We start from the raw sequence: 132,500 nt of genomic DNA on the forward strand, positions 1-132,500 counted from the left end.
CATTCGCGATCATGGTTTAGATCTTGTGTGATCATCTACTTTTGTGCTCAGGGGAATATGGATTTCAAGCTGAAATTCCTTGAAGCAATTCCTTTGACAAATCCACGATTTTTGTCTCTGCTTTTCAGTAGACCTTACAACTGCATCGTCTAGTATTGTGTACAATCAGCCTAGGGTTGTTTTTTTTTCCCCCAAGAAAAATGATGCGAGTTTGTCAAAACACTAACAAAGAGGATTTTTTTGAAAGTCAATAAAATACAAATTTGCACCAGAGAATACATGCAGAGAGAATCTATTGAATACGCCTCTTCACACCAAGGTTTCCATTCTGAAGTGCTTCTGTTTATTTCTACATTAACATTTATTCATTTATCCAGGGATTTATAAGTGAGGTATAAGCCAGTCCAATAATACAGTTGAACATTGGATGGTTAACACATGAAAGATGGAGGATGAACAGGATACAGAAAATGTCATACCCTGAGACTGCAGAAATTACAATCTGAACTTAAAGAGTGTCATTCAACTACAGATCTAAACCTCCTCATCTGTACACATCTGCTCGAACTCTTCAGCTTCCAAAGATTTCATGTAATATAATGCCATCACACTCTCGTAGATCGCTAACTAGCTGAACTGAGCCTCTGATATATAGCTGCATTGGAGTTCTCATTAATGTGACATTGAACGAGAAATGAAAACGAAAAAAGAAGCCCCTTTCCCTTTGCCTAACCCTAACTCCACTGTAACTGTAACTAGCCCTAGCAATAACAATGCAACATCAGCGTCACAGACATCCACTAACCTCTCACAGGAAAAACAAAACCAACAAAGAATCGCTAAACACATCACAAAATATATATATATATATATATATATATATATATATATATATATATATATATATATATATATATATTCAAGATCAACTTATTTAATGTGCTTCAGGGTGGAGCGTTCTATTAACTACACACAACTGGCAATAATTAAGACCTAAGGTTTGTGTTTTTAACATTAAGTCTTCATGTACGTTCTACCAGATGACAAATACTTCCCAAAAAAAAAACAGGGGGTGAATCTGCATGAACATGTTCTAAAAATGACTTGTTGCCATAGCTACCCTGCTCAAAGCATGAAAGGTTAGTGCATTGGTGCTGGAAGTAAGCCACTGGATTCAAAAGGAAACCAGCGAGAGCAACACTTCGTGTGTCATCAATATAACACGGGTTCCTGCATATGGTGAGAAGGCAGATGCTTTGTGTCTAGCTACAAACCTAAATAAATGTTGTCACTGCTCGAGCACAGCCTGCAAAGTTTCACTTAAAGGATTCACTGACAGGAAGGAGCTTACTGAGTTTATTTGCCACATGATAAGTGTTGTTGGAAAAGTATTCGGTATAAACGGAAAACATGAAAAAGAACAATACGGCCTTTGACGGTTTGGTTTTAGACTTCGATGAGAACTAAGGCCTGCGGTACATAATGATCATGTTTTGTAATGATTCTTGAACATCCGTATATTAGGAAACAAAAACAAAACAAAAAAAAGAGGTTAGAGTGAGTTTATAAAACTGCTATTTATTTTCCGATTCCCTTTTGGAAAGAAAATTGCTCGTACTAACAGCATGAAATTACACTTCTTCTAAATCAATATAGTTCTCAGGATTGGGGTCCAAGCACTCATTGATTGGTGTGGAGAAATTGGCGTTCTTCTTAAAAGGACCATCTCTATTTCTCACTGCTGTCACACCCTGTTAAATAAAAAAAAACAGTGACTTTACCTCAGGACTGAGAACAAACACAGTGTTTATACGTTTTACAATCAACTCCAAAATTACTGGCACCCTTCTTGAAAATGACCAAAAATTGATAGCACATGGCATGAGTGATATTTTAAACTTAAACGTACACTATATGGCTAAAAGTATGTGCACAGTATGTGCTTGTTGAACATCCTGTTCCAGATTTCGTCCCCTCTTGGCTGTTATAATAACATCCTTTCTTCTGAGAAGGCTTTCCACTAGATTATGGAGCGTGGCTGTGGGGAGTTCAGCCACAAGAACATTACTGGTACTGATGTCGGACCAGGAGGTTTGGGGATGCAGTTGGTTTTACAGTTCATCCCAAAGGTGTTCAGTCAGGTTGAGGTCAGGGTTCTGTGCAGGACACTTGAGTTCTTCCACTCCAACCTTGGCAAACCATGTCTTCATGGAGCTCGCTTTGTGCACAGGGGCATCGTCATGCTGTTTGGGTCTCGTAGTTCCAGTGAAGGGAAACTGTTATGCTACAGCATACAAACACATTCTATACAATTGTGTGCTATCAACTTTGTGACAACAGTTTAAGTGTGACGTCAGGTGTCCACATACTTTTGGCCATAAATATAAAAGGCTGTAGCTTCTACAATTGTTTGAGTGGAAAATGATGATAATAATAATAATAATCATAATACTATGTTTATTTGATGAAATTCTCTCCCCGTAAAGGATGGCAATAATTCTGCAGTTGCTTGTAAGCCTTTTGTTATGTTTTCAGCTCACAGAAACCCATTGAAATTATGCTGAAATGACTATTTCTATTTAATATTGAATATACCAGTATAAATCTGTTAGATAAATAATTTATCAAATTATTTTAGTCACATATTTTTATTAATGAGATTATATATGTCATAAAAATGTTAAAAATGCCTGTTTTTTGTAGGTTTTGTGTATCTATTTTTTATAATGATTGCATGTAAAACTATACGAAACTATACCATACAAAAGCCCTGAACTCCAACTAAATAATAATAATAAATCAATAAATGTGATGTGCTGTCATTATTTCACTAGATCACACTGAAACTGCTAAGAACAGTTTAAACTCGTCTCAAACATCGGACAGGTGATAAGGTCAGTTTTATATGATAAAACTCTAACAATGATCATACTCAGGTTGACACACTTGACACAATCATCACTACATTTATAGAAGAGAAATGATTTATAATCGCACTGTCCGCTGTCAACCAGAGGAGGATGGGTTCCTTTCTGAGTCTGTTTCCGCTCATGTCACCTCAGGGAGTTTTTGCCACCTTGCCATAGTTGCCTCTGGCTTGCTCATTAGAGCATCAGAGCACCTCAATATTTTGCAGTTCAGGGCTTCCATATTACATAAGCTTATAAATAATTCTATTTCTATTTTTCTTACTGTACCTGAATCTTGTTAAAGTTTTCCCTCCAAAATGTGATGGCCTCGTCGACCCTGTAGTCATGATCCTGAAAGCACACAGTTAAATATCAACATTCTTTCACAGTAATGACGTCCACTTATTCGAGTTTTTTTTTTTTTTTTTTAAGGGTGCCAAAACTTTTAGAGTTTGACTGTAAAATAAGATCATTCGATAAATCCACAGCGGTGTAGTGACTGACTGTGGATGGGGTCGGTCGGTCACACCGGAAGCCTTCCACTGTGTAATCAGTTCTGGTTACGGAGTACAGTTCAGGGGCTGGAAGCTGAGGTGTGAGCTCTGCATGTACCTGCTCACTGTAATACAGATCAGATCATCCCAGTGTGAGTTGATTTACTCGCTCTAAAACAATGTTCAGTAAAATGAAACTCTTCAAAGCACAGAGTCACAGTAAAATACTGATACTTGGTTGGCATCCTGGACTAAAATTGACTCGTAGTTCACGCTTGGGCATGGGGTCCAATGGGAAAGCCTTTGAATGAAGAATCAATCATATAGTTGAGATTAAGTAAGGAATAAAATACCACTGGGCATTATGTTATAGGAAAATAATCAGTGACGAATCAAGCTGGTATGATACCACCCCAAAGTGCTTTATTCCTCTTATAATACATCAATTTGCCAACAATTTAATTTTTCGTAATTAAAGAACGTCACACTTTTTGTTCGTTTATAGTTACATTTAATGTTGAGGAACGTCCAGGAAAGTTAGGGAGGTAGTTCCTGTTATCACTTACATTAAAGCGGCTACAAAAAAACTGTTCCCTCACCAGCCTCTTTTTTTTCTCACTTGAAGTTCCATCCATCCATTTTATTTATCCTATTAACAGGGTCGCGGAGTCTTGGGGAACAAGGCGTGGGACACCCTGGATGGGGTGCCAACCCATCACAGGGCACAATCACACACTCCAGACAATTTGGGAATGCCAATCAGCCTACAACGAATGTCTTTGGAATGGGGGAGGAAACCAGAGTACCCAGAGAAATCCCCAGAAGCACAGGAGGAACATGGTGGGATTCGAACCCCTAAATCCAACCCCAAAGTTGCGAGGCAAACATGCTAACCACTGAACCACCATGCCCCCACTCTCTTGAAGTTAATAAGAAAAAAAAAAGAGAGCAAAGTCAGAAAACCTACCAACCATTATAAAGCGCTGACACTGGAGACTCCTCCCGTACATGTTAATTAAATGTCTCCTTACCTTCAGCATATCAACAATTATGCATTTTTCTTTGTTAAATAACAACAAGCGAAAAAAAAATACAAATACTCCACCTATTTTTTGTCTCGTTATTATAACGTATTCATGTTAGGTTACTCCCCTATCACCTTCTGACCAATCATATTCATGAATTCAATAGCCCTCTGGTATAAGATATAACTAACTTTGTGTATGTTTTTATCCATCTACTGAGTTTATCTAAAGTTCTGGGGAATATTTTTTTATTAGCGTCCACATCCTGTTTCTCACTTAAGGCAATGTCTGCTCTAGTTCTTTTAATAAAGTCCTCACACAGCAGTTGTTCTGTAGATGTGGTCAGTCGCTGTCCGAACTGGCCTTTGATTCAGGGTTCATATACTGGTCTGTGGCTATGAGATACTGTCTCGCTTTAGGCTCACATTTGTTTTGTCTCTTTTAGCAGAGGATAGTTGTCAGGGATACATCAAGTGATCCCCATGGCAACAAATCTCCAATGCAGTGATAAAGATTAATTGAAAGCTTTTAATTGAAGTATGAAAGCTGACCGAGACACAAACACTCCTTCGACACAGTCTTCCCACTGTTTCCTCTGTTCTCCTGGCTGGAACAGGAAGTGTGGGAGGCTGCTTTAGTGTCGCTGAAGCCTCAGACAAGATGAGGTCATCTGTCTTGTTTCATCTGAAAATGTAAAGTTCAACAGTCTTGCTCGGAATGGTTACCTTATGCTTTTGATGAGGTGCTTCTCCAGCAGCTCAGTTCGTAATCCTAGAAGGAAATGACATGGTTTAATAAAAGTAATGAAACAAAAGTTCTGTTACAGATGGCGATATAAACATTTAAAAGCAGTGCTGGTGAAATGTGTGGATTTAATTTGTGTTTGCCAACAAAAACCTTTATGACTAGTTTGGACAGAGATTAAGGGATGTTTAACACCATAGCAGGAAATAAAAATGACACAAATTAAAAAAATAAAATACTATACAAATTAGATATAGAGGCATTTGTGCTTACCTTTCTGTCGTACCTGTGTGCCCTTAGGGCTGGTGAAAGCAGATTTCAGTGTACTGACGCCATGCAATTTAGAGTCCACTGTGAGGATGCCCCTGTGTCCAGTTTTATGGATGACAGATGTTGGTCCAGTATTGTCCAGTGATGCAGTGGCCCTCTTAATTCACAGGAAAGAGTTTATCATGCATGCAACAAGGTCACATTATTGTATTGCTAAAAATAAGAATTAGTAATAATTCACACATGGAATGCTCCAGAATGTTTGGAGTGAGGGATTTCTGTGCAACAAAAGAGGGCATTTCTCAATCATGTTGCAGTTTCCCAATTTTGTGATGTGATAGATAAATGGATGGATGGATAGATGGATGGATGGGTGGATGGGTGAAATTAATGGATGGATATATGGGTTGAATGGATGATTGGAATTAATGGATGGATTGATGGAAGGATGGGTGGGTGAAATTAATGGATGGATGGATCGGTGGATGGATCGGTGGGTGGGTGGGTGGGTGGGTGGGTGAAATTGATGGATGGCTGGCTGGCAGGATGGATGGAATGGATGGATGTGTGAAATTAATGGATGGATGGATGGATGAATGGATGGATGGGTTGGATGGATAAATGGAATTAATGGATGGATGGATGGTTGGCATGATTGATGGATGACTGGCTGACTGGATAGATAGATGGATGTGTGAAATTAAGAAATTAATGGACTGATGGATGGATGGATGGATAGATGTGTGAACTTAATGGATTGATGGACTGATGGATGGATGGATGGATGTGTGAAATTAATGGATTGATGGACTGATGGATGGATGGATGGATGGATGGATGGATGTGTGAAATTAATGGATTGATGGATGGATTGATGGATGGATGTGTGAAATTAATGGATTGCTAGATGGATGGATGGATGGATGGGTGGTTGTGTGCAATTAATGGATGTATGTATGTATGGATGAATGGATGATTGGCATTCTTGATGGATGGAATGGTTGGATGTCCTTTATTAATCCCAAATAAAGAAATTAACCAGTGTCTTGAGTATTTTTTCACTTACCTACATAATTCACTCAATATGTTTTTACATTAGAATTAGTTTTCGGACACAGATGTATGTTGTTTGTAGCTAAGGTCAGAAAACTTTAAATGAACATGATTTAGCTTTATCAGATTTACAGTGTAGTCAGTAAGTCATCTAAACTCAGCTAACTGTACCAACTACAGCTGGTGAAAGTGATATAAGTGCAGGACATCAGTTGTAATTATCTAATTGCTTGTACCCAATATTCTTCTGTACAAATACTACACTACAGTATACTGTACTATGCTAAACTAATGTCTCTCAGACTAAACTTTTCATCAGTTATAACAAAATATTAGGCCCATAATTCTCAAAGTCGGGTCTGTGAACTACCATGAGATATAGCCATGGAAGCTGTGACTATTATTATTATTATTATTATTAATATTTTACATTACATTTACATGGAGATCATGATTAACACACTTCAAGTTAAAGTTGCTGTAAGTGCTGTAGTAACCGAACTGAAAAGTCATTTTTAATTGAAGGGTTTATTCCACTTAAAAGCTTAAAACTTAAACTTAAAAACAAGTGAAATCATCTCAATTTACATCAGCTAACCATAACTTTAATAAAACTAGGAATAGGAGTACTTTTAAAAGGAGGAAAGAATATGCAGTTAATATGATAGAAAATGTTTCAAACCCAACAGGTTTGGGTTAAATGGGTGTAAAGTTCAGGAATAAAAATCTGTATTTCCTCAAATAAATAACTTAATATGAGGGAATATGTTTGTCTAATGTGATTAATATTTAACTAGTTGGATTATAATCATAGGATCAATAAACCTGCGCTGTAGAGAGGGGTCACTGCTGCTAAAAGTTTGTGATCCCCTGTCGTATTACCAAGACTGTGCGGGGAAAAAACCTGGCCTGTTTACTTTAACGTTACACCTGTTAATTAGACAAATAAATAAATAAATATTCCTAACACAGCTTCTATATTCAGCTGATGATCTGCACTCACCTCCTCCACCCAGTTCCCCAGTAAACAACCTCCAGCTGCTCTGTTTCCCACCTCCACCTCCGAGGAACTCATTATTAAATGTATTTATATTTTTATTTTGTATATACCTATTTGTATTTATATATAGCGTTGTAAAATGACTTTTCGTCCCTCTAACGTTTAAAACGCTGTGAAACTTTACGTGGAAAAACTGGCTCTTGATATACGGAAGTATCCTTGAGGTTGCTATGGTAACCGTAAACAAAACGGACGTGACGTCATTGGAGTTGTAAAATCTATTAAATGTATTGCCTTATTTTAGGAAATATTATTGGTTATTAATTATTTTTTTATTCCTTTTTATTGTATTTCATTTATAATGTACATATTTACGTTATTAATACTTTTTTTTTTTGTACCTACTTTGCTTGTAGTTTATATAGTAAGTATTAAAGTTTATACTGAATACTTTGCATCAATTAGAAATTAAATAGGCTAAATAAATAAATAAAAGTTCTTACTACTTTTTTTGTTCTTATTTAGCTTATTTTTATTGATCTTATTCAGATATTATCCAATAAATGTATCTCCTTATTTTTCTTGGCAAGATTATTATTTTTATTTTTATTATTATTATTTGACTCATTTTAGTTAGATTTTAATTCACATAAATTAGGTTATTAATTCTTTTTTTCTTTTACCTACTGTACGATTATATTATTTTATATTATATTATTTTATTTTTGTACACCCAGTCATGTGTTAGTTTGAATTTTACATCACACATTTTAATCATGATCATGATTTTACATTTGCATAGAAGAAGACTATATAAGTGAACTTTCCTGTTTCTAGCTTTTCCCCCAAACAGTTCACTGCAGCAAAAGTAAACGAGTAAATGGAGGCCCAGGAGGTCTCAGGAGTGCATTTGTTTAATTCTTGCTAATATTCTGACCAATGATTCATTGTTAAAACCATTAAAAACTTAATATTTTGCCATTTAGGGCATTTTGGGCCCCTTTTTTTTGCCTCAGGAGTGTAGCAAAATGTATAGAAAAACATCAAAATTGATCTATGCAGATAGTTATTTGCATGGAACATGATTGTTTCTTAAATGTATTTTGATGCAAAAGCTGTGCCTGTTTATTATTATTATGTGCTTTTCTGCCATTTTAGTCTGAATTAGCACCAGCTAGCAAAAATGAATAAATAAATAAATAAATAAATAAACACCGATTTAAAAACAGATATATAGATAATTTTTAAAAAATTGTTTCTTTGGGAATTCAAACAAAACAGTACAAAATGGAAGACAAAATATCACTACCGCTGTGAGTCCCAACTGCTTTATAAACTGTGTTTGTTTTCTAAGATTACTGTGGCAAGACCGAGAGTTGGCTAGTTTTTACTTTTTACAACAGATATATCAATGGCTACATTTTTATTTGGGTTGAAGTGCCTCTTTAAGAACTCAAACAGCATTACAAAATGGCAGACATGCCATCACTGTTTATTAAACAGGGAGTGACCTGTGTAATCACTATTCACATGGAAAACAACAGGCCTTTGTATAATCAGTCATCTGTAATCTATTAAATAGACTTGCATGTAATCTATGTAAGTCTATTTCCTCAGCAAACAATGTTTATAGTTGTTTTTAGCCTAGCATAACGGCAGATCTAGGTTATACAAGATGCTAATTTAATATTATTAAACAAGTCATACGTAATGTTAGCATTTGCAAAAGGGACTTGATGGATCACAGAGAAATAAGAAACCACTCTGAAAGGTTCTCCTCGGAGGATGGAGAGATGATTGGGAACAGGCACAGAGCTTCCTTTCCACCAAACATATCAATTGATTCTTTGTGTAATCAAACATAGGATGTGTTATTAATTGCTGTGTGAGCTCTTTGTGTGTGTTTGTGTGTGAAATCAATGACTGAAGGATTTGAGTCCAGCATTGAGGTTTTTTATAAGTTACAACAAAATAGGATGTTTACATGTTGTTGGGAAATGTAGTCGAGTGCAGAAGTTTGCAAACACTTCGAAGAAAATGACGAATCATATCAACTGGATAGTCAGTGGGGGGCACGTTTGCCTCGCACCTCTGGGGTTGGGGGCTCGAATTCTGCCTTTGTGCACGGAGTTACCATGTTCTCCCCGTGCTTCAGGGGTTTCCTCTGGGTACCCCGGTTTCCTCCCGCAATCCAAAGACAAGCATTGTAGGCTGACTGGCATTTCCAAATTGTCCATAGTGTGTGAATGGATGTCTGAATAGGCGTGTGTGATTGTGTCCTGCGATGGGCTGGCACCCTGTCCAGGGTGTCACCACCCTTATGCCCCGAGTCCTCTGGATTAAACTCCCTGCCACCCTGTGTAGGATAAGCGTTATGGAAAATGGATGGATGGAGGAATGGATGGACATTCAGTGTGGTTTCTAGTAACAAAAATGTTCAAATAATCTGTGTTAGGATATAAATTATGTGCGGAAAAAAACTAAATGGTAACACTTTCTGTCTTTCTGAATGTGCTATAAATAATTATACCACAGCAAGATGTTGCCAAGAATTATTATAATTTTTATTAATTAAAGAGCTACACATCATAATCTATTAAAAATCAATTCATAGTTACATTTAATGTTGTGGAACGCCCACGAAACAACTGGGTTATGTTTCTTTGTCGGTTAAGTTATAGCAGCTATAGAGTCGTTTCCTTACTTTAGTTAGCAAGACAAAAAAATTATAGCTACTTACTAAGAAATTGTAAAGCACATGTCCTCGGTTCTTGCATAGACTCCTTCCATAAATGTTAAATAAACATCTCCTTGCAGAAAACTTTACAATATAAACGATTCTACATGATTCTTTATTAAATCATTTCAAATCCGTTTATTATTATTATTATTATTAAGTAATTATGTGGACTGTCCACCTTATGGGTCACTGTGAATGAGCTGTTGCTATAGAAATGGCAACGTATTAGAATGAGCACGTTTATATAAACCTGTGATTTGAATTAAAACCACAACTACTGTCAGAACTAATGTTATAAAAAACACACCTCCTGACCAATCAGAATTGAGAATTCGACAACACTGTGGAATAAATGACTTTCATACCCACTCTTTGCTTGCATAACTGCTTGCATATTTTGTAAGCAGCTTTTGGAGCGTCTCAGTTGTAATACTTGGTTGTAATGTAACATTTTTTTCCACAACATTTTAGTCAGGTCTGCCTGTCCACACTCATTGACCTTAATCCATGTCAACAATTGTGTGTGTCTTAGCCAACCATTTGCTAAAAGGACTTGAAAGATCATTTCCCAGTGTAGCCCAGTATAGTGAGGAGATACAAAGAAACCACTCTATAAGTTTCTCCCTGGGGAACTCTAAGATGATTGGGAATGGGCACAGAGGACAGAACTGCCTCTCCACACAAACTGTCAGGGGATTGGACAAAAATGGAACCTTTGCTTCCTATCAGTTCCTGCTCGATAGAATGTGTAGGTGATCCCCCAAATCACCCATGAGAAGCCAAATGACATTTCACTCTGGGGAGCCAACGTGAGAGTGATGAGGATGAAGAGGTTTTCAAGCACTGGGTAGTTCCTGGGTAGTGCAAGAAAGTGTATTCCCATGAGGAGGAGAAGGTGAAGGTGTAGAGATTGCATTCAGGCACCATGCTTTTACTTAGTTTTCTTTGTCTATTTATGATCTTGATCCTAAGATGTAAATTGCACGTATTGTAATGTTAATCTTTTAAGTCCATTGTATTAATTCTCCAGGGCTTACCTATATACTCCTTTTTAAATAACACTTATTAGATAGTTACACTAAGTTGCCAGTTTATTAGCTACACCCTCAACTTTCATACAAACTACACATTCCAATATGTGATACATATGGAGTTTAGAGCATAGGTTTGCATTAGATTTAGTGCTGTAATGGACAAAACCAACACTCTTAATTAATATTTATTTACCACAGCTTGACACCTGGCACTAGATATACCAGTTCTACCATCTCACAAATTCTGCACATTTCACACCTAATTGTTTACAAAAAACAGTGTAAATCCCAAAAAGCTGCCAGAGATTGCCAGTTGCATGGATTAAAACAGCTTGTGGATCAGAGGGGTGAAGGGAGAATGGAGAGAACTGTGCAAAAAAACAGACGGGCAGCAACATCGCAGTGCAGAATTTTGTATCATTAAGCAACACTTATGAGCTACCAAACCGAAGCCCATATTGGGTGCAGGGTTGGAGTCGGGAGGCCGAAATACCATGGCCACACCAGAATGGAAGAAAAAAAGCTTTGTCTCTTGTTAGGCTCCAGGTGGATGTGGAGCCTATGCCAAGAATACTGGGCGTAAGGCAGGAATATACCCTAGATGAGACGCCAGTCTTTTACAGGACACCATGGACACACATATTCATACACATGGGCAATTTAGTATAGCTAATCTACCTATTAGCATGTTTTTAGCATGAGCTTGGAGGAAAATGGAGAATCTGTAGGAAACACACAAGGACATGTGGGAAAACATGCGTGGCTACTCATAGGCTGAGCTCTGGATCAAATCTTGGAGCTGTGAGGCAGGAACACTACCCAGTGTACCACAGTGCAGCCCTACTGCTAATTCAATCCATATTTAAGATTTACATACCATGTCGCCATGGACATATTGGGAATTCTTAATGACAAACCAAACAGAATCATCATCAAGTTTGACATCGAAGAACAGGAAAGCGTCTCAAGCAGGAGCATCAAAAATGGACATTTCAGAACTGGAAAAAAGTTTCCTGTTCTGACGAATCTACCTGAATCATTTTGCTAGTGGAAGTATCAGCATTTGGTAGAAACAATATACATCCATGAATCTTCGTATTTGGTGTGAAGGTGCAGGTCAGTGGTGGAAGTGTGATGGTGTGGGTGATGTTTTCCAACATTGAAGAACATCTGGCACAGAGTCTCTGAAACATCATGACTGACCAAATTCATACCTTCATCTACAGGTTACAGGTTATCGATGCTCAGATGGACACTTCTATGTTTTATGATGTCATATGTCCCACTTTATTTTGCTCTTGGTCAGCTCCGTCTTCAATAGTGACCTCACTTCCTTGATGTAGTTTTGATCACATGGTGTCACTACTTAATAAAAAAACAAAATGTTGCTATCTATTCATGAAATTCTACATATTCATTCCTATCCCTAATTAGAAGGATATTACAAATAAATTTCCAATAATATCTTAATTATTGTTGGATTTATGTTAGATTTTATACAGAAAGAAATGAATAACAGTGCATGGTATTTTCTTGATTAATCGATAAAGAACAGATTTTACAAGAAAACTTTTTTTTAAAAATTAACATTGTAATTCTTAAACAAGTCTAGATTACTGTTATTTTTTAAGTAAGTGTACCAATTTACTCATATTTATTTAGACAAAGCCTCATTGGCAGAAATAAATGAGCATTTATTTATACAAGTTCCAATACAAAAAAAAAATAATAAGAAGAATATCAATCAACTAGCAAACACTGCTTGTGATATTAATTGTTTAAAAAAACAACAACAACAACAACAAAAAAAAACATATACAGGATTTGTTTTTAATATTCATCAAGTTACCAGAACGTCCAATATTTCCACAAAAATCAGACATCCATTAACAATATAAGGACGTTACCTCTGGTCTCGGTACATTACCCAAATCTGTCTTACAATACTCGAATAGCGCATTAAGCAGCCATTTAACAAACTGAGAACAGCTTGAGGAAATCATATTCCTTGTGCATTTTCTGGGATTTTCTTGCCCACCAATACTTCATTATTCATGCAGAACACGTGAAATGCAGCATTAGCAAATTCCAAAATCCTCAACCTATTTAAAAACATGAAAAATGAAGATTTAATCCACGTTTGTGTGCACTTAATGCTGAAAACTCCATGTTCTCCCCTAGGTGCAGTTAGGAATAGATAGTAGGACTTTTTGTGCCTGTGTTGAGAAATTTGTTTGTCTTGAATCTTGTGCATGTGTGTTTCGCCAGGCAATTCAGCATGTGCATTTTTAAAGAAGTCTCCCATGAGCGTGTAATGAATGTGGTTAAATTCTTGACATGCTCTCCAAGCAAGCCAGGGTTGCGTTTTAGCAGATGTAACAGATTGACTGAGTTTCTCTTGCCAAACATGACGGAATTAGCCATTTATAATCATTTATATCACTATCTTGTCATGTAGCTATAAATAATAGTAGAATGAACAAACCCACTCCTTCCACACAAGATACACACAAAAAAAAATTCTCACAAAGCCACCATTGTTTTTCTTTTTTTTATATTAACACCAAGTGTTTCAAGAATAGGTTCTGAAAATGCTCCTACATGGGCGTGTGTGTGGATATTTTCAATCAGGACAATTAATCAGCTGCAGCTGCAAATCGTTCTTTCACAGTGATGTTTGTTGGTAAATGAGACCTTTTAGCTGTACTCATGTTCGATGCGAGTGAATCGAAGCGGGCGTTGGCTGAATGCGCGTTGTGATGACGTCACATGACGCGTCTCGGCACAAATCTGCGGTAATTTTGAGAAATTGAACCTCCAAATATTGCGGCGTTTGCTTGATTTGGTGTTCATTTCTGCGAGAGGCCTGGAGAGACTGATTAACTATTACTATTTCCTGAATTATATAATAAACTATTGAATTAGTAACACATTGTTTGTATTTTGTAAGGACTCTCCAGCGATAGTGCTGGAAGTTTTCCACCATGGATGGAGGATTTAGCACTTTGTGCTTCTGCTGATGTTCTACAACGTTAAACATAACGGACAAAACAGATTACACTGATAAAAAGTACAATGTGTCATTTTTTTTTTTTTTTTAAATATATTGTGAGAATTGGCAAATTGCTAGAACATACGCAACAAAACATTTCGGGATGTGCTGTTATTGGAAAATAATCAACTCCACTTTGCATGAGGCCACATCACCCCATCCCATTGTTGATTTTCATACATTACCATGCTCTGTTGTGTATTAATCTTTACTTAGAGTATGAAATCATTATTTTAGTACTAGCTTTAAATAGAAATTCACATGAACTTATGGAATTTATGTAATGTATGAATGACTCATACATACTTGAGTCAGTTTTAATGATGCATTGATTCACAAAAATGCTTTAAAAAAAAATAATACCTCAGAATATTTAAAACCTTTTCTCTCAGACCTGCTCTCTTTCTCTGTTCTGCTTATCAGGAGTAAAAAAAAACCCCAACAACAACACTGCATGGCCTCAGCTGACCTTTAGCTAGCAGGAGACACATGAACCAGTCCTCCCTGAAGCCTCCCTGTCTCTCCTTCCTTCTCCTCTATTACTCAAAAATGGACAAGCTTTATACAATACAAGACTTAACGATATGACTCACCATCCTATCAACTACACATTGCTCCCTGAACCACACCGATTTGCATTTTAATCTATCTGATTTAAATTAACCCTGTGACTCGGTATCTTCTTTGTTAACAGATGTGTATAGTCCGATCATTAGTGTTTAACAGCTCTTCCAACAACCGACTGTTTAATAAGATTTTTAATAAATATGTCTCTGGCCTTAAAAAAAAAAAAAAAATGCAGGACAATATTTTGACTTGCAATAATCTTGACTCTTAATGCTTTGTCCCTTCTGCCCATCTTTGTTTAACTCCAATCTTTTAAAAACATCCATCTAGTCAGAACCATATCCAGACTAATACACATTTTAATGAATCTATTGATTGTTAAAGGGAACTGTAACGACAGGAAGTACCTGTAGTACAGTACTGAATCCTCAACTTCAGTGTTTTGGCAGAACAAGACCCAGCATGTATTATATAAAGAATAAAAAATATGACAGGGTGGCGTATAAGGGGAGAGAAAAAAAAAAGGGGGGGGGGGGGGGTCAAAAACAGCAACAGCTCCTCTGTCCATGATGAAAAACTCTAAAACAGCATCTCCAAAACAGCAGGTCTTGTGTAGTGTTCCCAGTATTCAGTGGGTAATACCTACCAAAAGTGGACCAAGGAAGGATAACCAGTGAAGTGGTGACAGGGTCATGGGTGCCCAAGTCTCACTGATGGAGCTCTGGAGACGAGGTCGCCACATTGACCTCCGGCTGGAGCTCGGCAGGGGGAGACCACATTGAGGTTCTCAGGCTGGAGCTCTGGAGAGCCTACCTCATAGTAGGTGGTAAACAGCTTCGCAGGTACATCAGTCAGGCTGACTCTCCCCAAAAATTCCTCCAAATCAAGCTAAGAGTCTGTGTTATCAAAAATCCCCCTCATGAGGCACATGAACTCAGCCACACTCCCCCGTGAACCGGGACAGCATGAACCCCAACCACTGCTTCATTTCAGACTTGGGGTTTAACAGACTCTCAGAATAGATTTGGCTCTGAAGAAAGAATCCTTTCAGGTCTTCCGAGCCATCGAAGGGGTCTGAGGAATACACGAAAGTCCACTGGGGGAAGTGAACGGAATCAAACACCGGCATGGTGATCCTGGTGTAAAGCTCCTCTCGCTATCCTGCAGCATCCATTGTAGAGTCGAAGTATTCTGTCAGGTGGTGATCTAGATGGATGCAAATGCAGGTATGTGTCCTAAAAGCAGTGTTAATTCAATAATCCAGGCAGAACAATCCAGACTCATAAGCAAAGGACAGGTGATGAACAGTCAGGCTAAACTAGACAAGGTACAAAACAGAATCAAAGGGCAGAAACAGGGTTCAGAAACAGGGTTCAAAAACACAAGCGACTCAAGGCTTGGTAACGACAGACCATAAAGTAACTGAGCATATACTTTGCCAAGAATGAGTGAATAGAAAGTCCTTTTAAACTGTGGCTGTGATTGTGCTGTGAATTGGATGCAGGTGTGCTTGATAGACTGAAGGTGAGTGTGTTCTGGGAATTGCTGTCCATGGCGGCCATGTTTGTAGGCCGCCGTGCAGGATGGGAAATGTAGTCTCTAGTCCCCTTCTTTCTGGTATTTCCCTAACAGGTATGGGCTCCAGGCTCCACATGACCTTGTGTAGGATAAGTGGTATAGAATGGATGGATGGATGGAGGTGTGAAATTCAGGGAAAAAAATGTGTCGCAACACAGATTGTTTTTATTTGTTGTTGTTTTACCAAAAGTAACAGTTTAGTTGAAGAAAGTTTTCTTCAACGTCAGTTTCCTGACAGTAATTTTCTGCACAATGGATTAGCTAGTAACGCAGATGGGTTTTTTCCCCAAACCAGGAAATCTGATGCTAATGTGTCACTGGTAGAAGAAAGTAGACGTATTTGCAACCCAAGCATTCATGGATGAATTTTTGTAAAAATCTTGCCTGAAGTGTCTCATTTTTCTAGATGACCCAAGATTCGGCCTTGTTTCTGACCTTTCAGGCTAATTAGCTTTCTTCAGACCAATGCATGCACTATAAACTTTATGCATATCATTACTTCCATTAGCTCTAAATATGCACCATCCCTAAAGTGTGCTACTCCAGCGGCTTGAAATAACATTTCCCCTCTCCTTGTTTACTCTGTGCATTTGGAGGGGAATCTGATTTTTTTTTTTTTTTTTTTTTTTTTTTTTTTTTGCATCCTCAATTCATTTTCCTCTGGCTTCCCGGAGAGAGGAGTCTGAGGCTCGGAGGTATTTCTGCTCCTCGTTCATCGCTTGCCTCGTCTTTTCTGTGGCCTGTGAGGTATGTATGGCTCTGAAAACCCAAATGTGGCTGTGCATGTTTAACTGTTTATTTGGTCCTGCTGAATATAGAGAAATGAGGTGTTACAGAGTACCTTTTTTTTTTAGACCTTTAACTTTGCCACTGACAGTCTTGAATAAACATGAAATGATGGTTTTTAAAAGTGTAGTCCACACACCTGGTGTTGGAAATCACATTCGGAATAATTTACGTTAAAAAAAAAAAAAAAAACATATGGATTTTTATAGCAGATGGAGCTCTTCTTCACAGACTCTGAAATAATACAAGAATGTCCGCATTCATGTCGAACTAATAACAGGAAAAAAAAAAAAAAACAACCACCCCACAACAGAATCAGTGACTCAACGAGCAAAAATATAAAAATTTTGTGACTTTAGCATGACAAACTGGAGAGCCAGGAACTGATCATTAGCTCTGATGAAGGAAGGATTTGAAGTGTGGTTGCAACCTTAAAACCATTTTACTAAAGAAATGTAATATTTTTGCATTTAATATTCCTCCTCCTGCCATCATAATAGCTAACTAGCTAGCTAACTGCTAGCAAACTAGCCTTGTATTTGTCACAGATAAACCCAAGTATAACTTCTGGAACCTGAAATTCATATCTATTCATTCAACAGTGACGGATGGTCACAATATTGAAATTCTAGTAAGACAGCATTACTGTTAGGAAACCATTATGGTTGAGCTTTTTAGCACAGGGTCTCAGTGTAGTCATAAAATTAACACATATTTATTAAAAGACAGATGGGCAGAACCATTTGCGTTGCCAATTTTCTATCCATATTGTCCAAAAGTGTTTCAATCCATAATGTTGTGTGTCTGAATAGCAGGCATGGGAAACAGAAAAGTCGTGCTTGCTATTAGATAACAAAATTTACAGTTCTAGTTATATGTCCCTTTGAGTACTTTGATTAGGCAAAGTGTCCTCTACGTAACATGTTTTTTTTTGTTTGTTTGTTTTTGTTTTTTTGTTGTTGTTTTACAACTGCTGATACAGAAATTCTTGGTTCAACAAAAGTCTAAAATAAGCCATTTGTTAAAAGCAAATTAGACAGTATGGATTGCCAAAAATCAACAAACATTAACGTAACAATTAAACATTGTTGTTACTAACATTAGCTAAGTAAGCTAGATAGCTTAGAGCACAGGATTCTTTAGCTAAGCTCATCCGAGTATCACGGCATCTAACTTTCTACATGAAAATTCAGTCCGTCCAGTATTTAGCTTCTTTTTTTTTTTTTTTTTTCTTTTTTTTTTTACGATCGCGGAAATTAATGAAAAATCAAGCAAACTCCGCAATATTTGAAGGAGCGTGCAACTTTTCAAAATTCCACAGATTTTCCACAGATTTGGGTCGAAGACGTGTCGCGTGACATCATCACAACGCGCGTTCAGTCAAAGCCCTCTTCGATCCACATGCATCGAACACGAGTACAGCTAAAAGGTCTCATTTACCAACAAACATCACTGTGAAAGACCGCGCAAAACAATTTCGTGCCATTGCAATTCCACCAATTCATCATCCTGTACGGACTGATATATCTAAAGACATTCTGCTTGTGTCACTTACTGAAGGCATGTTAGACCCTGAAACCAATCAGTTTTTATACTGGACTACTGAGAACATCTTTGTTTTAAATAAAATTGTTTTGACACCAATCTATAAAAGTGCAATCATCCATTCAAAAGGAGTTTCAATATACTACTCATATAAAAGACATTACTTTTCATGCCGTGGAATATCAAGAAGATGAAGAGGACAGACTTGAGTCGTGTAGGAACACTTTACCTTCTTAACAGTATAATCCAATTTGTGCCAGTTAATAAGTGCTATTCATCAGGGGGAGATGGGGGGCTTTCTCTATTTATCTAGCTGGACAGCTTGAACCAAGTGGCCTACCTCCGTGTGTTGTTTTAGCAAGGTTTGCTGCCGCAGCTCGAGCGGAGGCTCTGGTTATGTGAGAGCCACTGTCTCTTCTCTAGATGAGGCCGCTGAGCCCCCAAACCAAGGCCTTGTGTTTTTCTTGGCAGCCGGGGGCGTAGTCAGCTGGTCTGCATGTTTTGGAAAGTGGAGTCAACAGTGTTAAAGCTCTTTTTTTTCACCTAAGGGAAGAGGGCTGTATGGGGTGGGACACTGTAACACGCAAACACCTTTAGCTGTAGCGGTAGCTGGCACTTAGCAGGGAAAGAGGCCTTCCTTTTAATGAAAACATAAAAGCATCATCCAATGTGTTGCTCGTCATACAGATTTGTGCTGTATGCCAAATCAAATATATAAAATAATTTGGATATATTTTTTTCTATAATGTATTATGATTTTTGGTATCTGTACATTTCAAGTATGTTAAACAAAGTGCTCATACATGAGTAACATTATCAGGTTTTGCTCATTTCCACAAGACCTAGGAGTAGAATTACTGGCTTTTTCCTCAATCCCCTGCTTTCCGTCCAAACTTCTCTCCAAAATCCCTCTCTCTGAAGACTTGCATTTGAGGTGTTACACAATGCGACTACACTGATCTGTCATAACATTAAAACCACCTGCCTAATATTGTGTAGATCCACCTTGTGCTGCTAAAACAGCTCTGATACGTTGAGGCACAGACTCCAGAAGACCTCTGAAGGTGTGCTGTGGTATCTGGCACCAAGACGTTAGCAACAGATCCTTTAAGTCCTGTAAATTGCGAAGTGGAGCCTCCATGGATCGGACTTGTTTGTCCAGGACATCCCACAGACGCTCGATCGGATTGAGATCTGGGGAATTTTGAGGCCAAATCAACACCTTGAACTCTTCGTCATGTTCCTCAAACCGTTCTGAACAATTTTTGCAGTCTGGCAGGGTGCATTATGCTGCTGAAAGAGACCAATGCCATTATGGAGTACTGTTACCATGAAGGGGTGTACTCGGTCTGCAACAAGCTTTAAGTAGGTAGTACATGTCAAACTAACATCCACATGAAAGCCAGGACCCAACGTTTCCCAGCATCACACTTCCTCCACCGGCTTGCCTTTTTCCCATATGCACATCCTGGTGCCATCTCTTCCCTAAGTAAACAACGCATATGCCCCTGGAAACATGAAGAAAAAAAACAGATGTTGAAATGTCAGCACCGTCTGTGAATTCTAGCTCTGACAGTTCCTCAACTTCAGCTACATCATGGGTGTCACACTCATTCTTTAATCCCATTCAATTGGTTCTGTTTCCCAAAGCACAAACTAATAGCTTAATTTACACCACAGTAACCCTGATCCGGTGGTTACTAAGGATCGCTGCATGTTCACGGGCTTTATTTGAGCATCATATCTGGCAACTTGCTCTTCCCCATACCTTTATTCTCAACCAGATGTTTAGAGAACCTTTCTGGCAAGCTTTCTCAAACAAACAAAACCAATGCTGCGCTTCCTAGTCATATCTGTATTTGTATCCACTTAGAATGATCTGATTAATCAGAATAATAATGCATTCATTTATAGAAACATAGAATGCAGATTGGCACTCTCCAGTAAAAAATATGTCAATTTATCATAATTATTAACTGTGAGCAACGAATTTAGTCACCTAATATACTGTAGCTAATGAGTGATGTTTCTGCAATTGATAATGCTAGACGTTGTTGTTTCCAAGCTTGCTAAGGTTTCTTTTTTCATTTTCAGAAGGCACAACCATTTGCCTTCTCTGTCCTTTCCAAAAATATATAATATCAACAACTCCACCATAATCCTAGCATCATTTCTTGCCCTTATATGGGCAGATAAGCCACAGAAAAAGACCATGCACTTGTAGAGTTTCTTGAATTGTCATTACCGGAACAACTGGAATGTGTTGAATGTTTTAGTTATTGATTGCAGAGCCCAGGACAATCACAGCAAAATATTTATTATTATTTATTTATTTATTTATTTATTTATGTATTTATTTATTTATTTATTTTGCAGAGCATCCAATTTAATGATAGCCATCAGTAGACACAAGTATTTTACCTGAAGTGTCAATTTGGAAAATTGCTTTCCACAGCTTTAACGAGACAACTTCTTCTTCTTCGTTACTTAACATACCTACCAACAATAGACGTTTACAGAATAATATATATAAAAAAAAAAAGGTTACACTTTATAATACATCTGATTATGATTACTTATTATTATCATCACAGGTCTTTGATGGTCTCAACGATGAAGCATTAATGACGTGCTGATGACATGGTTCATCTCTAATCAGCATGCTTTTCACGGCTAATATCCTGTAGAAAGAGCTCTAGACATTACCAGTTCTTTATAATAATAAAAAAAAATAAACCTGATCATTGGTTGCATATTTTCAATAATTTAGAATTTTACCTAACTGGAAAAGGACTGGGCGGATAATACGGTCACTTCCAGGAACGTATAATATAATATGTTCAGCAGAAAAGAGTGTTTTGCTTTCGTCTAGCCACACAGACTTGGTGCAGGACAAAGCAAGCATGGTTCGGATTCCTTTACCGTCCCATTCCCGGTTTATGGTTGTAGAAACAGCACCGTTATGAGCATATGGCCAACAGCTGTCCTCCACCTTCAAATGCTGGCTGCAGACACCTGTCCGACGGTCATGCACGAGCCACACACACATCCAAACACACTGGGCTGTTGTGACAACGGTAACTAAAGCAGGACTGGACATACAAGGAGGTCTTTACTTTAGCCAGTCCATATCTTCCAACCAAAGAGTATAAAGCCTGTGAATAAATGGACTTGGATGGAATTGGAACCAGTGTTGAGTGACGTCACTAGTGATAATGGTAAATATACAACGAGGTAGAAAAATAAATAATGCTTAGTTTGAGGTCACATCGTTGGCGCTTGTGATATATTTTACTGAAGAGGAACTTGTCACACAGTCCAGTAGTCTTGTGATTGATGGTTCAGTCAATAAAATTTGCGCAAACGTTTCAGGGAAACTTAATGGTTTTATACTAAATGCTACAATGCGTTACTTTTTGCGTCATTGGATTGTTTATATCCTGAGTCACTAGTGAAGTATTGCTACTTTAGTCCATTTGCAAATTGCTGTTTATCTCTGGGGGCACGGTGGCTTAGTGGTCAGCGTGTTTGCCTCACACCTCCAGGGTTGAGGGTTTTCTCCGGGTACTTCCGTTTCCTCCTCCAGTCCGAAGACATGCGTTGTAGGCACGTGTACAAAATGTCTCAGAAGCTCTGCGAGCTACAAAACTATGGATCTACCACCAAAGAACATCTGCAAGAACATCGTGCTCCTAACTTTATGGACAGCTACAGTATTGTGCAAAAGGCACATCAACTGTAAAAACTAAACCAAATAAATATCTGACCTGACCACGTGTGTATCAGTTCTCTCAGGTCGACTTTTGCGTAGTTTTATAATGAAATCAGCTGGAAGTTTTTTTCTGGAATCTTGCAAACCCTGCCCCAGTTCTTCTACAGACTTTGGCACTTGCTTCTCTTTCTGCAGGTAAAAGCCAGACAGCCTACATTATTGATGTGATCGGTTACTCATCGACAGGAAAGTCCAAGTCTGTAACTTCGTCTGCTATTAGACATGACGTAACGCCGTTGCAAATCTGATCTCTTAGGAGCTGAATCCGTCCACAGACAGATACAGACACAAAGACGTCTTTTTTTCTTCTTCTTCAGCACAGCACATTCTGCTATAAAATAGCCAAACATGTTCCTTTTGAAAACACTGTTCTCTTGCTTCCATTTTCGTTATACACAGCTACACTGTCTGAAGATGCGGACTACGATACGAGCATTTTTTAAACCCAGAACACACGCTTTTGTAAGCCGCATGAGAAGCAGGAAGATTTAATTTTCCTAGTTCTCATCTTTAATATTTCATTTAGGTGAAGCTTTCATATGCCGTAAGGGTTCTGTCATCTCGTGTCGGTTCCGCTCGCTCACAGATGTTTGTTGTCCTGATTAGTTTTTCCACTCGCAGTCAAGAGACAGCACAATCTCTCAAGTCTTTCTGTTTCCTTTTTCTTTTCATTTCATTTCTTTTCTCCCTTTTTTTTCTCCCCCCAAAAGAGTGAACATGATAGGCAGAAATGTTTGATATCTCGAATACGGCGAGAAGAATTCACCTTGCTAGATAGAAAACTTGCAGACTGATTACTGTAATTGCAAGCGAAATTGGATTTATGGTGAAGTACTGGAAAGAAGCTTTTATGTTTGGGTAAATATAACTGGCATTATTGGAGGAATTGGTGTGTGGTGTTCCTTTTTTGGTGCCACAAACATGCATCACATTTACATAAGGAGGTGCTCTACATGTAATATTATTCATCCATCCATTCATTCATTCATCCATTCATTAAACCTTTGATTTTCTTCTTCCTGTTATGGTTAAATAATGTTTGTATTCAAGTTGCGCCATTCAAGAATGACTGTTAAAAGCATCAAATATGTATCACATCCTGTTCCTATCCCTTAAAAGGATGTCTTTATGCAAACTATCCACTCTGGGTTTTTTAAAGAAATCTTTTCCAAGAAACTATCACATGCAGTTAAAGTGGCTGTTATATAACCAAAAGAATAACCCTTCTGTTCATAGTAATTTCAAGTTTTAAATTCTGTTATTCTTTGGTACATTTTTTTTTCTTAAATGCAGACTGGTTTTTGATTGTGTAAGCTGTGTGAAACATTCAATTATGCTTAAGGAAGCAGTGTCTTGGAGTCTTAATTGGAGAGTAAAGCCGAGGTTTGTGCTTGATGTCGCTTTACCAAGTTTGTGATACAGGGTAATTTCATAGGTAGAATAATCAGTCTGCTCATTTTTTGATGCCCTTTTTCTCATTATGGACAACTCAGTGATCACAAACAAAGTACTAGTCATTTTTCAGCAATGAATGCATGCGTCCTTTTATCTGTAAAAGGTTCAAGTCCGACCCTGAGTGCATCTGTCTGGCTGGTGGAGAGAAAAGCTTAGCTTTGTAGAAATATGTAGAAATCATTTTGTCAAATCCATGTCCTTGAAACCTAGACACAGCTACAATACCAGTTTAGTCACCGTAATGATCGTTCTATATTGTGTAATTTAAGATGTATTTTACCCAGCCAGTCTATTTAAAAATGACAAATCTTTTATTTTTATTTTATTATTTTTTTTTTTATTTTTTTTTTTTATAGAATCATTTGAAACAGCAACAGGTCCATAATCCCCCATATTGTTTCTCTAAGACCAGGGATTTTTGAATTACATCTCCCCTTACAATGCCACCCTACTGTTTGCCAATGGATTATATTGTGATGTTGCAGGTAATCTTTAATTAATGTGCCACCAAACAAACCACAACACCGTTTGTGGTCTTGTCAGCTTTCTCTAAAAAGATTTTGTTCATTATCCTTAAAGACAACAAAAGGCAAAGGATGAATCACTTCATCCTGGGATAACGTGGCACTTACGGATATATATAAAGACTCAAGGAAGCTATCGTAGCCAGAGCAATTTGTTGGAGAATCAACAGAAAGCAGCAGACCAACCACAACCAAAACGAAGAGCATCCGCAGAATGAAGCTCACCGTCTTCTCCGTGCTCATCGCCATCGCCTTCTTGTCTGGTGGCAACGTGAAATCAGAGGCCCTTCCACTGGATAACACCGAAGACATAGACCTTCTCCAAGACTCTACTGGAGAAAGACTGACTGAAAACAAAGTGAGTTCCGGGCCAGGCGTTTCTAAGATCATCATGGTGGCAGACGTCGACCTACTGAGAATGCTGAGGGCTCTGGAAAGGAACATGCCTGAAAGGATCCCGAGTCCTGAAGGCAGAGATGGAAGCCCAGACCTCGGCCAAAGCATCTCCATCATCAGGAGGGAAACCAAGAGGTGCATGGTGGGAAGGGTGTACCGACCATGCTGGGAAGTCTAGTTCCTGTGGAGGAGTCCAGTGAAGACAGCGAGAAAATCCAGCTCGCACCTTCTGATTCTGTGCAGTACATGCTATTTATCTGTATCATAAGATCTGCAATTAAATTAGAGAAATACTATTTCGTCTTGGGTCTTTCATGTTTATTTAATTAACTGTCATTCTTGCTTTAGAGTCTAACTGATTGCATTTGTGTAGCTAAAAATCTGTGAGGAGAACATTCTGGTTTATATCGTTTAACTTTAAAGCTCTTTATCACTCATATCAACAATTATATCTATAAGTATATGACACATCTACCTTCTCTTACTGTGCGACTAGTTCAAACTAGTTCTACCGTTGTTGGCACTTCATATGTGATACGTAAGGAATAAAACTGTAAGAGGAAAATAATAATAATCAGTGACGGGGTTCCCACCACTATTTTTGTATAACAGCACATCCCATGAGTGTTTTCTTTTTCTTAAACCACAACGATTTACCAATGATTACAATTTTTTTTTTTTTATTAAAGAACAACACGACATTTTTTGTAATGTTGTAGAATGCCCTCAAAACAAGTTAAGTCCTGTTATATCTTAAGTTATATACGTTATAAACATAAACGTCTTATCACTTACGCTATTACAGCGATTAACATTGCTCCATCACTTTTTCCTGAAGTGAATAAGACTTCTTTTTTTTTTTGTTTAATGCAGCTTGTTACCGAGAAACAGCAAAACTCAATGTTGACTTTACCTATGACAGTTACAAAGAGATGACACTGGAGACTCCTTCCATAAATGTTAAATAACCACCTCATTACAGAATGTTTTAAGATCTTTTTTATTAATAGTCATACTGTGTGTCCGAAATCGTGTGCTGTGGCAGTACCTACTGGATTCGATTTAGTACCAACTGCATTCGATTCATTACCTATTGCATTCGATTCAGTACCTATTGCATTCGATTCATTACCTACTGCATTCGATTCATTAACTACTGCATTCGATTCATTACCTACTGCATTCGATTCATTACCTACTGCATTCGATTCAGTACCTATTGCATTCGATTCAGTACCTACTGCATTCGATTCAGTACCTGCTGCCCGGCCGGTGATATGGTATGTACTAGGGAAGTGGTAGCTCAGAGGTTAAGACGTTGGACTGATCAGAAGGTCATGAGTTTAAATCCCAGCACTGCCAAGCTGCCACTGTTGGGCCCTTGAGCAAGGCCTTTAACCCTCAACTGCTCAGCTGTATAAATGAGATCGTTGTAAGTCGCTCTGGATAAGGGCGTCTGCCAAATGGTGTAATGTAATGTAATGTACTGATCGGTATATGTGTGTAGCATTAACACAATCCGAACATACTACATCTGCCTTCTTGGCACTGTCATGTGACCTATGAGTTCAGAGCCTAAGAGCCCACTAGATTACAGCACCTGCACCGCAACTGTTAACAATTTACTCAGGGTGTTGTTAAAGACGTAGGGTTTAACCACAAGGAACAACCTTTAATACCTATAGCACTTACATTAAAAAAGGGCCGACGCACTGCCTTCCGCCATTCGGGACTTGCATCAGCAAAGGAACACCACGTTTGAGACTATTTATTTCCTCCACTCTTATATTTAACATAATTTTTTTCGTGTTAAAAAAAGGCTTTAAGCCCTAGAGGTCTTTGCTTTTAATTGCCCATACATATGTCAAATAGATATGCAGTGTTTTTACAGTACAGTACAGTATAGTCGATGACACACATAAACCTGTTGCACGTGACCCAAATTATGATTGGTAAAGATACAGTATGTTTGGTCAAGGTTAGCACGTTCGCCTCACACCTCCAGGGTCGGGGGTTCGATTCCCACCGTGGCCCTGTGTTGTGGAGTTTGCATGTTCTCCCCGTGCTGCGGGGGTTTCCTCCGGGTACTCCGGTTTCCTCCCCCCGTCCAAAGACGTGCATGGTAGGCTGATTGACGTGTCCGTAGTGTATGAATGAGTGTGTATGTGATTGTGCCCTGCGATAGATTGGCACCCTCTCCAGGTTCCCCGTGACCCTGAAGAGGATAAGCGGTATAGAAGATGGATGGATATATTTAAATGAGTTATTATTAAATAATATGTAAGACCTTAATAACCTTTTGCATGACATTTTCTATCATTATTTCAGTCTCGAGCTATGAGATGCAAAGCTTATTGAACACTGCTGTTCTCCAAGTCAGCGTTATATGAGCATTCTTGAGGTCGCTCATGGCGCTGAGCACTTCTGTTTGTTATTGATCTGTAGGATGCTCTTAATCAGGACAGCTTACAAAACTGCCACAGACGGGAAAATCCATGGGCCTGAAACACAAGAGGAAAACAACAAGGACGCGGCCTGTGCCGTCCTCCCATTAGTGGAACGGAAATTAGATATTTTCCCCTCGCATCCATCTTAATTTGCATTGTGGGCGTCTTCATTTCTGAATAACAAACCACATCAGAATGAAAATTCACAATATCACTTTTAGATAAATATTTAATGCAAATCTGCCAAAACATTCTCGTCATTTTGTGAACATTTTGACATAATTGGAAGATTTGTGGCCGTAATTTTAATTCCATTGAAGTGGCTGAGGAATTTTTCTGTCTCACTATTAGAATTGCAGTGTCGTCTGTTCAGCGTAGAATGAAAACGCAGTGTGTAGTTTTTAGCAGCTTCCATGTCATTTCTAACACAATGTGTGTCGTTGCTTTCCTTCGTATAGCTTTGCATTTTTTTTTTCTAGTTCGGAAATCCATCTTGGAAGAAAATGACCTCTGAACAAAGCTCTGCCTTTTTTCTTTTCCTTTTTTAATCATTAAAGCTCATAGAAACGGTTGTGTTGGAAATGTTAGAAGAGTTAGAAACGGTACTGGCTAATTCTCTTACTGCATTAAACCAATAATGGTGCCACATCATTCAACAGCTTTAAGGATCAGGTGAGTACAAAAGTGTGCATACCCCCCATGAAGGAAAAAGTGAAGGAAAAAAAAAGTATCTTTTTCTTTGCTATACAGTTTACTAATAAAAATGACTAAAAAAGTTCAAATTGAAATGTTGGTGTTCTGTTGCAAGACACCAGTTTAATACATACAGCAGATTTAATGGAAAAAGATTATACTGAAAGCAAGACGTCAAAGCTTTGTTATGCAAACGTTCAGTAAAATTGAGTCCATCCATCCACCTTCTATACCGCTTATCCTTCCTTCAGGGTCACGGGGAAACCTGGAGCCTATCCCAGGGAGCATCAGGCATAAGGCGGGGTACACCCTGGACAGGGTGCCAATCCATCGCTGGGCACAATCACATACACATTCACACACTGCGGACACTTTAGACATGCCAATCAGCCTACCATGCATGTCTTTGGACTGGGGAAGGAAACCGGAGTACCCGGAGGAAACCCCCGCAGCACGGGGAGAACATGCAAACTCTGCACACACAGGGCCACGGCAGGAATCGAACCCCCGACAACTGGAGGTGTGAGGCGAACGTGCTAACCACTAAGCCACCATGCACCATAAAATTGAGTCTTTTATTATTATTATTATTATTATTATTATTAATAATAATAATAATAATAATAATGTTATTATTATATAATAATAATAATAATAATAATAATAATAATAATAATAATAGTTTTGTTATTATAATTCAAAAAGAGACAACAATACAACCAGGAAATACAGTTTGTATCATCTAAACATTACTTGTTTAAACAATTTATGAAAATTACTCTGGTAAAGAAGCTACGCAAAGTAATTACATGATTGATTTTTTTTTTCACAGTTTAAAGTGGAAATATTAGACACCTTCTGTCACATTTCCCCCCAAAATACCCTGCTTTCCAGTACCTCGTTTCAGTAATCTTTTTAACTTGTCCTCACCATTTCCCCTCGGGAGAATCCCAGGTGCCATCTTTACTCTATTAACACAAGTAAACTTTCTTAGATGTCATCTTGGTAGGGTGAGGGAACAAGTCAGAATACTCTAGATGTAGACTTCAGGAGCGGAAATCACTCAGAAATCCTTGCAATCTGCTGCTTTTCCAGTTATGAAACAAATGGCTAATTAAATAGTTTAGAAGTTTCTTAGAAGCAATGAAATGCTGCATAATGAACCATTTACTTTGCTAGCCAGTTAGTAAGCTTATATCTGAGGTCAATGTTTTTATCTCTTACGCCATTATTTTTTTTTTAAAGGACAAGACGTGAGAAATTTGTAAATGTAAATGTACATGTAGCGCGCAGATCACAAGGGAAATTGTATATAAAAATTTCAACTCACAAAATGTAACTGCAGTTGCAGTATTAATACATAAACGACATCTTAGTTTTAAAAAGCTACAATCTGAGCCACTGAAAGAGTTTTAAAAAAATCCATCTAAAGGATAACCCACACAATTTTACATTATAGGGATTGCCCTTGTGTTCGCTGCTCAACTGAATGGGACCATTCACATGCATCTGAGTCGAAAATCAATGTGATCATCATTTCCTCGTATCGAATTAGTGTGTAACAGTATCCGATCATTAATATAACTATCGCTGCTGGTGTCATTCAGAATCCATTAACCAGTATCATGAACAAACACATGCTCGCGTATGGCGTCGTGCTACGTCTACGTCATGCTCTACAATCTCTCTACTATCCATGCGAAGAAGTTATTAGAATTCATAACAAACAGACCTCTCCTTACATGACGGCTAACTCATGAAACCAAATTCTCCGGAAGGTTTCCAGGATTTCCATGTGGCTCTTCGATGTGAGACACATTCGATTTAAACACATCGAACGCTGAATATATTTCCAGCTAGCGAGAGAACTTGGCTCCGCTTCCACCGTTTTCTTGGAATTTTCTGAAAAGTGTTGGTATGCTCATTTTCCACAGCAGTGGGTAAAAAGTCTGCTCTGGGAACACTCTGGCGATTCATGTTTCACGAGCAATAAGTGAAAATATAGCATAGTGCAGGTTCTTATTGTTGTTTGAAGGCAGAACATTGAGACTCTGTGAAGGAGACTAAGATCTAAAGCTATGAGTTCGTGATCGTGGTTTCTGAATACACAAGATTAAAGCAACAGTTCCTTCAGTATCGTAGCTACGTCGATCCTCTCCCATTTCCATACAGAGATAATGGAATGATGTACAACCAAGAATGAAATGTCGTAAGTCTACTCAAATTTAAACCGTCTAAAGGTTCTTCGATTCGGTTCTTGTGGAGAAACCCTTAAATGTTTAAAGTAGAACTGTACAAAAGAAATATATGTACATTCAGAAAAAAGTAAATAGGTCAATAATGGCAGGTTTATGGTAAACTCATTAAATAGAACTATATACATGTACAAACTTCATTTATATTATAATTATTAAATTATAATAATATTGTAGTAACATGGACATTATATCGCTACATAAATGCTACATAAGGCTATAATCTTTGAGGGTCTCTCTTTCTCTCTCTCTGTGTCGAGCGACACATGCTACTCCTGAGATACCAGTGATCCTGACCCTTTCTGCTCGCCGGACCTGCCTGACCCACCCTGACGCCCTACCTCTGGTTGAAGTTCTCATCACTTGGAAACCACTCAGTGCTGCTGAGCATGGCCCCCATATGGACAGCCTAAAGATACAGCTGATAACTTCAACAAAATAGACTTCATGTGAAAACTATAATGGATTTCCTGGTTTCACAACTGCACTAACACAGTTATAAAAGGGAATTATTTACAATCGCACTATCCGGTGTCACCCAGATAAGGTTCCTTTTTTTGAGTCTGGTTCCTCTCGAGGTTTCTTCCTCATATTTGCTCATTATGGAAAAATCTATAACTTTAAAATTTATAAGCGGAATTTTATATATTTCTGTAAAGCTGCTTTGTGACAATGTCTATTGTAAAAAGTGCTATACAAATAAAATAAATTGGATTTGTTTGGAAAAGGTTACGAACCCTAAACCTGCCCATAACCTTAATCTTAACCTTTGCAACCTTTTGCAATCTTAACCATCTCAGACAATGTCTTCTCATTTTAGCTAAAATCCTTTACTTTTTTAATACTCGAGTGCATTCATTTGAATACTTGTGTCACTACTTCTACAATGAGTTAGCTTCTAAGAGCTGCTGCTGTAATCATAAAGACTGTCTTATGTTCATCCCAAGACTCTTATTCACAATCTGATCGTCCTGAACATCTTTACAACATACTTAATACTGTTATTCTTTACTCTTCTACACTTGTATAGTGTAACGATTTATAATCCTACTATCCATCAACCTGAAAAGCTTTCTTCATGTCTTCTCAGGGGTTTTTTCCTTGCCACTGGATCACCTCTGCCTTGCTCATTAGGGATGCATGTAAAGCTGCTCTGTGATAAGGTGATAAAAGCACTATTTACCTACAATAGAATTGTATACCCTGCTGTCATTCTACAGACTTCGTATAATGAATAATCTACTTGGGAACAGCTAGCAATATCATTTGCTCTAATTTGCTATCTAGGTCTCTACATTTTACTCAACCGTATGCATTTCAGTGTAAGTGTGCCTTCAGGACACTCTACTATACGTGAATGTATTTTAGAACCAGCACAGCTCTAAATTACTACAGCAGTTTAGTGGTCTGTAGTGTGAAGCAGCGCCCAGTCTCCATCCTGCCATCCCGTGGGAAAGCGTCTGGCTCCGCAGGGCTGGGTGACATCATTAATGGAGATCTGGCTGGGGGAGGGGGAGACGTCCTGAATAATTTAGGAGCCTTGCATGCTGCAGATTGTGACCTGGGCAGCTGTTCAGACTGGGACCTTCTCCATAAGTGCATTAGGATAAGCTCGGTGGAAACTACCGAATAATCAATACATTTCTGGCTTTGGGAGATGAAGCCTTGTAGAAAATGAAGTTAATGGGGGGGTATCCGAATTGGATTTGTGCTCGTCTCCAAATCTGGTTCCTTCTCCTAATTGATTTCATATGGGTGCCAAAACCGATGGAGTTCATGTTGTGTACAAAGCAGATTTACCCCCCGCCCCCCGCCAAAAAAACGCCAAAACAATGAGGCAACAGTCTGACTCCAAACAAGCAAGCTGTAAATATGCCATGATATATAGCAGTGACACAATACGAACTCTCAATTAAAGGCACTGATTAACACCATAACATCTATCCATCCATCCATTTTCTGTACCACTTATCCTACACAGTATTACCGGGAGCTTGGAGCCTATCCCAGGGAACTAGGGGCACAAGGCGGGGGACACCCTGGATGGTGTGCCAACCCATCGCAGGGTACAATCACACACTACAAACAATTTAGAGATGTCAATCAGCTACAACGCATGTTTTTGGATTCGGGGAGGAAACCGGAGTAACCGGAGGAAACCCCCGAAGCACAGGATGACCATGAAAGCTCTGCAAACACAGGGCGGAAGCAGGAAGCCCCAACCCCGGACGTGTGAGGCAAACAGGCTAAACACTAAGCCACCATGCCAGATTAAACTAACACCATAACAGATTAAACATTGACATAAAACTTAGCATAAGGAGTTAGATGCTAGCAGCACACTGCAGCAACCAACATAACCAAAGCTAAAGAAAATGCTCCATGATGCTCCCGACTGATGAATACTAAGAGGGTTATTCATTATGGTATCAGTATCAGAATAAACAAACAATAAGAAATATTTATTTATAAATAAATTAAACCCTAGTTTACGCCAAACTTGGTATCCAGGTAGTCTCGGATTATATTTCCCTCAGGCCTGAACTGATTAGCCTCTCTGAAGGTCCTGCTCACACCTGGTGAAACTCAACACCACATTGGGGCACAATAGAGGCCTTTCTTTCCTTCATGTGCCATTGAACAGCCGAGGTCTGTAAAGTTCAGCAAGCGCATTGAGCATTTATTTGAAAATCTATAAATTCTGAAAACGAAGGCCTCTGTATTTATTTATGCATGGGGGCTCCAGGCAGCAGGAAGGTTCTCTCCGACTGCCAGCTTCGCTCCTTAGCACCATGTGGAGGTTTGGTGTAAGGCAATTTGAACAAACTGAGGAACACATGTTCTGGAGAGATTCTTGACTAATGGGGTTTTAACTGTGGCTTGACTATGCTCACAAGTACGCGTGTAAAAAGGCATAGTGCGGTAATATGGGCAGAGTGCAAACGATACAATTACATGTCATGGAGTTTAATATGTAAACCAGCTATCAGGAATGCTTCCCTTTTTGTAATTAGTACAATTCTAGCAAGCTAACTCTTACAAATAGGAAGCACTACACTTTTACATTTTAAGAGTTTTACAGATAAAACAATAACAGCTTAATGAAAAAAATTGGACATAAAATAGACACAAGAGCAGTTTAGCTACAAATCAATCACATTTGAGGTAGCTAGCCATCCCCGTAGTGGCTAGCTAGTAGCAAGATAAGTTAACCATCTAATACAAATACATAGTGAACTGGTTGTGTTTTTACTAATGGCAGTGATAGATGTGGTAAGAAATTGACATAAAACAAGCACAAAACTAGCTTATTTACAAATAAAAGAGGGATCAAGCCCACTTGAGGGAACTAGCTAACAAATTAGTAGCTACCTGTAGCCAGTAGCAAGATAAGTTAACCAGCTAATGTTTACAGGTATCCTATATTCAACTGACATGGCACAAGTTACCTAAATTACACGTATTATTAAATTCATAGTCTGTTTAACACATTTCCACTTAATCTACACGACTAAGCTGGGAAGCTAATTCTCAACAGAATTGGCTGGAGAATAGTTTACAGATACGGTACAGAATGTAACCTAACGGAGTGTTAAGAACTGAGGAATGTCCACTGTTGGGAAGTTTGAATGTGTCTTTCTGAAAAGGTTGAAGAAACATGCTTCAAAGAACCTCTTCAATGTTTTGTCTTTTGAACTGACAGGATAAGGTCTTATTTAGGGGTCTTTTTCACACCATGAATATTGGCAGGTTTGGGTTAAATTGATCTAGTAGACGACAATGTCATGATAACAAACTGTAATAAAAAGTTTCATGTGTTTTGAAATCTTTATACACAAGAACTGTTTACTGCTTGTTTACTGCATTTACAGTCCAGCAACGTGAGTTAGTAATGTTATTACTATAATAAACACTTTACAGTCTGTTAGTCACCCACATCACCACCAGTATAACCGGCAATAGCCATCCATAAAAAACTTGAACCCAGAATCACAGCTCGCTCTTCCTCTTCTGGAAAGCACTGGCAGTGTAAGATGATCTCACTGGCCAGCGGTGACCTCAGCCGGAAGGAATTAAAGAGACTCTCGACAGTTCAGGTCTTTCAGAAGAGCCGAGCTTCATTATCACCGCTGTCTGGGGTGGAGATATGGAGCTAAGCGCCGCCCATTACAAGAAGTCCACATTCATGAAATCATTACAGGAGAAACCATGTCTTGCAGTGTTGGGTTTTCTCTCTGTAAATGGTTTAAACTTGTTCAGAAAAGCATCAACTAAATCTGCACAAATAAATTTTACAAGCTGAGAACAAACAAAAAAAAATGTTTTCCGCGGACATACCTTTGAACACTGTGAATGGACCGGATTTATTATCTGAAGATGTGCATAAATTATTAAGACACATATATCTTAGATGTCAGTATTGCTGAAAATGTGAAACAGTGATGTGAATTCAAACTTATTTATATCACATTTACCAAGTTATTGCATGAAAAACACCAAAGTATAGTAAAGCTGGTGAAACAAAACATTATTTAAATTGTTTGTTTAAAAAAATAAAAAATATTTAAAATTATGTGCAGTTAGTTTCTGAATATGTTTAGACAGTTAGACCAAAAATATGAACAAGTGTTAATAATAATAATAATAATAATCATCATCATCATCATCATTATTATTGTTGTTGTGGCTTTTCTTCTTTTTCTTCTTCTTCTTCTTCTTATTATTATTATTATCTTTACTAAATAACAAGTTTTAACAACTGTAATACAAAAACAACCCTTTATAAGAAATCACTAAATACACAAAAATCCATTATAATGTGCTCTCTATGGCTTATTTAGAAAGTTTAATAATAATGCACTGGAAAAGAATCTCATATTGTACTTTATTTGAACTTTGCTGACTAAAACTATAGAAAATAAAAATTTTAAACAAATATCATCATTTAATCTCATGCATACAGCATGTAAAGCATATTTTAAGCAGTTTGATACCATCTACATGGGTGGACAGTTGGATTTGGAGCAAGCAAACTTTAATGGCTATCTATTTTTTTATTTAAATAAGCCAATCGTGTCCATGTTTAAATTATCCTACTGATTAGTCCTTCCTGTGTAGAAAGTTCAGACCGATGTACTTGAAGCACATGCTGCTTTTGAGTCACTGTCAGCCATCTTGGACTGAGAGGAATAATAATCAAAGGAGCAACAGAAATCAGGATTCTGGTTTATATTACAGTTGGGGGAGTGAATGGGGTGGACTCATGATTCTCCACTAAGGGTTTTGGAGGTGATTTGAAGCTTATATTTCTTTTCTTTTTTTTTCTTTTTTAAAAAAAAGCACCTGAAATAATGATATCTGCAAGTGTAAACAGCATGTATTAAAGAGTTGGTTTGGATGTTACTGATGATATTTAAGCATCTACTCATACTTATAACCTTCGTTGTGACAGTAGTTTAAGCCAAGACATTCAATTCACTTATAAACACCATTTTTAGACTCTTTCTTTATAATTCTTTACCATTAATTAAAGCTAAAAAATACTTTTTCTTACTACTTAAAGCACTTCAGTTTAGTTCAGACTTTGCTTTGGGTATATGAAACCAACCCCTGTCTATTTTGTGTGAAAAACTAGCAGGAATACTACAGTTCTTACGTTTTTCCGGTGGTACATCTGGCCATATGCTTAAAATAGTGAATACTAAAGCAGAGGCCCAGGTTTTTCATGAGTGCGACGTATAGTCTGCTCTCTGTGACCGTTGGGTTATGAGCCAAGATTAGAAAGGTCTGCTTTATGCTACATGTATAAATATAGTTGCAAACAAGGTTAAGAGGTTACAGCCTGGGCCTGGTTTGTGCAACATTTATAAATATAGCAACAAGGTTAAGAATAATGGGACAGAGAAATACATCAAGTGATGTGCACTGGAGGGACAAATAGAGCACATCAAATTAACCTGAAAAATTCCAGGTAAACACAATGGGAGGTTACTTGGTTCAGATTCAATGTTGAACAAGGTTGTAACATACAGGAAACAAAACATTTATTCACTTATAGAAAGTATAAAGAACTAAATGACTCAGTAAACTTGGGCAAATTTTTTGGTTTGATAGCTTTGCATTGTTTAGTCTTGTTTACTTAGTGTATATTATATGTAATGTTGGTAATGCTATAAAATAAAGATGACTCTGATATTGATAAACCAGTTGGAAATGCAGTCTTTTTTTTTTTTTACAGAACAAGGGCTAGTGTGAGATTAAAGATTAAAATGGTACTAGAGCGCCATCTGTTGGATGGTTCATAGAAATTAACCAAATAAGAACCATAAAAGAGTTATTTGGTTCAGATTCCCAAATACTTTTGTAAAAATAATAATTGTAATGTATTAGACAGAGACACAAAGCATGATAAAGTTGCTGAAGATCAGTGAATTGTAAAATATTAAGGAACATAGCCACCATGTTCTAATCACCCCTGGTTTATATTTCACCAAGAGAACTGTTCTCAAGAAAAATCTGCATGAGGCAAAATAAACTGATACACTAAATTAAATACACAATACTGATCCCAGATGTGGTATGCAGGAAATGACTCAGGTTCCTGGGAAAAAATGCAAGAACAATTTTTTGTCTATAATTTATGTTTAAGACTTTAATTTCCTTTATTACTCAGTCATGTGTTCTCCACAATTAAAAAAAAATAAATAAAAAATAAATAAAACGTATTGGCAGTTACTAGAAAATTTTACTTAAGTGAAAGTATAGGAAGTATTTGGCTTCTTTTATCCAGCCAAAGAACGTGCTCAAGTGAAAGTAAAATAAATAAATAATAAAAATGCTTCTTTTAAATGTTCTGTAGTAATAAGTAATAATGTGATGTGATTTTGAACTGATGAAATGAATTCAATGTCATGTCTTCATGAGGGGGGAAAAAATTAAGCAACTACAGTTGAGGTTATAAGATTACATAGGTCTTGCAGAATGCAAAAAAAAATTTTTTTAAATGAGGGATTATAAAAATTGCTGTCATTTAGTATTGTCCTGAATAAGCTATTTCACATGTAGTCCAGAAGACACAATAACTGAATTTACCCAAATGGACCAGATCAAAAGTTTATACACGTTTGATTCTTAATCCCGTGTGCTGTTACCTGGATGATCAGCAACTGTATGTTTTGTGAGTTGTTCATGAGTCCCTGGTTTGTCCTGAGCAGTTAAACCGCCCACTGTTCTTCAGAAAAATCCTCCAGGTCCTGCACATTCTTTGCTTTTCCAGCATCTCCTGCATATTTGACCCCTTTCCAACAGAGACTAAGTTGAAATCTGTCTTTTCACATGGAGGACATCTTGGGGTATGAGAGTGGCTTAATATATCATGTATTTATTGTAGAGTCCTACTTTCCAAAAGCACTTGAAGGTACTTAAAAAGGTACCTCTAGCACCTCTCCAAGGACATGCGTCTTGTAGCACTTCAACTGGCAGGTTCTTGAACAGCTTTATGCTTAGGATTGTATTCCGCCTCACACTCGAGTCCCTTAGTTGACTCTTTGCCACTTGTTTTAGTGCTTCCATATAAATTCAGATCACAGTTCTTTTTAAACAATGTTTTATACGTCTTGCTGCCCACTGACAGACTTAATCAGGGAAAGCAAGCTAGTCTAGCTGTACATCCAAAACTACAAGATACTGTTAATATATTCCAGTAGATAAAACTTCAGCTTCACCTAGTACTGAAACACTAAGTGCATTACTATAGATTAGTGCAGTTAAATTTGTATTACATGCAACAATGGAACACAATGCAGCTTAAGAGTTTCCAGGTACAAATGTTTACTTCATCCCTAATAAACATTAGACTGGGGCAATAGCTGCAAGGAGACTCCGAGTCAACATGAGGAGGAAGCCTTGAGAGGAACCAGACTCCAAAGGGAACCGTTCTCTGATAGTTACAACTTCCTTTATAGCTACTTAGGACACAAAATTGTGACCCGTGTCAACAGGGCCTTAATTTGAGTATGAGCAGAGTCATCTGACTTCATTGTAGTTTTAACTTGTCCATTTAATCAAAATGAAGTCACTGTTGCAGATGCAAGCACAAATCTGTCCTTAGTAATTAGTGCCCATAGGATGTACCCAAGCAGATACAGAATGGCCATAACTTGTCAGGAATTAAGCCATTTAGGATACAAAGCACTGTTTAGGTCTTGGAAGGGTTAAGCCACAACTATTCAAATCAAATATTACCTAGCTGTTACTTGCTGTATTAAGAAGCGATTTAAGAAAAGGAAAAAAAAAAAAAGAAGTTAGGGTGAAGCTTGCACCAAGGAGACAGTTTGAGTCTAGCCATAATACCAATCTCTGAACAGTTAAAAGATTTATTGTAAAAGTTTTAAGTACAAGATTGCACTCTTGAACAGGTTACATTTACCAAGGACATTGGCAGTGTTGAATAAAGCATCCTGGCTAAATGCACAACCTTAAGTCACTTTCCATAAACTCAGCACAATTAAAATGTCAGGTAAAAGCATGCAGTTAAGTTACAATTTTTACAAAGTCAGCACATAGTGCTAGAGTCTATTCCAATCCCACTAGGAGACTTGCTTGGCCAGGTCCTTGATCATAGACGACTTAAGCTGAGAGATGGTTGCAATCCTCATTTGCTTCTGACTGGAGTACTTGTTCTTAACCGCCTAGCAGAAGAACAAACGAGATCCTTCATTTCACTGCAATCTGACAAGCTGCTTGCTGATATTACTGCAGACATTATCCAAACCCCACTCACCAGGTGCTTCGAGAGTCCTTCATTGACTTTGACCACATTCTTGGCAATGTGTTGCATTACAGGGATCAGGCTGTCCTCAGCGTAGCCCATGTAATACTCCAATGTTGGGGTCTATAGAGAGCAAAGTAAAGAGGGGGTAGTTTGAGTTGAGCAACCCAAGCCACAAAAAAGGTTGGTTTGGAGAGTGAAGTTACAGGGCACTTACCCATTCACAGTTGAAAACTTTCAGCATGAGGGCGAAGGCAGCACTGGCAACCTGAGAGGGCGCAAAGTGCACCATCTCATAGTCCACCATGGTAAGCTCCACAAAGTACTTCGCCAAAGTGTGCTGCTCTGCTGTAACCTATGAGGGCATTTGAGAAAATGTTTTACAAGACAGACTAATAACCCCACAAGTCAGTGGTAAACATTAGCACCACATTACACTGCAGAAACAAGAAGGTACAGACCATATGAGGTTAGTCTGTTAGTAAAGGTAGCTACATAATGACTGCTCAACCCGTCAGCCACTAATGTGTACCTCCCCAATTTTTGAGGCCCTGCGGAGGAACTGGAGTGGCAGAGGTCTGCCAAAGTTGAAGTTCAGGACTCTCAGGATGCTCATCTCCATCTCCCGGATCTGCGCGGTGGAGTAAGCGCGGTCCGTCACAAAGGCAAAGTCTGCAATCTCGGGTGGGTACATTTCCTCATATTTGGAAGCAATGAACATAGCGGTTACACCAACCAGCTGGAGTTGCTTTTTCGGAACAGGATGATCCTGTGAACAAACGAGACAAGCTTTAAAACAAAAGCACTCAACCGCCATTTTTTTTTTTTAACCCTGAAGAATTAGTCAACCATTCAGCTGAAGTTACCTACCTGAAGAAAGCGGTCAATGATTGCAAGAGTCATGTACATGGTCTCCTGCAACAGCCGAAACTTGATTTGGACCTGGACGAGCCAGTCAATAAGGATGGCGCGCATGTTCCCAGTGACCTCTCCTCCTTCCAGATACCTTGGTCTGACAGCCTGATCAGCCTTGGAGACAAATGCAACAAAGGCTCGAAGTCATCTCAAATATTACATAGATACTTAGAGGGGGTTTATAAAAAAATGTATTTAAAAGCAGCAGCCAACCTCAAGTTGCCGGAGGTATTTGTAGATGTCCTTCACATATTCACTGCAGAGCATGGGATTGTCATAGTCATCAGCATCAACATCTTTGATATTGAGAAGCACGTCAGAGAAAGCCTGGCACAGCTCATCTGGGGCACAGCCGGATGTTTCCATGGGCACAGGAGAGGACGGCTCAGAAGATATCTAGCATTAAAAATACATAATAAAAATCCTTAAAGACAGGTTTACTAATCTAATAACTAGATAACTGATGAACCACCACTTTGACCAGGACTGAAATACCAACTCACATTCAACAAAATGTAAATATTTAGAAGTAGTAAAGCAAAAAGAGTGCCACCGAACCTCATCTTCCACTTTGGGCAACTGCTTTGGCTCCTGTTTCAGCTCCTGTTTTGGCTGTTGAACTGGCTCAGGGACCTTCTCTTCAACCACCACAGGTGGTGCAACCTTCACATCCTGCTTCAGAAACTCATTAAAATCAGTAAAGAAACATACAGACCACACAAGGCATAACCACACAGGATACACACATGATCATGCATTAGCACTTACAGCTGTGTACCATGCCACCATACTGCACACTACACCAAAGCCATGAAGAAACTGCATTTCTTCCTTACAGCATATACAAACTATAGACTTAATACATGACAATTGTTTCTTGCCCCCCCAAATAGAGGAAATAAAGCTCTTTAGACTTCCATGTGTTTACTTTACTGAGCATTAAGTGAATCATGAGAAGGCCAACATTAAAAGGTCATATGCATTAGTGCAGAGAATAAGGGAACATCTAGAGAGGGTCTTAGAGTCAGAAAACAGTAAACTGAAGTGCAGCACAGACTGTTGGACAAAAAGCCATGCAATTTTCTGGATTGTACTAGGGACTGTTAAAAGATGAAGCTTGCCTTTAGACACCTATATGCAGGACCATAAAGTGTAATAAATAAATATATATAAAAAAAGAAGAAAAAACATATCTAGAGATAGATAGAATACATAAACAGGGCAGTAAACTACATTTCCTAGTCATTGAGGATGCTTTTGTACAATTAACATGAATTTCTCACTTTGAACAGTGAAGTGCCCCTTCAAACAAAGGATTCAAGGTATACAATAAAGCTAATGCTTTTTTAAAAGTATTACGCAACAAAATAAAGATAAAAGGGACAGAAGAAGCCAGTTTGAGGACACAGCCAGTAAATGGTACAATTTAATAAGTGTAATACCATTTTCTTTCAAAGAGGGCGTGTTTTTGGACATAGGGATATTTCTGAGCAAGTAGTCATACTTTAGAGCAAATACACGATTAATTTAACTGAAAAAATAAGAAAGTAGAGAGAGAAAAAATAACCAAGTAAAAACCCTCACCTTTTTCCTCAGAGGCTGTCGAGGCAAAACCGCGTTACCGATTTCCCCCAGCGCGGCCCTCGGCCTCAGCACGGGCTTGTTCCCGGTCACCGCTTTCCCAGACACGGGGTTCTGGTTCTCACTGCTGGGCAGGCGAGTGCTCTGTAAAGGTGAAAAAATAAGCGCAATAATAAAATTAAATACTGGAAAGGAGAGAAAAAAAAAAGTTCCATCAGGCTTAAATAAACAAACCGGAAGTAGTAAAACAAGAGCGCACGAGCACACAAACATATTCCAAATAAATAAACACTAAAATTTCGCGTGCATTATAGTTGCGTTAAAATTTCATTTGCATTCAAGTACAAACAGACGCCTCAAATTAAACACGTAACAAAAACTCACCCTTGTGATACGCAGCGCCATTTCTGAACTCGTTTCACTTCACAACCCACAGCACACACTAGCTTAAACAGCTCGGTCCTGCTCGAGCTTCTGCCTTGGTTTAAATTGTCGCTCTTTCAAACGTGATTCGCTGCGTTCTAAAAAATCCTCCAACTCTGATTGGTCGAGCCGCACGTGATCTCAATGCGTTCCCAAGGCGACTAATGGACACGTGACTCGGAATAAGGGGGGGGGGGGGGGGGACCGGAAACTCTATGGTTAAAATCTTTTCTTCGTGTAGTAACAAGGCGCGTGACATGTGGACCGCCATCTATTGCACCGGAGTCTATGAATAATAATAATAATAAAATATAAAAATAGTAATAAAAAAAATTACTTATGGAATGAAACAAAAATTTATTATATGAAACTATACTCTAATTTACACCATTAAAGATTTTTGAATGGAATTTACGCTTATTACGTGATTCACACAGGAAACCAGGGGGGAAAAAAACACAAAATGTATTTATTTTTGTTTATTTACTGTTTCACTGTATTCCTTCTGACATTACTGGACTTTTGGTGATTTTTTTTTTGTATGATGTTATGTTATTCAACAGACCTGTGCATGCTCTTATAGGAAAATAATCGATGCAAGGTTTAGTCGGTTATTTTTCCAATAACATGGAGCGCCTTGGCTTAGTGGTCAGCGTGCTTACTTCACACCTCCAAGGTCCAGGGATTGAACCCTTGTGTGCACAGAGTTTGCATATTCTCCCTGTGCTTCAGGGGTTTCCTCTGGGTACTCTGGTTTCCTCCTCAGTTCAAAGACATGCATTGTAGGCTGATTGGCATTTCCAAATTGTCCATAGTGTGTGAATTCGCACCACGTCCAGGGTTTCCCCCACCTCCTTGGGATAGGCCCCAAGCTTCACTGCGACACTGTAGGATAAGTGTTATGGAGAATGGATTTTTGGATGGATTTTTCCAATAACAGCACTCCTCAAAGTGTTTTGTTCCTCTTATACCACAGTACATTAATTCATTTGCATTGCCAATCCACTTACTGGCATGTTTTTGGATGTTGCGATGAAACCAGAGTGCGCTGGTCTTACACCATTTTCAGAACTCAGAATCAGAAATCAGAAACAGCCTTATTGGTGTCCACACACACAAGAAACTTGTTTCCAGTTTACATGTGCGTCTGGTACATACATGGAGTGTACACACACAACAGGACATAATGTACAAATGTTTTTTTTTTTTGTTTTGTTTTGTTTTTTTAAAAAGGACAAGCGGTGTTAAAAATAGGTACAATAAACAATATAATTAATACACAATACATACAAGAGTTGTGTACAGGTGTAAAGGTAAACAGGCAAATGCATGTAACCAGTATATATGTATTTCCATTTTGTGTGAGTTTAACAGCCATTTCAAATCCATGTTTTGAACCATCATCGTGTCAGGTTTACAGAGACCATTTTTAAGTAGATAGGAGCCTGGACTTGACTTGTATAACTAGCCAGGAGCACTTCCAAGATGGCTGCCAGATGCGTGGACAGACTCATGCTTGGATAACTCTGGTGTAGTGCTGGTTCCAGTGTTTCAGGTATAGAAGTGCTTGTTCCCGGTGTTCTGCAGATAACGTGTAACCGAGGCAATATTCCTTTCTGTTCATCACCACAGAGCTGTATTTCACCTTCAAGCTGAACCTCTTAATGCTGTTTATCATGCAGCAGTCAGGTTCTTGAACAGCAACAGGTAATGAATGTAATCCTGATCCGTGCTTTATATAGATAAATGGACTGACCTTCTCAGCAGAACAAGAGACCTGCACTGGTACCTATTTAAAAAGCCTTATTTCAAAAATTACCTGCACATATATGCTTTCAGTCACATGGGAAGGACAATAATGCCTATAAAACCTGTTCTCAATGTGCTTCAGGCTCATTTTAAGTGGATGTCCTTTGAGTGCATGAAATACTACAGGCTTGTGGGTTCTTTCACACCAGGTGTCTTTATGCTCCTGTACAACTCTAATAACTTTATTAAAATGTTTAACTTTGGGAAATTAATACATCTTCTGAGATGTAAATGAGTTATCAGAAGACCATGAGTTTATTTTCTGAAATGAACGACTTAGAACTATTTCTTAAAAGTTTTATTTACAAAGAACACAAACACACACGCACACACACATTTACATAATACATCTTTACAGAATACATGTGCCATCTTTGTAATATTTCATCGACTCCATCTGCTGTGTCATTGCCAGAACCTCATGGAATCCTGTGCTAAGGCCTGACATGTGTTGGAAATAAGCTTCCTTCTCCACCTGGATGGTCAGATTATTCACACCCGCATCCTTCAGAACTGCAGTCACCTGATCAAAAATAAACAACATCAATACCAGCACTGTTTAAACATCGACTACGAGTAGGACAAGCCAGGTTATTTCAGAACACAGTTTTAAAGCAATGCAGTTCCAAGGAAAGATTTGATCAGACCTGCTGAATAATTCTCTGCTCCACAACATCGGACATGATTTGTAGGTGAACGGTGCCGGCAAGGACGTTAGCAGAATGCCTCCAGAAGTGCGAGTCACGGTAAGACAAGACGCCTTCAATTTTTTGAATCTGGAAAGAAAATGAAAGGAGTTTGAGCAGATTTTAAGTTTACTGCCTGCCATAAACAATACCGTAATGCGTAAATTTTACTATTAGTATTCATGCTCTTATACCACAATGCTTTCGAATTCATGAATCTGATTGGTCGGAAGGTATTGATTGATTCTGTAACAGCAGCTTTGACAGTAGTTGCACTGCAAGGTTTATATTAACGCATTCATTTTAACACATCCAATCGCATCACCTCACCCTAGCATTGATTATTTTTCTAAAACAGCACTCCCCATTATGTTGTATTTCTTATTTAATTAATAATACTAGTTTCAATTCCTATTTAGGCAAAACAAACAAACAAAACAACTCACCAAACAAGCCAACATTCTTAAAGAAGATAAAAGTATTGGCACCCTCGACAGTGTTTGGGTGGCAGGCCAATAAAATGACATTATCTCATGCTCAGTACTTTCCCCACATGCAGGTTTTATTTTTAAAATAATCGACATAACCGCTTTAGTTTTTATTTTATGTCTCCCACGTGACCTACTCCACAAACACTACCTTTTCAAGGGCAAAGTTAAGCTCCTTCTCGTGTTCTGGTGGAATTCTCAGTAAAAGAACTTCACAAGCGTCCTTCAGCAGCGGGATGACACTGAGGAAGATGAGGACGGCAATGAACAAAGAGCATATGGGGTCTGCTATCAGCCAGCCGAACTGATTGATCAGAATTGTAGATATAATGACTCCGACGCTGCCCAGTGTGTCAGCCAGCACATGCAGGAAGACTCCTGAAACCATTCAGTGAACATGTATCAGCATCGGTCACAGTTAACGAACGTAAAAATACTGTCAGGCCAAAGAATTCTCACAAAAAACAAAAACAAAAACAAATTATCATGATCACATTATATGCAGCTACCTCTCATGTTAGTGTTCATGCCTCTTCCTCCAGAGCCGTGGGCGTGCCCATGGGAATGAGAGTGACCGTGACCACCGTGGCTGTGCCCATGACCTCCATGTCCGTGGTCTCCGTGGGCATGACCATGGTGCGAGTGGCCATGCTCATGACTTGAACAGGCGCTCTTTGATGCCCCATGGGAGTGGGCGTGGCTAAAAGCGCAGATGCCCAAAAGGTTCACGATCAGGCCGCCCACAGATACTGGCTGTTGAGAGAGCAGAAAAGCACAAATGAAAGTCAGATCTATATACAAGGGGGTGCCAGTTTATAAAATGGTCAAAATCAATTTGATCATTTCTGACTTCTCAGAACCTCTATCAATAACCTGTAACAGAACAGAATTATTGAATAATTTTTACAATTGATTTTGTGATGATATTACAACTTGGGAAATAAATGCAAAGTTGAACTTTACTACAAAAATAAACAGTACGGACTGTACCATGAGAATATACTGTACTTTTATAAATGAAATAAATATTAAATATATTGACTATTAATAAATACTAAAGTAAATAAAAGATACAGATCCAAACTGAACCAAAACATAACACTCCAAATAACAAATCAAAAGAGACATCCAAAATGAACCAAAAAAACTTCTAAATTTGTCAGTGAATTTTTAATTCACCTCTAGAGGGCGCTGTTGTACGGTATAACGACAGCGCACCCTTCTCAGTCGCAACCCGGAAAAACTATAGGTGTGGATTTTTGGCAATAACGATCAAATCGGTCGACCTCTACCACAGACGACTAGTTCTACAATAAATAAAATTATTATTATTATTTTTTAAATCAATCAAACACTTGCCGCTAGCATGACGGTGTTGATGTTGGGAGGGTCGATCAGTCTGGAGAGCGACTCCACAAACACGAAGAAGGCTATGACCATGAGGAACATGCCGTTAACGAACCCAGAAAGAATCTCAACACGGCCATACCTAAAAAATACATTTTATACAAAATATCAGCACCATGCCAGTATAAATCTACGGCGTTTTTACAAAGCCTATAAATCCAACCATTCAGATACAAAACAAGTCGCACCCATAAGAGTATATCCTTGTCGCTTTCCATCTGGTCATGAGGGCAGCGAAGAGTCCGAGTACCAAAGCTGAGCAGTCAAACAGCATGTGGAAGCCATCAGAGATCAGACCAAGGCTGTTGGTCCACACTCCATAGAACAGCTCCACAAATGTGAAGGCCTTAAAAAACAAAACAAAAGTGTTACAGCATTGTTACTCGTACAGAATTCTTCAGTACTGTCAACACTTTGTGTCTGAAATGTTACTTAAAACTATTCATCTACTGACCAGTAAAATACAGAATTCAAATATATTTCATTCATACAAAGCAATATTAAAGGAATACTCCAGTGTCTTTCTTGTGTTATTAATAAAGACAAGAACTTTGGGAAGGAAGTAGCGAGTACAGCCAATTTGCTAAGCCTAGCGTAAATCAAACTGATGTATTTGATATATTTTGTATATTTTTAACAAAACTGGTGTATCCACTACCTGTCAAAAGTTTAGACACCCATTTTCCACAGTTTAGAATAATAATCAAGTCATCAAAACTCTGGAGTAACACAAATGGAACTATGTGAATTGTGTTGTGATAAAAAAAAAAAAAAATCCAAAATAAATCAAAATAATTTAGTATTTTAGCATCTTCAAAGTCAACGCCCTTTTTGTCTAGAATTTCCAGAACTGTATTCTTGGCGTTTTCTTGAGGAGTTTCCCTGAGATGCTTTTTAAACAGTATTAAAGGAGTTCACACTGACACTGGACTCTTATCGGCTGCTTTTCGGAATATATATTTTTTTCTAAATAAAATGTTAGTTTTCTAATGAAAGAAATGAATACGTCGGCACGATTATATTTTTGTCTACAACACCGATTTCAAACATTTAATCACACACCTTCAGATCAAAAGCTTTTAAGATCATGAGAATCATTTCAGTCGAGTGTCCACAAACTTTTGACCGGTAGTGTATATGTATTATAGCGTGACACACTACAAGCGATGTGAACTTCAGGTTTTAGGTTCTTTTCTCAATACAGGGATGCATATGTGGTAAATGGCGCACTTGTATAGCGCTTTTATCCAAAGCGCTTTACACACTCACACACCAATGGTAGCAGAGCTGCCATGCAAGGCGCTAACTTGCCATCGGGAGCAACTTGGGGTTCAGTGTCTTGCCCAAGGACACTTCGGCAGGTGGCGTCATGTGGGCCGGGAATCAAACCTCCAACCCTACGATTAGTGGACAACCCGCTCTACCACCTGAGCCACAGTCGCCCCGTGTACAATACAGTATTGTACATATCCTACTGATGCAGTGGATAGACAGCAGGCTGAATAAACACTGGAGTATTCCTTTAAAAAGCTCATATTTCACTGATTCATGATTAAACCCCTTACCAAGTTGAGGCACAGGAAGTAGAAGATCTGTCGGGAATCGTACTCCTCGAGGATCTGCTTGAGCGAGTCTTTGATGAAGCGAGGGAGGGACTGAGAGCTGTGCTGCAGCGCATCGCCCATCAGGTTATACAGAGGAGTCCCTTCAGGCGAATATCCCACCAGCGTTCCCTTCTGTCCTTTCTTAGAGGGAGAGGACAGGATGCTGTCGGCTGCAAAACGGACGCACACGCAGGAAAAAAAAAACATGAACTGTGCATCAGGTTCAGGAATAATATTTGCTAATAGTGTTTCTATATGGTCACGTGGGATAATAGTTACTGGCCTGTAACGCTGCTTTTCGACTGGATGACATGGATTTATGACACGGTTCACGTCGTAATCCAAATCCAGGATTGTTCACAACTTGATTGAATACGTTTTCGACCACACGCAGATAAACGTGCAAACAGGACACGCTCGGGTGGTGACGAGGTTTCCTACACGATGCGGACGGTTCACGTGACCATATAAAAGCAGCCGATAAACAGGACTTTGACTTTCCCTTCGTATCCAAAACTAACGCAATGTTATCAAACACTACCAAAGTTCTAGCTAGTATTTTCAAATTCACGTCTGACCAGCGAATGGTCTGATCCATTTCCAGCTCCTCCCCTTTCTCCATATTCAGGATGAACCAGAACTAATTCAGCACAAAAAAAATAACAAAACATTCAACAAAACAGAGGAATCGCTGATCTGTTCACCATATTGTGCCGTACGCTTGAAACGTATACAAAGCTAAATGTGTTAACCTGTTAGTATTAACGCCCAGTCAAAAGAGCTTTTTACATTTTCTATTCGGACACGTTGCAAAGAAACGCAGGTTACCGATGAACCTCTAATGTAAAAACTTTCCTTTTATGTTCATAAGCATGTCTTGATTTAATACCCCTGGTGTGTTTTAGGGAAGTGGGAGGAAACCAGAGAACTCTATGGAAACCTAGGTGGACACGATGAGAACATCTGGAACTACACAGAGACAATATTCCAAAGATTCCTGCACCAGGAAATGTTAAAAAAAATAATAATAATTTTTTTCCCCCCACTGTCACTCTTACTCAAGCAGACGCCGGGTTTAGAATTGTGGTTTGAAAGTGTTAGGCGTGTAACTTACACATGATGAAGAAGCAGGCGCTGACCAGCACTCCTCCGGACAGCACATGCTCAGTGCTGGACTGCTGGCCGCCCGTCCTAATGGGCCGCAGCTGGTCCGTCAGCGGGTGGGTCCAGAAGTTGGCCAGAAACAGGCCGCTGAAGAACAGGAAGTAGGAGCTGTAGCGGGCGCAGCGTGGGGCCTCGAGCTTTGTCATGCAGATAGACTCCACATAGAAGTCCAGGATCATCACGGAGAAGACGATCATGGAGAAGGGCAAGACCAGGCTGGACCATGACTCCACCTTGCTCTGGGAATTTTAGGAAAGTCGTCAATATAAATATATAAATATAAATAAATAAATAAATAAATATTCTAGTGGATGGTGAAACAAACATATCTTGTAAATAAATAATAATAATAAAATATAGTAAGAGCTGATATAGGAATGTAATCAACACTTTCTGGCCAATCAGATATGAGAATTTTGTAAACACTGAGGTACAATAACTAATAATATACTATTCATTACATGTGTAACTTTTATGTACTTCCAGGATATAACCTCTAACATTCCTATTCCAAACACGATGATACTCCTGATCAACTCGTTTCTACACAGACGAGATCAGTTACGAACCTCCGTGGTGGCAGAGAGCACAAACACCCAGGGCAGCAGCAGTACAGAAGCGACCAGGTTGGACAGAGCGTAGAGGCGCTTCGCTCCACCAAGTTCCACTGACAGTTTTCTGGAGTGTGTGTGGAACGCCACCTTCAGACACAGCGCTAGAACCAAGAGCACTACTCCACCCTGAACACAGAAAACACACACAAAGAGATAAATATCAGTCTCCGCTCATCCACACCTGAACAGGAACGACATAACATAACATAACGGAATATTTTACTCACTTTATGGTCGGCCAAACCTAAAAGCGAGATCCCTGTGTATAAGGCATGGGTGAGAGCGCTGTCATGGTGTCCCTCGGCTGCGAGTCAAACAGTTAAGGGCAAAGTAAGACACGCTATGAAGAGAAACAACGCAGTGGAATCTGACGTGTTTAGGTAGGATACGGTGCTCCGCCATCTTGGCCATGAGGTCATCGTTATCGAAGAGCAAAAGACATGTCACTGCAATGATGAAGAATGCAGCGCCTCTCGTCTATGAAAAGAAAACAAAACACAGAAGATCCTGGCATGCTGTTATGTAACAAACTGTACAACGGTCACAAGATATACTAATCAAATTCAACACTAGTCTCCGGTGGGGGGAAAAAAAATCATTCGTATCATTCAGTTATGACTAAACAAAAACATATATAAGTCTGCTATTAAACTCTAGAAAGTAAGGAAATAAAATAACGCTGAACTTTATTACAAAAAAAAAAAAAAAACAGTACTGACTGTACCATGAAAACATACTGTACATTTTTCAATGAAATAAATATATTAAATATTAAAGTAAATAAAAGATATATATCCAAACTGAAACAAAAAGTAATGCTTTTAATCCAAATAACTAATAATACCAGAGACATCAAAAATTAATATAAAAAAAAAAACCACTTCAAATAACAACAAAACTGTCAGTCAGTTTTTATTTCTCCTCTAGAGGCCGCTCTCGTACACTATAACAACATAAGATGCTTCTTAGCTTATCGGTGTGGATTTTTGCCGATAACGGATAGTTCCAGTGATCAACCGGACGACCTCTAGCGCCGACACTGGAGACTCCTTCCAAAAAACGCTACACAAACATCTCCTTACAGTAAACTTCACCACATCTATAGCTACATACATTTTTAATATGCTCATATGGAGCGTCTGCCGTACAAGTCCCTGAGCACGTCGTTACTAAAGAAACAATAACATATTAGAAGGAGTGCATTAATATAACCCTTTCAGCTGGCACTATCAGAGGTGCTGTTATAGAAAATTAATCAACAGTCTCAGTAACAGAGCTCTCTGTGTGTGTGTGTGTGTGTGTGTGTGTGTGTGTGTGAGTGAGAGAGAGAGAGAGAGAGAGAGAGAGAGAGAGAGAGAGAGAGAGAGAGAGCTGGTATCTCGTACTTATTTCCATCCTTACCTTAGAGGGACCTCCGTCTGAGGTGGTGAAGAGAACGGTGAGGAAAGCGATGACCACAACATCGTTGTGCTCGAACAACAGCAGTGTCCTGTAAGACAAAATTTAGGCTTTGTTCTCTTCTCATGATGCGTATACCAAAGAGGGAGAGAATTGAGCACGGACAGCAGCGGTTGACGGGTTTACCTTAGCGGCCCACAGAGCGTCAGGCCAAAAAATCCCAAAAGAGAGATCACACAGCTGATCACGGCGTGCTTGAAAATTTTGATCCACTGAAAGAGAAGCGTTTGATATGAACATGTCTGAACTCGATTAAGATCAAAACAAGTCACGGGATGATTTTTTCCCCAGTATGTACCTGTCTTTTGGTGACTATTTTTCCTGATGAGAAGGGCTTTTGAAAGAAAAGTAAAATCATCGCACACCTGTGTTGGAAAAAAGGAAAGAATTACATACGTAACAAGAAGAAACACACATTAAGTGCTTTATTCCTCTGATACCACAGCAATCTGATAACGCTAACATTGATTAATTTATTAAAGAACAACATGCTATAAACTTTTAACCATTTCTAGTTACATTTAAGGATGTAGAATGTCTGAGAAACAAGTTAGTTTCTGGTATCGCTTATGTTATAAGGGTTAGAAACCGAAGAGAAACTTTTTTCTCTGTCTTAAGGTTAATATGTCTATGCTGACTAATTCTGAGTCAAGAATTCAACAACGCTGAGTTATAACATTTAATAAAGTACATTGTAACATGAAGGCTATCGTTACACTGAAAAATCACTGTCCTGTGGAACTGCTTACCCAAATTTGAGTATGAAGAGAAACGGCACAATATGTACAACTTTGAGGAGGTCATAAGACTCAAAAATTCCTAGAGCCTTCAACAACTTGGTGAAGAAGAGCAACAAAATGTATCTGGTCAATCTGGAAAAATAAAAAAGTAAAATAAAAATGGAACAACAGACATAAAAATGGTAAGAACAGCAAATAATTGCTTCTGTTACACAGTACAAGTAGCTACATTTGGAGTTCAGTTATACTTATACGCGTTTGTATATTTGTAAAATAAATAAATAAGCCACTTAAAGCAGTATTCTAATAATTTCAAAGAAATATATTTTTCTGTAACTATAAAAAAAAAATTCAGTACATTCATTCAAATAATTTCAAATAACAAAAATCCATTTGATTAATGAAGAAATAAAATCACATTTTACAATCATAAAGCTACAAAGCAAGAACATGAGACCAGCTGCTACCAGAGGTTTAATAAATATAATGTTTAATAAATAAAATGTTTAAAAAACACGATGAAAAATAGCTATAGAGTGAATAAGATACAAAGACATGTTTAGGAGAAAATATTAAAGTACAAACGATTGTAATAATTTAAAACTTACACATGACAAGTTTATAGCTGCCAAATAAATAAATAAATAAATAAATAAATAAATAAGGCAAGACAAGTGATATCACAAAATATAGTGGCAAAGAAAAAAACCCACACAAATTCCAATCATTTTAAGAAATTATACTATATATTTTTAATTATTTTATTAACTAAAGATACATTTTAAATCATATGAGCTGCTTCCATTCAGTGTTTTAAAAAAAATGTTAGATAAAGATAAAATCCAATAAAAAGACAAACGTTTATTATTGAAAAAAAATCAAATAAACACCCTACAATGATATATTTGAATAATAAATAAATTACATTTTAAAAAGTACAAAATTTTAGCATCAAACCAGCGGCTTCCAAATAAATCATGCTTTATCATCACGATATCTGGTAAAACTCAGAAAAAAAAATGTATCATGACGTAATTTATCGCGATATCGATATTATCTCATCATATTGCCCAGCCCTGGTTAGCATTAGCATTTAGCTTACCTAGCATTAGGCACTTCAACGCGTCCCAGCTTTCCACCTGAAATGACATTACTGCTGTACTTGTCTTCCATTGTGTCTGTTGGAAAATGTCTCAACGTTTATACCTTTTATTTAATTTGTAGCCTCTATAAAGAGCTAGCTACCTAGCTAAGCTGCCTGAGGCTAGCTAAAGCACTGCCTACAAAATAACATAACTAATAGTAGTCAACGACTTCCGCCTTATTTAAAGCCTTCTAATATCGGAACAGCGGTATATACCGAAACACCCATCATCTGTTTACAAACAGCTTTAAAGTTACACAAATCCAATCTGCCTCTTTAGACTCAACATTGCTACAGCGCTAGTCAACGTCATCACTTCCGCGTAGGTTCTTCTTCTTTGTCGAATTGACGCAAAACAAAACAATGTGTTTTAGCGGCCCCTATTGGACTGGAGTGTAATTACAGCCGACACGTACAGTACACACAGGTTGGTCCTTTCACACCATATCCACCTCATATCACTCTCATCTACACATGTGAACGATTAGGGGTTCCCAAACTTTTGGTTTAGGAGTTAGCACGTTTGCCTCACACCTCTGGGGTTGGGGTTTTCGAATCCCACCTCTGCCCTATGTGCACGGAGCTTGCATGTTCTCCCAGTCCTTCATGGGTTTCCTCCGGGTACTCCGGTTTCCCCCAGTCCAAAGACATTTCAAAATGGTCCCAAGTGTTTGAATGTGTGTGATTTTGCCCTGTGATGGGTTGGCACCTCATCCAGGATGTCCCCCACCGCCTTGACGATACCCCGAGTTCTCTGGGATAGTCTCCAAGCTCCCTGCAACCCTGTGTAGGATAAGTGGTACGGAAAATGGATGGAACCAACAAAGAAACCAACAAAGAAACCAACAAAGAAACTAGAGTATTCTATGGGGGATGAGATACATAAATAAATCTGTCTGTCTGTGTATAGGAAACTTGTATTAATAATATGACTAGCATAACCAATTATTCTATTAGTAAAGAAGATGGATGGATGTCCCAAAATCCATAGCAGCCTCCACTAATATGAACTTCTGCAGATGTCACGTTATATCGTTTATCTATCTACTTCAATCAGGACATTAAAAAGTACATATATTTTATTTTCCGTGCATATAAACACACACAAAACGGCTTCCGGGATTAAAACCGACCGATCTGCATCCATCAATTCAGAAACGCCGATTTTTCTTCTGCAGAGGCAGCAGCAAATGGGAATTTCGGCTCTTTTTTCAGTGAGCCGACTCAGCTCACCTACAGAGTCGACTCTATCAGCTCTCAAACGGCTCATTCATTTAATGTAATTTTTTTAACATTCCAAATTGTTATTCTTTGCCTATCTATGACTGAAATGTTGCATGAAATAGTTTTTCTATCTTCTAATTAGTCAAATAACATGAAATAATTGTTAATATCTGACACATACAGTAAGCATCACTACATTAGTTATTGCGCTTCTGTCCATTTATAATAATAATAAACTCATCATAAACACAGCTGAGAGTTAAACACACGCCTCACAATTTCTACTTCTCTACACAGTTTAATAAATGACACTGCTAGAGTAAAGGCATCACCTGCATTTACAACAACAACAAAAATGCGAGTCAGCTTTCAATGTTGACCTAAAAGAGCCGACTCGTTCGCGAATGACACATCAGGGAAAGTGCAGTGAGCTGGATGCTGTGTAGCATGTTAGCACGCTGGCTCCGGGCGATTGTATATACATATATGTAGAACTTTACTTGATGCACAACATTTGAACGAAATGAACGGGATGCCGAGTACCACGGTAATTCAGATTACCAACCTGTCCTCGTCTGTCACTAGCGAACAAATGCGAACTCTCTTCGGCTTCCTCGGAGATATCGAGGAGTTGCGGCTCTACCCTCCAGAGTAAGTGCATGCCTGTTGGGCTACGCCAATCAGGAAACACCGAGGATGTGCAGGCCTGTACATAGAGTGTTAGCAAGCAAGCTATAGGGCCATGTATGTTGTTCTGGGCAAAAGTGGTTTAAATTATACATTTCCTGGAGTAGTCTACTAAACGCATAGGCTTTTGCTCTAGAAAAAAAAAATATACATATTTTTACAAAATATTAATAAAAAAAATCTACACGAATTTCTCCACAACAGATTGAACACTAATTAGCTTTGTTAGCATGTAGCTAGCGTAATATTTATATAACGTTCACATTTATCTACACTACAAATTGAATTACGCACTAAAAAGCAGAATTGAAAATAAAATACAGAAATGTTTCTTGTAATTCTTGTTTCTTGAAGACATATTTACCAAATATGGTATTTTGTCCTATTGGGACTTGAGTAAATGTAATTTCTAAACAGTCTGTAAGGTTTTTAGTCTTTTGCTTCTAGATGATCTACACACCAGTCAGGAAAAAAAAGTTAATAATTTGCTGCTAAAAACTACTTTAACCCTTTAATGTCTGTTAGTCTAAAGAGGTACAGTTTAAGGAAGCAGAATTAGCTGGTTAGGAACCGTCTTCAAAGTGACACATCTGAATAAGACGAAGTCGCAGCTAAGACACAGTAGTAGTAATAATAATAATAATAATAATAATGCACAGTATTTGGCAAGCCACTTTACTAGGAACACAATACTAATAGGTAGGACCGCCCTACCAGACTTTGCTCTCAGAAGAGCCTCAGTTCTTCGTGGCATGGATCCCACAAGGTGCTGGAAACATTCTTTTGAGTTTCTGCTCCATGTTGACAAATTTTTCCATTCTTTCACATCCTGAAGATGCGCTACTGGATTCAGATCTGGAAACTGGATTTAGGGTACTCAAGTATGCTGATCTCGCTCTCATCGTCATGTTCGTTGAACCAGTTCAGGATGACGTGCTCTCAACAAGGGTGCTATCTTCCACTCGGCTTCACGCAGGAATAATGTTGCATTATCGAAGCCCTGTACAAATACACGCTCAGGCCGTACTCCAAACGCCTTTCCTGTTCACTGAACGCCGAGCCTATTAAGGATGTAAAATAACGGCGCTCTAGACCCTCCGTAGTGTGCGATACAACTAAGTTAGATTCAGCCACGTCAGGAGCGACTTCAATAAACGCCCGATTGGAAATCGCTAACAAGCGAAATGTAAAAATCTAAGACAGAAACCTTTGTTGTAATTTTATCAGTATTGAGATAAATGATGCATCATTTTCAATTAGCAGAATATTACCTACGCAGAGGATGTATTACGTGACATTTTATTCAGGCACAATACAGAACCGCTCTTTAAGGAGGACTCCCTACTCCATCAGCGCGTGGCTCACATTCAGTATCGGCTTGGCTCGCTTGGAACCTCTCCTGACGTGGTACTAAAAAAAAGTACCAGGTACTATCTGCAGTGGAAAGCCCACAAAAAGCGAGCAGAGTCGAGTCGAGCTGTACCGTACCGTGCGGTAGGAAAGCGCCATTTGTTGCAGACCAAAAGTACGTCCCAATTCTCGTACTCGTGCGCTATTCGATGCCGTTTTGTAGAATAAATAGTACAAGTACTGTGTTCACACTGAAAAGTCCAAATAGAAAAAGTACACTTTAAATGCCCGGATGATGCACTTTTTAATTAACCGGAAAAACGAAGTGTGGAATGTTGCACACGTCATGCACTGAACTGTCGCCGTATTAATTACGTCGCGGAGGTGATGGGGCTATCAGGCTCCGATGCTGAATAAAAAATAACCTTATTAAATTAATTCTCCACACGGTTGAGTACATAGTGTATAGTGCATCATTGTGGACATAACTAACGTACACCCCTTCATGGCAATGGTGTTCCCTAACGGCAGTGACTTCCTTCAGCAGGATTATACACCCTGCCAGACTGCGAAAATTGTTCGGAACGGTTTGAGGAACACGACAAAGAGTTCAAGGTGCTGATTTGGCCTCAAAATTCCCCAGATCGCAATCCGATCGAGCTCCTGTGGGATGTCCTGGACAAACAAGTCCGATCCATGGAGGTCCCACCTCACAACTTACAGGACTTAAAGGATCTGCTGCTAAGCTCTTGGTGCCAGCTACAACAGCACTGGCGTTCACTGGATGTTTTTTGTTTTTCGCACCATTCTGTGACCACTGCCACGTGATTGGTTGATGGATAATTACATGAACGAGCACAGAAGAGTACAGGTGTTCCTATTAAAGGGCTCGGTATATGCTAGTTCACAATCTATCAGTGTATGCATAATTATGCTTTTAAAAAAAAAAAAAAAGATCAAAATCTTCCGTATAAAAATAAATATTTGACTGATATTTTGTTGTCTCTCTTCTTTTCCAGCCACACGCCACTTTCCTTCTCATCCAAAGTGTGTTACATAAAGTACCAGGAGCCGAGTAGTGTTGGTGTGGCCCAGCATTTAACCAATACTGTGTTTATTGACAGAGCTCTAATTGTTGTGCCATGTGCAGAAGGTTAGTAACGTCTCGGTAACGTTCCTGTTTCTTATATTCACAGAAGGCTTGAAGGGTTTCCTGCAGAATCACTTGTCTTGTCTGACATTTTGCTTTCTTTGTGTTTTGTCGGTATATTTAGTGGATGGAGTTATATTCGGGAAGCTTGAGTTGTGTAATAGCGAAATGGACACTTGATGTCGATGTTGTTTAGCTTGTGTGTGTGTGTGTGTGTGTGTGTGTGTGTGTGTACATAAAATATGTTTGATGGTCTCAGCTATGCGTAGTTCATTAATTTCACAGTGCAACCATTCACTGTCTCTATATAACAGGGGTATTCAGCTCAAATTCATCCAGCTATGTAAAATTCCTTGTTTACAAAAGGTTTTTATAAGCGACGTGACGGTTTCCTTTTTACCGCGTAACCATTAATGATGTTTAAGGCTGGACATCAGTTTGAAATGGTTGTGTGGGGGTTTTTTCACACTGGTGCATCACGTTGATGTGTTTTTAAACTTGAAGCAGTGAATAAACTCGCTTCTGTCCAGTCAACTTTAGCCCTATTCAGACCGGATTCAATTTACATGCGGTCCTGGGGTCATTTCCTAAATTTTACAGGTTCTCCTCTATGATCTTATTCCCATTCCGATATCAGATTATCACTTACTGTTTTCCCTCCACCCTCGGAGGCCGTGTGATCGCTTTATTCTCGTCCGGATACACGTTTGTGATTTTCCTGTGCCTTTACTTTGTCTGCTGCTACGTGTCAGTGGCCCAGATATTAAACACTTCCCGAGTCGTGAAACGAGATTACGGATGCGTCTTGTATATTTTGTGAATATTGTTTTAACGTCTTTTCGCCCCAAAGTGAAAAGAGAGCCTGCGTCTTCTCAACCGATTGGACGGCATGTTGTGAATGGAGCGAGGTCGTACGGCCACGTGACGCAGACATCCGGGTTCGTCGAAAGTACAACCCGCTAGAAACTCGCTCCTCCTGTGGTCATTTTATTGCCGTCTGGGCAGAGGAGATGTGTAAAAACTTATTTCAGATGTCCCCCCTGAGGAACTGATCCAGTCCGAATAGGGCTTTAGTCGTCATAATCGTAACCATCGTTGACTTTTTATTTATTTATTTGTTTATTTATTTATAACTAGCCGTGCTAGTTCTCTAATCAGACCAGAGGATTATAATAATCTGTGTTAAAAAAGTTTATAAAATGCCCCTTTCTTGATGAGCTGCCTTCTGCTAAATAATTTGCATAAACGCACGTGATTGGCTGAAGAGTCCATACGAGTTTTTTTTGTGACTGTCGCAGCCAAAAGCGCGTGATTTTTCGCTACGGCGTTTTTCTAAATTTGCGGATTTTTGTGTGTTGTGTTTTTTTTTTTTTTTTTTTTTTTAATGTATTTTTTTGTTTTATTTGAATTGGCGAAATTAAATAAATTAAAATGTTTGTTTGGTAAACGACCTTTTCTCTGTACTCATGTTCGACGCACGTGGATCGAAGAGGCGCGTCGTGATGACGTCACGCGACGCGTCTCGGAACAAACCTGCGGAAAACCCGCGTTAATTCTGAAAAATTGCAAGCTCCTCCGAATATCGCGGGGTTCGCTTGAGTTCGCGTACACTTCAGTGATCCGGGCGGGACCGGGTGAAATGAGGATCTGCTACGGAAGTCGTGTTTAAAAAAATACTAGACCTTACGGCCATTTAAAAATAGGTTTTTTTTGTTTTGATTTTTAATACAGCGATTGGTATGATCCGGGTTTATCCGCCAAAACACCACGTTGAACCGCGCTCGGTCCGCCAGTTGACGACCCCTGCTATAGAACACGACTAATGGGTTAAAGCACATATACTCTATTTCATAGCACTGTAGGTGTACGAAGCCTTTTTGCTTTTTCCTGATCAAGAATTAAAATGTAATAATGTTTGTGTCTATGTGGACCGGTTGTATTGCAAGGTGGTCTGTGATTTAAAAAAAATAAAAAATTAACTTTTTTTTTTGCGCTCAAGGTTATGATTAAAGGCTACATGTGTGTGTGTGTGTGTGTTGTGGTGGTAATGTTGTGAGACACTCTGTCATGGCTGTACGTGAGTAACTAGGCCTATCTAACCAACCTGTTTCTTTTTTCTTTTCTTTTTTTTCCTTTTATTTATTTCTTTTTTTGACCCAAATGAAGAAATAAAAAGTATGCAGTGTTGTTAATAAACGATGGTATCCTAAATGAGCTGATCTGTCCCTGGAATTGAAAAAAAAAGAAAAACAAACACAACAAAACATTGCTTGTCCTCGTGACGTGCAGGATGGCTTACTGCGTTAATTAATTTGGTTTCTGTATGTTTTTTCTGTGTTGATTATGTGTGCATATCAGATGACTAGAGTGGCCCAGGCGTTACAGTACTACACTAGCCTGACTCAAGGCTTTGTTTTCCAAGCCACTAAACCCGCTGGGGCCCACGCTGCCTTCAAGGGGGGATTGTGACCAGGAGCGTAGCCGCTGAACCTTCCAAGATGGACACCTTGTCTCTTTTTTTTTTTTTTTTTTCTGTTTCTTTTCCTTTTGTCTCTTTTATTTTTTTTTCTCTGACATTGTGTCTTGCCTCTTCGAAGAGGCTGTTGCATATTTCATTGTGTTTGTTTCTTTTTTTTTTTTTTCCTTTTTTTTTTTTTTTCTTCTGTCCCCAAGTCCCCACCATTCCTCCTCTTCCCTATGCAGTTGTCCACTTTTGCGTGTCTCTCAAAGCTGTCCAGGTTGGCATCCAGTAATGGAGGGGAATTTGAACGGTACACAGGCAGCCGTGGCTGGCGATTAATTCTGATCTCTGTGTCTAATCTCTCTCTCTCTTTCTCTCTCTCTCTCTCTCTCTATCTCTCTCTCTCTCTCTCTCTCTCTCTCTCTCTCTCTCTGTCGGCATTGCCATGCTTTCACTTTGACTTAAGGATCCTGTATGATAACCACAAATGAGTACTATATTAACTTGAATTAACCTCTACTTAAGAACTAAGGAAGTTACAGATTATTGGCTATTTGCTTAAAAGGAATCAGAATTTTTTTTTTTTTTATTGAATCAGTTCAATTCTAATCTATCTACGTGCTTTCCTCACCCAACACTATCAGTTATTAGACAGTCTTTCACTCGGCGCATGCAAGAATGAATTAGACTAGCAGAGTTAATAGAAAGAAAAGGAAGCTGCTTTAATGTTTTCCCCCCCCTGAGTTAAACTTTTACAGGGGGGAGAGACGGGATTTTTGAAAGACACTTAAAATGTTCTTCTCTTCTGTATCTGATGTTCTGTGTGCTATTAGTGACGCAGCCAACATGAACGGTTGTCTTGTGTTGCACACCCTTTCCAACACTGCGACACGATTGCCCCAAGGAGAAAAGCGCCCATGCATGATATCGTATGGTTCATGCCCATTATGTTTCCAGTACAGGTGACCTATATACCACAAAGTGTTACCTCATTCTCTACATTTGTGTTGAGTTTTCTTTCTTTTTTTTTTTTATTTCCTTTTTTTTTTTTTTTTTTTTTTTTTTTTTAAAAGAAGGAAAAGGACAATATATTTTTTTTTGTTTGGTTTATATATGCTACTTTTAGGACAATAGTAAAGTGAACAAGGTTAAAGCTGTGCTAGTAAATTGGACTAGTGACAGGCTCATGTATGATCGGTGTTGGATCTCCTCTCTCTTGTGTGCATTTAGAAGGGAGAAAGTGCTGTTGCTCTCCATTGCTCGCTCTCACATCAGGTCACTTGCCCCGTAGGAAAGATCCCAGAGGAAGCCAAGGCTCTGTCCCTTCTGGCACCCGCAGCCCCAGTGCCCAGTTTGATGCCCGGCGGAGGACTGCTGCCCATCCCCAGCCCTGCCCCGCTGCAGAACGTGAGCAGATATTTCTCCTTTTTAACCAAAGTACCTCAGAATATATCTTCTCTTCAGTAGTTAATTCCGATGATGTAAGTTTGTGTTTGGAGGTCAGTTAGTGATGATAACGCTGCGTTCGACTCGCTGACACAACTTGTAATTCCCAACTTCCAACCAAAACGCCACCTCATATATACTGTATATACTAGCGTTTGCTGTAGATCAGTCAGTGTAGAGACTTACATATTTGCTTCCCCGGGGGGGGGGGGATTATTTTAAGTTTTTCTTTTTTCTTCACATTGTTTCTGGACCATCATCCTTACTATGTTTAGTGAAAGAAAGCCGTATTGTACTTACAGTCGAAAGTAAGTCTGTTAATTTCACCAAGTAACATTAGAGATTTAATGAAAATGTTTGTGAGTCAAGGTATAAATATGTATCGCCTTAATGTAATGATATATATTCACAAATAAGTAATAAGTTATTCACAATTTATGGCAAAATATGCTACAACTTCTTTTACAAAACTAAAAAATGCTAATTTTGCAGGCAGGCGAGGCGACTCGCACTACGTGAGACGAGGTCTTGCATCGCTGTCTGCGAGCAGTTCTCACGCTACACTGCGAAAACTATTTCTGTCATGGCCGGTTGCGGGAAATACCACACAACCCACAGGTGTCTGAGGACGAAACTACCTAAAGCTGTGATCACATGTAACATCTTGTTTGAAATGGCCAGCACCTGTTTTACATAATAGTCCTATAGACTAGACCGTGTTTTCACAATCGACCCTGAGCTGCTTTAGGCGCGCTCTCAGCTGCATTTTGGAACGGCGTATTTTACAACCCTGATTCCAAAAAAGTTGGGACGCTGTGTGAAATGTAAATAAAAACCAGAATGCAGTGATTTGCAAACCTCAGAAACCCATATGTTCTTCACAAGTCAACATAGAAAACATATCAAACGTTTCAACTGAGGAAATGTGTAAGTGTAAGGAGGAAATGTAAGTGTTTTCTGTATTCTATTGTGAATGACGTACGGGTTTATGAGATTTGCAAATCATTGCATTCTGGTATTTATTTACGTTACACAGCGTCCCAACTTTTTTGGAATTGGGGTTGGGTCCCACTTTGACCAGCGGATTTCATCAGGAAAAGACGTTGCATATGAACACAGCCTGATTTATTTATTTATTTATTTTAAAGCTACCAAGCCACGTGAGATACTAACATTAGTTCTTTCGGGGGATCTTTATGTAACGTCAACTAATGGCTAGGTTAGCCATTTCTTTAGTTTCAAATTAGTTATATCTTTTCTCTATCTGCGCTCACTATCATTAGCATCCACGAGAAATACTCCCTAACAAAAAAAAAAGTTTATACTTCATTTGTTCTTTGTCGAGGCTTATCTTATATAAGATAATATAAGAAATATCACATCAGCTGCTTAATTAGCTTGGTGATGAGCATCTATCACACAAACGTTCGTCCAAACACTGTTTATTGATTGGCAGGTCGTTCCTGGTGCCAGCTTACCGTTCTCTTTGAGATCAAGCCATGTCTCAGTTTTTAAAAAAATTTTTTTAATAAACATTCATTCTGATATGTCACCCTTTTTGCATTCATTCGGTTCTACGAAAAGCCTTGGGCACTGTACCTAAGCGTTTCCATGGTAGTGAAAACCCTGATAAACATGACGAGCATGACGGCATCGGTGTTTTTGTTCCACTGGTAAGATCGAAAATGACATCATTCCAACCTGTGCATTACTAGTTACGAGGTGAGTTGAACGCAGCATAGGGAAGAGTTCTTCAGCAATCCAGATCGGAGAAAAGCACAAAGCCAGATTTGCTGTTTAAAGAAGTTCAATGATGATGATGTTTCTCCATGTAAACGGTTTTGGAGAGTTATCTGATTATTTTGTAAATGTAAGAACACTTTCTCATCGATTCAGGGTGTCTGAGCTTGGAATGAATTAACGAAATAGATCAGAAGGTTGCGTTCACTTGTAACGATTGAGATTCTGCGTAATTTAGCAGTTGGGTTTGCCGCTGGCAGCACGGGCCCCACTGCACCTCGGGCTCGACTCGCCGCTGAGCGCCATCTCCTCTCAACCCCCCATCATGGGCAACGTGGACCCTTCCAAAATCGACGAGATCCGCAGGACGGTGTATGTCGGCAATCTCAATTCTCAGGTATCCACTAAAGCGTCATCTTTTATTCAGTCTGCAATATCCCTGCTTTCGACTTCGTTTCCGTTTAGATTTAATTGTGGATTTTGGATCGTTTGCACATAACACCAAACACCGGATGCGAATACGTTCGGTAATGCCGTGAAAACTCTCGAGACGGCGTGAACGTCTTTCAGTAACGTTCTGAGCGTTCTTCTTGTAGACCACCACGGCAGACCAGCTGCTGGAGTTCTTCAGGCAGGTCGGCGAGGTGAAGTTTGTGCGCATGGCAGGAGACGAGACTCAGCCGACGCGCTTTGCCTTCGTGGAGTTTGCCAACCAGGACTGTGTGGCTCGAGCGCTCGCTTTCAACGGAGTCATGTTTGGGGACAGACCTTTAAAGTGAGTCATGTCTTTTTCCATCTGCGCACACACACATGTTGTGATGATGTTTCAGTTAAGTAAAACTGTTGTTAGTGTTATTATTATTATTATTATTGGATGTATTATTTTTCACGTGACCCTGCTTGTTATTGTATCAGCTTTAAATTCTTTCTGTGTAATATTAGGATCAACCATTCCAACAACGCCATTGTGAAGCCTCCGGAGCTGACTCCTCAGGCTGCTGCTAAAGAACTGGAGGACGTGATGAAGCGCGTGAGAGAGGCTCAGTCCACCATAGCGGCAGCCATCGAGCCAGGTTCTTCTTAATCACAGGCTTTGATTGTTGTATAATCTGTCTGTGTTAACCTGTGTGTTGAGAATCGATGCATGCGTTGAAGGACATGTCTTTCCTGTCGCATACAGTAGAGGACAAAAAGCGCTCCTCCAGCAGATCCAGGAGATCAAGAAAGTCCCATTCCAGATCTCGCTCTCATTCCCGTTCTCGCTCGCAACGGAAACGCTCCCGATCCAGACACGGGTGAGTTTAAAGGCTTTTTGTGTCACTTCTTCAGACCACGCTTCTTCTGAACAGTGATTTTATTTCACATATTTGAACGAGTCCCACGCATCTAATCTGATTTTGCTTTGCGTGGAAGGGGCCGGCCGTCTCAGAGCGCGTGGAGGAGGACGGCTGACTCGCACAAGAGACACTCCAGAGACAGGAGATATAGCCGCTCACACTCCAGGTTAGAGTAAACGCTGACTGTACTTGGAATTGTACTCACTCAGGCTTGTCTCATTCAGGATTGAATGTCAGCTTGGAAAAGAATCACAAAGCCTTTCTTTGTAAAAAAATGACTTTTAACTTGTCTTTTTGTTAGAGAAAGGCGGAAAGACAGGGATGGGAAGATGAGGAGGGGGGCTGATGCTGACGATAGGAGAAGGGACAAAAAGGGAAGAATGCCTTTTAAAGGTTACAGAGGATCCTCGAGATCCCCCAGCAACAGCAGGTCAGCAAAACGTTATGTTTATTCACTTAGATAATGATACCTCGGTAAAAAAAAAAAAAAAGACAGTAGGGGTAAAAAGCCTTTTTAAATTTTTTTTTACATTTTTTTTTTTTAAACAGGGGACACAGGAAGAGGAGCAAATCACGCTCCAGATCTGTAAGGAAGAAAGCAAGGTCTCCATCACCAAAAAGGTAAAATCCAGCATGCTCTTTGCAGGTTATCTCGAGAAGGACACGGCATGATCGAGAAGTATTCCTGTAAAATATTGGGAGGTTTAATGTTTTGTTCGTTCCCTCAGAGGAAAGAAAGACCGGAGGAGAGAACCTGGGCGGGACAGCGGTAGGGAGTGGAGAGCGAGATCAACATCCCGGAGGAGGAGCAGAGACTCGGACAGGCAGAAGAGCAAAGCCAAGTCCAAACAGGTGAGACTAATACACGCGCTAACCATACATACGTATGAAGTCCGATTTATTCCATATGCACGCGTTCACACGAATGTACCTTCACATCTCAGGACCACCAGAAAGCCACTGTTGGGCTGCTGATTGAGGTTTTTAAACGTTGAGTAGTAGTTCAAGCAACTGTTTGACGCTGAACACAACAGCGCTTCACCTTCACGTGCTCACTGAGAGTAGGCTATTGGTTAAGAGGCAGGAATTTTGGCCGATAGTTGGCTGCAAGCCTTTTATAATCGACAAAGTGGTGTGTGAGAAGGCGGGACTTACAGAGAGGGGTTAAAGCAATGCAAACATGCGCATACATGATGCAGTATTAGACCATAAGCACATCATAATGAAATTAAACTATTTTAGTTGACGTGTCCGGGGAAAAAGAGGACGTATGGTCACCCTAACAAAAGCATTTCAGACAGCACTTTGTGTTCATTTCTGCCTAATTAACTTTGCGTGAAATTTATTTGCGCGTGCACCAGGACGTTGCTCGTGTGAGTCACGACTGCCAAGAGAGAACCAGAACTGTAATCAATCAGCTGTGTGTGTTCTTTAAATAATTTTTAAAAAATTGTAATCCTGATAGTGTTGCCATTTTTTTGCAGAACATACCTGTAATCTGATTACTTTGTTGTTGTTTTTTTGACGTAACTAACAGCTTACAGCTCTGTTGTATCCTGACTCCCCAAACCTGTTTATTAGAAGTACAATTTGCATTTAAACACACAATGTTCAGCACTGTCGTTAGCCTCATTGCCCAGAGCTTACCGTCAGAGATAAGCGCCTTACAGGTTAAGATAAACCATAGTAAACCCTGCAGGATAATGCGGCAGTATCTGTGACTCTGGTGCTCTAGATGTAAGGCAATAATAAGTTAATCGTTTCAGATATTCTTTGGAAATAACGTTCACCATCTTCACTTACGTGACTGATTACAATCAGTTCCGCTGTCATGGTCTACTTCAAAGGAAAAATACCACTTTGATGATATACTTCAAAACATGATTTTATCTCTGGAATCGGGGTCAGAACGTTTCTGCCTAGTAAACTGCGGTCTCCAATCCGTCGGTTTGATTCAGAACACAGATTTTTATTCTTGGCGGAAGCGCACCTTGGAGCAAACATTTCTTGTTTGGTTTTATTATCGGATAAACTCATCGGTTTTAAAAGACAGGAGGTGTCGGCGTATACTATTTAGCCTAGATAGCATAGCTGTTATGAATTATGACCCTTGCGACATGAGAGACACCTACGCAGGAAAGTACGCTTTTCTGCTTTTCCAGCTAAAGCTGAAAGGTCAGATCGAGCACGAAGAAAAGGGCAGATTTGCAGTAGTGCTAGAAATTTTGTGAACCCTTTAGAATTTTCAGTATATCTGCATGGATATGACTTAAAAACATCAGATTTTCACACAAGTCCTAAAAGTAGATAAAGAGAACCCAGTTAAACAAATGAGACAAAAATATTATACTTGGTCATTTATTTATTGAGGAGAATGATTCGGTGTTACTTATCTGAGTGGCAAAAGTATGTGAACCTCTAGGATTAACAGTTAATTTGAAGGTGAAATTAGATTCGGATGTTTTCAATCAGTGGAATTACGATCAGGTGAGAGTGAGAGAGCGAGCGAGCGGTCTTATTTAAAGAACAGGATCTATCAAAGTCTGATCTTCACAACACATGTTTGTGGAAGTATATCATGGCACGAATAAAGGAGATTTCTGTCGAGTTGTTGATGCTGATCGGGCTGGAGTCCTGTAAAGGGTTTGGACTCCACCAATCCACAGTCAGACAGATTGTGTACAAATGGAGGAAATGCAAGACCATTATTATCTCAAACTTTCAAGCACCACTGTATTAATAATAATAATAATAATTTAAAAATCTATAAAATTCACCTGGCAGTGAAGGGAGTTCACTGAAGGGAAAAGGATGTGGGATGCGAGAGATGCTTTTGGTTTAAATGTAAATTAAAATTCGACGACACAATGTCATTCATCGATTATGTTAAATGTTTTAAGCCTTGACAAATCATTGTTGTGTAAAACACTTCGGGACTCGCCTTTATATAGGAAAATAATAGAGATGCGCCGGTGTATCGGCCGATGAAGGCTATTTTTCACGCTATGGGCCATCGGCTGATGGTTTAAAAACATCCCACGATCAGGGCCGATTATATCCCGTCAATCAAAAGAGGGCGGGAAAACACATCGATTTCATGCCGTGTGTGAAGATGATGTCTTGTGTGTGGAATGATGACAAAACTGCAGATTGTAATCTCTGTAATCTCTGCACTGATCAGCTTTTACACCAGGAGTGACGCAGGAGTTTCAGCGTCAAGTCTAAAAAAAAAACATTCAGCCGCTCGAATTTAATTCAGCCGCTCGAACTGAATTAAAGCACCAGTACACAGATGAAAGATTTAAATGAAGACGAGTTGACAAAAAAGTATATGTTGCACAGAAAAATTATATTTGTAGAGTAGTGTATTTCATATCCAGTTAAATTTAATATATAAAAAAGTTGATGATGTATATTACCAGGTTGATGTTCAGTGATGACGTTGAAATGCTTGTGTTTGTGGTGAGTGAGTGTGAGACTAACAGGATGTTTTTTAGACTTCAGTCCATGTTGATATGAATTAATGACATTCAATAAGTTAAGAAATCTTACTTTAATCTTCAGAATTGAGTTCATGTTAATTAGAGTAATGTGTTTTCTGTTTGAGACCAGTTACTGTGAAACAACTCGTTGAAATGGAGAGAATCAAGTTTTTATTTGCATTAATTATTAATTTAGCGGTGCATCTCTGGAGAATAATATAATACATAGGAAATGATCAGCTTGGTGGTAGTAACCGTAACTCCGCTTCATGTCGTTTTCACACTACTCCATCATGGATTATTTTCCTATAACAGCAAGGGTTTTTTTTTTCCTTTATAGACAGCACCCCTGTAGAAAAAAGGCTTTTCATTAACCAGCGTGTGGTATGTTGTTTTTTTTTTGTTTTGTTCCCCCCCCCCTCAGATGGAGAGCGGGTACAAGCAGAAGGAACAGGACTACGAGAGCGATGGTGAAGACATGGGCGGATCAGGTGTCAGCGAAGACTTTTCTCCTCACGCCCATCACAACGGCGAGTACAGCAGCATGCACGCAGACGAGGGCGAGGACTTCTCCAGAGCTGAGTAAAACCCACTGACTGAATTACGGCGAGCCGACACTTCACCAGGGTTCACATACTTGAAATGTTCATGTTCTTCTTTGTACAGTGTTTTCTCTCTTTTTCTCTCAATCATGCTGTTAAGATTCTTCAAACTGTTTTTTTTTTTTTTTTTCTTTTTCTTTGTGCTACTTATAGTACGAGAGCTATATTGAAATATCCTGTATGCTTGTGTGTGTGTGTGTGTGTGTGTGTGTATAGATCCAGATTTCTATTTCCTTTCTTCTGTTTTGTCATTTTTAGATATGAAGCACCTCATGGACCTGCCTCAATACTCGTCACACTATCTAATATCCTGACTTTTTACTAGAATCCAGGGGATCATTTCTTTTACACTCATTTATTGATATAGTTATGCAAATGCCCTCAGTTATTAGGAGTATAACCTTAGTAATAACATGTTAAAGGAAATACGGGGGACACACACACACATAGTATGTAAAAAGTGCCTGGGGAAAAAGATGCACATATTATGTATAATTATAAAGCATAGATATAGCTTGTGCATTTATCTCAGTAACCCATTAACAAGGCTAGTAGTCAGTGCTTTTTAGATGTATTTTTTGCACAGTATTTTGCATAAACCAGTAAATAATGATGAGGTATACAGTACTATTACTGTACAGTGTTACTAAAACCGTCCGTCAGATTTTTTCAGCTGGGTTTTCTTTTTTCCCGTCATGTTTTATGTGCAAGTCTTTAAAATTGAAGGAAGAATTGGTGATATCTGACTGTAAAAAAATATATAATATATATATATATATACACACACACACACACACAAATATATATAATAAAAAGTGTGTGCGTGTGTGTATATATAATATGTATAACTGACTTGAGTTCTACATTCTCATCCAAATTTGGGAACATTACAAAGATCCTGAAAATAAATTTTTTTATATAGTTTTGTTTAGTCAAAGATGTAGTTTGGCCATACATGTATGTATACTGTATATAGTTGAGTACAGATGTTTGCACACCCTTAGGACAAAATGACGATTAAATAAAAATAAGAAAAGCAAAAAAAAAAAAAAAAGTGTTAATTTCAATAATGAAGGTTTGTAGTGTATGTTGTGACATTAATAGAAGGGGGGAACGTTTGCATTTCTTTCCACGCGTGTGATTCTTCTCTGCATCGTCATTTAATCAGTTCTGGAGTCACTGGAAAATTTCTTTTTAAACTGTTATGGATTGTTGTCTAATCGCAGGACGTGCCCATGTGTGTTTCGTATTTACCTTCCTAGAATTGTATTTTGTTCTTGAACTGTAAAACAAAGATGCATTTCACTTCTTTTTTTTTTTTTTTTTTTCTCTTCTTTTTTTTTTTTTTAAAAAACATTAGAAAAACATAGGGGGAGTAAACTTTTTAAAAAATGAATTTAAAAAAAAAAAAAAAAAACCTCAAATGATCAAGAGGAAGTGATGGTTCTTGACCTATATTCTTCTGTGTAGTGTGATTCTGTGCATACATTTGACCTATTTTTGGAAATGAATAAATATTCCCTAATACATATTAAAGATGATGTACTTTAAACGCAGTGGTTTCACTCTCAAGGTTTATTTATATGTATAAATATTATTATGGCAATATATTGGTTTCTTAACATATTTATATGCAGTTAAGGAAATGGATTTACAGTGCCATTTGTGAGATATATTTGATCAGGAGCTCTTCTTGTTTTCTCTGACAAAGAGAGTGACTGTTGAAGGTACTCCTGTCCTGGATCTGAAGACGCTGCGCCTGAGCTGGAAGGAGCCGGAGGCGCAGCCTTGGTGATCTGCTGGAAAAGCTCCATGGTGGTGTAGTCGCTCATGAAAGCACTTGTTGGGTTTGCTACAGCTGTGGAGACAGTCTCGGTGCCTAATACGCTATGTGGGTCCGTTATGTTGTTCGCTCCTTCAGGTGGGTCTTCTGTAGAGCCTTTATGATTACTGTCCGTGGGAAAAGCCTCATTAGATGTCGAGTCTATTGTGGTTGAAATTGTAGGCGCTGAAGGAGGTTTGTTATCTACTGGGGGAGGTGCCGTATTAGGCATAAGGGTGGCCTTGGTCCAGTCCTGAGAGACGTTACAGGCAGAATGTGTCTCCTTTTTGACTTTCAACACTGACACGTGTTCTTCCGTCTCCTCGAGGTTCGGCCTACAAAGAAGCTCCATCACCTCCTGTAAAGGAATAAAGAGTAAAGAGTTTTCATATGTGGGAAAATGTCAATACTGTTACTCTGCAATAAAAGTAAAAAAAATTTTTTTTAATTATATATTATAATGATGATGATGATAATAATGATAATAATAATAATAATAATAATAATAATAATAATGAAGCTGCATCATTTATGGACAGGTTCTTTGAATAGTTGAGGGTTCTTATCTTGAAGGAGATTCACTTGGAACTCAAACTGAAGAGAGTAAACAAATTATCCCAGGAAACAAATTACAGTACGTAAAAATTCTTCAGACATTTCACAATATTCCTTCTTGAACCTGATTGATCAGAAGGAGTTGATTCATTTTCTGTAACTGCAGCTCTGACAGTAGTGATGGCTGTATTTCAAATCCCAGGCTTGTATCATCGTGCTCTTTCTAATACTTTATCGCTTCTATAGTAACAGCCCTTGTACGACGGACGATACACACAATCCAAGACTAATAATTAAATGGACTTGTAAATGTGTCGTTATTTAATAATGAAAACATTTAAACGTTGTGCCACTTTCTGTAAGGAGACTGATCATTTAGCACTCATGGGAGGGAGGCGTCTCCGGTGTCAGCTCACTGTAGCAGTAAGTACATTTCCCACCAATGGAGAGTCTTCAGAACAGAGGACTTTGTGGTTTCTCAGTAACAGGACAAGCTGTGTGTTTTTTTGTTTTTTCTTCTTATTATTATTATTAACGTCAAGTGAGAGAAAAAGAGACTAGTGCGGGAATGACAGTTTAGAGCTGGAACAGTATACGAGAAAACAAGAACTTGCTCAGAAGTATAAATACTGTTCGAGTGCCAGAATGACTCCGCATCCTAGAATTACAGAATTATCAAGTGAAACTTTTATCCTTCCAATACATCTAATGTTCAGAGCCTTAAAACTCACCAGTTCCTGACCGCCTTCAATTTTCTGTACAGCATTACTGTTGCATGGGTTGGGTATACTTGGCCATAGGAGTTTCTTGGATCTAGGTCATAGCAATAGGTTTGGTATCAAATCATTCAGTTTTTTCTTGCAATAACATTATGATTAAATTTGGAAAAATGTTCAAACCGGGGCTTAACCTTTTCAAAAGCCGAAAGCAGAGATGAGTGGCAAGTAGCAGAGCAATTAGGCCTGCAACGACTCCTGCCATCATTCCACCAATAGACCAAACCGAGTCTGAGGAACCAGATATTCAGTTACGTTTCACATCCAATACAGAATCTTCAGCTTGTGAAACCTGTAACCGTACTGCTGCACTGGAAGCATACATTCAATCATAAAAACCGCACTAGTTGTTGTTATAAATAAATAAATCAGTCAGAAGCTCCATTACTAAGATATGTCTTCAAAGCTCACGAGTACGAAGGGTTGCACCCTCAACGGTTTTTAAATGGAAACAATATAAATGAAGAAGAAGCCTTTATTTGTCACATATACATTACAGCACTGTGAAATTGTTCTCTTGGCATATCCCAGCTTGTTAGGAAGTTGGGGTCAGAGCACAGGGTCAGCCATGATACGGCGTCCCTGGAGCAGAGAGGGTAAAGGGCCTTGCTCAAGGGTCTAACAGTTGCAGCTTAGCAGTGCTAACACTATTTTTAAACTGTGGGGTTGGTAGAAAACTAATGGTGGCTCGATGTCTATTTTAGGCATCCAAGACCACTAAACTGCATGATGTGTTAGAATGGGAAAACTTACCCAACGTGTCAAAGCACTTCAGTTCACTCCGCTTTCCCTCCCCTGCAGACGTGTATGCGGACAGCTGCACACAGTAGATACTTCCACTTTGCAGATTCAGCAACTTGTAGCTGTTCACGCTAGGTTGCACGGTGATATCTGCCAACACATCCACATATCCAGAATAAACATGTTTATACATGTTTGATTTGAAGGGTACTTCCATCGGGCCTTTATACTGTATATAGTTCGAACCCCAGAGGTGCGAGGCCAAAGTGCTTACGGCTAAGCCACCGTGCCACCCGAGGAGTCAAAACATATCCAAATGTGTATGAGGACAAACGTTACAGAGAAACTGCAAAATGCAACATTATCCGTCCTGAAAACATACAGCTTTACATCTGACTGTTACAAATCTCTGAAACTGGAGACTCCTTCCAAAAAAATGATAAATAAATAGAATAAAGCACAAGGAGATTGGCGCCCTGTCCAGGGTGTACCCCGCCTTGTGCCTCGTGCTCCCTGGGATAGGCTCCAGGTTTCCCCGTGACCCTGAAGGAAGGATAAGCGGTATAGAAGATGGATGGATGGATGGAAGCACAAGGAGGTATGGTCATGTGACCCGACTGAAAGCCGAGTTCCTGCTACCACCCCAAAGTTGATTATTATTACGCTGACACTGGAGACTCCTTCCAACGTTATATAACCTCTGATGCTGTAAAGACGTCTAGCTCTTTATATCTGCTGGAGTTTACAGAAAAATGACTACTGGTTTGCCAGCGATTTGCTACCGAGTGGAGTTATGAATATCTCACGGATGTAACCGCTGACTCACTTTTTTTGCTGTTGTCTTGTGTGTAGCGGATGATGTAACCTTGTAGAAAGCCACGCACGTCCTCTTCAGGCACCGGGCTCCATGTAGTCACAAAGGAACTCTGGGTAATGTTAGAGCTGCTCACATTCCCAGGAGCAGCGAGTGGAGCTAATTAGAAGAAGATCCCAAGGTTAGTCTTGACAACGGTTATGTTCTACAGCAGTGATATTAATGGTGTGAAGCTGGACTGACTTCCTTCAGCGAGGTAGACCTGAGTTCTTCCGTACGTCAGATCGCTGTTATTTACATTCTTCAGGTCGCAGGTCTCTTTTTCATGCCTGACATGCAGGAAGAAGTGGTATCTCTTATAGGGCTGAAGTGCAACTGCACATAACGCAAAAGGAAAAGCGCCGCTTAAGATAGACATACTTCCAAGCGGAAAAATGTACGGTGCGTTATAAAAACCCGTCTGAAAGATCCGTTAGTAGAAATCGTAACTACATGAACAACTTTTTTTTGTGTGTATGTGTGTGTGCAAAACCTTGAACATAATATTCACAAATCCCCCCCACAGTATGTTCGTACACATTTCTGAGCATACTTTTTCCTTAAGCCTTCTCTATAATGAACGATGAGCACATTCTAATCAGGTTATAATGCAGGCATAAAGCCTTATTCAAGATCATTGATCTTTATCCACACCACCACGTTGGTGGAATTCGGATGATCAAAAATTATTCACAATTACAGGCAGGGAATTATGCTTTTCGGCATTGATGATATTATGTCATTAACACTACTTATAATGCATTATAACTAGACATGATGCGTAAGACACAGAAAGTGTAATGTCTTTTAATGAAACATTTCGTTAACGATTACATATTACAATGTTTCGTATTGTTTTCTTCGAATTTTAAACATTTTTTTTTTTTATTTAATACATATCTATAATGAAGTATGAACACATTCTTAACAGGTTGTAATGCAGTCATAAGGCCTTATGTTGCAGGACCATGGCTGATGATATTTCTATCGTTTGTAATAATATTCAAGATTATTAGCACTGAATTATGAGTCTTTTGGCACTCTTGATTATATATACAGTGTTATGAGCACTAATTAAAATGCATTATAACAGTACTTAATGCACAAGACTCAGCCTTTTCATTAAATATTTCATGATTTCAATGTTTCATATACTTTTCTTTGATTTTGTTCGAGACTATAATGAAGTATTATAAGTGAAGCGCATCCTAACGAGTTTACAATGCCTCGTTCATAAGACCTTGTTCAGGATTATTTATCGTCACGTGACTACGTCAGTGGAATTTGGTTTATAAATAATTATACACCAAATCGACGCTGAATTACGAGTCTTTTGTGGCAGTAAGTAATCAAGAACACTACTTATAAAGCGTTATAACCACTCAAAATGCATAGTAAACATAACGTGTAATGCATTTTCCTAAAATATGACCTATTTCATGTGACTGTTTCCCTAAGATATTTATAATAACGTGTACCCGGCATCACGAACGCATTATTACATGTTATGAATGCACAGTTTCATTGTAATTCCATTTCATACGTGTTCATAGAGGCTTTTAAAATGAATGTCAGGAAATGAAGTACCGTTGAGATTTCTGACAGTATGGTTGTTTTCCTTCGTGTAGACGGTTGTACAAGCTAATTCCTCATCGCTCGCCCACCACTCTACAGAATAGCAAGGATATTTCTTGGACAGCGTGTCATTCCACAAAAGACGGAAGCTGTTATTACCCATCAGATTAACTTTAAATGCTCTGTCCAAATCTGTTGACAAAACAAATAGAGTTGAGTTATATATAATAAAGAACAACTCTGGTATATACGCTAGTGTCAGTGCAGGCACATCAATTCAAATTTCCTTTATTAAAATAAGTAAATGACACATATCACATATGACATATATGCGCATATACTCTCACATAGTATCAGTTATGAATATCTGAGATGACCTACCGCTATGATCCTCCACGGCGTCTATGAGCAAGTGTGCAGCAGGCGATGATCCGGCTTTGTTTACGGCACTGATGCTGAGTTTGTAGGCAGAATAGCTCAGAAACAAAGTGACGGTTTGTGCTTTGAGGGAATAACTGCCTGCTTTAGCAGGTTCCCCACATGTCTTCTGGACTGTCACATTGTAGTTTTCGACTGCCTGACTGAGCACATACTGAAAAACGCCAAAGAGAAAAACGATGGAAAACAAATAAGCGGTTCATACCCATATGAAAATGTCTGAACATACTAAATGTAATCGTTTAGCACATTTGAACCTAAAGTGTAACAAAAGGAAATTCTATCCTAAAACCTATTCGGACTAATTTATTTTAAATGATCAGTGATGCCTTTGCCTACAGTTGACTAAATAGTATTTCGCATTAGAAAGGAGAGTGAAGAAAATCAGCTGAGCCCGTACCTCCCACGTCACGGTTATTTTTCTCTGTCCAGGTTGGACCGGATAGGAATGAGTTTCTTTTATGACGGGTGCATCTACGAATTCTGGTGAGAAAAATAGGTCAAACATACAATAAGTATCCTCTATGAACCTGCTTCTCTAACTAGCAGGCAATCAGACAGGATTCAGTAAAAGGACCTTGCGTAAAAAAATATATATACACACACATATATATATATATATTTTAACGTCATGTATTAAATAATGAGTCTTTATTGGTCACATATACAGTAGAGCACAGTGAAATTGTTTTCTTCGTGTACCCCAGCCTGTTAGGAAGTTGGGGTCAGAGCGCAGGGTCAGCCATGATACAGCGCCCCCTGGAGCAGAGAGGGTTAAGGGCCTTGCTCAAGGGCCCAACAGTGACGGCTTGGCAGTGCTGGGGCTTGAACCCCCGACCTTCCGATCAGTAACCCAGAGCCTAAGCCACCACTGCCCAGGGCATGTCGTTATAGGCTATTAATAATAGCATGTTGGGCATGTTATATTATTAAATAATCAATAATAATAGCAGGCTCTAATAAGTGCTATAGAACCACGTACTTTGTTTGAATTTCCGTGAAACAAGTTAGTTCTGGTCGTCTCTTATGATTCGCATAAATAGTCGTTCCTTCACTAATTTCTCTATTTTTCTTTCTCTTGAATTCAAATTCAATTTGTCTAATTGTCAAAGTGTCTAATTTGTCACACACACGCAATCATGCACAGTATGACGTGTAGTGAAATGCTTTTTACGACTGTCCGTGACACAAAATAGAAGGGAAAGTCCATCCATCCATCCATCTTCTATACCGCTTTATCCTTTTCAGGGTCACGGGGAACCTAGAGCCTATCCCAGGGAGCATCGGGCACAAGGCGGGGTTACACCCTGGACAGGGTGCTAATCCATCACAGGGCACACAATCACATACACACTCACACACCCATTCATACACTACGGACACTTTAGACACGCCAATCAGCCTACCATGCATGTCTTGGGACTAGGGGAGGAAACCGGAGTAACCGGAGGAAACCCCCCGCAGCACGGGGAGAACATGCAAAGTCCGCACACACAGGGCCACGGCGGGAATCCCCGACCCTGGAGGTGTGAGGCGAACGTGGTGGTGAGATGTGAGATCCCCTGCCTTGTGTCCCATGCCCCCTGGGATAGGCTCCTGGTTAAGTTTATCCTTACCCAGTAAGTATAAGCGGTACAGAAAATGGATGGATATTATTATTAGATTTCATGGAGCATCTGCCATATTACTCCCTATGAATGAGTACTACTAATCAACAACTATCAGAATGAGCAAATTTCATTATATCTAGCAGTACTGTTAGAGCTGCTGTTATAGAAACTTAATCAACACCTGATGAATCAGATTCAAGTATTCAGCTGCACTCGATTATAAAATGAGCTGTGTACTTTAGTTATACTTTTTGAGAACTATATTAGGACTTTACCTTGTGGGACTCTGATGATCTCACTCAAGGGACAAAGAGGACACATAGCAGTTACATCACACTGTATTTGCATCTCATAGGATTGAGAAGAGAGAGTGTCTTCCACGGTGCTGTGTCTGCTGTTCTGGGACTTCACCTACAGCGTGAGGGGGGAAAAAGAGACAGCATTCAACACCTCAAATGAATGAGTGTTTCACATGAAACTGTTCCCACGTTCCTCGTTAGAGAACGCTGTCTTTCTATCGAACCGAAAGTGGTCTGTCATGATAGGGACACAATATTTGAATACCTCAAAAACATGAAAAGGTGTTGAGCAAGATATGAGAAAATGTGCTTTGTCATGTTAGGCTTGAGTTCAAGTCAAATGACTTCTTTAGCTAGCTTCTTTATCTAACTAGGTATTGATTAGTTTCCCAGAAATTAGTCTTCAGAATGCTGGTTGAGACATTTATATATTGGGGTTTATTTTGGTTCATATTAATGCTTGCTAGCTACCTTATTAGCTAAGTATTAGCATAGAACATGCTAAGTTATCTCACTATTCATGCTAGGACCTGCCAATCCCCTGTCTAGGATAAATGTGAAGAAGAAAAAAAGGTAGTGAAATGAATCTGTGAATCGTAAATGCTAAGCAGCGCTAGTTTACTATTTCCCTTTGCTAGGTTAAGCCTGTTTAACTGTATGCTTGGTTAAGCTAATGGTTCATTTCATAGCATTTCATGAAAGTAGTAGATCCACCTGCTTCTTGTAATTATTTCACATTAAAAAAGGGCCCAAACTAGCACTATATTTGCTTTTTCCACCCTACGTATGAGCAATAATATCGATCTCTCAGGGTATCTACATTAAAAAAATATGTCTGGATGATGGTGACGATGATGAAAAGGAAGCCAGTTTCACCGGAAGCACCTTTAACAGGAATATACAAATCAATGTGAGCTAGTTAGCCAGCTAACAGACGTGCTATAAAGCGAGGGTGGTTTCTTCTGGAGCTATTTCCGCTAGCGGAGCAAAGAACAAATAGAACATTTGTCCACGCTGTGTCCGAAATGTAAGTTACTCAATGCTACTTTCTTGTTGATTGAACTGTTGTGTAAAAGCAATATCGCACTCACAATCGCACCGGATCGCAGTCGTGTGTGTGGATATTCAGTATAACCACACTCTACCTCGGATAGTGCGCACCTTCCCATTCTTCTGGGAAGGATTTCCACTAGGTTTTGGAGCGTGAAGGTGGGGATTTGTGTTCTTTCATCCACAAGAGCATTAGTGAGGCCAGGCACCGATGTCGGGCGAGGAGGTCTGGGGTGCTGTCGGTGTTCCATTTCATCCCAAAGGTGTTCAGTGGGGTTGAGGTCAAGGGATCTGCATAGGACACTCAAGTTCTTCCACTCCGAACATGGCAAACCATGTCTTCATGGAGCTCGCTTTGTGCACAGGGGCATCGTCATGATGAAACAGGTTTTAGTCCCTCAGTTCCAGTGAAGAGAAAATATAATGCTCCAGCATATAAAGTCAACCTATACAATTGTGTGCTTCCATCTTTGTGGGAAGAACTACAAATAGGTGTGATTTTCAGGTGTCCACAAACTTTTGGCGACATAGAAATGCATGGAGTGACCTTGAAAAAAAAATATCCCCTAACCGCCTTTTGGTTCTCCCAATATTCAAAACAGGCCTTGGTTTCATAGGCAGAAGACTGATCTTTATCTTTACCTCTTTCCACGCAGTGTTGTTGTGATCCCCGTTGAGTTCCCTGTACTTCAAACGATACTGTTTCACATTACTGTCTTCCCACTCAGACATAACATTCAAATGACCAGAACTTCTGCTGAAAGTCACATTGATAGGTGGACCACATTGTACTGAAACACAACGAGCGTTACCTTTAGCAATAAAACGAATAATCTCAAAAACATATTTGTTTAGCTTTTTTTTTTTTTATGCATTCTTATACAACTATTCTTTAACCGTTTCTATTTCATATCATTGACAAATATTAAGGTGAAAATGTATTTAAAATGGAACGTACTGACAAAAACGAACGTACTTATTTGTAATGGATGGCTGCTGAAGTTTGCGATGGTGCATCTTTTCCGATCGTCGCTCAGCACCATGGCAAACGCTGTCATGGGTTTCTCCGTTATTAGAGTAAAGGGGTTAGTCTTTGACTGATATCTCCTCCTGCAAGAGAAAGCGTTTGTTTTCATCCCATTACATCCTTTTTTATAGTCATAGATGACGTAAGGTCATTTACAAACATTTATACCACAGTACTGCTGAATGGCCAATTCTGATTGGTCAGAAGGTGTCGAATGATTTTCTATAACAGTAATTGATTGTCAAGAAAGCAACACGATACATATGTGATCTGAAGGGCGGTACTAAATAAACAAATAAGCTCTTTAAACAGAAGAATAACAATTTACACCGATCATCCTGTTCAGAAGTTTACACCCCCCTGGGTCTTAATGTATCGTGTTATGTTTGTATCGTAATGTACGATAGAAACATACGTAACCTTTTGTAATGGTTGTGTTGTGTGGAAATGAATAACCACTTTCAAGGGCATTCGACAGCAATTTTAAAAATGCAAATGTAAACATAACAACTTACTGATTTATGCAGAGAACATATTTATCGTATTGTCCAGAACTCCATACGCACTGGTACTTTATAATGCTATTTGGAGACCGTTGTCCAAAGCAGCTGAAACCGTGCGCTCCTAAAAAGAGCCGCAACTATAAACACCTTACGTTTACAATTGCTTTATGGAAATGCTGAAGGTTTCTTATCAATGCAGTTACATGACATTACCTTCAGGGACGTCACACTGTGTTTCACATGAGGTTATGTTTCTGCATGTGCAGAACACTGAAAAATAACAATAGAGAACACAAGACATGTATATACACACACACAATTTACATGTATAAAAAGATCAAGCAGTGTGATGTAATCCGCATCGGCTGATCAGCCTGCACGCGTTGCCCGTTAATAAAAGCGCATAAGGCATCTCGTACTGCCTTCAAACAGCCTCAGGAAAAGGAAATTCCTCAGAGAAAGCGCTGACGTTGGATTTCCCAAAGAGCCAACGATTAGGTGGAAATCCTAGGTCTATTTATTATCTATTTATTTAACTTCATTATATTAGCCAGCATTTTATTCAATAGCAGTGTTTACACGGGGGCACGTTTGCCTCGGACCTCCAGGGTTGGGGGGTCGATTCCCGCCTCCGCCGTGTACGCGGAGTTTGCATGTTCTCTCCGCGCTTCGAGGATTTCTTCCGGGTACTCCAGTTTCCTCCCCCAGTCCAAAGACACACATTGTAGGCTGACTGGCATCTCTAAATTGTGCGCAGTGTGTGAATGGGTGTGTGATTGTGCCCTGGGATGGATGAGCACCCTGTCCAGGGTGTCCCCCGGGATGCCCCGAGTCCCCTGGGATCGGCTCCAGGCTCCGCGCGACTCTCTGTAGGATAAGCGGTACAGAAAATGGATGTATGGATGGATGCGTAAGACATACTGCAGACTCCACATAGATCAGGGCGGAACGCATGTTCTGCATGTCACATCGCAGAGGCTGTCAGTAACGTTATCCTAAAAGGTTGCAATTTTGCATTTTGTTTGGTGGTTAAGGCTCTGGGTTACTGATCGGAAGGTCGGGGGTTCAAGCCCCAGCACTTCCAAGCTGCAACTGTTAAACCTTTGAGCAAGGCCCTTAATCCTCTCTGTTCCAGGGGGCGCTGTATCATGGCTGACCCTGCGCTCTGACCCCAACTTCCTAACAAGCTGGGTTATGCGAAGAAAAGAATTTCACTGTGCTGTAATGTATATGAGATCAATAAAGACTCATTATCATTTGCATTTGCCATTTTCATATCCAATCTAGTAGAAAAAATTGAAATCTAACTGAATTGAATCTAACTGAATGATTTTGTCATTATTGGGTTTGCACATGCGCTCTGAATGCTCGACTAATAAATTAATAAATGACAAAAAAAAACCCTATTCAATTATTATATAGGAATGTTGTCCAAAATGTTCTGTTTCGTTGGAAAATTTGTGTACTACACTGAACGTTTTAACACCTACAGAGGATGTTAAAAGTCTACACACCCGTTTAGATTTTTTTTTCCCCACATGGCGGGCGCATGGTGGCTTAGTGGTTAGCACGTTTGCCTCACACCTCCGGGGTCAGGGGTTGGAATCCCGCCGTGGACCCAATAATGATAAACAGCAATCACACCCAATCTAACCACGTGGCCCTGTGTGTGCGGAGTTTTCATGTTCTCCGCATGCTGCGGGGGTTTCCTCTGGGTACTCTGGTTTCCTCCCCCAGTCCAAAGACAGGCCTGATTGGCGTGTCTAAAGTGTCCGTAGTGTATGAATGGGTGTGTGAGTGTGTATGTGATTGTGCCCTGCGATGGATTGGCACCCTGTCCAGGGTGTACCCCGCCTTGTGCCCCATGCTCCCTGGGATTGGCTCCAGGTTCCCCTGCGACCCTGAAGAAGGAGTAAGCGGTAGAGGATGGATGGATGGTTTTACACGAAAAAAAGAAAAAAAAGAGAGAAAAAGATTACAATAACCTGGATGCACACCCCTTCACTAACACGTTGTTAAAGCAGCTTTTGCTTATAATACAGCACTCGGTCGTTTTTGGGTGAGAGTCTTCTACATATCTGACTCCTTTCCAACAGCGACTATATGACGTTGAGATCCATCTTTTCACACCGAGGACGACCGAGGGACTCGTACACGACTATTACAAAAGATTCAAACATTCACTGATGCTCAAGAAGGCAACACGATACATTAAGAGCCAGGGGGGTGTAAACTTTTGAACAGGATGATCGGTTTAAATTGTTATTATTTTGTTTAAAGGTTTTACTTTTTTAATTTAGTACCGCCCTTCAGAAGCTACATAAGATATTTACATGTTTCCCAGAAGACAAAATAATAACAATTTACACTAATCATCCTGTTCAAAAGTTTACACCCCCTGACTCTTAATGTGTTGTGTTGCCTTCTTGAGCATCGGTGAATGTTTGCACCTTTTGTAATAGTCGTGTACGAGTCCCTCGGTTGTCGTCAGTGTGAAAAGATGGATCTGAACATCATATAGTTTGTTGGAAAGGGGTCAGATATGTAGAAGATGCTGGAAAAGTAAAGAATGTGCAGGTCCTGGAGGATTTTTCTGAAGAACAGTGGGCAGTTTAACTGCTCAGGACGATCAAGGGACTCATGAAGAACTCTCACACAACATATAAACACAGTCGCTGATCATCCAGGTAACGACACACGGGATTAAGAATCGAGCGTGTGTGAACTTTTGAACTGGATCGTTTCTGTAAATTCAGTTATTATTGTGTCTTGTTGTCTATATGTAAACATCTGTTATGTGAAATAGTTTATTCAGGGCAGTACGTCCACAAACAGCCGACGTGATGCTGGCAAACATAGTCCCCTATGTAATGAGACTTTTGGGACATCCTGTTGTATATTAAAACATACAGTGTATATATATTTAGTGTAAATATATGTACTTTTATAATTATATAGTAAACTTTACAGTAAATGTCTTCCAGTCTGACCAGGGTGAAGTGGTCATTTAAACTGAATGAAGTATGACACATTGGTTTCTAAATATAATCACACATCTGCATCAAATTATACCTTTGGGATTTTTCATCAGTAAAGTTACAAAATGTTCAAAAGACAATTTTATACTTTCTATGATCGCTCACAAACACCCCCCCCCCCCCACCCCCCCCCACACACACAGAGCACCCACACGATTTTCTAAAATGCCCCAGTTTCATACATTTGAAAGCAGCTTTACTACTGTATGTAAAGCTAAGTGGAAAGTGAGTGTGAAACTACCCCCTCCTCTTCCTGTTCTACGTGAGAGTTTCAGTACACCACATCCACATCTCTCTTTACTAAAAAGTACATCTTCTCTCTACTGCTCCTGTTCAGGGTCGCCAGGCTGGATCACCTGTCCGCATGTTCAATTCTGGCACAAGTTTAATGCCGGATGCCCTTCTGACACAACCCTCCCAACTTTCCAGGATGGTATTAAGGGAACAGTCCTCTCCTGGCTCAGGTCTTATCTCACCGATCGTTATCAGTTCGTAGATGTAAATGGTGAATTCTCCATGTGTACTGAGGTTACTTTTGGAGTTCCACAGGGTTCTGTTTTAGGCCCACTGCTCTTTACTTTATATATGCTACCCCTAGGTCAAATTATTCGTAAACATGGAATTAGCTTCCACTGTTATGCTGATGATACACAGTTGTATGTTTCAGCGAAGCCAGAGGACAGACATAAGCTTAGTAAAGTTGAGGATTGTGTAAAGGACATTAGACATTGGATGTTAATTAACTTCCTTCTGCTTAATTCTGATAAAACAGAAATACTTTTATTAGGCCCACGTGTAGCTAGAAGTATTCTTTCTGATCACATGGTTACTCTGGATGGTCTTTCTGTTTCATCATGTGCAGCAGTTAAAGACCTTGGAGTGATTATTGACTCCAGCCTATCATTTGATGCTCATGTAGATAATATTACTAGGATAGCCTTCTTTCATCTCAGAAATATTTCTAAAATAAGAAACATATTGTCACTACATGATGCGGAAATACTAGTTCATGCATTCGTCACCTCTAGATTAGATTATTGTAATGCCATACTGTCTGGATGTTCCAGTAGGAATATAAATAAGCTCCAATTAGTCCAGAATGCAGCTGCTAGAGTCCTGACTAGAACTAGAAGATACGACCACATCACACCCATCTTATCCACACTGCATTGGCTCCCAGTGGAATCCCGCATTAATTATAAAATACTTTTATTAACCTATAAAGCACTAAATGGTCTCGCGCCACAATATCTAAGCGACCTTTTGGTTTTATATGATCCGCCACGCCTACTTAGATAAAAAGATGCAGGCTATCTGACGGTACCTCGAATAGTGAAGGCTACAGCAGGGGGAAGAGCTTTCTCTTATAGAGCCCCACAGTTATGGAACAGTCTTCCTATTAGTGTTCGGGACTCAGACACAGTCTCAGTGTTTAAGTCTAAGCTTAAAACGTATTTGTTTACTCAAGCCTACCCTGACTAGATTCTGTTCTACTTTCTCCCTCTCTCCTTTCGCCGAGCCCCACACGAATTTATGGAGATACTAGAGATCCAGATCCTTTCTGCCTCTGGATGGAGCTCAAATCTTCTTTAATTCCAGACTGCTGGGACTACGGCTGCTCCTAACGCCATACAGACTTCATATAAATCCATAATGAACTTTTTCACAATATCTGTTGTTACCCAGATGAGGATGGGTTCCCTTCTGAGTCGGGTTCCTCTCAAGGTTTCTTCCTCTTAAAACATCTTAGGGAGTTTTTCCTTGCCACCGTCGCCACTCAATGGCTCGCTCAGTTGGGATAAATTCACACCTTTAATATCTGTATACCGTGCTGATATTTCTGTAAAGCTGCTTTGAGACAATGTCTATTGTAAAAAGCGCTATACAAATAAAATTGAATTGAATACTGGCACTGAGAGTGCACTGGCCCGTGCAACCCTCCAGTGGTCGGGGTAGATTCCCTGCCCAGAAAACGAACCCGGGCCGTGGCCGTGAGAGCAACACACGCTAGCCACTAGTCCACCAGGGAAGCTTTGTACATTGTAGTTACCAAGTCTGCGCTTAATTTTTTCCCTTTGTTTGCCCTGAATATAATTTCTTTGCTTAAAGGTTTCTCTTCAATGTTTTTCTCTCAGGGATATCTTAACGTGGATTCGCACTTGTGGTTCATTTAGGTATCATCTTTGCCACAAATGTTTCATGGAGAAATATAATGAGACAAATTTCCTGAGATTAAATACAGAGAGAAATTCCACATTTGACATTAGCGAGAGTTGATGGTCTTGAAGAGCTGCAGTCAATGTTGTCAACTTAGAGATCGCTATAGGGCTCTAGATTTTACAGCCCTATAGCGACTTTAATTCAAAAAAGAGCCAAGAGACAAATCTAGCATTTTGAGCACATGTTGGTGACTGTCTTGAAAGCGATACGACTCTCCAGTTCACATCATATCTGCAGATATACGAATTGAGAGAGCAGGTTCACTCGACTCGCCATCAGTGCAATACCTGACTGAACTGTGCTTGCAACCAATCACCGATCACTATTATTCCAAACATTCAATCACCGATCACTATTATTCCCAATGTCCAATCACTGATCACCATTATTCCCAATGTCCAATCACTGATCACCATTATTCCCAACTTCCAATCATCAATATTCCCCACGTCCATCACTCATCACCATTATTCCCAATGTCCAATCACCATTATTCCCAACGTCCAATCACCAATCACCATTATTCCCAACGTCCAATCACCAATCACCATTATTCCCGAAGTCCAATCACCATTATTCCCAACGTCCAACACTCATCACCATTATTCCCACCATCCAATCACTGATTACCATTATTCCCAATGTCCAATCACCGAACACATTATTCCCACTGCCCAATCACTGATCACCTTTATTCCCAATGTCCAATCACCGAACACATTATTCCCACTGCCCAATCACTGATCACCTTTATTCCCAATGTCCAATCACCGAACACATTATTCCCACCGCCCAATCACTGATCACCTTTATTCCCACTGTCCAATCACCGAACACATTATTCCCACCGCCCAATCACTGATCACCTTTATTCCCACAGTCCAATCACAGATCACCATTATTCCCAATGTCCAATCACCAATCAGCATTATTCCCTATTCTGAATCACTGATCACCATTATTCCCAATTTCCAATTACTGATCAACCTTATTCTCAACGACCAATCACCGATTTCCATTATTCCCACCATCCAATCTCCGAACCCATTATCCCCAACGACCAATCACTGATCACCATTATTCCCCAAATTCTCCATTTTAAACTCTCTTCTTAAAGCGTAATTAAAGTAATTAACGTGACTAATTGTTTCCTTACTACTCACCTTTCACGACAGCTCACTGTCAGTACATCTTTTCATCTGTGTTCTTGATAGAAAGCATAGTATTTTGTAAATGTGTAAAAGTTTAGTTTGTGGTGCCAAGACTAAAGATGTCTTCACTCTAAAGGAGATAAATTATTGATGAAATCAATTATAAGCTTTTCTTTTCTATTCGGATAAAACCACATTCTGCTCTATTTTATTATATCCCAGATGAAAATCTTCCTTCTTCACGAACCCTGATATACCAGTAATCATGATGAATAAATGAATGTGGAAATAGGTATATGACATCATCTCTGGACTTTCTCATCGTGCATTAGCTGCTTTCCTCAGAAAAAAAAAATGTTGCCACCACTGTGCACAGTAAACTCAAGTAAAAACAATATTTCAAGTAAATCAAACTGCACTGAAACCTCTTCACCAAATACAGTTTTAAAAGCTTAATAAAAACGTCTTCTTAACATATTAGTATCAAGTTGTGGCAACCTTAAGGGTAAGGAGGTTAAGGGAGTGGTCACCAACCCTGCTCCTGGACCTGAAGACCATAATTGTGCCCACCAGACAATCTAATCTAATTGTGCATCACCTGACCACCTAGAAGTTCTTGATCAACTAACCCAGGTGTGTTAGACTTCAATTGGAGATGAAACCTATAGGAAGGTAGATCTCAAAGAAGAGGCTTAGTGACCACTGTGTTAAAGACAACAGACGTAGACTTTTATTTCCATTTTTATTTCTCATTTTAATCTGTTAAGATATCTTTGCGAAAACTGATCAGGTTCAATTCCATACTCAGTACGCGTAAAAAAAAACACCCACACTGGCAACCCTGTGTCCCACTGACCTGCTGAAGCAGTAGAAATGGTCCATGTTGACCAGATGAATCCCATAAGCAAGCCTGAAGATAGAAGAAATACATAACGATCAATGAAACACATAAGATACAGCCTACTGTATATAACAATAAAAGTAATGTGACGTTTAAATGTATAACCATCTAGGAATTATTCCTCTGGATGAAATGAATAATAAAAAAAAAAAAAGAACAAACGCACCAAAATAAAGGACGCGTTGCATCTCTGAAGGGAAATCCCAGTTAAATAAACTCCTTCAAACAGGGCTGAAGGAAGGGAGCTAGGTTGATTTTATTGTTTTTTCTTCAAAATCATCCAATTTTGTCTAGCTTCTAGCTCATGACTAACAGCTCTCCGGCTCACGGCTCGCACCAGTGCACATTTTTTTGCCTACTGCTCCTGTTGTGCGTGTGAGATAATCCACGCATGCGCAGTAATCCAGGTTCGGTCTCGCACGCAGTGCTGTCCTAACTGTGTGCACTGAAACCAATGAGCTCTGGAAGGAGTGTGAGCGTTTCTAAAGCATACTGGTATTACCGACAAGCGGGGTTAGCGGAAGTTTCACTTCCTCAAACGTGTTCGTCAGCGTGATTACAGAGTCTTTATTTATTTTTAGATTTGATCTTGGGTTAGTTAAATCATACTACATAGTAGTATACACACATCATACGTGCTCAAAGCCATGAAGGGTTTGTCAAAACCCTGAAAGGTTCTCTATAGAACCCTATAATCAGAAGTGTTTCCATCCGAGTGGGTTCCAAGTAGAACCTTATAAGAAGCTAAGAATGCTTAACTACTGTATCCAAAGAACACGTCATTGATTCATTGATTGATTTGTCTTCAGCAAACGCTTTAATCCCGGGAATACTAGGTGTGAACGCAAAGACCCTGGATGGGATGCCAGTTTACTACACACAAGTTCAGGATCAAACCCGGGACCCTGGAGACATCAATAGCAATACTACCTTCTGGGTTACCCACCGTGCCACCCCACATCACAGTTCACTACACTCCTCAACTCAGGTTCCTGTCTGTGTTCTATATGAGGGTTTCCTCTAGGTTCTTTGGTTTCCTCCAACCTCGTTACAAAAACACGCCAGGAGGTGAACAGGCTCCTCTAAATTGTTGCTACATGTGTGCATGGTGCCCTTACCAGGTTTATGCATCAAATAATGAAACAGTTGGTAAAGTCATATCAGTCCAGACTGTCTGATAAGACGTCATAGACTTGCTTTCCAGGAAACGATTTTACGTTTGAATATTTGAATAATGCGCGAACACTTATTTACTGTTGGTTTGTCAAAATGGTCAGCATCCAGGACCACTAGATTGTACGGAATGTGTACAGAATTATTGCTGAATTTGTTTATTTGTGACTTTGTATAGCTTTTGACCCAATTCCCTTTCAGTCGGCCTCTCTTACTCACGCTCTGTTGCCTCCTTCTTCTTCTTCTTCTTCTTCTTCTTCTTCGCTCTCTCTCTCTCTCTCTCACACACACACACACACACACACGTACACATAGACAGACACACATTTACACACACACACACACAGGAAGGACCATTTTCACACTTCGTAACCCTATAAGATCCTAATATAGAAAAAGTACCAACACCCACATTTTGAAGAACTAATACACAATATGCTAGTGTACAGTAATACATCAATACTCTATAGTCATATTCAAATGGGTCAGACCTATGTGTTTCAAAGGATTAATGCATATATATATATATATATATCTATCAAAGGAAAAGAAACAGGAATCATTTTTATCTAACACCTTTGTGCATGTACAGCACTAATAAAGAGCAGCGAATGAGTCAGGCTCCATTGTAGAAAAACAGAAAAAGGGAAACATTAACTGTAAATGTTTCTCCGTAAAATTCCCCCGCCCCACTTATCAATGCACTGATCAGTGTCTGATGTGTTTTTTTTGACACCTGTCATGTTGTTAGCACTGTGTGAAGATCCAAAGTATGATAAGAGCACGTGGGCTTTGTGTTCTTCAACACACCTTTTGATGTGTGGATGAACGTTTTCTTTAGAGCAAAAGGCACTGAGTCAGTAGATTTCAGAACACACACACACGCACACACACGCACACACACACACACACACACACACACACACACATACATACATATATATATATATATATATATATATATATATATATCTAATAGCTAGCTTGAAAGACTGACAATATATATATATATATATATATATACACACACACACACATGGTCAGTCTTTCAAACTAGCTTTCATAAAGCCTTGATCTACTTTTAAATTCTTAACTCTAATGGCTCAGAATCAGATGATGGTTCTTCTATAACAGCAACCCCCTGCAAGAAGTTCGCCTGCAAGGTTCGCATTAATGCGCTTGTCCTAAACCTTTATCGTTTCTATAGTAACAGCTCATTCACAATGACTTGTATGGCAGATGTTTGACATACAGATAAAAAAATAAATAAAAAAGTGCTGCTATTTCAAAGGAAACCTAGAACTACAATCATCGATATGGTGCGTTTTTCGTATCAGGAGACTTTATTTGGCATTTTTGGAAAGAGTCTTCAGTGTCAACACTTCAACATATGAAAGTTCTCATGATGGAGGACTTTGCACTTTGTGGTTTCTGGGGTAGCATGCCCACATCTTCTGTCGACTTTATGACTTTAAGTGTGCGGATGGCTGTTTATAGATGTTACAGTGTACGTGATAACAGGAACTCACTCGTTTGGCAGATGTTCCACGACATTAAATGTGACCATACATAGGTAAAAAAGATATGATGTGCAACAAAAATTGTAAACAAAAAACAACAACAATTGTAATGAGTGGTGAATTGCTGTGGTACACGACGTATAGAAGACTTCAGCACATCATGCCCTTATTTGGAAAATAATTCACTTCAGATTTGAAATACTAACTCCACTGGCCTTGTCACTGATTAATTTCCTACTTGCCTACAGTATGCACTACTCTTTAATTGCTTAGATTAATCGATGTCCCAGCACACATGGTCTATCTAAGATTTTGAAGAAAGTTCTCGCCAAACATCCCTTTTTTTTTTTTTCTATTTAAAGTAGGAATAACAAATCATAATCCTCAAGTACTTGACGAATGTACTAACTAGCTGTCTTGGCTAACAACGTTTTAGTTTGATAGTATTCTGACCTATTTGTACCAGCATGAGGACATGGTTTTGTTTCAGACTCCAAAGTACATTTGTATGTTGCTCTGGTAAAAGGTGTTTACAAAATTTAAGACAGCGTTAAATTCCTAAAAAATTTTGGGTACTAAATATGTTACTATTTAAAGTTGCTGATTTGATCCTTTAACTTAAAGGCATCCCTAAGTATTAACCGCGAGAGTCAGTAGCAGCTGAGCTAGATGTTTTTACTGCAAAAATTCATATTCCGATCATATTTCCATCCATCCACTTCCTGTAGTGCTTTCCTACACAGAGTTGCGTGGACCCTGGAGCTTATCCCAGGGGACTCGGGGCACAAGGCGGGGGACACCCTGGATGGGGTGCCAACCCATCACAGGGCCCAATCACACACACATTTGCACACTACTTACAATTTAGAGATGTCGATCAGCCTATAGCACATATCTTCGGACTGGGGGGGAAACTGGAGTACCCAGAGGAAACCCCCGAGGCACAGGAAGAACATGTACGCTCTATGCACAGAGGACAGAGGTGGGAATTGAAACTCAAACCTTGGAGGTGTGAGACAAGCGTGCTAACCACTAAGCCACTGTGCCTCCCTATTTGTATAATATTTCATATGATAAAATGATATTAATAATAGAGTGGATCTGTGTGAATTATAATTAGATATTGTATACAGTATACAGTTTATAGTTCTTTTTCACACTACTGAAACTGTATTTTTGTATACTGCTGTATGGTTTATTATCTGCATTATTGTAGTCCCGTGTACATTACACCCAGTTTGGTTGTGTATGTTCCACCGTGTTCATGGAAGCCCAAGACTTACATACTGTGTATGCATATAGGATAACAATTCTCTAACATACTGAAGATAGCTTGACATTTTAAGTGGAAGGATGTCTGACAGTTTTGAAATTGAACATCGTGCTATAGCACCACCAAGAGGCAAATGTGGCTCCACTCGTTCTCCTGAACGAGTGTCTGTGTGAAGATACACCACGGATCTGAGTTCTTCTTAAGCTCCAGAGCTGAACATGCTGAACATGGAAGCCTACATAAGACATGAGTGACACACTTCTTGTGGGCCATGCGCTCACTCCAAACACATCCATACAAGAATCCATACTTGATCAAAGTTTCTTTTTGGTCAAGAGTAAATAAGCGCAAAAAGGAAACAAAATCATAACTAACTTACACATTATTTATTAGGATTAGGATCCACCCCCCCCCCCACCCCCCCGATTAGGTTTTCTAATTCTATATCATCAAACACTGTTAGAAAAAATACAAGGTTAAATTTTCCTATAAGAAGGTAGAAGCCTTGTAGGACTCATTAACAGCCTAGCGGTTAGCACGTTTGCCTCACCGTGGCCCTGTATGTGCGGAGTTTGCATGTTCCCATGTTCTGCGGGGGTTTCCTCCGGGTACTCCGGTTTCCTCCACCAGTCCAAAGACATGCATGGTAGGCTGATTGGCATGCCAAAAGTGTCCGTAGTGTGTGAATGTGTATGTGAGTGCGCCCTGCGATGGATTGGCACCCCGTCCAGGGTGTACCCCGCCCTGTGCCCCATGCTCCCTGGGATCGGCTCTAGGTTCCCCGTGACCCAGTAAGATAAGCGGTACTGAAATTGATGGATGGATGGATGGATGGATGTTCTGTTTTCGAGTAAAAGAACATTAAGAGATTTGAAGAAGTATCTACTATATACTCTTTTTTTAAAAAAAAATGGTTCTTTGGGTGTTTAATGGTTCTATTTTTTTTTAAATAGTTCTACTCTGAACCTTTGTCTCATCCTGTATCAACTGCATGAATATTCTGTTACCTAATCCATATATTACCACCCGCACTAATTAATTAGTTCAGTAAATCTAGTACCTTACAGGGTTCTTCAGTATATCCATAAAGGATCTACGAGGAACAGAATTTCAAAGAGGAACGCCTTTAAAAAGCTAGAACCATTCAAAAACCCTGTTTATTCTACACATGTATATGGGTATATAGATGAAGAAGCATGTCCAGATTTTGAGCGGGTAAGGACATTAAGGAATTTGAAGAAGTATAATCTGAGAAGAAAGGGTTATTTGGGTGGTTAATGGTTCTGGTGTTTTAAAAGAATGACATTTTCTTTATTTTGTATAACTCCTTATAGAATGTTCCAATGTTCCTTCCTAGAGGAACATACCGAAGAACCGTCTGAGGTCCTAGATTTGAATTGATTTTTCTTAATTTAGGTAACAGGATATTAGTGTAGTTGATGTAGTGGACATGGGAGTGATATGTGTGTGGAGTGTACTTTTTGAACACATACATAAGATAAGATAAGATAAGATAATACTTTATTAATCCCCAGATGGAGAAATATGTTACAAATGCAACATAAATGTCAGCAAATAATACATTTTTTTAAAAAAATAAATAGATCTGCATTTCTACAAATAGAACAGATTTTCTCATAACTGTTCTGAGAGACTTTGCGCTTCTCGACAGCAGATGGCGCTCAAGGACCCCATATTAATTCCATTTGTTGACTTCATCACAGTTAGTGTAGAAGGTAAGTGGGTGGTATTTATCAGCTGGACTGACCATAATAACTAATCATTTAGGCAGTTTTATTGCGTTACTGCTCTGTCTCAGCTGCCATCGTCACTGTTATGGTCGTAATACATCAATACATTTCTCTTCCTTAACGATTCCCACACAATTAACACACAAACCAATATCATTTTTTTTAAATCACTTGTAATAAACACATACTCATAAGCTTACACATGAGAAGTCCTCATTTCTAAAATCCTCTAAAATACCAAACATGTCCCGCCTTGGCCTTCTCACGGCCCTGAAGAGAAAAAAAACACTGACCGTCTAATGCTCAGGAGACGCTCACATCCAACTGGAGATAAGGATCCAGAATGAAGTGCTTTGTGGCTCCAGGCCATTCTGAGAACCAGGACAAAACGGGACATGCAAATCCATGCGCACATCTTTTCAAACGTTAGGCTGTGTTCGGACTCTCTGGGCTCTGTAAAGTAACCCGGATAAGATCTTGTTATACTGTGACAGCTCTTTAAATATCTTTCATACTGTTTTCTCTTTAGAGATTTCATTAAAAACGCAGTAGAAGGCGGTACCAAAACAACAAGTACGACGATCTAAAGTAAAAATACCCATGACCATAAAGCCTTGACATTTAAACGATTAGTGTTGCACAATGCATTATATTATATCACAAGGATCCATCGATGACACTAAAAATGATATGAAACAAACTATTACACACAAACAATACGGCAAATCGGCAGCTGTATTCATAAATTTAAAAATAAATAAATAAATAGGGATTTCAAGTCTTTAATTCTCAACTGGATTCATGCCAGGTTTCCTTTGAATGCCAAATATAGGCCTGTTATCTGTCCTTTCGGGTCATTTGTACCTTGATTTGACAATATGTGCTTAGTCTTAGGCAGTGGTAGCTCAGTGGTTAAAATGCTGGACATCTGATTGGAAGGTTGTGAGTTCAAATCCTTGAACCACCAAGCGGTCACTGCTGGGCCCCCGTGCATGGCCCTTAACCCCCTTATTTCCCGCCTGTTTTGGGGGAGCCCGTGTTCAGTACTGCATTTATTTGTGACGTCACACTCCACAGTAGTCGCATACAAAAATAGACAAACAATTTGCAGTTTTTCTAAAGTGTTTCTTTTTTTTAAACCTAGCCTACTAGGTTTAAATGTTATATATTTATTGTGGCAGTTGTATATAGTGTTTTACTATAAATTAAAAAAAACACAACACTTTATTTGTGCTGTTAGTTTGATCTTTGTAGATATTATTGTGGAGAGGTGTGAATTGTTTGCCCAGCAGGGGGAGCTCACTCACGTCCACTTTCTCATCAGTAAGATACTCTACACACAGAAACCCAACAGTGTCCTGACTAACCTTATAACAGTCTACCTGCGATAACATAATTCATTTGTTTATGATGGAAAACTCCGATCTGAAAAACAATTTTGTAGTTGGAAAATGTTACACTGATGTGTGTGTGTGTTTTTAATCTTAGAAAGTTCTGCTAGCCAATTTATACCAGCACATCATCCCATACTAGTGTTTAACAGTCTTCAGAAGTCAACAAAACAAAATTAACAACAATAAACAATACATAGCCTACTACATATGATGATAGAATAGGCTTGTAGTTAGAAACTAAAATAAAAATGCATATTTACTTTATACGCACCAAAACTATTAATCGGCAAAGAGAAACATTATGATCTGGACAGGTTTCTTACCTAAAAAAACTAAACAAAACCCCAAAACAAACAAAAACAGTACTGCATGATCTTAGTGCTTACTGATTGTCAGTGTGTACACTTTTACACCGCCCAAAGGTCAACAGCGCGAGTTACGTCCCAGAAGGGGCGTGTCTAGATCAGTGTTGGGCGGAGTTTACATTAAACTACCTATACCCGCGCTGGCATTTTTATACAAGCAACATAATGGATGTAGCGTGGGGGGAATGATTCTAACCTGCGTGGAAATTCTCAGAAGGTGCTCCAGGATAACAACAACAACAACAACACGATGTCTTTTAAAAACATGGAGTAATATTTCAGCTTGAAGTTCTTGAGTTTGGCTCATCGCAATGGAGAGGGAGCAGGCTGAACGATCCGGTAGCCGAACTTCATCCACTTCCGATTCCGATTCCGATACCGACACCCTATCCGAACCGGATTTCAGCTGCAATTCGGAAGATACTGAATCAGAACCGGAGCATTTGGAGGCGCACCGCTGTGGAGCTTTACTCACATCACACACCGCCAGTCCCGAGCGAAAAGGGAAGCAGGGCGGCGAGCAGGAATCCGAAAACGACTGCAAAGAGGAGAAAATGAGGAATAAAGATGACCACGAGAGCGACGAGGAACAAGACGAAATGGTAAACCGACCTAGAAATGAAACGGCACACTGACATGTTGAAAGTATTTTGCTCAGCGTTTCAGTGTTGATAAACTGTGAGGACAGGTGTGTTTCCGAGTGTCTCTAAATACCTGTCAGAAAATAGGTGCCTTAAGTTTTTGTGTTCAAATAGAATCTTGCATGAACTTCATAACTTGAAGTTACCTGTATTAATCGACTCCGTTAGTAATATGAATCGACACCACAATCTCTGGGAATCGACTTCACTTTTTGTAGCCTACAATATAGGAATCGACACCACCATCTATATGAATCGACACTACTATCAATATATGAATCATCTTCATTTATATGAATCGACACTACTATCAATATATGAATCATCTTCATTTATATGAATCGACACTATTGTCAATATATGAATCATCTTCATTTGTATGAATCGACACTAGTATCAATATATGAATCGACACCACCATCTATATGAATCGGCACTAATATCAATATATGAATCATCTTCATTTGTATGAATCAACACTAGTATCAATATATGAATCGACACCACTGTCAATATATAAATCAACACTACTATCAATATATGAATCAACACCACCATCTATATGAATCAAAACTACTGTCAATATATGAATCGACACCACTATCAGTATATGAGTCGACTTCACAATAAGTATCTGAATCGTCTTCACCATCTATATAAATTGTCACCACTATCAATATATGAATCATCTTCATCTATATGAATAGACACCACCATCTATATGAATCGACACCAACATCAACATACAGTCCACTCCGAAACTATTGGAATGGCAAGACTAATTAATTTGTTTGCGCTATACACCAAAGAAATTTGCATGTGAGATCAAAAGATGGATATAAGACGAGAGTTTAGGATTACAGCTTTTATTTCGTGGTATTTACATGTAGATGTGTTAAAAAAACAAAAAACAAAACATAGAACCTTTTGTATCAGACCACCCAGTTTTTAGGCGAGCAACAGTATAGGAACAGATAAGTCTTGAAGTAAATTAAAGTAAATGACAGTTAATATTTTGTTGCATATCCCTTGCTTGCAATAACTGAATCAAGCCTGTAACTCAATGACATCACCAAACTCTTGGTTTCTTCTTTTGTGAAGCCATGCCAGGTTTGTCCTGCAGCCTCATTCAGTTGTTGTTTGTTTCAGGAGGTGAAATGTGGCTCAGTTGGGTTAAGGTCTGGTGATTGATTTAGCGTGTCTAAAACATTCCACTCCCCCCCAAGCCCCCCCACCCCTGATAAAGTCCTTTGTTGATTTTGCAGTGTGTCTTGGATCATTGTCTTGCTGCATGATAAAATTCCTAACTGTAAATTGGCAGCCAGAATGTTCCTGTAAACACCCGAATTCATTCTCCTGCTTCCATCATGAGTTCAATCATCAATAAAGATTAGTGAGAATGTTCCAGAAGCAGCCATGCAAGCCCAAGCCATGACGCTACCTCCGCCATGAGCAGGTTCTTTCTTTCTCCACACTTTGGACTTTCCATCACTTTGGTAGAGGTTCATCTTAGTTCCAGAACCTTTGTGGCTCGTCTGTGTATTTCTTTGCGAATTCCAATCAGGCTTTCTGATTCTTACTGCTCATGAGTGCTTATCATCTTGTTCTACGGCCTCTATATTTCTGCTCTCGACGTCTTCTTCACACTGTGGATTGTGATACCTTCACCCCTGACCTGTGGAGGTTGTTGGCGACATCACTGAATGATTTTTTTTTCTTCACAGCTACATATAAATAGCAGGAAATAAAAGCGGATTTTGGTCTCAAAACAAAATGTCTTCAGTCTACAGCAGTCGTGTGCCGTGCTGATTTCACAAGCGCGGTTCCTCTGGCGTTTAGTAGGAGAACATTTCAGCAGTCTCAAACATCAGGGATAACAAGTCAGGTTTCAATGTCGGCTCCTAAAAACAAAAACCGACCTTTTTTCCTCCGTCAACATTTCCGACATCTTATTAAAGAGAAATCCAATGTGGAAATCCTGGAGAGAGCAAACGCTGGACTCAAGGTTTCAGGAAGCAACGCGACACACGAAGAGTCACGGCAGAGACTAGGCTGGTTATTGATCCGTGAGATCATGGACATGATGACGTCGACCGTAAATACACATTCTGGGAGTATACAAGCTATCTCCGACACTTTTACAACAACGGCCAACTCAGTGGAGTAACAAATATCTACTCTTGTTCCTTTTTTTTTAAAGAAGTTCTTTAGTTTTTAATGTAGATTAGTTCAAAAGTTTTAATACCTTTTCATGCAAAAAATATAGCCGGAAGACATTGTGTCTTTCAGAATATTACCAGAGTTCGGCTAAGTTCCTTCAATGTCTTTGCCTCTGTTGCCAGCTGTAACTTTGCCAGACTGCTTGGCCAATCTTTGCCCCTTCTTCTTGATTCATCAGTTGTAACCCAGCCAGACTCCTTCTTCTAAACAAGTCTGGAGTCTGGGAGGATCAAGGAAAAACTCACTTTCAAGCTATTGTTTAAAAATGGTCAAATAGATCTAAAGACGTTTGCACGCAACTGTGTTTATGCGTTAAAACAAGATGCAGTTTTTAAAAGAAATTCTTATTCCGACTGATGTGTTAATAACGATATCTACAGTATGACGTGATACGAGTGTGCCAGATGGAAAGGAAAGCACTGCCTATGTGTTTTAATCATTTAATTATATGTTTGTGTTTGGTGCTCGTGACAGAATGCGTTACGCATCAACGGTGACCTTATTTGTCACCGTACCAGTTTAGACTAGTTTGTTCAGTTGTACTGAGTAATTAAGATCTTAAGCACAACGCTAACGTCTGTCTGTTCAGGTGAATGCGTTGGAATTGGACTCCTCGCTCGCGCCAAATCATCCGTGAGACACGTGAACAGTCCGTTCATTTGCAACACGCGCCATACGCTGCTCGGTAAAATCAAACGGAAGTTCCCGACGTTCAGAAATGGGGTTTTGATGACGTGTCTTAAGCTCTGTTTGGAATGGATTCGTTTCACATTAGGAGGTGGGGGTGGTCATTTTTGGAAATTTTCTAGAAAGATTACACCACAATTTTTTTTTATCATCTATCTAATTGACGTATCCGTGAAGCTTCCATGATATCATATGTGGGAGAACAGGTTTTGTAGTTTTTTTCTTACAGTATAAAGATGCTCCCAGGAAGCACTCACGCTTTCCTACTCTCTCAGCAAAACCACAGTAAAATATACCATGACACTGGAGCGACGCTTTAATCGGCGAGGTTTTAGGTCACGTTATTGGATTCCTGGCACAGGAATCCAATAAGGAAGTACAGCCTGTGTACATGTTTTGGTCATGTGACTTGCACAACTTTTCAAAGCTACATACCCAACAACAACAAGCGCTTTTAATAAAGCATGAAAATGAGGTAGTATGTATGGACAACAATGAGGACATCGTGAAGACACGCCCATCTCTGTGATTCACCCAGCGATCTCTTCTTCATTACGTAACCGCACGTCGTCTGGTCACGTCTGAGTAGTACTCCAGGTTGTTTTGATCCTCCGTGATGTGATGCATCTCCATCCTAAGATCTTTTTCGATAGACTGTGAAAGTTTTATCGTTAGTGCCTTCCTTTGTGTAACTTTTTATCACATAATCTTGCATTATTCTCAGAGTATCTGGACCTTTTGAGTGCAAAAGTTTGTGTACCCTTAGGACAAAATAAAGGAGACAAAGAAATGTATTTATCTACAAAGACTCAAAAAGTCTCATCCAGAGTGTATTCATTCTCACACCGTGTAACTGGGGTAAGCTCTGCGACTAACGTGACCCTGAGCAGGATAAAGTGGTTACTGATGATGAATGAATGACATTTTATTCTTCTTCCATTATTATTACTGGAAGACGTTTATATCCTCTGAGCACCTCTTACGTGTAACATTGTCTCTGTTTCTTCTTGATGTACTGTATCTGTTATAACTCTGCTAGATGTCATACACATTTTTCCTTCTTCTTCTTCTTCTTCTTCTTCTTCTTTATTTTTGAAATTTTTTTTAAAGCAGGCTGATTGGGTGATTGGTTTCCTCTTGGAATTTTTTTTTCTGTTGCACTTTTCGATTACTGTTCAGTTGATCTTCTGTAGATGAATTTTTAAAAAGGTCCCTTTTCACCCAGAGCCCATGAGGGATACAAACTTTTGCACTTAAGTGTTTGAGCATTTAAAAAAAAAAAAAAAAAAAATTAGTTGACGCTTCAGGAAACTAAACCAGACTCTTTTTTTCTTACATTATGACCACTGTTGCATTTGTATGTAAGTGTGTGTGTGTGTGTGTGTGTGTGTGTGTGTGTGTGTATGTATATATATATATATATATATATATATATATATATATATATATACACACACATTATATATATATATATATATATATATATATATATGTGTATGTATATGTGTGTGTGTGTGTATGTGTGTATATATATATATATATATATATATATATATATATATATATATATATATATATATATATATATATATATATATATATGTATGTGTATGTATGTATGTATGTATATGTATGTATATATGTATGTGTATATATAATATTTCCTTACTGGCCTCTTTGATTGATTGGTTTTACTCTTACCTGGTGACCGGTTTTGTTTATACCATTTTAATGATGCTTTGCTAATTCTGTGTACAATTTACTTGGTTTTACACTCAACCGTCTCGCAAGACAGTGGATTTTTACATATTAATTCTAGATAGATAATTTTTTAAATCGGTGAATTATTGTACGAATTGAGTATATATTTGGGGGGTGGGGGAAGGTAACATTTAATTCCCTACATACAAAATCCGTTTAAATGTCATAGAATCAGGTGGCGCGACCGCATGAGGTGTAACACCAGTGTAACATCTCTCTCCTTTCCGCCGTGGGATTTAAATATGTATATCCATTAGAAAAGAACCAACGGGTTAAACACTGTACTGAGTTATAATGTCAAACTATACCCAAAAAAAAAAAATCAGTAACATAATTATACATGTTCATCAATTCGGATGAATTCTTTCTTGATCGCAGTTTCCGAATGAATGGTTTATATAGCGAGTACGTATCCTAAACTTCAAAGTCTGTAGACGATCTTCATTTATATGCACGTTCCATGCATTCATGCAATCCAAAGTTACGCTCGTACTATATAGGAGTGACGTTTGGCACCGGTGTTCCGGTAACAACAGGAAGCACGTACGACTTTTTCATCGCACTTCCGTCACGGCAAAACATCGTCCGATTGTGATTACTTTACACGGACGGCGAGGAGATGAGTTTGTGACCACCGCAGAGTTGCTCACCATGCCATATTTTCCTGAGATTCAGGCACGAGGATGCTCTGCTTGATGAAAATAGCACAAAATGCACATTATCTATCTAAGAATTTATTTATCTTCGAATGTGAGCAACGTAGAAGGTCACGCACCGGTTTTGAACCTTTTTTGTTTTGCCACATGAAACATTTTCGTCCTGTGTCTGCCTCAGAACGGAAGTCGGATGCCCGTCATCGGACACGAAGGTTTACACGTCGAGATAGGAGTTTAATTGAGATCGGCCTCAGTTTGTTCACCCTTTTCAGGTCTACTGAGGCGTATGCACGAAGCTTTATTATTGTGATGGAGCGCTCGGTCAGATTATTAACAGATTACCAGGCTACACGTAAACATAGCTGTAGTGATCATGTCGCGTTACTATTTGCCTATTGATACGCTGATGTTTTTCTAGAGCTGGTTATTTCCCATGCAGTGACTTCCTTAAACAACGGGTAGACTTTCGTCCTCCGACCGCCTTTATGTGAGTTCGTTGGTCCTGTTTTTAAATAGTTCCCCCTCACTATTTTTCCTCTTCTCCCTCCTGAATGGTGATCTAAATAAGAGAGGACATTGTTGCACCGAGCAGAGACACTGCTTCTTTTTCCTTCCTTGAGCTTTGCTGAAGTGATTGTTTGACATCATTAGCAGGACTTTCGTAGTGGATTTTAAGGCATCTGTTTCCACCCAATGATGTACTTTATAAATGGTGAGGTATATGGATGAGTAGTGTTGTGATGATGCCAAAGCTTTGTCTTTAATACTGATTTTGTACTGTAATACCGGCACTAAAGTGTCACTTGGAATTTGTCATTTAAAAAAAACAAACAAACAACTGAATAAAAATTATAATTAAAAATCGCGCTTGAAAAGTCGTGATTTGATCAACAATTAGATTGTAATTCAAATTTGTATTTGTAATAAAAAATAGATTATGTAATGAAAATATATGTAGGGAATATAATGTATAAAATAGGGTATATAATGGGGGGAAAAAATAGCAAAAACGTTTAAACGACAATAAAGTAACTGGAATTTTTTGCACTTTATTTTTGTCGAATTGCAAAAACAATGTAAACGCATAAATAACGTTGTAGCTAAAGTAATATTCGAATAATAATGCAAAATAATATAAAAATGTAAATATTTAAAATTAGTCATTCAAAACGATATTTTTGGTGTTTTGCAAAATGAGAGTCTCAAAGAATGTCAATTTAATTTGAGTTCGGTTTTGATTCTGGTTGAGAAATGACAAATATAAAAAATACAAAATACAGAAATGTGAATTGCAATATAACAATTGTACATTTAAAAATGGTAAAAAAAAAAAAAATTATTACATTTTTCTTTTTTTATTCGAAACATTAAAAAAGAATCTCAAATTAAACTGAAAAATACAAAAATTGCATTTGAAAATTGTATTTTGTTATTAGAAAAAAAAAAACATTTGGAATGCCAGTAACCAGTAAAATTAAAGATATGAATGAATGAATGAATAAATAAATAAATAAATAAATAGAGTAGTATCATTATCTTTTTCCTAATTGGATTAAATATAGTCCCAGCATGAAAACCCTTTATTCCCAGTTTCAGTATACAAATATCAACATACATATTAAGTATTCATGCTAGATTATCCATCCAGTAAATCTCACTGTATTTAAAGATCATGACCTCTTTAATATTCCAGATTCGGTTAGATCATGATACCAGGGCTCATGTCAGGCTGCAGTACTGTGCCTATTAGCCTGTTCGGTTTTCTAAAGCTTGGCAACAAAGACCCTGTTTCCATCTTTATAAATAAACCAGCTTGAATTTTCTCATTGCTGTTTACTGTGAAGAGATTCTGCTCTTTCGGTGTACGGCTTGCATGCTAAGAGGATTCATCCCTAATCTCCTTACAGCGCTTCATCGTCCGCTGGGGTGGTCATTCCCAGCATGACGTGCGCTTTTGATCTTTCAGTCTGTGCATTTGAAACCAATGGTGTGCATCGCGCTCGGTCTTAAAGGAGACCCCGAGGAAGAATTTGCCAGGTAAGAAAACGTGAAATCGGTCGGTGTTTGCGTTCTGTATTTAAACTTCGCTGTGATTTTTAGACGCGCGGTTATCTGATAAAGTCCGACTGTTCACCTAGGGCTGGGGATATGACAGAAATATCATATCACGATACTCGAGGACATTTTTCTAGGACACACGACGCGTAACACGATACGTAGTATAGCTGATAAACTGTCCACAAAACAGTAGTAATATAAATAAATTTGAAAGAAAAAAAACACACAAAACGTTAAACCGGGTTTGACGATACTTCTCTTTAATGCCTACAAACTCCAAGGAGACGAAGTTTTTCAAAGCATCACGTCAAATCAACGACATCCGTTCGGTACCATTTCATTTGTAATTATCGAAAACGTAAAAGATACATCAACGTACCAGCGATGTTTCAGAAAAAAAGTGTATCGCGAAATCATTGATCACGATATCGATATATATCGCCCGGCCCTACGTTAACATGAGGCGCGCGTGAGGGTTTTTCCCCTATAGCGGCGAATCCCAACGTGTTTTATTCTTCTCATACCACAGCAATTTGCCGGCTCTAGTTATCTATTAATTAAAGAACATAATTTCCTACGTTTTTATTTACGTTCGATGTTGTGCATAGTCCTGGATTAGTTGTACTGATGTATTTTGTGTCGCCGCCTATGGCTTTTTTCTTTTTTCTTAAAAAAAAAAAAAAAAAAAAAATCAGTTTCTACATGCCTGTCGAAATACATTGAAGGAAGGAAGTAAAGGAAACAAAAAGAAAACGCTAAACTACTGATTTACAATTTAGCGATCCTTACGCTTGCCCATTTTTCCTGCTTCCAACACATCAACTTCAAGAAGTGACCGTTCACTTCCCGCCTAATATATTCCACCCCTCGACAGGTGTTAATGTAGCAAGATATTCAATGTTCTTCACCTCACCGGTCAGCGGTTTGAATGTTCTGGCTGATATCGGTGCCAGTGGCCCTAAGGCACCTAAATGGAAAAACTATTTAAATATCTCACGGCGTTAATATTTTCCGTGATTTGTTTTCGTATCGGGGAAATATTAACTTTGGCTCGCGCTTCTGACTTTTGTCAGGCGATACACGCAAAAAAGGAAAAGCATGCGAAAAGGGATTTTCTCCCCAGGCTTTGCGTCAAGATTTATCTCACAGATAAGGAATGCATATCTGATATTGTGCTCGTGGTCACACGGAGCCAGGGCACACAGGAAGCTTGGTCTCTCATGAGGGTTTGTTGAGCTGTAGGAGCTGTCAGTGTTGAGCTCCGTTCATGCTGTAGGTCACAGGAGATGGGAGATGGGGTTGAGTTCATCAGTGGAGCTCTGTAATTTGAACTGCTGTGACCTTTAGAGGAGCGAGATTTAGCTGGGAACGGAGCGGAGGTGATGGATGAGGTCACCCAGATGTCTGCGACGGTCCCCTCCGTCAGAGTCATTGTCGCTCCAGAACAGAGACGTGAACATAAAATGCAGACGTTTTCCCTGTTTGTAGTCGTTGGTGTTGCATTTTTCAGACGTTACTGAAGTAAAGATCGATAAATCGCACAATGATGGTTCTATTTGTTTATGTAGGTTTAAAATAATGTTTAACTCGGAGCCGTTGACGTTTAAACCTAATGAATTGCTGAATAGTCAACAACCCTTTTCAGGAGAAAGTAGCTAATGCATACTTAAATAGTCGCTAGAAGTTGCCAGATGAAGTCATTGGCGAATTAGCATATTCATTGGATCATCTCGGGTCATTTGCATACCAAAACAGGAGGTTTTTTTTTAAAGACACTTAGAAGAGCCTAGAGGTTTATCAGAATAGAAAATAATAGATTATAACATTTCTTACAGAAAGAAATGTTTTGTTCTAGTAAGAAAAAGTATTTGGAACAACAGGGATCAGTGATTGGTCATTGGGGAAAAACGGTGATCAGTGATTGGTCATTTGGGGGAAAAAATGGTGATTGGTCATTGGGTAAAAACGGTGATCAGTGATTGGTCGTTGGGAACAATGGTGATCAGTGATTGGTCATTGGGAATAGTGGTGATCAGTGATTGGTCGTTGGGGAAAAACGGTGATCAGTGATTGGTCGTTGGGGAAAAACGGTGATCAGTGATTGGTCGTTGGGAACAATTGTGATCAGTGATTGGTCGTTGGGAACAGTGGTGATCAGTGATTGGTCGTTGGGAACAGTGGTGATCAGTGATTGGTCGTTGAGAAGAGTGGTGATCAGTGATTGGTCGTTGAGAACAGTGGTGATCAGTGATTGGTCGTTGGGAACAGTGGTGTCAGTGATTGGTCGTTGGGAACAGTGGTGTCAGTGATTGGTCGTTGGGAACAGTGGTGATCAGTGATTGGTCGTTGGGAACAGTGGTGATCAGTGATTGGCCGTTGGGAACAGTGGTGATCAGTGATTGGCCGTTGGGAACAGTGGTGATCAGTGATTGGTCGTTGGGAACAGTGGTGATCAGTGATTGGTCGTTGGGAACAGTGGTGATCAGTGATTGGTCGTTGGGAACAGTGGTGATCAGTGATTGGTCGTTGGGAACAGTGGTGATCAGTGATTGGTCGTTGAGAACAGTGGTGTCAGTGATTGGTCGTTGGGAACAGTGGTGATCAGTGATTGGTCGTTGGGAACAGTGGTGATCAGTGATTTGGTCGTTGGGAACAGTGGTGATCAGTGATTGGTTTTTGGAAACTTTCACTTATGCAAGTGCAACTCAGGAGTTTACACATTTGTGGTGAGTCGACTGAACCTGCTCTCTCAACTCGTATAACCAGCAGCTGTGATTCGAGCTGGAGAGCTATATCGAGTTCTGGACAGTCACTTGTGTCTGTTCAAAATGTCAAACATTTGCCACTAAACTATTTTAGTTGCTAAAGGGGTCTAAAAAGTCACCAAATCTAACGACAAGGTCACTAAGTTGGCAGCACTGCAGTACCGTGATGTGGCTTTTTCATAGCCAGATAATCATAATCTGTAATTAGTTACACTGTTACAGTTCTCTGTACCTGAACTACCTCTTTAAGTAAAACACTTTGTTTTAAATTAATTAATTAATCAAATAATTAATTAATTTGGCTGAAGACTGAAGTGGTTTGTAGTAAAAGGATCTGTGTTTGAATTTGTGTGGAGACGTTCTGTGGTCAACACGTTGAAAAGTTAAAACAATGCCCTGCTGTTGAATGGTTTCCTAAAAGAGTGATGGGCAGGCTTTTCCTGCAGACCTTCAAAAGTAAAAGCAGTAAAAGCAGCCAGGGGCTGTTTTATGTGTAGCTGAATCAACAGTCTAAACGTCACTTTGGCTCCAGGGCCATTCTTTTGACCTTTTTGTAAAAAAGCAAAAAAAAGCCCGATTTGTTCCTTTAGTGCCTCAACTATAGATTTGTTCAGCTCGGTAGTAGAAACTGGAGTATCAGGATCAGGCAAAATTATTATTCAAGTTTCTAAAGGCAGTATTTGTGTCTTAATGTCATGTAGCGTGAGCCTTCTTCACATTCCATGTGTGAAAGTTAAAAGAAAAAGTGGTGAAGCAGGTTTTTATTTTCATGCACCAAAGATCTGGAACACAATTCCAATAAACATTCTTCAGCCTCTGGTATATATCACGGATATATATAATATATAATTTCAGAAATATTTCATACATATTCATAAATTCTGGCAGTTATAATGAGGGTAAAGAAGGTGGAGATGGTTATTTTTAGTCTCGGGGTATGGCGGGTAGGGGGGGGGGGGGGGGGGGGGGGGGACGACCTAGTTTTAATGTTTTTTACTGGTTAAAATTGACCGGTTCATGGATACTTTAGCCGACCTATAAGCACAAGAATAATTTTGTCATTGAACATGCCTTATGTGTCTGTGTGGAAATGTTGGCACAGCAGGGACAGTGTTTAGGCTAACATTTAATTAATAACTTTTGTGAACTGTTCTATATCAAATGTTGACTGTTGAGGATTAACAGCAGCCCTTTCTCGAGCCAGTACTTCTGTCGCTTAGCTTCCGTTGCTTATGTTTAGCGAGCGACTAATTTGATTACTAGTAAGTAATTACCAAAAATGCAAAAATGGCTTATTTACTATTCAAACTTTTCGATTTGAATATCCAAGTTAAATTGACCCGTGCTTGCTAGGTTTATGCTCGAATCCCTCAGATCTGAATTTTACTGCGTTGATGTCTGCTAACGAACGACTCGCAGCTTCTTTCTCTCATGTTATCACACCGTCTCTCATGCCGAGGCTATTTTTGATGCGATATTTACGCACATGAAGATGACGGGTGCATGGGTGTCAGCTGAATGATTTCTGGCTGAGGCGGAGGAGTGAAACACCTTGTAGTCTGGAAGCGTTGAGGTGTTGATAACTGCTTAGCGTAACATGCTAATTGTAGTTAAGTCATGTCCAAACGTAGGGTGTTGAGTTATAAGGGTGACTATTGTTTAAAACATTACTGACTCTGTGATGTTCACTATGAAAACAGAACTAGCGCTATACCCTTATTAATCATTAAACATGACACCAGTGTTCTTGATATCAGTATGGTTGTAAATTATGACCATCACCGGGAGTGAAAACGTCAACACAGGTACAAGGTTGTAGATGTACGAGCAACGCTTGTCCACAGCTGTTTGAAAGAGTTCTGCTACGTTAGCATGCAGACGGATTTGATGTTCAGCTCCAAGATGAATCTTACATAATCTACCTTTAAAACCAAAAAAAAAACATTTCTTCCTTTTGACCTGAATTTCTATTTTCAAATGAAAACATTTAAACGTCCTTGCTACACTTTTTAATATGATCCGTTACTGCTAACCAGTAAAAATGTGGGTCCTGGTACATGAGAATAAAATGTTAAAGCAGCCTTTCAGAAACAAAACAATTCGAAATAACATGAATAATTCGGACGAGCCTTTCACTCGGGACGATCACGCACAGGTTGGGCATGATTGAGCTTTTTTTAAATAAAGAAAGAAATATAAATGATATAAAATGGCTTACATAACACTGCACTTAATCGAAGCGCAAAATGCATTACCGTAATTGCACTCGTGCTTTTAAGGTGAGATTTGTTTATCGTATTGCGCTGACATTCAGAGCCGAACGAGAGCTTTTGTTTTGCTGACAAATTCATAGCGAAGATGATAACAACGTTTGGTTTGTATAATGCCCTTCTTATGCGCAAGGTCACTTCAGAAGTCAACATAAAGTAAACACACAGACACATGCTCTTGTCGGCAAGGTCATTGCTGCACACGGTCCTTTTGATTGTGTGTTGTTCTTGCCTGTTGTATGATTCGTCTCATGAGCCGGACATCTAGCTTGATCTAGGAAGCATCACGTTACCATCTTACTATGTTATTTTACTATGTAGATCTTTCAAATCAGGAGTACGTTCTGAAAATAAAACAAATAGATGGTATACAGAGCAGTATATAAGAGCAGATGTTGAAAGTCTGTTGCATGTGAAGATGGATGGAGATGACGACCTCCCGAGATGATGGTACATGATGTAATGGAAGAGAGAGGTGTTTATAAAAGGTGCTGCCATCGTGGCAGGGAGATGCATTAAAGGCTTTGGCTGTTCCAGTGGTGTGAGTGTGAGTGGATAGTCCTGTGTTTAAGGATGACATTCGAGTGTGGAATTACACCGTGTCTGTAGAGTATAGGTTCTTCATCATTGGGAGTGACTCTGTATGCTTCCAGTTTGCAGGGTTGACATCTGAAATGCCAGATTCCTCTCCAGAGAAGTTTTATTATTTTCACCAAATTTTTTTTTTTTTTTTTTTTTAAATCTTACATAATTACAAAGTTTACATTTTTCCGGAGTTCACTTTAATTTACATGAATGATCTCGAGTGATTTGGAGGTGATTTTTACATTTGATATTTTCCTCCAACCGAAAACGGCTTTACTGTAAATTGACCGTCCATCAGTGTGAACTCTAAGCATGAAAGGGTTAATGCTACTTATCACTTACGTTATAGCAGCCATAAACAGTCGTTCTCTCACCGGTCTGTCTTTTTTCCCCTCACTTTTGAAGTTAATAAGCCACAAAAAAGCATTTTGTCACGTCACAGAGGAACACGTTCTGTTTTAAAGCGCTGATCCTGGAAACCCCTTCCCTAAATGTTAAATAAATCGTTCTAGATTTGGAGTTAGGGTTGCCAGATCACATTTTAAACATTTGTTTCAAATGACTGTATTATTTGGTTTAACACGATTCAGTCCATACAGGATTTCACAAGGTTTTTTTTATTTTTATTTTTTTATGTGATTGTAGAAATTTCATTTCTAGGAATAGTTCGTTACACTGCAGCTGTTACTACACTTACTGTGGGCTGTCAGTCCGACTGTGCGTTACCTTGGCAACATGCAACGCTCTATCCAGCCGTGGCTTCTTTGGGAACTATTTTCATTGACGTAGCAAAAGGAAACAAAATATTTGGCCATATCGTGTCTGAAATATCAGTTCCTCGATATTAATTGGATGTTTATAGATCTGTCGTGTGGAAGCAGCATCACCCTCGCAGTCATGCTGCTGTAGTGGAGATCAGCACGATGTCAGTGATTACCTGCAGCACTCACGATAACGGCACTCATGCTTGTGTGATATTGCTTATGTTTCTGACATACATTCATCCCTTATGAATTATCCTTTACTGTAGATAACATACAGTGCCCTCCACTAAAATTTATATTTATACCCCTGTGAAACAGGAAGTTATGGTTGAACAATTTCCTGTTCCTAGTCACTTAGGTGTGCTAAAAAATGTTTAAAATATCAATGGGAATATACTTCAAATATATTTTTCCCCCATATGAATTCATAGGGGTGCCAATAATTGTTGCACACCATTATTTAGCAGAGATTATTATTTATTTATTTATTTATTTTTTTTGGATAAACCTGTTGTGTTTGCAGTTGTTTGATATCCATGAGAGCAGAGTATTTTTGTGTATTTTTTTGGTTAAACAAGCAAGGCAATTTTTCACAGCCGTCTTTGCTCATATTGACCAAGGGTGCCAATATTAGTGGAGGGCACGGCATCAGATGTCGGATAATTTTCTATAAAAGCAGCTCTAAAAAAAAACATTACAAATAGAATTTGTAATGGTTATAATGGGAATTATATTGGTTTTAATGGCAAACTGTAATGATCCCTCTGTTGGAAATTCGTTGTCTTCTATTGGTGGCATGTTATGTCTAGTGGATATCATTAAGGACCAGTAATAGTAATGGTTTTAATGGTTTAGCTGATGGTTTGTAATGGTATTTGTAGTAGAAACCATTTAGAATTTGTGTGATGGTTTCTATTGTTTTTGTCTTCAGCAGGACTGTTGTTGAAAATACTCATCTCACGCTAACCCCACATCATGACCTTGATTTATTTTCTTAACACCACACCCCTGCAGTGTTTTCTTCTTTGTGTATTGTTTGTGCGGCACTACAGTACGTATGTCGTGTGTAGTGATCTGTGGGGTTTTTTTTTTTTTTTGGTGCTTTTTTCCAGCTCCGATCCTTAGCATTCACTCCGAGTGATTGATTTCCATTTTGTACATCTGCAATCCTCTAATAGACGTCGGCTCTCTCTATTTCCTGCCCTGGTTAATTATGTAACAGCTTGTACCATCAGCTTTCAGATACATCTGCTGAAGTTCAGTTCTTATGGATAAAAATGCTTCTCCAATCTCTCCAATGCTTCTCCAATCTCCAGATGGAAGGGTTGAGTGTATCGCATCATTTTTGTTCATTAGCCATCTGTTAATAGACTCTTACAAAGAAGAAAGATCCAGTTTTGTAAACTCGTACTGTTATTCCCTGAAGTACTGCCCCAGGCAAAAATGATGGAATCACCACACTTCCCATGAAGCCGCTATACCGCTGTATACATTAGCTTCATGGATGATGCTCACTTTTAAACGTTCTTCCTTGTCTGAACGATTATTTGTTGTTACTTCGGTTACCGTTGGTAAAATGACCGTCGAAGCCGGACCACGTTCCCTGCAGACGAAGCATTCATTCTCCGACCGATTAACGTGTGGCGTGACAGGAGCTGAAACAGTGGGGCTCCGAATCCTGGCAGCACTTTGATGATGAAAGCATTAGCTCCGAGTGGAACAGATTTGTTAGTGGAAAGTTGGCACCGAGGTGCATTATTTCCTCTTTCCATCTTTTAAAAAAAAAAAAAAGAAATCCAGCAGCTGGTTCACACCTTGACCCGCTTTCCTGAAGTCTTTAGCGAACCGATTTGTGGCCGAATCGTCAACGTCGCTGCACGACCGAAAACAAAATACACATTTTTATTTGCGTTTTAGTGTTTGTCAGGGTTACGTAATGGCTTTTTAAAAAGATTTTTATTCATAGATCATATGTGTACTTTGTTTTCTTGTAGGAAGTGAGTTTTTGATGATTTCGCGTGGTTTAGTCGTGCGTTCTGGTCAGTTAGGGTTCAGTATTGTGGACCTTCAGTGAAAATTACAGTTGTGTGAAATCGCGAGAAAGGAGTATTTTATCGGTTTGATCTTTTTGTTTTTGTCTTTGTAACTACCTTCATCTGATTCTATATCCTCTGGGAAGCTTTTGGAGCTTCTCCTCTCATTCCTTCCTAGAACTGTTTTAACTCAGATGTCATATACATTCGAGGTCATAAGTTCGAAGACGGCTTTGGCTGGAGGAGCATTGGGATGATGTCACATGACGCATCTTAGACCAAAAATTAAAAAGACACTGTCTGCCTGTCAACATAGATTTATTTGGCAAACAAAACGTTAATCAAGTAAATGCACCCAAGAGTTATTTATTTATTTATTTCTGAACTTAAAGCCCATTTTAGTCATTTATCTGTTTGTCCATTTGAACATTAGATTCCGGTTGGCGTTATTTACAGGCGTAATAACGGTGATAATGGTGGGTTATGGTTAACAAACTTAGAAATTGATCAAATCACAAAAGCACACACCACCAGGCTATGCTTCATGGACCTCTGGCGGTCCCTGGTTTGAGAGAGTCATTTGAATGTAGGAAACTTCCGCTCGGCGGAAAAAAAAAGTTTAAAAAAAAAGTTAAACCCCCCCCCCCCCCCCCAATACAATTGGTTAAAATCATATTCTCAACAAACTTCATTTGAATCCCCTGAAGGGGAAACGGCAAGGGCAAGTTAATGACAGCGAGTTGAGAAGAGCACTGAAAGACTTTTGGGTGTTCCCTGTTCCAGTCGTGTTTACGCTCGTCTGGTGGAAGCGTTTCCGTTACTGTTATCCCACTGAGAGTCTTTTCTCATCAGGACATGGGCTCCTTTCAACTTGTCCAAACAATACGATTAATAATGGGCTGTTATGTCGCATCATGTGGAGCTGCATCGGGGACGTTGACAATAGGAGAGTTGTTCTGGCCCGGAGGCAAATTTGCTTTGATTTCAAATTGAAAGGGTTTTTCCTTCTATTGTGGAGCTTTACGCCTTGACGTTGTGCGTGCGTGTAGATGTTCGAACCGAGTGCTGAAATGTGACATTCGGAAAGTTGTATTCTCAGAAAAATAAATGAGACGGAGATTTTTTTTTTTTTTTTTTTTTTGCCTGAATTGCTTTTTTTTTTTTTGTGTGTGTGTGTGTCTAGAATCAAGATGTCTTTTTGTAGACATGTACAACCAGGGCTGGCTAGGATAAATGGGCTAGCATGGTTTTGCCCTTTCTTTCTTTCAAGGAAAAAAAACAACAACATAAAACAAGGCTCAATTTTTGGCATCAACATCGTCTCATTTGCTGTTTAAAAAAGGTTTACAGTGGATTATATTTGACTTTTGTTGACACGAGAACAACAGCACCACCTGTGGTTGTAAGTTGTAAGTAAAATTATATGAAGTGAGGCTGATTTCTTTCTAACCCAGACTGTAGATTCACGCAGCACATCATTGGCAGTTGTGCCAGTGAAATACCATCTAGAGTTTATTTGAATTAGGTCGTATTTATTTAAGCCTGTTTTGTTGACACTGCCAAAACACGTCACATAAAAAAAAAAGAAATCATACATTTCGAGGCTTGTCTGCTCATCTTCACCTTGCGATCTTCTAATTCTTTCCCAGTCATGCTCTTGGTTTTGTACGCTAGTAGCTGAATGTATTCAGAAGTTTACAGGAACATATTGTCTGCCAATTTACAGAGAACTGCATCCAAATTAATCATGCAGCCAGACATCGTTCCAAAACACACTGCCAACTCAACAAAGGAGTTTATCAGGGGGGAAAGTGGAAGGTTTGAGACTGGCCAAGTCAATCACCAGAGCTTAACCCAACTGAGCAGCATTTCACCTCCTGAAGAGGAGACTGTAGGGAGAAACCCCCGGAAACAAACAACTGAAAGAGGCTGCAGTAAAAGTCTCGAAAAGCTACACGTTGTGTATGAAGAAACCAACAATTTGTTGATGTGATCGAGTCGCAGACTCGATGCAGTTATTGCAAGCAAGGGCTATGCGACCAAATAGTAACTGTCATTAACTTCAATTTACTTCAAGACTTTTCTGTTCCTATACTTTTGCTCATCTAAAAATCAGGTGGTCTGATTCAGAAGGTTTTATGTTTTATAATACTTCTCATTAAGTCTCCTTTGCTGCTCGTAGGTCACGTAGCAGCTTCAGTACTTCAGTGTGGCAAAAAAAAATAAAATTATGAACAAGAAGTTTTTAGGGAGCGCTTTTTAACGAGATCAGAGCCAGGAATTTATTCAATAATGTAACGAAGGCGTATCCGGGTAGAAAAATCAACAAAAAAAAATACATGTAATCCCTTTTGTATTAGCTTTAGAACACAGTGCGATGAGTGTCATGTGAGGAAGTCTCCACCCTATGTACACTCAAGTCCTATTATGTTACAAGTAATATCTCCAACAACATTTTAAACACCACTGTTGTCCGTCATATTATTACTGATATTGACACTATATACCTTACACTCCATGTTCTCTTTTCCATCCTCCAGCTGGATAACATCCTGTCTCCACCCCCACTGCCTTTCTGCAAGACGAGTAACCCCGAGGTGTGCACTAGCTCCAGCCTGGCGCTCAAATTCACCCGTCAGCTGAGTGACGACGGGAGACAGCTCCGTCGAGGGAGTCTGGGTGGAGCGCTAACCGGTAAATGCACGACTGTTACTCAGTGTGTTACGCAAATCAGACTAGTGTAGGATTTTCACAGTTTCATCCGTAAATGGTATGAACCACAATATTTATATATATATATATATATATATATATATATATATATATATATATATATATATATATATATATATATACACACACACACACACACACACACACACACACACACACACACACACACACACACACACAGTCTTATTTGTGTGGCATCGATTTTGGTTTTAAATCTCAGCCTGTTCAAACCTGTATTGCCTTCAGCTGAAACATTGCCTGTGTGAGAGAGAGAGAGAGAGAGACGCACACACACAGAAAGGGAGAGAGAGACACACAGAATGAGAGAGAGATACACAGAGAGAGAGAGACACACACACACAGAAAGAGAGAGGGAGATACACACAGAGACACACACACGCACACAGAAGGAGAGAGAGAGATACACACAGAGACACACACACACACAGAGGAAGACACACAGACACACACACAGAGAGGAAGACACACAGACACACACGCACAGAAAGAGAGAGAGAGATACACACAGAGACACACACACACACAGAGGAAGACACACAGACACACACACAGAGAGGAAGACACACAGACACACACACACAGAAAGAGAGAGAGAGATACACACAGAGACACACACACACACAGAGGAAGACACACAGACACACACACAGAGGAAGACACACAGACACACACGCACAGAAAGAGAGAGAGAGACACACACACAGAAAGAGAGAGAGAGATACACACAGAGACACACACACACAGAGAGGAAGACACACAGGCACACACAGAGAGGAAGACACACACGCACAGAAAGAGAGAGAGAGACACACAGAAAGGGAGAGAGAGACACGCACACAGAAAGAGAGAGAGAGAGACATGCACACAGAAAGAGAGACACACACAGAAAGAGAGAGACACACACAGAAAGAGAGAGAGACACACACACAGAAAGAGAGAGACACACACAGAAAGAGAGAGACACACACACAGAAAGAGAGAGAGAGACACACACAGAGACAGAGCGAGAGAGAGAGAGAGAGATGATTAATAGATATTTCACACTACTTTGACAAATGTCTGTGAGGAAACCCCTTCACACACAGCTTTCCTTCCTTATATCCTGTTTTCACCCTATTACCTATATGGGTAGCCACACACACACACACACACACACACACACACACACACACACCCAACACATACTGTAAGATACTGTGCCCCAAAGCTGTTTCAGAGTTTTCTTTAATTATCTGTAATTTCCCTTTTGTGAAAAACAGTATATCAATGAGCGCCGTGTTCATAATGTCAGCATGACTTTTATTGTTCTTGTTGTTGTTGCTGTTTTTTTTTAGCTGTAAATGTTGCATCTGTGCCAGTTTCTCTTTGGCTGTAGTACAAGAGATACAATGTGTTAAACACATTTCAGGAAGGTGTAGCCATGATCCGTATTAATCAGTGTATCAACACACAAACATGAGCTGCGTTTTATTAATAGCACTCCACTGAAGTGTACAGAGCCCCCCTAGTGTCGGGTAAGAAAAAAAAATACAGCCATGTGTAATCCGTGCCCTCACATTTGTAATCCGTGCCCTCAGATTTGTAATCCGTGCCCTCACATTTGTAATCCGTGTGCACCGCGTTAAAATTGGGTTTATATTGGACATTCGCTGTACATTTGACCTTCTCTTTTCTGTTTCTCGACAAATAAACACACAAAAAGGACATAATGTGTATTGTCTTAATAATGTGTATTGAGTGGACATAGAACCAATACAACTGAATATATTTTTAAATTTTCTCCCGTTAAAGCCTATGGAAGCCAATCTTTGGGAAACGTAGGTCATTAGCGCTTTGTAGTAATGGAGTCTGTAAGGGACCGTCTAAAAAGTGCATGACCTGGCCAACTGTGTACAGATTACAAATCTGAGGGTACGGATTACAAATCTGATGGTATGGTTTACAAAATTGAGGGCACGGATTACAAATCTGAGGGCACGGTTTACACATGGCTGTATTTTTTATTTTTTTTCTTACCTGACACTAGGGGGGCTCCGTAGAAGTGTGCTAGTTGCTAGGAAGAAAATGGTGCTTTACTCAGGTTGAGAGGCCAAACAGGTGCTGATTGATATGTAAAAACGGTCAAACGGCAGGACGACACTCGTTTAAGATGCACTTGTGGAGGGGATTGAATAAATCGCGTATAAAGGGGAAAACATCATCATTTAAAGCATGTTTTGTATGGTGAATGTTTGTTATGGAGGGACATAAATTCAGTTAATTTGAATAATATTAAGATTCAGATGTAAATTCAACCCTAGTCTGAATAAATGAGTGTGGAAAAGTGTCATTGCAGTTAGCATTAAAGCTAATGGCTACCGGTTTGCAGCAATATGATAGTTAGGCTAATGTTTGGTAGCTTGCTAGCAAACTTGTCTACTGGTTGACAATTTAATTTCTAGCTGAATCTTAGCTAGCTTGCTAGCAAATCTGCTTAATAGTTGACACAATTTAAGCTCTAGCGTAATGTTATCTAGCAAGCAAACTTTCCTAGTAGTAGATATAATTCAGTCTCTTGCCTAATGTTAGCTAGCTAACTAGCAACCTTGTGTAACGGTTGACACAATTTAATCTCCAGCCTAATATTAGTTACCTAGCAACCTTACCTACAAGTAGACATAATTCAGTCTCTTGCCTAATGTTGGCTAGCTAGCTAGCAACCTTTCTATTAGTTAACATTAATTTAATCTCTATCCTAATGTTAGCTAGCAGCCCTCAGTGATTTTATTTATTTATTTATTTATTTATTTATAAAAAAAACAAAAAAAACCCTCCCTCAGAAAGTCTGGATTCTGTAGAAGTCCTGTCTTGTTCTTTTTAAGTGGATTGTGTCATGAGTTTGAGGCACATTGACTTTTTAACCTTGTTAACTAACAGCCTCCAGAAGATTAAGCATGAAAATCTTTTTTTAGCTCATGTTTATGACTTCTGTTGAAGGGCCACTAGCCTCAAACGTCCTCCATGACTCGCTGTGTAATGCTAGTGTTGATATTGTTTTTTTTTTTTTTTTTAGGGAAGTACCTGTTGCCGTACATGTCGGCTCAGCAGGCGTGGCCCACCTCGGGGACGGAGAGCTCCAACCTGGTGCGCATGCGCTCCCAAAGCTTCGGCAAGTCAGCTCCGTCCCTCACCGCCAGTCTGGTATGTTTCAAAACACTTTAGCTTTTGATTTTTCTTCAGAAAACTCTTTTTCTACCCAGTAGATTGTATGGTTAGTCACAAGGAGGTGCTGTTGTCTAAACTCTGAACAATGCAGCATTGTGTGCTCCACTTTGTCACTTCTTTTTTTTTTTTTTTTTTTTTTTTTTTTTTTTTTTTTTTTTTTTTGGGATGGATGGACTCGCTGCTGTGATGGAAAACAAGGTGTTCTTTCACTACGATACAATGAACACATGGGATGCTGCTGAAACCGTATTCATCTGTCGATAACGCGGACATTTCGGCCCGTCTCTAAATCGAGAACCATGTCGCAAACGAGGCAGAGAAAGAAAACAGAAATATCTGAATAACGCAGACTGATCTTAAGAGGTGGTCTAGTCATTTCCATTACCATCAACTCAATTCAATTCGGTTTTATCTATATAGGCACTTTTAACAGCGGGCATTGCCCCAGAGCAGCTTTTCAGAAATATATCCATTCAGGATATAGATTTTACACGTATGAATTTATCCCTAATGCTCAATCCAGAGACGACGGTGGTGAGGAAAAACTCCGAGACGCTATGAGGAAGAAACCTCCAGAGGAACCAGACTCTAAAGGGAACACCAGAGAGTGCGATTATAAATAAATAAATAAATAAATAAATAAACCCTTTCTATAAATGTGCTAATACTACATGCTCAAATAGTGCAGTTTGTGTAAGCAGGAAACCTTCATTACAGTTTTTACATGATGTCTGTTTTGTTGAACTTCTCCACCGATGGAGACTCGAGTGCAAAACTGTTTGCGGCTACTGTAGTCCTAGCCATTATAGCATAAGTGTTCATATAAATTGAGGTCCAAAGCCATCTTTATGGTTTTTAAGCGGTACCATCCTCAGTAATCTCACCGATCTTTAGGCTGCACCGTGTGGGGTCATCCTCAATTGATGAGAACCACAACCAGAAGTAGGGCATCGGGATGGATCAGGCAGGTCCGGAGAGCACAGGGGGTCAGGATCGCTGGTATCTCAGGATTATCATGTGTACCTCGACAGGAAGAGAGAGAATTAGGGAAAGAGAGGGAGAGATGATTAGGTATGCTTCTTGTCCCGTAATGCTTAAGGACAATGTATTTTGCGTGAGTAATCGGTGTGAAATTTTTCCGGGAGCCGGTGCAGTGTGGATAAGATCGGGGTGATGTGGTCGTTTCTTCTGGATCTTCTAAGGACTCGTGCAGCTGCATTCTGGACTAACTGGACTATTTTTCTGCATCGTGTAGTGACATTATATTTCTTATCGTAGCAATATTTCTGAGATGAAAGAAGGCTATCCTGGTAATATTATTTACATGAGCGTCAAATGATGGACTGGAGTCAATCATTACTCCAAGGTCTTGTACTGCTGTACACGATGAAACAGAAAGGACGTCCAGCATTACCGTGTGATCAGAAAGCTTACTTCTAGCTACATGTCGCCCAAGCAGACGTACTTCTGTCTTGTCAGAATTCATTAAAAAGAAGTTAAAAAGCATCCAGTGTTTAACGTCTTTTACACATTTCTCAACTTTCTTACGCTGCTGTCTGTCCTCATGTATCATCAGAATCACAGTGGAAGCTAATTCCATGTTTATGAATAATTTGACCCAGAGGTAGTGTATATAAACTAAAAAAAGCAGTGGGCCTAAAACAGAACCTTGTGGGACGCCAATCTTGACCTCAGTATGCAGAGAGAAGTGATTTTATTTAATGCCTGTTTCTCTGTTTTTTTACTTCACATGTCTCACTTTCAACTGCTCTCCTCTTCTCTCTGGTAGTTTCTTTTAAGCGTCTATTTAGATGCCTGTCTGTCTCTCTGTCTAGTTAACTGTCTGATCACCTGTCTGACTGTTTACCTGGCCTCTTGCCTTTTTCATCTTATCTTATGTCTGTCTTTCTGCCTGCTTGCCTTTCTGTTTATCTGACCATCTCTGTCTGTCTGTCCATCTGTCTGTCTCTCAGTCTGTCTGCCTTTCTGCCTGCTTGCCTTTCTGTTTGTCTGACCATCTCTATCTGTCTGGCTGTCAGTCGACTGAATAACTTTAATATGGTTTAAAGATTTTAAATAGGATTAGTTATTACATTGCCGAAGCGTTTATATATAAGCTTAATGTTAAGAGCTTTTAGAAATGTCTTGTGTGCACTGGTCTGCTTCTCTCTCTCTCTCTATTAAACATTTCTTTCTTTTTTCTTTCTTTCTTCCTAATAGTCTGTTTTCTTTCTTTCTTTCTTTCTTTCTAACAGTCTTTGATTTCTTTCTTTCTTTCTTTCTTTCTTTCTTACTGTCTATTAGTCTATGTGTTCTTTCTGTCTCTCCTTTCGTTGTTGTTTGTTCGGTCATTTTGCCATTTCATCTTTCTCTCTTGTCTTGGTGTGTGTGTGTGTGTGTGTGTGTGTGTGTGTGTGTGTGTGTGTGTGTGTGTGTGTGTGTGTGTGTGTGTGTGTGTGTGTGTGTGTGTGTGTGTGTGTGTGTGTGTGTGTGTGTGTGTGTGTGTGTGTGAGGGGTGTGTGTGAGTGTGTTTGGCTTTATCTGTCCGTTGCATGTCCCTGCATCTAAACCAGGCTCAGTGAAAGTCAGTGCAGTCTCACTAGGCCATGCAGCTTTATATGGCCTGCCCCCGAATCACTAATGCGTCCCCACAACCTGGTTTCCTGTGGTTTCTGTGGAACACAAAGAGCAGAAGATGTGCTGGGAATGTTAGTGATTTTCAGAAAAGAAACCTCAGCTAAAAGCAACGAATCCTGTGTGTGACCTTGGAATGATATTCCACATGTGTACCCATAGGAAGCTTATTGTTATCTCTGAATATGTTCTGAATGTCAGGCTGGACTTTTGAAACTCCATGACATCTAGAAGAAAACCCACTGCAGGGGTCTCGCTCAATCCCAGACAGTCTCGGATCATTTAAAATACCTGCTGGATTCCAAACATTCAAAACATTCTGTCCTACCATATTTTCTTTCAAGAATCAATATAAAGACTTGTTTGTGTTGTTTGTCTGTATGTCTACCCGCTGTCTGTGTTCCCTTCAAGCTGACTCTATATGTCCGTGTATCTCTGTTTGCCTGTCTGTGTGGTTGTCTTTCTGTCTATCTGTCTGTCTTTCTTTTCTTCCATGAGGACACTTTTAATCATATTAAAAGCTTCTGGTTTTATCCTGAGCTCAGGTTACTGTCTGTGTGGACTTTGTGGCTTTCCATATGTTCATGTGGGTTTCCACTGGGTTCTTCGGTTTCCTCCCTCCTCCCAAAAACATGGTAGAAGAAGAATTGGCTTTGTGCCTAGTGCTCCTGGCGTAGGCTTTCTTCCACCACGACCCTGACCGAGATACAGCACTTACTGAAGAAGAATGAACGAATGATTGTATTTTATACATTTTATAAAAAAGATATGCAGTTATATTTTTGTTGTTGTTCTTCTTCTTCTTTTTTCTTTTTCTTCTTTTCTTTTTCTTTTTGACATTCTTTAGCCATGAACGTAGCTAGAGTTTGGTTACCGAGACTTATCTTTCCCCCGATGCTGATGATCTTCTCCATTCTTTGTTTTTCTGTCTCCAAAAGCACAGGCTTTCTTCCACCACGACCCTGAGCAGGATACCGCACTTATGGAAGAGGAATTAATGAATGTTTATATTCTATATATTTAAAAAAAAATAATAATAATAATTATATATGCAGTGATGTTTTAGCTAACACTGGCTAGCTGTGAAGTTGAAGTGAAGTGAAGCTGTCTTGGGACAGGTCTCTTGTGTAGATTTGTTTTTGTAGCCTTCGCTTGCTTTCCCTGGGCCAGAAACATTAGAGTGTCCAATCCGATCAAGAGTTTGATGAAATTCACATCTAATAACCCGAATTTGCATACAAAACTCGTTTTCTGGCCCGAGTACTGACTGCAAATGGAAATGGAAAGTGGAATTTTTTCCAGGACACACAGTAAGCCAATTGTTTATTACATAAATAGTGCTCTCACGTTTTGGTAATAATTTCAGAAGCCTTTAAGTATCTTGGGATCTTATTCAGGAGTGAACAGTTTGGGAGCGGTGTTACAGGTGTTGGACCGGTCTGTGGTGGCGAAGCGGGAACTTGGCTTGTAGTTGAAGCTCTCTGTTTGCTGGTTTTCTACATCCCTGTGCTGAATTATGTTGTGGGTAGTGACCAAGAGAATAAGGTCGTAAGTACAGGTGGTGGAAATGACGTTCCTCTGCAGGGTTACTGGGCTTACTCTTGGCGATAGCACGAGGAGCTTGACGATCCATGAGAATCTTGGAGTAAATTCGCTTCTCCTTTGAATCGAAACAAGGCGGTTAAAGTGGTTTAAAGTGGTTTACCCCCCTGGTTAGCTCCCGGAACAGCTTTATCAGGCACATCCCACTAGACGGAAACCCTGCGGCAGACACAGAGAGATAATATCTCATATTTGGCTTGGAAACGTCTGTAGATGTACCAATCTGTGGCTGGGGATAGAATTCTGGACTGGACCTTCTCAGCCTGTTGCCCCTACAACCCACCATGAAAAGTGGAAAGAAAATGAATGAAAACAATTAAATGACTTTGTTCCTCATCCTGAAACAACATGCTGATCTGCTCAGCTCTGTCTTTTCTTACGGTTTTTACAGATTTTTTTTCTTTCCTCGACTCGAGTCTCTTCATTTCTTTTGCACCACACACTGAGCCATGGGGCAAATGCTCTAAATATTTCATACACACACATCTTCTGTCTCCTCACAGCCACCCTCTCAATCCTCTTCTCAAAGCCCCTTTGTCCTCTCCCCGTCCCCTGACCATGATCTCATACCCCCCGAGTGATCATGATGAACTGCAAGGAGACCATTCTTGTGACGTTTTATCCTCGCACACAATCAGTTCTACCCTCACACATACAAATCCCAAGTATTCTACGAGGAACCATAAACCTGATCTCAGATCAGCATGGAGTAAAAAAAAAAGAAAAGAAAGTGGCTTCTGTAGCTGCCTCGTCCTTCATGAGAATGATTAGCTTTGGTAGAAAATCAATACAGTCTCCCCTGGGCTGATATGGAGATAAAGTCATAATCCTGAGAGCCCCCCTTTATTACCATGGTCAGAGTTGTCCTTCCTTGATAAGTGTGTGCACTCTTCACTTTAAAGTGGATTCTTCAGCATGACCACCATGACTGACCTGGGTTTATTTCTGTTTCTGAGTACATGGCCAACATGGTAAATGCCAACAATACAGGATTTGACCTATACATATGTATTTCAGACTTGCATCTCGGTACCAATGACAATCCTTTCATTACTCAACGTGAACATGGTCAGATACACACTTTTCAAGCGCTTTAAAATCGGCCCAGGTGCCAGATCTCTTAGAACAGACATCATGAACTGTTCCTTCACAGGAACATCCACACGGCCATCAAGCATTCCTCCCAGGGTACTGCCCAGTACCTCTCGTCTTTCGGATGTTCTCCAATAAACTCATTTGTGTAGCCATCAGTGGTAGCTTCGGTATGGCATCCTTTTGCTCGTTGGAACTTCCGTTGCTTCTCAGAGAGGCTTGAAGAAACTTTGAGAGCTTTTTCTGTCAACAGAGCTTAGTTACGCGTCCAGTTCTAGTCCAGCCTGCAACTACAGCAAAACTTTCAAAGAGCTGCGGGTAGTCGTCCAACTTGTCTTTCCTTTGACTGGTTCGTTCATGGGTGGGCACTGTTTCACTACTGCAGAGACAGTAGGTGCTTCTTCAAATCCTTCCATTGGGCATTCACAATCCATTATCTTAGGGGAGGCTCGGTGGATAAGGCTCTGGGTTACTGATGAGTTGGTTGGGGGTTCGTGCCCCAGGACCATCAAACTGCATTGTTTAGCTCCTGAGCAAGGTTCTTAAACTTCTCTGCTCCAGGGGTGTTGTATCATGGCTGACCCTGCTCTCTGACCCCAGCTTCCTAACAACCTGGGATATGTGAAAAAGGAATCAATGTACTGTAATGTATATGTGACACATATAGGTTGCAGCTTGTTCTACTTCATGTTCTTCTTCATGTTCATCATGTTCTTCATCATGTTCTTCATCATGTTCTTCACCATGTTCTTCTTCATGTTCTTCACCATGTTCTTCATGTTCCTCTTCATGTTTTTCTTCTTGTTGTTGTTGTTCTTCTGTTTTATACTCTTCCACCACGAATGTAGCTAGAGTTTGGCTGAAGAGGCTCATCTTTCCCACAATGCTGATGAATTTCTCCATTCTTTGTTCTATCTCCAAAAGCATGTCCTTTGTCAGATAGTCTTGCAGTACCCTTCGATCCTGTGACATCAATCACAGTCTGCTGTTAGAAGCTGTTACATAAAAGTTTGTACCTACTCCTTCGAAAAGTGGTGGGGACAGAATCGGACAAAAAGCAAAGGTTTGCCATCATAAATTACATCCGTGTCTGTGACCTTTTTTTCCAGTGTCCTAGTACTGCCAGTTGAAAAGGATCAAATCAAAATTGCCTTTGATATTTCCTTTTAAAAGGCTGATGCACAAAAAAAAATAAAATAATAATTCAGCCTTTAAAATTGCCATAAAGGGGTCATATGAAGGAGTTGATACGGTGAAGTGCACTGCATGTCATTCGCAGGTGGAGTTAAATAGGACCTGTCAGTCTGATGAAGTGGGAGCACTCGGGGGACGTTGAACTCCCGTCTAACCGTTCTGTGTTGGGAAACGTTGACGTCGTACGTGACGCTGTTTTTTTTTTCCTAATTGAAAACAGACACGAGAATGTCAGCTTGAGCTATAGTGTACGTTTATAAAATGAAAATAAAAAAAGCCAGGCTACTTAGCTGTTTGGTTTAAGACTAGGGATACACAGTAATATGAAAAATTTCAGACGGCTACATGTTTTCTGGTACCCGTTGATACCAATACCAAAAATGAAATGAGTAACATACTAAGTATTAATCAATTAGGGATGTCAAAGAACTTTTTAGCTCTTTAGCTATTTAGCTCTGTTTCTGTTGACTTGATTTAAATAGTGGCTATGAAAGTGGCTACTCGGCTCGTTCTGTATAACATCCGGGAATTGATTTTTAAATTAATTAGCTAGCATTAGCTAACTATAGGAGTTCGCTTAGATCGCAGTTTCGAAGAGCGAGTTTTGGCGCACGGTGGCTTAGCACGTTCGCCTCACACCTCCAGGGTCGGGGGTTCGATTCCCGCCGTGGCCCTGTGTGTGCGGAGTTTGCATGTTCTCCCCGTGCTGTGGGGGTTTCCTCCGGGTACTCCGGTTTCCTCCCCCAGTCCAAAGACATGCATGGTAGGCTGATTGGCGTGTCCAAAGTGTCCGTAGCGTATGAACGTGTGTGTGATTGTGCCCTGCGATGGATTGGCGCCCTGTCCAGGGTGTACCCCGCCTTGTGCCCGATGCTCCCTGGGATAGCCTCCAGGTTTCCCCGTGACCCTAAAGGAAGGATAAGCGGTATAGAAGATGGATGGAAGAGCGAGTTTAGTTTCATGTAGGGCTTCTGTACAGCTGTATGTAAATTTCGTACTACGGTTGCTGCGATGGCCTTAGGACTGCAATAACCATGTACAATTTTGCACTCAAGTCTCCTTTAGTGAACAAAACAGACTTCATTTAAAACCATAATGAACTTTCTTTTACTTTCACACCGTCCGTCGTCACCCAGATGAGGACGGGTTCCCGTCTGAGTCCGGTTCCTCTCAAGGTTCCTTTCTCATATCATCTCAGGGAGTTTTTCCTCACCACTGTCGCAACCCGGCTCGCTCAATAGGGATAAATTCACACACTTAAATTCTCTATCCTGTGTTTATATATTTCTGTGAAGCTGCTTTGAGACAAGGTCCGTTGTTAAAAGCGCTATACGAATAAAATCGAATTGCGCCAGAATCCCTTGTTCATTAAGAACAACATACTAGGTAAGAGCTGTTATTTTCACTCTCCTAGCGTTTTTTTTTTTTTTTTCTCCCTCTCCTAGCTAGCATTTGCCGCAGTGATGTTTTACTGCCATGTGTTGCCACGGTATTGGAGGAATACTCAATACCAGTACACCATTTGAGACATAACGTAGTTTCATTTCAGAAGGTGAAATTCTCCTCCTTTCTGCTCTGATTCAGTTTTGATGCACACATGCACATCAGGTTCATGCTTGTATTTCATATGACAAGAAAGGTAATGCGGTCAGATTGTGTGCACTCCACCCCAAAGACACTCAATCAACCCTCACCGCAGGGCATCTTTGCTCCTTTAAGCCCTTCTCGCACTCGACCTCTCTCTCTCTTTTTCATCTCTTTTTTTTTTTTCTTTCCCCTATCCCTTTTAGATTAGTAGTGTGAGCCCATGGCCCAATTCGTGCCAGTTCATATTATCCCTCCTCCAGTTTTTCTGGCTCTGCTTGTTATTTTAGCCACTTTAGAGACCGGACACGTGCCTCGAATGAGTTTCCCAGTGTGTGTTTCCTGCAGATCTGCACAAAACACAAGGAAAGAAGGCAAATTATCGCTTTTTTTTTTTTTTTTAACCAATGAAGTCATTTCCAGAATCCATGTGTTGTCCGCTCATTCACGAGGCAGCCCCGAGCCCTTCTGGGATTTGCATTCATACCTCAACTCCGGGTGCGTTTCCGATGGCAGATGAAACAAATGACCTCTATCACGGTGTGTGTGTGTGTGTGTGTGTGTGTGTGTGTGTGTGTGTGTGTGTGTGTGTGTGTGTGTGTTTTTTTTTTTAAATTTTTTTTATTTTTTTTTTATTAATAAACTCTTTTGTTCTTCTCGATTTCAAAGCATGTTCCTGCTGCTGAGTTACATATCACCAGATGGCTTTAATTCTCGGTGGGACGATTGTGTACAAACACCATTAGCGATGCCACAATAGCAGAATCTTGATGGTTGGTAGTAAAACGAGAGCACCTCAATAAAAACTTTGAGTTAATATCAACAATGGAATATAAATAGAATAACAGCATGTACCGTTCAAGCACACAACAATAGCAGTCAACAGCATCCTTCATTATTCGAGTAAACAACATTTTTTTTCAGCATTATAATTAAAAAACAAAACAAAACCGCCGGATAACGGCATGAATAAGAGTGCTTTAACAACGAATGATCTGTTTGCGGAGGCAAATCAGCGCAAAACTGACACCTCTTGGTTTGCACATAATTAAACAAATCAAAAAGCAAAAGGAGGAATGTATAGGGCTGAAGACACGCTCGTAAAAGACTTTCACTCATTGGTCAGAAGTACAGAATTGAATAAAGCGCAAAACGAATGTTTTCCGAAGTACGTGTACAACTCTCTAAAATCTCTGTCCTTTGGTTCAGTTTAGTGGCTGACGTTCACTTCCTGCACTCGGGTTCGTGCGGTCCGATCGCTTTCTCACTGCAGTCCAACCCCACTCGACTTGGAGCTCAGCGGAAAACGCGCTAGGGTTCCATTCAAATGGAGTAAGCACTGCATACGTGAACGCACCCTGGAAATGATCTCGACCAGTCCGAGTGCTCGAATTAATTAGGAAATATCAGGTTGTAAATCTTTAAGTGATAGATTAGGACCCCCGTATCCACGGGGGATGTGTTCCAAGCCCCCCAGTGGATGCCTGAAATCCCTGTATATACTGTGCATATCTATGAGGCTAACATACCCTGAGGCTGTGGGTCAGGTGGTCGAGCGGGTTGTCCACTAATCGTCGGGTCGGCGGTTCGATTCCCGGCCCACGTGACTCCACATGCCGAAGTGTCCTTGGGCAAGACTCTGAACTCTGAGTTGCTCTCGTTGATGGCAAGTTAGCGCCTTGCGTGGCAGCTCTGCTACCATTGGTGTGTGTGTGTGAATGCGTGAATGAGACACAGTGTAAAGCGCTTTGGATAAAAGATTCATTCTTACCGTACATCCCAGCAACCTCGGCATACGGTTATTTTTCTTTCCCCTATTAAATCGAGAATTTTCTCCTTTTCACTTAAATGAAGCACTTTACGACTTCTCTTTGGCACGTCCGAATTGCCAGCATCACTACGCTTGAGCTTTCAGGCCATTATTAAGCAAAATAAAGGTTATTTGAACACAAGTTGGTCTGATAGCTGAGACTGCTAGCGTATATACAGCGTGGGTACGCTGGACGAAGGGCTGATTAACACCTCGGGCAGGACCGATTTAAATTATGAATGTCTGCTGTGTTTCTGGAATTTTCTCTTTCATTTTTTCAGACCGAGGTGAACCGTGGTTAGGTGAAACCGAGGTAACTGAAAGGGTGGTTTCGGGGGTTTTACTGTACAACTATTCCAGCTCACACTCTTAAGCCAAGACACTACATTTAGAAATACCCAATCATTTTTCACATTTTTGGGTAAATTGTTTAACTCAGCGGTTGTATGTTTATTGGACTGGGTTTTTTTTTTTTTTTTTTTTCCTCCTCACAAGCAGCACATTATCTAAAACTTAGCAACTTTCGAAAATGGCTTTAATCTCCGCCCACTCGGTGTGTGTCGCATCACCTCATGCCGTGAAATTCTGAAGAGCTTCTTTCGGGTTATGAGTCATTATTCCGTTTGCGTTGGTTTCTTTCGTAAGCCGCACTTACCAGTTTCGAGCCGTGTGAAATCGCATTTATTTTTAAAACTGTTTTATTCATTTATTTATTTTCGTCTTTGTTCAGAACCAAAAAAAAAAGAGCTCGCTTTCTAGATGATTTGAATGCACGCCGTTTTACTCGTCAGTTCATTTCCGTGGTTTAGTAGCGGGGGAGTTTCTTAAAACGTTGAGGATTGTCGGTGTTACGATATATTTCCTAATGAAAATGGCATAAAAACTTCTTCTTCTTTTTTTTTTTTTTTTAATAACCGTGCATAGGATTTTCTTGATTAAAGCATAAAGAAATGATTTTCCAGCAGTATTATTATTATTATTATTATTACTATTATTATGGTGGAATTCCAAAGCAAGGTATTAAGTATGCAGATGTACGTATATTTAATTAAGACGACATCTTATTTGCACAAATATACGCAGATTTTTTGAAAAGGTTCCAAAAAAACAAAAAGGTGCAAGAATATCCGAGTACTTGCAAGAATATTAGCAATCAATCAATTAAAAAAAAAAAAAAAGACTTTACCTGATTATGGAAATCAGCGGTGTGTGTTGGATCCATCTATGGGGATAAAAAGAGGAGCAAAGAGACAGACTGACCTTGAAATACGTTATAGCTGTTCAATAAACAGGATCGCTGAAGCCTGGCTGATGAGACCGAGAGAATGGATGTTGGAGCTGCTTAATATTTACAGGCTGGTGAAGTGGGAGCGTGAGCGATAGTCTGTTCGAGAGAGAGAGACAGTGAATAAAGAGGAGAGGAGCCATGCTCGAGTCGTGTGTGAAATCGCTGGATGGAAATTCCTTAGTTATTTTTCCTGAATGAAACGATACACGTTGAATTTTGAAAGCAAGGAAACCTTGAAATCCTTCTTTGTAGTCGCTGCCGATGCAGCAGCTAGTGACTGAAAGGAGCTCAAGCAGAAATGTTGCCTAGTTTATTTTTTTCCCCCAGTCTTCAGCTGTGAGCTCATTGGGTGAGTCCGTGCTCTCTGTAGCTTCAGATTCCTGTTCTTGGCCGAAACCCGACGTGATCATCTGCTGCCGTAGCACATCCGCCTCGAGGTTTGACGTGTTGTGCGTCCTGAGATGTGCGTTTTCTGCTCACCGGGGTTGTACTGAGCGATCGTTCGAGCTAATATCCGGCCCGTCCAGGATTTCGTGCTTCGCAGAAATGAACGCGGAATCGAGCGAGCTCCGCACTGTCCGGAGGAGCTCGCGAGTCTTAAAGATGGCCGTCGATTCGGGCGCGTTCGATAAACGCTTCTTCGATTCGCGTGCGTCGAACACGAGTGCAGATCGAAGGTCTCATTTACCAGCGAAGCTCACCGTGAAAGACAGCGCAAAACAATTTCGTCAATTCTAGTAGTTTTCTGCACAAATTTTGAAAATAAGACGCGGCACAATGAAGCTTTTTGGGCCACAACAATCACCTAAAAAAAAAAACCCCCCCAAAGAACCTCTGAAATCCTGTATGGACTGAATATATCCTTCCTGACCCCTCTCAACAATGCGTGAACTCCCGCAGAACTGCCGCTCGCTGGATGTGTTTTGTTTTTTCCCGCTATTCTGCGTGAACTCCTAGACTGTTGTATGTTAAAAGGAGATTCCAGGAGATCAGCGGTTTCGGAAATTCTCAAACCAACCACCCGAGGTATCAGTTTCAGCGTGTGAAGGGTTTTCCCAAGCAGCCGCACACTTTCTTCAGTCTGAAGTGTTCGTGAACGACGCTTGAAACCTACAGGTCGTCGTTTTCAAGTCGGGACGACCGTTTCAGTGCGGTTTTACCGCCGTGTACAGTTGTGTGCGTCTGATCCTCGTGAAACCCGAGTTAGGTTTCTTTGTTGTTTCGCGTTGCTGAGACTTTCTCTCATACATCGGCCGTGATGAAACATTTATTGTTCGAGTGAAGATGTCTCAGTTGAATTTGCATGAACTAGTCCATCCGTCCATCCGTTTTCCATACCGCTTATCCTACACAGGGTTGCTGGGAACTCTGGGCACGAGGTGGGGGACACACTGGACCGGGTGCCGACCCATTGCATGCACAATCGCACTCACATTCACACACTACGGACAATTTTGAAATGCCAGTCAGATTACAGAGCATGTCTTTGGACTCGGGGAGGAAACAAGAGTACCCGGAAGAAACCCTGAAGCACGGGGAGAACATGTAACTCTGCATACACGGGGCAGAGGCTGGATTCGAACCCCCAACCCTGGTTGTGCGAGGCAAAATTAGCGCTAACCGCTAATCCTAACCAGTCATTAAATAGTCATTAACTAGTCATATATTTTCAGTGTTGTTTTTTTTCCCCTTAGACTTTATGGAAAAATTTGTTTTAAAAACAGCTTTATTTATATATATATTTTTTTCTCTCTGCACATGGAGATTCCCGAAATCTGCGGGAATCACACACGTGCAGTAAATAGTCTGTTAATAGTATCAAATTTGCATTTCTTTGCAATTGTGGACGTTGTTGTTATTATTAGAAGAACGGAAATCCCTTGTTGTTTCTAAGGCTCAGTGCTGGAGGTCCAGCTCTTGGGGTACACACGTCCCTGTTCATGGCTACTTTCTCTCTCCCTTGACCTTCGCACTTATCTGTGAGGCCCAGAGCAGGACAGGAGGACAAACAGCCGCCGGCTCAATACGTCCCCGAGCGCGCCTCGCTAGCTCTATTGACAAATCGTGTCTGCGTGGACAGGATGCCAGCTGCATTGTCTCGCAGCGGCAGAACAGTGCAGCACAGGATTTCCTGTCTTTTCTGTCTGCCCGAAACCCACCCTCCCTTCTTTCTGCACCATGACCGCACGCACGCCGAAGACATGAATCACCAAAGCACTTTTTCTTTTTTTTTCTTTTTTTCTTTTCTGAATTACTAACATGTCATTTTATCGTATTTACTTCCTCCCGTTCTCACACACATGCTTCTTCTACATCGCTCTGAACTTCCAGGAAAGGACGGCTGGCACAAGAGAGAGAGGGGGCGGGGTCAGCTGACTATCCCCCTCCAATCAGATAAGTCCTGATGTAAGTGTTAAGCAGCTGCTAAGATAGGATTGGCGTGCCTGGAGGACTTGTGTTCCAGTAGCGCAGGCAGTGAGTGCAGGACGGCTCGCTGAGAGACCGAGCGAATGTCTGGGTCTGTCTCTGTGTGTGTGTGTGTGAGAAGGAGAAAGAGAGAGAGAGGACGAGCTTAGTTTCTTCTCTGCAGCATGGACGAGTCCAGTATTCTGAGGAGACGAGGGCTACAGGTAGGAGATGTTAAACTCTCTCTCTCTCTCTCTGTGTGTGTGTGTGTGTGTGTGTGTGTGAATATGCATGGGACTGTGTGATCCTCAGCCTGGAGTTTTCACAGCTTTCCCGTTAACACTTGGAGGTGCTGCGTGAATAGTAATCCCGTCGTGCCGTGAGCTGGTGGGTTGATGGAGTTGCAGAACAGAAAGAGATACAGGAAAAAGAAGAAACATGCAAAGCACTCTGTAGATTTCCGTTCCTGCATCTCTGGATAGCCTAAGACCTTTAAAAACGTATTATTATTATTATTTAAAAAAGAGAAGGGAAAAAAAAAAACTTTCTCAACTTGACTAATATGAACGACGGTATGCGGTTCTTACATCGCGGTATTTGTTTAGCATTTTTTCCCACAGCACTACTATCATGCTGTTGTATTGAGTCTAACTCTACTACAGGGTTCTTGCAGGAGTGTGTAGAAGTCTGGGAAGGTATTGCAGTTAAGGGCAAATTTACAAGATGGAAATGTGGGAAAGGTTTTTTCGGGGGGAAAAAACCCCAACATGATGTAAAAAAGGTCAAGAAAGGAGTACATGCATGTACCGAGGCTTTACTCCTCATCCCGGTACGTTTAACCCAACGTTCATGTAGCGTACTTGCTATTCATGGGACAGGCCATAAAGCGTTTGTTTGGAATTTGCTCAATATGAAGAACACCAGAGCACATCTGTCCTCGCATCAGCTTGTGAACTGGACAAACTTTATCACAGGATTTGCAGATCCTGCCCAGGAATATCGCTTACCTATTAGGCAGCGCTGTCGTCTCCGGACTAGCGATATCATGTCTGATGAATATCACGATCGCCGCTCGATCTCGCTTGATGGATGACGAGAATGGTCACATTTCAAAATCAGTCCCTACAGGATTTCGCTGATTTATTTATTTATTTTTTTTAAATTGAAAATGAATTTTATTGGGATTGTCGCGAACAAAACTGCTCGATTTCGCTTCGTCTTTTTAGAAAGTTTGCGATGAATAATTGATTATTCGTTTTTTTTTTGTTTTTTTTTTAGAAAACAATTTGAATCGGCGAAATCGCGACGGCACGGAATAGTTTCGTACGCCCTTACGCGGTGATGTTTGTTGGTAAACGAGATCTTTTTGCTGTACTCGTGTCCGGCGCACGCGGATCGAAGAGGGCTTTGGCGGAGCGGGCGTCGTCACGACGCGTCACGCGATGCGTCTCGGAACAAATCTGCAGAAAATCTGAGGTAATTTTGAAAAATTCGAAGCTCCAACGAATATCGCGGAGTTCGCTCGATTTTGCGTTCATGTCCCCGATCGCGAAATCGTGGAATCCTGGACGGACTGGAAAATGGCTGCTGCCTTTATTTGTGCCACGCGACATTGACGTTAGGGGAAAATACCGTATCGTGCCTGGGGGCTTGAGGACGTTTTCATGATGGACAATATTTAGGTTTGCTATAAAATGATATGGTGAACATGTTTTCATTTATTATTAACAAACATAAATGCCCATGCCTTAGAAAAAGAGTAGTCTCAAAATATTGGAACTGTATTGGTACCATATTGGTACTGTATTGATACTATATTGGTACTATAGTGATACT

At 39.6% G+C, this 132,500-nt stretch overlaps 7 protein-coding genes across 30 annotated transcripts in view; 3 read left to right on the forward strand and 4 right to left on the reverse strand.

The window, feature by feature from the left end:
- Positions 1 to 1,336: 1,336 nt before the first annotated feature.
- On the reverse strand, positions 1,337 to 7,735 carry spag8 (sperm associated antigen 8). The gene is made up of 6 exons (XM_017459478.3): positions 7,499 to 7,735; positions 5,446 to 5,599; positions 5,154 to 5,199; positions 3,414 to 3,528; positions 3,198 to 3,260; positions 1,337 to 1,751 (listed from the first exon to the last, which is right to left on the reverse strand). Exons 1-6 carry the CDS (start codon positions 7,568 to 7,570, stop codon positions 1,632 to 1,634), a joined length of 570 nt encoding a protein of 189 aa, XP_017314967.1. The 5' UTR covers positions 7,571 to 7,735; the 3' UTR covers positions 1,337 to 1,631.
- Positions 7,736 to 24,655: 16,920 nt separating this feature from the next.
- Positions 24,656 to 25,213, forward strand: pmchl (pro-melanin-concentrating hormone, like). The gene has a single exon (XM_017459518.3). The coding sequence runs from the start codon at positions 24,763 to 24,765 to the stop codon at positions 25,120 to 25,122; it is 360 nt and encodes a 119-aa protein (XP_017315007.1). The 5' UTR covers positions 24,656 to 24,762; the 3' UTR covers positions 25,123 to 25,213.
- Positions 25,214 to 38,700: 13,487 nt separating this feature from the next.
- On the reverse strand, positions 38,701 to 42,149 carry ccnb1 (cyclin B1). 2 transcript variants are annotated; one of them, XM_017459890.3, is made up of 9 exons: positions 41,990 to 42,149; positions 41,609 to 41,749; positions 40,583 to 40,696; positions 40,238 to 40,420; positions 39,980 to 40,138; positions 39,642 to 39,878; positions 39,327 to 39,464; positions 39,122 to 39,232; positions 38,701 to 39,029 (listed from the first exon to the last, which is right to left on the reverse strand). In XM_017459890.3, the coding sequence occupies exons 1-9, from the start codon at positions 42,008 to 42,010 to the stop codon at positions 38,928 to 38,930; spliced, it is 1,206 nt and encodes a 401-aa protein (XP_017315379.1). In that variant the 5' UTR covers positions 42,011 to 42,149; the 3' UTR covers positions 38,701 to 38,927. The 2 variants fall into 2 exon arrangements, with proteins under 2 accessions (XP_017315379.1, XP_017315378.1); XM_017459889.3 differs by having other exon boundaries at positions 40,583 to 40,699.
- Positions 42,150 to 44,120: 1,971 nt separating this feature from the next.
- Positions 44,121 to 55,612, reverse strand: slc30a5 (solute carrier family 30 member 5). 4 transcript variants are annotated; one of them, XM_053676815.1, is made up of 18 exons: positions 55,418 to 55,612; positions 54,932 to 55,072; positions 53,101 to 53,176; positions 52,008 to 52,130; positions 51,557 to 51,623; positions 51,385 to 51,470; positions 51,202 to 51,289; positions 50,190 to 50,277; positions 50,028 to 50,104; positions 49,756 to 49,926; positions 49,137 to 49,425; positions 47,984 to 48,192; positions 46,607 to 46,764; positions 46,371 to 46,500; positions 45,521 to 45,764; positions 45,163 to 45,389; positions 44,485 to 44,613; positions 44,121 to 44,360 (listed from the first exon to the last, which is right to left on the reverse strand). In XM_053676815.1, exons 3-18 carry the CDS (start codon positions 53,169 to 53,171, stop codon positions 44,190 to 44,192), a joined length of 2,328 nt encoding a protein of 775 aa, XP_053532790.1. In that variant the 5' UTR covers positions 53,172 to 53,176; positions 54,932 to 55,072; positions 55,418 to 55,612; the 3' UTR covers positions 44,121 to 44,189. The 4 variants fall into 4 exon arrangements, with proteins under 4 accessions (XP_053532790.1, XP_053532792.1, XP_053532791.1 ...); XM_053676817.1 differs by lacking the exon at positions 53,101 to 53,176 and having other exon boundaries at positions 55,418 to 55,606; XM_053676816.1 differs by lacking the exons at positions 54,932 to 55,072; positions 55,418 to 55,612 and having other exon boundaries at positions 45,521 to 45,760; positions 46,367 to 46,500; positions 53,101 to 53,487.
- srek1 (splicing regulatory glutamine/lysine-rich protein 1) lies at positions 54,766 to 69,963 on the forward strand. Of its 8 annotated transcripts, XM_047152049.2 has the most exons (13): positions 57,422 to 57,556; positions 59,912 to 60,324; positions 60,848 to 60,976; positions 61,306 to 61,421; positions 63,439 to 63,597; positions 63,797 to 63,975; positions 64,143 to 64,273; positions 64,381 to 64,495; positions 64,614 to 64,703; positions 64,839 to 64,967; positions 65,087 to 65,158; positions 65,266 to 65,389; positions 68,444 to 69,963. In XM_047152049.2, the coding sequence occupies exons 3-13, from the start codon at positions 60,946 to 60,948 to the stop codon at positions 68,603 to 68,605; spliced, it is 1,308 nt and encodes a 435-aa protein (XP_047008005.1). In that variant the 5' UTR covers positions 57,422 to 57,556; positions 59,912 to 60,324; positions 60,848 to 60,945; the 3' UTR covers positions 68,606 to 69,963. The 8 variants fall into 8 exon arrangements, with proteins under 8 accessions (XP_017315383.1, XP_017315384.1, XP_047008005.1 ...); XM_017459894.3 differs by lacking the exons at positions 59,912 to 60,324; positions 60,848 to 60,976 and adding an exon at positions 54,766 to 55,017 and having other exon boundaries at positions 57,423 to 57,556; XM_017459895.3 differs by lacking the exons at positions 59,912 to 60,324; positions 60,848 to 60,976 and adding an exon at positions 54,766 to 55,017 and having other exon boundaries at positions 57,423 to 57,556; positions 63,442 to 63,597.
- Positions 69,964 to 70,179: 216 nt separating this feature from the next.
- On the reverse strand, positions 70,180 to 89,248 carry LOC108259998 (leukemia inhibitory factor receptor). 5 transcript variants are annotated; one of them, XM_047152045.2, is made up of 17 exons: positions 88,573 to 89,245; positions 87,136 to 87,189; positions 86,292 to 86,334; positions 80,084 to 80,140; positions 79,883 to 79,991; positions 79,317 to 79,450; positions 78,983 to 79,131; positions 77,267 to 77,402; positions 75,782 to 75,864; positions 75,325 to 75,535; positions 74,956 to 75,135; positions 73,573 to 73,704; positions 73,342 to 73,488; positions 72,528 to 72,665; positions 71,909 to 72,005; positions 71,730 to 71,811; positions 70,189 to 70,801 (listed from the first exon to the last, which is right to left on the reverse strand). In XM_047152045.2, the coding sequence occupies exons 6-17, from the start codon at positions 79,396 to 79,398 to the stop codon at positions 70,259 to 70,261; spliced, it is 1,980 nt and encodes a 659-aa protein (XP_047008001.1). In that variant the 5' UTR covers positions 79,399 to 79,450; positions 79,883 to 79,991; positions 80,084 to 80,140; positions 86,292 to 86,334; positions 87,136 to 87,189; positions 88,573 to 89,245; the 3' UTR covers positions 70,189 to 70,258. The 5 variants fall into 5 exon arrangements, with proteins under 5 accessions (XP_017315382.2, XP_047008001.1, XP_047007999.1 ...); XM_017459893.3 differs by lacking the exon at positions 86,292 to 86,334 and having other exon boundaries at positions 70,180 to 70,801; positions 88,573 to 89,248; XM_047152043.2 differs by lacking the exons at positions 86,292 to 86,334; positions 88,573 to 89,245 and adding an exon at positions 87,347 to 87,668.
- Positions 89,249 to 94,775: 5,527 nt separating this feature from the next.
- The window catches only part of mast4 (microtubule associated serine/threonine kinase family member 4), a 97,887-nt gene continuing 60,162 nt past the window's right edge, over positions 94,776 to 132,500 (forward strand). For 3 of the 9 annotated variants that reach the window (XM_053676808.1, XM_053676809.1, XM_053676810.1), the window contains exons 1-3: positions 94,776 to 95,258; positions 113,637 to 113,790; positions 116,903 to 117,030. In XM_053676808.1, the coding sequence (XP_053532783.1) occupies positions 94,968 to 95,258; positions 113,637 to 113,790; positions 116,903 to 117,030 (573 nt within the window). In that variant the 5' untranslated portion in view covers positions 94,776 to 94,967. Of the gene's footprint in view, positions 95,259 to 113,636; positions 113,791 to 116,902; positions 117,031 to 130,467; positions 130,889 to 132,500 lie in introns of those variants that run through there. The other 6 variants (XM_047152015.2, XM_017460100.3, XM_053676812.1 and 3 more) reach the window with 2 other exon arrangements.

The sequence above is a fragment of the Ictalurus punctatus genome, chromosome 28 (assembly GCF_001660625.3).
Source record: "Ictalurus punctatus breed USDA103 chromosome 28, Coco_2.0, whole genome shotgun sequence".
Taxonomy (NCBI): domain Eukaryota; kingdom Metazoa; phylum Chordata; class Actinopteri; order Siluriformes; family Ictaluridae; genus Ictalurus; species Ictalurus punctatus.

Excerpts from the sequence above, each read along its gene's own strand:
- srek1 (XM_017459894.3), top strand. The coding sequence starts at position 54,890 with ATGAACGGGATGCCGAGTACCACGGTAATTCAGATTACCAACCTGTCC. Across the intron at positions 63,976-64,142 it reads TTTGGGGACAGACCTTTAAA|GATCAACCATTCCAACAACG; the intron begins GTGAGTCATGTC and ends GTGTAATATTAG. Across the intron at positions 64,968-65,086 it reads AGATCCCCCAGCAACAGCAG|GGGACACAGGAAGAGGAGCA; the intron begins GTCAGCAAAACG and ends TTTTTTAAACAG.
- ccnb1 (XM_017459889.3), bottom strand. The coding sequence starts at position 42,010 with ATGGCGCTGCGTATCACAAGG. Across the intron at positions 41,750-41,989 it reads TGGCGCTGCGTATCACAAGG|AGCACTCGCCTGCCCAGCAG; the intron begins GTGAGTTTTTGT and ends TCACCTTTACAG. Across the intron at positions 39,879-39,979 it reads TCATTGACCGCTTTCTTCAG|GATCATCCTGTTCCGAAAAA; the intron begins GTAGGTAACTTC and ends GTTTGTTCACAG.
- LOC108259998 (XM_017459893.3), bottom strand. The coding sequence starts at position 88,810 with ATGTATTACTGTACACTAGCATATTGTGTATTAGTTCTTCAAAATGTG. Across the intron at positions 79,451-79,882 it reads TATGTTCTCTGCATAAATCA|GAGGAGATATCAGTCAAAGA; the intron begins GTAAGTTGTTAT and ends TTTCTCTTGCAG. Across the intron at positions 73,489-73,572 it reads GGTCTACCTCGCTGAAGGAA|CTCCACTCGCTGCTCCTGGG; the intron begins GTCAGTCCAGCT and ends TCTTCTAATTAG.
- slc30a5 (XM_053676815.1), bottom strand. The coding sequence starts at position 53,171 with ATGGAAGACAAGTACAGCAGTAATGTCATTTCAGGTGGAAAGCTGGGA. Across the intron at positions 49,927-50,027 it reads TAGGTTTGGCCGACCATAAA|GGTGGAGTAGTGCTCTTGGT; the intron begins GTGAGTAAAATA and ends TTCTGTGTTCAG. Across the intron at positions 48,193-49,136 it reads CGCCTGCTTCTTCATCATGT|CCGACAGCATCCTGTCCTCT; the intron begins GTAAGTTACACG and ends TCCGTTTTGCAG.
- pmchl (XM_017459518.3), top strand. The coding sequence starts at position 24,763 with ATGAAGCTCACCGTCTTCTCCGTGCTCATCGCCATCGCCTTCTTGTCT.
- spag8 (XM_017459478.3), bottom strand. The coding sequence starts at position 7,570 with ATGAGTTCCTCGGAGGTGGAGGTGGGAAACAGAGCAGCTGGAGGTTGT. Across the intron at positions 5,600-7,498 it reads TGGGGAACTGGGTGGAGGAG|AGGGCCACTGCATCACTGGA; the intron begins GTGAGTGCAGAT and ends CTGTGAATTAAG. Across the intron at positions 3,261-3,413 it reads ACCGACCGACCCCATCCACA|GATCATGACTACAGGGTCGA; the intron begins GTCAGTCACTAC and ends GTGTGCTTTCAG.